The 124,966-nt window shown below is 43.8% G+C and overlaps 2 protein-coding genes across 3 annotated transcripts; both read left to right on the top strand.

Annotated features, from left to right (window-relative positions):
* The first annotated feature begins 37,034 nt into the window (after window positions 1-37,034).
* Window positions 37,035-58,492, top strand: LOC102461108 (prostatic acid phosphatase-like). Its single transcript, XM_025189699.3, has 11 exons — window positions 37,035-37,227; window positions 38,475-38,570; window positions 41,246-41,332; window positions 44,869-45,021; window positions 46,921-47,019; window positions 48,917-49,012; window positions 52,146-52,278; window positions 53,013-53,095; window positions 54,470-54,576; window positions 55,316-55,484; window positions 58,224-58,492. Exons 1-10 carry the CDS (start codon window positions 37,114-37,116, stop codon window positions 55,470-55,472), a joined length of 1,125 nt encoding a protein of 374 aa, XP_025045484.1. The 5' UTR covers window positions 37,035-37,113; the 3' UTR covers window positions 55,473-55,484; window positions 58,224-58,492.
* Window positions 58,493-66,614: 8,122 nt separating this feature from the next.
* On the top strand, window positions 66,615-94,254 carry LOC102458939 (prostatic acid phosphatase). 2 transcript variants are annotated; one of them, XM_006133152.5, is made up of 11 exons: window positions 66,619-66,822; window positions 72,228-72,323; window positions 73,583-73,669; window positions 74,696-74,848; window positions 79,401-79,499; window positions 84,368-84,472; window positions 85,594-85,726; window positions 87,297-87,379; window positions 88,792-88,898; window positions 89,970-90,129; window positions 93,922-94,254. In XM_006133152.5, exons 1-11 carry the CDS (start codon window positions 66,709-66,711, stop codon window positions 93,931-93,933), a joined length of 1,149 nt encoding a protein of 382 aa, XP_006133214.3. In that variant the 5' UTR covers window positions 66,619-66,708; the 3' UTR covers window positions 93,934-94,254. The 2 variants fall into 2 exon arrangements, with proteins under 2 accessions (XP_075778031.2, XP_006133214.3); XM_075921916.2 differs by lacking the exon at window positions 93,922-94,254 and having other exon boundaries at window positions 66,615-66,822; window positions 89,970-90,165.
* Window positions 94,255-124,966: the final 30,712 nt, after the last annotated feature.

Below are 124,966 nucleotides of genomic sequence, written 5' to 3'. Positions count from 1 at the left end.
TCGCATCCCACTTATAGTTGTTGTTTAAAAAACCCTCTAACTAAACCAAGATCAGCTTACCAATGAATATGAGGTTTCTAAATAGCTAGCCCTTTACCATGCTTTCAACAGCTCAAAATGGTCTCCCTTCAGCAGACAAAAATCAGGGGGTCCATTTCACATGGTCCTTATCTGACATGATATGCTGGTGGGGTTTGATAAGTAGCTTTTTACTTCCTGGAGCAAAAATACATATCTAAGATATTCTGTGCTCCTTCCCTTCCCTCAAAACTGGGCAGACAATAAGTCCATACGATCAACTTCCAGGTACTTCCTCACATTAACCAACAATTAAGTGCTAGAGGTATCAGCTTCACTCTCCCTCTCATAAATGAGAGATGCCTCCTCTGCATTCATTCCCTCTCATACCTCTGCATCGAAATGGCGATTAGGAAAAGGTATGTTACCATATAAATCTGTGTATAGACTCCCTTCAGCCCTTACCTTATAATTAATTTATAACTATGGAATATATGTATGACCATCTTTTCTTCTTTGCCAAATGCCCGTAAAGGTTTCCATGAATGGTGATACTACTCACACACACTTGTTGAATTTACAATTACTGTTTTACATTTTCACACTTCAAACAGAAGATATGTTGGAAGCCCTCCTGTTCCTTTTGGCCAGATTATACATCGTGGTATAGTCTTGTCTTTTGCTCTAACCACCACATGCATATAATGTAAGATAACTGTTGTTCCTTACTTGCCCAGAAACCATCACAATCCTTTTTCTAAGAGTCTGAAGAAACATGTCGTCCACTGTTATGTCCATGATTTCCTGAGCATTTCTTACCTACTCTGTGATTAGCAATTAAACACCTTCTTCAACCTCCCCTTGTTCCAGAAGTGTTCCTTTAAAACGGCAAAACTTTCCACTCCTTTTTAATTCCCAGGGAGCTGGCAGGTTTATGGAGAGTATATTGCTGACCAGCTATCAATTGGTTACTATGATACCATGCTTTTTACTCTCCGGCACAATGAGGCTGAAGAAATAGAGCTTGATCTCCAGTTTCCTTGAAAGAAATTGCATTGCAATGTTTTATATTGGTCAGTGTCACCTCATTCCAAAAGTTGGCTCAAAAGCCGGAGAAACCTGCTGAGAGCATCATCTGTGATGCTCAAGCCAAGAATCAGAATTGACAGTGCAGCAAGTTTTCTACCGTTAAGCATGCCAGGAGGGGTAAGGGGGGAGAGACCTGTTCTTGTAAAATATTCTCTACCAACAAATCTGTGACCCACTTTCTCTCCCCACCCACTTTTATAAAACTTCCTGAACTCACATGATCCTGAGGTTGATTTAGCCCTATGGGGTACTGTGACGGATAGCTGGAACATCAGGGAATGTTATGGGGATCTGTAGGCTTAACACATGGGAGATGAGCTAGGGGTTTTCATATAGTGTTTGATAGATTTGGAAAGCTGGGAGGCAGGAACAAAGAATATCTTAGATGTGTGTTTTGCATAATATTACATTAGTTTAGTAATGAAAGTTAATTACCTCAAATTATATACCCATGGATGCAAATGACAGCCTCTTGAAATGTAAGATTTTGTCTGCACAAGAGGCAGCATCTTCAGAGATGTCTAGAGGATGGTAACATAGCTTAGGATAGTTTAGACTACCAAGTTAGGTTAAAGTTAGCCGCGTGTCTTTATAACCAATGAGTCTTCATCACCAAGCCCATTCCACCAACTTTAAGGGTGATAAAAGTCTATTTTCTTGATGAGAGGGGTAGTACTAAATACAACCTCGCATGGGTTTTTTTGGGATAGTGGAGACGCAGCACTGTTAAAATTGACATTGGTGAACTCCAGAAGATGTCCCACACTGCCGCAATGTGACCACTCTGGCCAACTACTCAGCAGCACACTTGACCATGAATGGTGAGTCTCACAAATGAACTCCAACATGGAGAATGTAGGAGAGATTGGATCTGATTGCTGTGTGGGGAGAGGAATCTGTGCAGGCAGAACTCCGAAGCAGCAGAAGAAATGCTGATATCTATGCCAGAATCACATAGGACATGGTGAAAAAGGATACAGCTGGGACACTCAGCAGTGCTGTGTAAAAATAAAGGAGCTCAGGCAGGAGTAGCAGAAGACAAAGATGGAAAATGGTTGGTTTGGGTCACAGCCTCAAATATGTTTCTTTTATGAGCAGCTGCATGGGAATGTAGGAGGGGACCCAACGACTGTCCCAAAACTGTCCCTGGATATTTTATTTATTTATTTAAATATTTTTACCCCACGTCTCTATTTAAAATATTCGAGGCAGATTACACATTTTTTTAAACGCAATACAAATATATATAAAAATTTTAAATTGAGACCGCAGAGGGACATGAAAACTGCTAAAAACATCTAGAAAAAAGGAACACACACATACAGACTCAAGCATTAATAAAAGCACAAGTAAAAAGGGTGGCTTTAGCATAACGCCGAAACAATGCTAGCATTGGTGCAACACGAATATCCTGAGGAAGAGAATTCCACAGCCTGGGAGCAAAAGCTGAGAAGTCCCTGTTCCACATAGATGTTAATCTTATCTCCACAAGTGGGGGAACACAAATCAAAGCCTCCCCAGCTGACCTCAATCCCTGCTCAAGTTCATATGGGAGAAGATGGTCCTTCAGATACCCCGAACCCAAACCATTTAAGGCTTTATAGGTCATAACTAAAACCTTAAATTGTGCCCAGAAACATACTGGAAGCCAGTGCAGCTGCCAAAGCACTGGTATAATGTGCTCCATATAACAAGTATTAGTTAAGATTCGAGCAGCCACATTCTGGACCAGTTGAAATTTCCGAAGGCTCTTTAGAGGCAGCCCCACATAAAGTGCATTACAGTTATCCAGTCTGGATGTAACAAGAGCATGGATCACTGTGGCCAAGTCATGCTTGTTCAGGAAGGCTGCCCAAAACCACTCCTGGCCACTGAAGGAATCTGATTTTCAAATGTTAAGAAAGGGTCCAGAAGACCTCCCAAGCTGAAAACCTATTCTTTTACAGGGAGAGTAACCCCATCTAGAACAGGTGCCACACCACATTCCCGAACAGATGGCCTCCTGATTCACAGGACCTCAGTCTTATCTGGATTCAACTTCAGCTTGTTTGACTTCATCCAAACCATCACTGCCTCCAGACGCTGATTTAGATCAGTCACTGCCACACCTGGTTCTGATGTCACAGGGAAATAGAGTTGGGTGTTATCTGCATATTGATGGCACCATCCTCCAAAACTCCTTATGACCTCTCCCAGCGGCTTCATGTAGATATTAAACAGTATAGGGGACAAGATGGAACCTTGCAGGACCCCACAGCACAATCGCCCTGGGGTCGAATAGCAGCCCTCTAGCTCCACCTTCTGAAAGCATCCCGACAGGTAGGACCGGAACCACTGCAAAACAGTGCCTCCAATACCCAACTCCACTGGGCGTCCCAGAGGGATATCATGGTCAATGGTATCAAAAGCAGCTGAGATGTCTAAGAGAATCAACAGGGATGCACTTCCCCATCTATCTTCCGGTGTAAGTCGTCTACCAGGGCAATCAAGGCAGTTTCAGTTCCAAAACCAGGCCTAAAGCCCATCTGAAATGGATCTAAGTAATCTGTTTCTTCCAAGAAAGCTTGGAGTTGCAACGCCACCGCCCGCTAGAGTCCTTTGCCCAAGAAGGGAATATTAGCAACTGGGTGATAGTTATTTAAATCATATGAGTCCAGGGAAGTCTTCTTGAGTAACGGTTTTATCACTTCCTCTTTCAAGGCAGCAGGAACGATACCGGATCTAAAAGACTCATTAATAATCCCCTGGATCCAGCCAGTCATCCCTTGCTGGCTAGATTTAATAAGCTATGAAGGGCAGGGGTTGAGCGAGCACTGGTCAGTCGCATTCCTCCAAGCACCTTGTCCGCATCCTCAGTCTGCAATAGCTGAAATTGATCCAGAGAAAAATGACTGGGTGGTGCACTCAACACATTTTGTGCCCCACTTACATGGCAACCAGAGTCCAGCTCCGACCGGATGTGAGCGAGTTTATCTGCAAAGTGCTTCGCAAACAGATCACAGCGGGAAGCCAAGAGCTCCTCCATTTCATTATGAGTGCCAGATTGCAACAGGCCCCGAACCACTTGAAACAGTTCTGCTGGATGACCTTGTGTGGATGCGATACAGGTAGAGAAGTAGCTTTTTTTCACTGTCAGCACCACCACAGAGTAAGCTCGCAATTCAGCTCTAACCCGCAATTGATCGGACTCAGCTCTAGTTCTCTTCCAGCGGCGTTTTAGCCGTCTCACAGACCATTTTTCTACCATCAGCTCCCCAGAAAACCAGGGAGCAAACTTGGCTGACTAGCCCAAAGAGGGTGCTTAGGAGCAATCATGTTAACTGCCCGGGCTACCTTGATGTTCCATGTATCGACTAGGACATCTACAGGACCATTTGCCATAATGGCTGAACAATCCCCAGGGACCTCAGGAAACCCTCCAGATCCATCAGCCTTTGAGGGCGGATCGTCTTAATTGGTCCTCTGCCTCTGTGGAGGGAAGGTCAGCAGATAGTCTAAACTTGACCAGGTAGTGATCAGTCTAGGACAAAGGGAATGTAGCCACATCCCTTATCCCAAGAACTCTATCACCCTTAGTCCAAAAAACCAAATTGAGCATATGACCTACAACATGCGTTGGATCCATTATTTCTTGGGATAGCCCCAAGGTGGTCATGGTATCCATAAAATCTCAGTCTGGTCCAGACAGGACAGTCTCAGCGTGGATATTAAAGTCTCCCAAGACCAGAAGTCTCGCGTTCCTCAATTCCACGTCCAAGGCCACGTCAGCCAGCTTGAGCAGAGCATCTTCCATACAGCGAGGTGGACGGTACACAACAGCATACCCAACCTATCCCAGGCACCCAAAATCGAGTACAAACACTCAAATCTAACACTTCGTTGGACCAAGGCCCTAGCCAGTGAGATAGTATCTCAATAGACAATCGCCAACCCACCTCTCTGACCATTAAGCCGCGGCTGATGCTGTACTGAGAATCCAGCTGGGCACAATTGGGAAAGGCACAACACCTCCCTCCACTCCCAGCCAGGTCTCAGTGATACAAGCCAGGTCAGCCCCTTCATCCAGGATTAAATCATGGATCACAGCTGTCTTCTGGGATGACCTGGCATTCAGCAGCAGCACCCTCAGGGCTGATGGCCAGGTATTAAAGTTCCCAGAATTATTGAGGTTGGGAACAGGACCAGAACAAGGAATAGCACATAATTGTCTAAACCTCATTCCCCTTGGCTGGCCAGTCTGGATCTTCCTGCCATATCTTCTCCTACCTGTCACAACTGCCATGATGCCATCTGAGCCCTCCCCCTTAGGCACCCCATCTGTGCCAAAGCACATAATGGGGGGTGGGAGGGAGAACAGAACAAACACAAACCTTCAGTTTGGGCAGGTAAAGAGAACTTCCCCTCCCCAAGAACCCTCACCTGCCCTCCCTGCACTCAATTAAAATATCACACAAAACTGCTACCATCACAACACACACCCCTGCCCTCAGTCTGCCCCAGAAGGACTCTCACAAAGGGAAGCCCCCTTTGGCTCAGCCCTTCAGGGCGGCCTGCTGGCGGTGGCCTCCCTGGTAATGGCTACAGGCAATACCTTCAGCTGAAAGGTCCGAGTCCTAACAGGGCAGGCCTCTTACTCAGGAGAAGGCAGCGACAGCAGTGCAGCAACAGCAGGGCTAGATCTTTCCTTCAAGGGGGAGCTGGGAGAGATGTTAGTCCTTGTGCCCAGCTCTCACCCTTCCCTCCATCTTCTGCGGGTACCTCCCTAGTGACTCTTCTCACAGCCACGGGCAACAACAAGGAGGAATTGTAGATGAGGAGGAGACTAATGCTCAGCAGGCAAGCAAGAGATCTGATCTCACCAACAGCCACAACCTTCTGCTAATTCTGGAGCCAGTCCCCTCCCAGGACTTTTTGCTGCCAGACCCTGATGGCAGGGACACACTTCTGGTCAGTTCACATTTGTAATCAAGCTACAGTTGGTAAATGTAATTAGGCTTTATCTGTTTGATCTGCCTTGAGGGGTGCAAGGCAGGGCTTTCTCCTTTGGGCCAACTGTAAGCAAACACTGTGTTAAATTTAAATAGACATTGTCAAATAGATGAGATTCAGTTTAACCTAATTTTAGAATCTGGTCTAGAATATCTGAATAGTTTAAACACTTGAGGGATTGTTGGATTTTATTTTCATTTTTAAATCCCCACCCTATTGAAAAATCATCTGAAAAACAGGTATAGTTTATAGGATTTACAACATTTACACCATATGTTGTGGAGAGCGAGAACAAGTTAACTAACTAATGCTAGTCTTAAACACAGCATTAATGAAAATAATAGAATTACAAATAGAAAAGCCCTAATAGACTATCTAACTCAGGCATGTCCAAAGTCCGGCCCGCGGGCCAATTGCGGCCCGTGTTCCGGTTTAATACGGCCCCCGCTTCCTCCCCTCTCCTGGCTCCCCGGCGCTCTTTTGAACTTGCGCACCCAGCATGCCGCTTCCGGCCACGCCACCTCCGGCCGCGCCGCCGCCGCCCATGGCCTCCGCGGTCCTAGAGCCTGCCCTGTAGGGCACGTCCGCAGCCCCGCTCTCCTGCGGGTTCGCCCTGCCCCCGGACCGCCGTGAGGCCGGTGTGCCCTGCGCTCTCCGCCCGCCTCCGACCCCGCGGACCCTCCGCCTTGGGGCTGAGAGTGCAGGGACGGCCCTCACGCATGTTCACTTCTTCAAATCTGGCCCTCTTTGAAAAAAGTTTGGACACCCCTGATCTAACTTGTTTCCCTGCCAGCAGATTCTAAACTCCACAGGGCAGGGACCAAATCTACCTCCAGTCATACAGTACCTAACATAGCAAGGCCCTTATTCTTACTGGAACCTCTGGATGTAAGTGTTATATGATAATTAGTAATGAAAGGTGCAGAACAACACTGTGGATGTATCAGATACGAAATTGCTGAGCACGGCACATGATTATTAACCAAAAGGGCTCAAAGCTGCCATAGTTACCACACTATATAAACAACTAGCAAAGCTGTGGTAGTTTGTAGTTTATATGAATGAGGGTGTCAGAATGATATTAGCTGTGAGGAGGATCCCCTGTCCGGGAGATAGGATTATGCAATGGAAGTAGCTGACCTCTATCTGCTATTCCAACTGCTGGAGAAAAGTGCCTCTTTCCCTACTCTGTAAAAAGCCAGTGGCATTAATGCATTCTAAAGCTGTAGTTTTCTTTGGCCTTATCAATGATGAAGGAGAAACAACTTAAAGTGTGTTCCCTGGAACAGGGCTTTCCCTGATAGCATGGCTTCAATATTCAGCAAAGCCAACAGAGTTAAACTGAAATCAGAGTAGTAACAATGTTTGCCAAATGGGAAAGAAAACAAAAGCTGAAAAAAGGAAGCTCTTTCTCTCAGCTGTTTCCAAAAAAATTATAAAAAGGTGTCTTTATATGCATACACAGTGCTCCTACATTAGACTTTTTGTTTGTCTGAAGCTAGAGTCAAACTGAAATCCCTTTTTTTCAGGGTAAATTACATCTGAGAACCAACAAAGGTGCAATTAGGCTCAGAGGGCCAGGAGTCGAGAACGCTTACTTAATTATACATCTGGTAATTAATTTGTAATGCTTACAAAAAGCATAAGAAGACTGTTAATTTTTGGACCACACAAGGTACTATTATGAAACAGAGAATTCATGTTTGAAATTCAAACATCTCCCTTCCAATGGGGGTTCAAGATTGGCACAGATCTGAGCAGCTGGCTTTGTTTATCCAGCGATAGAATGTCAAAGGAAGTCTCTTGTTCCCAGAGTGACAAACCCAAAGGGAGGTGACATGTTTTACATTTCATAGATGTCAGAATCTAAGGCAATGGATGCAAATGTTAGATGTGAGCTTGCTTTCTGTGCATCACAACAAAACATATAGCTCTGTGAGATGAAAGGCCATGGGACTTTCAGAAACTTTTCTTGATTGATACCTTGTGGAGGAGAAGAGGTTTTCCATTGAATCACAGATTCTGCAAGAAACAAAAGCTAATCATAGGGGAACTCAGCTCTTTATTTAGAGTTCACATTGTTCTACCAATAGTCCTTATCTCCCCAGTGTTAGTTTCCCCTCATGCAGGGGCACCGGAATAATTTTTATAGTGGGGATGCTGAGAGCCATTGAATGAATTTGTAAGCCCTGTAGATCATGGTAACCACTTCAAGCCACAGGGTGGAGCAGCACCCGTAGTTCCAGCACCTATGCCATCAAAAGTACCCAGAGTAGGGTCTGCTACACCTGACACTCCTTTCATTAGAACTGGACTTCTCTTGCTAATGCCTCCATGACACATCCATACAAAATTCACTAGTAACACAAACTGAGGCTCTAATTCATCAAAGCATGGATTTCACTTAGAGACCATCTCCTAAACCTTAGGGCTATGTCTAGATTTCATCCCTTTTTCGTAAAAGGGATGCAAATTAGACGTATCGCAATTGCTAATGAAGCGGGGATTTAAATCTCCCCCGCTTCATTAGCATAAAAATGGCTGCTGCTTTTTTTCGGCACGGAGCTTTGCCGGAAAAAAGCGCCAGTCTAGACGTGGATCTTTCGGAAAATAAAGCTTTTTCCGATAGATCCCTTATTCCTTATTTTAAGAGGGATAAGGGATTTTTCAGAAAAGGCTTTATTTTCCAAAAGATCCGCGTCTAGACTGGCACTTTTTTCCGGCAAAGCTCCATGCCGAAAAAAAGTGGCAGCCATTTTTATGCTAATGAAGCAGAGGAAATTTAAATCCCCGCTTCATTAGCAATTGCGCTACGTCTAATTTGCATCCCTTTTACGAAAAAGGGATGCAACCTAGATGTAGCCTAGTTGTTTAATGCTGCTTAAACAACTATGTTGCAGATAGAGAGGAAAATCCATTCCCAGCTTCTCCATCATGGCCAGTCCTGGGGGAACTCCCCAGGATATTGGAACCTATGTATGCGGGGAAAGAGCACTGCTGGTTAGCTAACAGCGAACAAATGACATTCAGTTACCGTTTTTCTCAGATCCTTAATCCACTCCCATTTCCTTGTAGGTTGCACTTTTGCTACTCTTATTTTAAATGACATCTTCCTTTAATCGCACTCATGGTTGAATGCCCAGCCTATCATCATGCCATCTTACTAACTACATCAATCACTCAAGGCTTTTATTCCACTGTGAGAGAGCAAAGGAAATGAGAGGGAGTGAGGGAACTATCTGCAGGACACTTACAGCCAGGAGCAGGGTTACTAAATGAGCAAACCAGCCACACCTGGTCTGGGGGTGGACCCTCAAAAGTCTGGTTCCACAGTCATGAGAGATCTGAAGCAGCTGTTTTGAAAGAGTTCACTCAGGGATGTCTACAGGGGAGTCAGCACTGAGCAGGACAACTGCAAACCAAACCCCAAAGTGTGCAACTGTGACACTCTGTACCTCAAAGCAGTCCTCTGTGCCTCATAGAAGCATGATATGGTTTATACACAGGATGCCTTGTGAGGTATCATTTTTGAAAGTCTTGGCCAGTTGAATTTTAATATCTGTTGGTTTGTACGTGCTGTCTTAGTGGGGGAAGTTAGGAAGTTCTTCTATGTGTGTGTGACTGACATATCCATGGTAACACCCACAACCATCCTTTCCGCTACCACAATGGAGCAGCCAGATGCACTGGCAGCCCATTAAAGGGAAGCACACTCACAACAACCCTCCCAGAAAACTTCTTGATTGACATTTTGTTTAGATTATAGAACTCAGACTACAACTTTACTTTTATTTCTTAGGTAACCAACTGTGGTCTCTATGCTCACTACTTAGTTAAATCTTTTTTTAGTTATAAAAAATGGCGTGTGAAAGCAGTTTTGCCTAAAACAGAAGTGCTCAGAAATCTCAGTTCAGTTTACACAGACTAGCGTGTGTCCTCTGCACACTGAGAGGGGCAAACTAGGTAATGAATGTATACTGGTCAGGCTTCTGACTGGGGAAGATGGTATAGCCCTGGGGTGTAAAGCTGAGGCGCTGGAGGGATTAGCTGGAGCCTCTATATTGGTGGCTCATGAGTGGCTGGGGAAAGCATTTGTGTAACTTAGCTGGATGTGTGACTCCTTAACAAAGACTTGAATTGGATATCCTATTATAAAACCAGCTTTCCTTACACTCAACACCCAATTGACATCAAAAGCTAAGTATGGGACACGTCTAGCCCTCTCTATTAGCCTCATTAGCACTGCCACTACAACTGACAGGTACTTTCCCCCTCTCCCTCTCCCTCTCCCTCTCCCTTCTTATTCTGAGGGTCCCCTTTTTTTTCCTCCACTCACATTCATCTGAAGAAGTAGGTTTTGCCCACAAAAGCTCATGATAATATATATATTATATCATAACTCATAACATATATATTTATTAGTCTCTAAGGTGCCACAGGACTACTTGTTTTTAAAGTTACAGGTTAGCAAGGCTACTCCCTGAGGCTTTTATGGATGTCTGTTTTATGTTTTGTGTTTTATCTAGGAACCCCTAGATATTGAACTTGGCAGAAGGGTTACATAGAGAAACAGGAGAAGAAGCAATCCCAATTTAAATATTAGAAACAAGTTGGCTGCCCCCATGCATTCTCTCATGGCAGGGGTGTCTCTGTCCTGAACTATTCTGCCTTTTTGGCCTCTCATCGCATCTCTCCACTGCCACCCTGCTGGCTATCAGTCACCATCTGCTGCAACTCACCTCCTGGCTGTGACTTCTGCCCATTTCAGCTCCCAGTGATTTCACTCTTAACAAGGAGAATAGAAGAAACACAACTCCAAAACAGTTAACATAAAAAAGAGGCTGCTGTGGGGTGCGCAAAACTCTCATCCGCCCCTGCACTGCCTAACACATTACTCCAACCCCTTGAGTACTCACATCATCTCACTAATTCCCTGATAGATTCAGGATATGCATCCTATAAGGATTTCACTCAACACCTAAATCAGGCACCTTAGTAACTGCCCTTGGCCAGGTCTTTACAATTCTTTGAGAGATACACAGGGGACAAGTCTCAGGCTCCAGATAAATTGCTTTTAAAATTAGTAATTTTTCAGCAGACATACTATCCATGAGCATTTTGGACCAGCTCCTCCACACTGGGGCTTTTTAGATGGCTAGATAGATATCCTCCATGGTGTCTCCTTTTCTACCTTTTAGTGGGAGACTCCTGAAAAGGAAGTGAGAAGACCTAGGTTCCTTACTAATGTGCTATTATTACTTACATTTTACCATACAATATGCCCTCCAAACCATTCATTTGGCTGCCAGTCTAAAAAACAATACAGTAGTGTTCTTTCATTGTAATCCTTGACTATTATTACAGTCATTTATTTTAACTACATTCCCTCCACAACTGGAAACCTGTGCTCAGTGTGAGTTTTATGAATCCTGCTTTATTTTCGAGTGTTACTCCTTAGTGTACAAGGAACATGTTCACACAAAGGAAAATTGCTTGGCTAAAGAATCATACCCCTCCCCATTTCGTCTAGGAAGTCAGCATACAGGTTGAACCTCTCTGGTCCAAGGACTCTCTGACCCACCAAAATCCATTGTCCAGTAGGCCATGGATGTTGCTGAATGAGAAAGCCCCTAGATCAGAGAGCTCCAATTTGGGGCAGTAGAGTCCTGGCACCCTGGGGCAGCCTTGGGGCTGCAAAGTGCCAGTGGCCCTGGGGCTGGCTACGGAGCTCCAGTGGCCCCAGAACAGCTTAGCCCCAGAGGCCCCAGGACAATAGAGCCCCAACAACTCTGGAGCAGCGGAACCCCAGAGACTCTGGAGCAGTGGAACCCCGGCAACTCCAGAGCAGTAGAACCTCAGTGACTCCGGAGCAGTGGAACCCAAGCAACTCCAGAGCAGTGGAACCCCAGCAGCCTGGAGCAGCAGAGCCCTGGAGCAGCAGGCCCCTGTACCTTCAGAGCAGCGGTGCCCCTGCACCCTGGAGCAGCAGAGCCCCAGCTGCTCCAGGGCTGCGGGATCTGGCAGCCTTCAGGCAGTGGAGCCCCAGCAGCCCTAGGACTAACCAAGGAGCTGAGAGCCTGGTGGCTCAGGGGCAGGAAAGTCTGGCAGAGGGTCTGACCTCCCCTGGTCCAGCAAACTCCCTCCTTCAGGACCAGTCAGGTCCCCAGGGTGCCAGACCAAGAAGGTCCAATGTGTACTATAAAGTAGGTGCAGCACTGGTTGAAAGACCATACTCATAGAGTAGTTATCAATGGTTCACTGTCAGACAGGGGCTGGGGGTTATATATAGTGGAGTCCCAAAGAGGGTCTGTCCTGGGTCTAGTACTAGTCAATATTTTTAATGGATGATTTGGATACTAGAGTGGACAGTACACTTTTAAAGTTTGCAGATGGCACCAAGCTGTGAGGGGGTGCTATCCTCCCCTTTGGGGGGTTGGGTTTGAATTCAAACTGACCTTCACACACTGGAGAATTGGCCTGCCAACAATAAGATGAAATTCAGTAAGGATGAGTGCACAGTACTATACTTGAGGGGTGCGTCTAGACTGGCAAGTTTTTCCACAAAAGCAGCCGCTTTTGCGCAAAAACTTGCCAGCTGTCTATACTGGCCACTTGATTTTGGGCAAAAGCACTAATGTTCTATTGTCCGAAATCAGTGCTTCTTGTGCAAATGCTTTGACATTCCTGTTCGGGCAAAAGCCCTTTTCCGGAAATGTTTTTGCGCAAGAGGGCCAGTGTAGACAGCTAAAAACTGTTTTGCGCAAAAAAGCCCCGATGGCGAAAATGGCGATCTAGATTGGCACGGACGCTTTTCCGCAAAAAAGTGCCAATCTAGATGATCTTTCCTGCAAATGCTTTTAATGGAAAAACTTTTCCGTTAAAAACATTTGCGGAAAATCATGCCAGTCTAGACGTATCCAAAGAGAATAAATCAAATGCACAACTACAAAATGAGGAGTAACTGGCTAGGGCAGGGATTGGCAACCTTTGGCTCCCAGCCCATCATGGTTAGCTGCTGGTGAGCCATGAGACTCTTTGTTTACCTTGAGCATCCACAGGTACAGCCACCTGTCGCTCCCAGTGGCCACTGTTCCTTATTCCCAGCCAATGGGAGCAGTGGGAAGCTGCAGCCAGCTCCACCTGTACTACTGCTGAAAATCTGAGTTTTATAGCAGATCACAAATTGAATATGAATCAGTGTGATGCAGTTGTGGTGTGTATTGTCCAGTGCTACAGAGCACTGGTGGGGCCTTTGCTTATCTTTTAAAAAGACGTGGATAAACTGGAGAGAGAAGGGTGGGGGGAGTCCCAAGGGGACCAACAAAAATGATAAAAAGTTTAGAAAATCTGACCTACAAGGAAAGGTTTTTAAAAACTGGACATATTTAATCTTGAGAAAAGAAGACAAAGTGGAGGGGTGGAGGAAGGACCTGGTAGCCTTCAAATATGTTCAGGGCTGTTATAAAAAGGACAGTGATCAATTGTTCTTCATGTCCACTGAAGGTAAGACAAGAAATAATTACAGCAAGAGACATTTATTTACATGGTAGGAAAAGCTTTCTAACTACAAAGATAGTTAAGCACTGAAATAGGCAAACCCTGTAAGGCATATTTTAGATTTACTAGGTCCTACCCCAGCACAGGAGGTGCACTAAATGGTCTCTTCGGGCTATGTCTACACTACAGAGTTTTTGCGGAAAAAACACCATTTTCCCACAAAAACTCGTAGCGTGTCCACACCTCAAATGTGTTTTTGCACAAGTAAATTGAAAGACCAGAGGGGTTTTGTGCAATTGGTAATCCTCATTCTTTGAGGAAGAATACCTTTCTACACAAGAACTCTTGCACAAAAAGGCGTGTGTGGACAGGGAAGAGGGGGGGGGGGGTTGTGCAAGAAGAGGGAAGAGGAAAAAGCACAGGTGTCCTGGTGGCCATTCTGTCCATAGCAATCACTGCTTACATGCGAGAGAGCATGCAGGCAGTCTGGACACTCTCTTTCGCAAAAACGCATCACTTTGTCGACGCGCTTTTGAAGTGTGGACTCTCTCTTGTGCAAGAAGGTTTTGTGGAAGATCTCTTCCGACAAAAGCTTCTTGCGCAAAAAGCCTGCAGTCTATACATAGCCTTAATGTCCCTTCCAGCCCTACATTTCTATGAACACGTATTCACTAGCAAAAAGGAAAGCAGATAACCAAAGGCTACTAAATAAAAAGAAATCAACCAAACAAAAGTCTAAATAATAAATATAGAAATACAAGTATTTCTAGAAGGTATAGTGCAAAGAAAACTCCTCTATTTTAAGTTGGTTCTCATGCCCAAGTTTATGGACCTGAAATTCAAAGAGGCATCAATCAAGTGTCCATTTCTGAGAATACAATCATTTGTGTGTGTACCAGCCAAGCATGAGACCTGTGTGCCTGGGTGAGAGATTCCAAAATCTACATGTTCTGGGCTTGGCCTGGCATATCACCTGCATCCCAGTGCTATTGCTTGGGTGAATGGATGTTTGTGCACAAAAGGAGAGACAGAGTGTGCTTTCTGTAAATCATGACCCATTAATCCACACAAGAGACCTTAGGATTGCTAAGGAAATTAAGTTAGCCCTAATTGCCTTTATAATGACTTATCTTTCCTAATATGCCTGCTTTTGTGGAGCTCACCTCTTTAAAGGTCTGACCTACTCCTTTTTAATACAACTTTTCACTCAGTTCAATTTACTTGCTGTTCCAATGTTGCTATTGCATGTAGCCTCGATCTGAATGTTACCACATGGTTAGTAGCGATCATCTCCTGAAATCACAGTCTTGGCAATAAAAGCAGCACCGGACAGCATGACATAACTTGAGATTCAGTACCTTCTGGTAATAGATTGCCCAGGAAAATTAAAATTGTCTAAACTGAAACAAATTGGAAGACATAAAACAGTAACTAATTATGCAATACTATACCATGGACAACCATTCCCTTCTGATCTCAGCTGGTGATCAATTTTATGCTCTGAAGTCAGGATGACTAATTTACTGCTAAAAAATAGAAAGCTTACTGATCAGTATTAAAAAAGACCCTAATCAGAAAAGCATTCCTTGAGATCTTCAGAGAGGGAATGGGTGTCAATAGGGTTCCTATGAAAACACTGTATTTATTATTGGTTTAAATGTTCATATAGGACCATGTGCATAGATGACTCTGAGGAACAGATGTGTTTTCTTGGACAGGAAAACCAAAATGCCACCTGTGACTCTGAGTTGTCCCTTTCTTGCCAGTGAAAGCAGTTACAGTATTTACAACTTCTGCTACCTGAGGTTGTCAGCACCCCCTGTGAGGACATCTACTACCTTTGCCATCCCAGAGCTCACCACTCACCAGCCAAGAGTACTTAGTGCAAGGGGACAGACATCTCCAGTGGTCACCTGAAGTAGCCTCTTCACGGCTGCTAGCTTTAGAACAGAACTGAGTCAAGAACACAAAGAGGTTAAATACTCAAAACCCTAACCACGCACACTCTTCCATATGTTCACAATGAGGGGGTTGGAAGTGTTGGAGAAAAAGGAATGTTCCTTGTCATATTCCTTCATTAGAAGTAATCCCCCAAAAATCCAGCAGGACTAATAGGCTCCGAAGTTTCCCTTCCTCACCATGATGTAAGTGTAGGCACTTGTCCAGGGTGTTTACTCAGTGTTACAATTTTCCTGGACTGCATGACTTGAGCCTAGTAGAACGCTTATTTACCTGAGCCTCCCTTCCTCCACCAACTTCCCTCTTGTGGAAGAGTTTATTTATTGACTATGTGCAGCAAGAAGTCCTTCCTTATCTACACAGTGTAGGTGCAAGGTCCCTTGGAGTTCTTAGACTGCAGCACCATCCAGCAGCCTATTGGTACCAGAAAAAGATGCTAGCTGGTGGACTTTTGCTCACTGAAGGCCCCATCCATGAAGCTCCCAATTGAAGGAAACATGCATTGTAGTGTATAGGTATAGATATTTGTTAGATGAAATATAGATTTAAGATAAGAAATAGATTGGGAGAAGTAATGCAAGAGCCCTGCAGGCCCTAGCGTGTATGACAATAATTTAGCATAAGGACCTAAGGCCTCTAAAAGCTTTAGCATAAGTTGCTAACCAAAAGTGACCTTAAGTGGCAAGATAGCATAGGATCAAATGCTGCAATACACAAGTATGACAAAGCTACTGACAGATAAACACAGAGTTTCATTTGATGACAGTTGGGATATTTTAGGCACATCAGCAAGAGTTCAACCATAAAATTGCCATAGTAACCAATTGACTAGTATGCTAAGTTTGAGGTAATTAATATGCTAACCTATGCAAGGAGAACACCCCCAACATTATTAGGGTGAGGAAGTTCAGTTATGCACAGATAAGGCCAGATATCCACATGAACGTTCATAGAAGTCATTGAACCCCATAATGGACTCTGGCCTAAACCTATATGAGCAAACAACCAATCCAGGCATGCACAGATCACACAGATGGCCACCAATCATCAGGCACTGCAGGGACAAATCCACCGACTTTCTGCTCTGGACTCAGTCACATCACCCCCTGAGCCAGTTGCTGTCATCCTCCCTCTGCAATATACAGGAATCCGTGGTTGGCCCGGAGCCCTGAATAACATCTCCATGGGATCACCTACTGTTCCTCCCAGACAGCAGATTCCCTGCTGAATGGTAGAAGGTCCTAGGCTGCTTGCATCTCTCCCTCAGTCTGCTAAGGGTCATCTTCCATCTAAGCCAGACAGACACCTGTGAAGTATTTTAACTTACCTTATTGTATTGAGAATCCTTTACTATCTTCTTCTCTCTTCCGGTTCGAGGGTGTGGGGTTGGTTTACTGCTTGTACTGGTGTAATGTGTTCTGTGTTATCACATACCGTGTACTGTTCAAATTCTTTAATAGATCGGTTAAATTTATATCCGAGTTGCGTTTTTACTGGGGCCATAAGAATCCACTGGTGATAGATACAGTGTCTGAGGACCTGTGCTTCTGGTGTCGGGAACAAAATCAAACAAGATCAGATCCTAGTCCAAATGTCATTAATTTCATTGTCGTTACTAAGGTCCTGGGTAACACTTATTCCTGCCTCACTCCACTTCCCATGCCCCATCCCTAGATACGGACTTTTAGCTCTGACCTTTGGCTTGACTTCTGACTCTGACTAGTAAGCCTGACCAGCACCGTTCTGACCACTAGGCATGACTGCCCACATCCTAGTCTTCCACACTAGGTAACTTACATGGCTGATGTTGTCTCCCTACTACCTGAGGGACTTACTTCATAGTTCTTTCCTCCTCACAGCCCTCCCATGAGGCAAGCCAAAAACTTGGGGAGTTGAGTCACACAGAAATGAAGCAACTTTCTAAAGTTTACACAGGAAGCAGGTGGCAGAGCTTGGAACTTAGCCTAAATTTCCTAAAACCCAATTCACTGCTAAACACAAGGCATCATTTCTCCTGGATATTATTGCCTCTCAACAAGCACCATATTCAGCTTCTGTTGTTTTTTGTGGCCTAGAAGCTTAAACGTCTCTTCATGTAGCATAAGCCCAAATGTATTGAAGTCAACAAGTGGCATCAAATGCAATCATGCTTCTGTGCATAATCGAGATTTAATGCCTATCAATTTTATGCGTCAGCTGTTCTTCATTTATTTTGATTTCTTGCCATCATGCCGTTGTCTTTAACCATAAAAGCTTTGGCTATGGAAAGCATTTTGAGTGCTTGGCAAAATCCCATTAAAGGGAAACTAGTAGAGGGTGTGAAGATGAAGTACAATTTGACTGTATTTATTGCAATTGTATTTGTTAATAAAATGCAAAAGAAATCATCCGTGAAAAATATAATCCTACCTGCATGCACATTTAATAAAGTTTTTTATTTTGAATGTAGTCACGTTCACGTCTTTTAGCTTGTTAGAGACTAAAATATTCAACAGAGCTGCTGCAGAATAGATGTAAATATATAAATAGATGTAAATGAATTAGATTTTTTTTACAACCAGCTTGATTAATTAAAAGTTCTGTTCAAATAATAACTCTATAATCTATAGAAATCAAAATGAACCAATAGGCCATGAGGAGTCCCCTTAAGAGAGGTAAGTTACAACCACTTTCTGCCATACAGAATGAACTTTCCACTGCAGTGAGCCTCTGTCAGAACAAATCACTATGCCCAGTTGCTTGGGATTGGCCAAGCTGAGAATGCCACACTCAGGGCTGACTGCAAGAAAAAGGGCAGAATCCCCAGAGCTGGTGGTTTGCTGTATAATTAGAATCACCAAACCACTAATAAAAAAGCCTCTGCAGTATCATACTGGTTAACCAAAGCCAAACACGGTTCCTTTAGGCATTCCAGCCCTTGGCTCCCATCCAGGCGACCCAATCTAATATAGCGAGAGATTATTAAAAAACTATTTCACCACGTGAGGGGGTTTTCTAATCCCCAAAAGACCAAACACATCCCCAAGTGAATATGAATCTCATATCTTACCCAAACATGACATTGTCTGCCAACTCCTTAGTAAACCAACTGAGTTATAATTGGTTAATAGATCATATATGTACAAATGATTGCAAAGTCCTTATAGCAGGTTTATAGCAATGACAGAGTAGGCTGCTATCTTATAAAAGTCTCTCTAGTAACTTCCAAAAGATGTTCCTTTTCACTGTAAATCCACAGTTCAGAGATTTAGAGGAGGAAAAGAGGAAACATGAAGATGACTTGGCTGTCTCTTTATGTTCACTGCCATGTGGATAGACATTTCCTTTCCCAAAACCCTCAGCCTTTGTCCATGGAAAGTTACTGGCCAAAATGAAGTCTGAGATCACATGAGCATATCACATGCCCCTGCATGTTTTGCTGATACACAGGAGATGGTCATTAGCTCCTTTCTCTCTGAGGAATCCACAGAAAGAGATTTCTGGATCACTTGAGTTTCTTCAGTGGCCCATAGTGAGAGTGTAGTGTCCTTAACAGGCCATGAACACATAGCTGTCTAACTGTAATGTAAATTCCATCTGGGGGTATCACTAGCAAATACAACAAGCGTACATAGAGCTTCATAACTTCAGCTACAAAGATGATACACTCATAAAACAGGATAATAATATTTAGCACATCATAACTTTTCCATTGACACCTTACACAACATGCTTTGTACACAACTGTATAACAGTGGTAACATCAATTATACCAATGGTCGTCTTTCTTATACATAGCATCTTAGTCATCATACATTCTGTAAACACAATAGGGTTGTGGTTCACTGAAATGACTAAGCACATGTCCCTTAACCCAGATTCCTAGAGCAATGCAAGTGGTATAGAAGTTTTAAACTTTCATTGTCGTCAAATCACATTTCACTTAATTTTTTGCATCTTTAGCATATTTGCTATACAACTTCAGACTAGATAAGTACAGATAAATACCTTCCCTGAGTAAGCTAGATAAAAATGCTGCTTGCTTAATGCAGCAAGTAACAATGTGAAAATACTAAAATAAATAATTGCCTGGGCATGGCAGCAAGCCAGACACTGCACTATTTCAAGAGGATTCCCTCATACAATCATTGTTACTTCAAAACGCTAAACAATTAGGTAATATGTTCTTGTTCTTCTAATTAGACCAAGGGAGGAAAATGAGCCAGCAGGATTTTCTCATTCCTTTTTACTATGAGAATATAATGTCTGACGCTTATTAAAGATGACCTGGTTACAATGTATTTATACACATGCCCAAAAACCCAGGATTTTATTCCTTTGTAACCTATTTAATTTCATGTTCATTAACAAATCTTTTCTTGCTTTCTGATTATTTGTGCCCATTATTTTACAATATATTTCTCCATTTCCTTCATTTCTTTTGCTTCTCCCTCCTCCATTATGTGTTGAAGTACAAAAAAATGCACATTCATTGTGAACCTACTGCACGCCCCTTCATTCCTATATGTCTTTGTGACCTGGTCCTTGAGTCAGGATGGTATTGGCCTTGTTTGTGATAACATCTGTTTATAGGCAACAGGATCTGGAGTCATCTGTTTGGTAGTTTTGCGTGAAGTCTCTTGCTTTAGTAAGAATGAGCCTGCAATGGGATGTTACTCAGACAAAAGACTAGTCTCACGGTACACAGTGTGGCTTAAACAATCTTTTAGATATTTGAAGTTAAGATTATCAAGATGGTGAGGAGCCCTCTACACCTCCTAAAATAAGATCAGGTGACACTAATCTCTTGGTATTTAATGTCTCCATGAGATAGAAGTGAAGGTATCCTCAATGTAAATATATGTAATGTGCTTCTTATACAGTATTCTGTTAAATAAATTGATTTAAAGAAAAGCATTTAAAATCAAGGAATAATATAAATACAGCATGGAAGAGAGGCAAAGGAAATCTATAAAGATGGACCATGGAAGATGACGCTCTGTAAAAACAAACCCAGGATGAGTCCAGGTTGGGTTCCATTTCATGTGAGACACCACTAAGATGAGGTAATAATAACTTGATAATGAGTTTTGGACCAAGTGTTATCTGGACCTCAACTAAGCCATAACGAGAGCCTCTCTTGATCATACAATCCTCTTGTGGTGATGTGCTTTGAATCACATCTTCCTGCCCTTTGGAAGGTTAAAGGGGTTGATGGAAGGGGAGAGAGGCAGCTCTAAAAAAAACCTAAAACAAAACAAAACAAAAAAAGAAACAGCAATGGGCCTGGTTAATCAGGGATTGCTGTAAATCAATTAAGGGCCAGGTGAGCTGATTTCAGGCTGCCACATGACCTTTTAAAAAACTTTCCCTGTGGGGGAGGTTAGGGGAGAGTGGAGAAGGAGTTTGGAGAATGGAGGTGGAGAGGAATGAACAACCGATAAGGAGACACAGAGAAGCAGAGCAGAACATCAGCACTGCTAAAGGCTGCAGGGGATGGTGAGGGGCTCCAACAGGGAGTGTTTGGTGGCTCCCTTCCCCCCTCACCCCCCAAGGTGGCCAGAAACTTCAGTCAGTGGCAGAGGAGGACTGTTTACTCAGCCCTGCTTGGCATGGGGCATAGGCCCCAACACCCCTTTGTTTTGCCAAGGGACAGAAGGCCAAATGCTGAGAAAAGGCAAGTGGGACTTCTACAACGGCCCGATGGACAGATCAGAGGTCTGGGACCCAGGAGTGGGACCCTGCCACAGTAGATGATAGTCAATGGCTTTTATCAGGCAGGGTACATCTACACTGCAAGCTGCAACATTATTTCAAAATATTTCTCGAAATAAAAGGTGTGCTATTTCACCATCCCAGTAAACTTCGTTGCACAAGGAATAAGGGATAGCTCGAAATAGCACGTTATTTTGAAATTTGGTGCTGTGTAGATGCACCAAATTTCAAAATAAGCTATTTCAAAATAGTTTTAAAATAAGATACGCAATTTGAGTAGCGCAAATTGTGTACCTTATTTCAAGTTCAGGGTACTGTGTAGATGCACCCACATTATTGGTCAAAAGATTGTTTGTTGTTGTTCTTTATCTTTCCAAAACAGAAACAATGAGTCTGCTCATAAGAGAACAGCATCCAGGGAGAATGCTGGCCAACGTGACCATTCAGTGTGACTGAATAATCACATCATGAGGCTATGACACTGCATTACCACACTGCAGTTGTCACAGGATGATACAGGCAGTCCCCGAGTTACGTTGGATCCGCAGTTACGAACGGGGCTTTTCTTGCCCCGGAGGACGGGAGCGGCGGGACGCCCAGATGCGCCGCGGTCCGCCGCCCCCGTCCTCCGGGGCAATAAAAGCTGCTCCCCATCTCCCTGGTCTGCAGGGAGATGGGGAGCAAAGCCTTGGAGCACGCCCGCAGTGGGACAGCAGCGGCACGCCTGGGCTGTCCCGCTGCGGGCGTGCTCCAAGGCTTTGCTCCCCGTCTCCCTGCAGAGTTGCTCTGCCCCAGGCTTCCTGGAATCAGCCGCTGATCAGTTTCAGCAGCAGCTGACTTGGGGATGCCTGGGTTTCTTAAGTTGAATCTGTATGTAAGTCAGAACTAGCGTCCAGATTCAGCCGCGGTTGAAACTGATCAGTTTCAGCAGCGGCTGACACCAGTTCTGACTTACATACAGATTCAACTTAAGAACAAACCTACAGTCCCTATTTTGTACGTAACCCGGGGACTGCCTGTACTGTGTTGACGGTATTGCAACCTCAAAAATAAATCTGAAACTACTGTGGAACACAGGGCAGGCAAACAAAAGCTGGATCTCTTTCAGGATTTTGGAGATGGAAGGCAAGCCTCCACTGGCCATTTCAGAATTATGTTCTGATGTTTTCATATTTATAAGCCAGCAAATTTTCTCCTTTTCCTTTTCCCCTGTCCTGCCATCCCCTCCACTCCCCTACCAACCACACTCACCCTGACCAGCAGTAACCCCAGAAACTCCCAGACTATACATGTCATTACAACAATATGCTCCTTAATATAATGGGTTCAGCTAGATATCAAGTTCTAGCAGTGTATTAATAAACGTTTCAAGAAAGAGCAAACATTTAGCCAGCCAGATCAACATGAAATATTGCTTGCAGGAAATTAAAATGTCTGTGCCCTTATATATGTTCAACCCTTTTCCTCACCAGGTGATAATGAAAACAAAAAAACCAATGTCTTGAAACTCATTAATTTAAGTAATGCTGACAGAGAGTGAAACAAATACAATGCAATCTGTCTGAAATGGCAATTCAAGAAACCAGCAAAAACTGGGTTTTAAATCAGGAAGCTGAGTTACATTTCTCAGTGACAGAAGTAGACTGGGAAGAAATATGGCAGGAGCATCAGAAAAATATCCATTTATTTTTGCTGCAATTTTCCAGAACAAAATTGCATACATCTTCTATCTAACACCAAAGCGTTTTAAAGAAAGTTTAGCTAACCCTGGCAAATGCTGGAGATGCAATAACTTAACTACATACTCTTCTTTTGTCATCAATAAGGGAGCCATTTTGGAACAGTGTAAATTGCCAAGGCATGGATTACCTAGTGGGTGGGGCAGGACTTTGCCTGGTGGATGAGGTAGTGGTTCAGGGTAACAATAGGCACAGACCCAGAAGTCAAGTACCAAGCTCAGGGAGAAGCAGGGTTGTGGAGCCAAATCAAAAGTCAGAATCCAAGTGAAAATTAGGAATAAGACAGGGAGACAAGACTGGTCTGGAACAACCTCTGGAGCTTAGCACATGTGCCTCTACAGTGATAAGTCATCCGGTTCTCAGCTAACGCTGTAGAGCACACTCATTCTTCCTCTCTCTGTAAGTGGTCTAAATGCCACTAAATGGGACAGTGAACCACACCCAGCAGGTGTGTGGGTTACAGATGCAACACTTGATCGACCATTACAAAGTTCCTGTAACATTTAGGTAGGTAAATATAGTGATGCTGCCCTAAGTTTGAGAAAATGCTCTTTGGAAATTCATGGGGCTAAGAGGTAAAAAGCCATTCCTTCCCATCTTTCAGGAAAGCTTGCTAGGGAAGTTGAGAGTGCCAAATAGACTGGTGTATATACTGTAATTTTTAACGTGGGCAAAACAACATATTATTCCCTAACCTCATTCTTGTGACTGGTTTAGTCATTTGGCCAAATCTTTCCTAAAATTCAGCCTGAAACAGAAATATCTTCTGAACTGTCAAAGTTTAGGTTATAAGCAATTGAAAACAGAGAAGTGTCATGTGACCTTCATAACAGGCAATGCTACCAGTCCTGCCTCTAATATATAAATTTTTTCCCTGTGCTCTATAATTTAAAAAGCATAAATTTGAATCAATCATATTCATAATTAAGTGGTAATGCAGGAAGATGTGCCAACAGGAGTGAGATATGAGATTTGTGTTTTAATTACATGGCACAACTGTTAATTGATAAGTTGTTGATATCTATTAGTCCCTTTTTTCTGTAGGTGGATTTGAGATACATCTGTTCTTTGCTAGAAATGTACAGCTCACTTGGCTTAAACCCTGAATTTTTCCAATTAGAGTTGTTACACATCTTCAAAATCTACAGGACAGCATTGCCTTTCTCACATTCTACCAGCTAAGAGTGTAAGGCAATTAAGTATCCTGAATTTATTCGGGGCATGACTTTATTATGAAGCTGCATCAATCTGTGGCTAAGTCCGCTCTTGGATGACATGACTCTAACAGTCTCATTACACATGAATACTTATAATGTAAATAAATGTACATCTGGGACACTGAAATAATTATGGTTTTCCCTTCAGAATAAATGAAAATAGATGGAAATGCTGAATTTTCTGTAGTGAAAATATATACCAAATATTACCAAAGATAATGTGAGATGTCTGAGAAATTTTGTTCCTGTAAGAACAAGGGAGTCTAGAGGTCAGGTTTAAGGTACATATAGAGAAGACAGAAACAAAAACGCGAAAGAACAAAGAAAGTAAGTTGTCAGTCCAGCCTGATTTTAATGACCATGCAGTGCAAAATGAATCCATAAATTTGGTCTTCTCAGTGAGTGTGCTGGATAGCTGGACCAGCAACAATGAGAGAGTCCAAAGGAGAAACCTAATTAAGGGTTTCTGATAAGAAAAGGCATGCAACTTTTCACCAGGGTATGAAAACAAGTACTGGAAATAACATCATTTTCCATTCAAAGGGTTCTCTGCCCCCACACTGTTCTCTACTAGCTAGTATCTGATTCCCAGAAGAATCTATTGGAGTAAGAGTTCCTGGGCTCAGAAACAGCTGGTATATTCCCATATGCCACACTGGCACTTCTATGGCACTTCATGATAGCAGTTTTCAGGTATCTAAAAGGGTTTCACAAGGAGGAGGGAGAAAAATTGTTCTCCTTAGCCTCTGAGGAGAGGTCAAGAAGCAATGGGCTTAAACTGCAGCAAGGGAGGTTTAGGTTAGACATTAGGAAAAACTTCTCAATTGTCAGGGTGGTTAAACATTGGAATAAATTGCCCAGGGAGGTTGTGGAATCTCCATCTCTGGAGATATTTAAGAGCAGGTTAAATAGACATCTATAAGGGATGGTCTAGATGGTCCCATGAGAGCAGGGGACTGGACTCGATGACGTCGAGGTCCCTTCCAGTTCTAGTGTTCTATGATTCTATGACGCTATTGCCTGGCTTTCCAGATTCTAAGCTTTCATCATCATCATCATCATAAAATAAGTCACAAGTAAAGCAGGTCAGGAATTTTCCATCACAATGTGGTCGGAAGGGGGCTTATAGAAAATGAATTTTCTGCAAAAACTACATGTTCTGCGGGTAATTGTCAATTTGGCTGAAAAGTTTAGATTTTTCATTTCAGTTTCAACATTAAGCTCCATTCACCTGACCTACCGCGGTGCCCCATGGAAGTTATCATTTAGGTGCTTCATATATGCATTCTCACCTATAGGCTTTCAGTATGGCACTGTGATCTTCACCTTAGCTGAGCCAGCATAATGCATTATGGGAGTCTCATGACCATAGTGCATCATGAGAGATGTAATATGGATGAGGAACCCAGGCCCTAGAGAAGAATGGAGGCACGAAACATCTGAACTACAACTCCCAGGAGACATCACTGTAGCCAGACGATGTAACTTTAGTTTGGACTGGTCCAAAATGGAATATTTATTAATTGATTTTTTTCTCCCGAGTTTTGAATCTTCAACCGTTTCTTTCTTGACCTGTTCCCCTAGGAAAGGAGTAATGGACACCCAAAAGATTCCTACTGTTTCCCAAAACCTCCTCTATGAACTCTATTTCCCATGAAGCCCAAATTTTTCCCACTCAAAACCCTTCCAATTAACCTCAAATTGGAGTGCATTGTCTCGACATGGGGCCAGTCTCCAACTAAACCAAAATACCACCTCTCATTCTAGGCCCATTTTCTACACATAGTAACCCTGCAAAAGTCTGCTTCTGAATGAGTTCCATGATTGTTAAGCTTCCCTAACTTCCACCACAGTCTCAACACAACACTGCTATAAATGAATTGGTAATTTTTCTCCAGCCCTTTCATGCAACTCTCAAGAGAGGAAATGAAAAAGGTAAACCTCAAGTGCTACATCTAACACTCTGCATTCCAATTCTATTCTGCAGAGAGAAGCCAGAGAAGGGAGTGTGAGGGCCTACCTAAGATTACTTTGTTCCAGTTCTCCTGAAGCTGAAGTTTCACTAAGGGTATGTCTAGACTACATTTTTTTTTTTTTTTTGAAAAAACTTCACCTGCATCCACACTGCGATCACATTCTTTCAGAATTAAATTAAAAGAACGCAGGGGTTTTTCGCCATTGGTAAACCTCAAATTACGAGGAAGAACGCCTTTTTCAAAAGAGCTCTTTCGAAAAAAGGTATGTGTGGACACAGAACAGGAACATTTTTTGAAAGAAGAGGCAATCGGAAAAAACACAGGTGCCCTGGTGAACATTCTGTGCATAGCAATAAGGGCTTTCTTTTGAGAGAGTGTCCATGCAGTCTGGATGCTCTCTTTTGAAAAAGCAGATCACTTTTTCGATCCGGTTTTGAGGTGTGGATGCTCTCTTTTGAAAAAGCTTCTTTTGAAAGAAGATTGCAGTCTAGACGTACCCTATATAGAACCTGATATAGACGAAGTTCATTGATGCATTGATTAAAGATTGGAAGGGCATCACAGCCAACTGCAGTTATTCAGAAAAGACCACTTTTTGACCTTGCAAAGGTCCTCTTTGAAGAATAATTAAAATTTATTTTACGTTGTTATCAGCCCATCTTTGTAAAAGTTATTAAACTAAACTCCATTATTATGTAAGCTTGTAAAATGGCTTTGGACCATCCACACAGTTTCTGGCTGAAAAGCTACCAGTCAAAATTTCCCAGCATATAACTAGAACTCCAACCACAATTATGAAAGAGAAATAATTGTGAATCAAAAATATGTTACAGTTAGCCCACACAAAAAGAGAATGACTTAGGACAGAAGCTAGCACTAGATGGCAATATACCTTTGTAAAAGAATTCTTCCAGGACACAGATATTTATACTCTTAATTTTGCTAAATATTTTACTACCTACTAACCACGGTGGACTTGGTCCCTTCCTAGAAGCCCCTCCCCACCTTGCCAAATAAAGCCTAGTAAACCAGATCTTTCTTCATATGGATCATCAACTCTAGGATGTGATGAACAAGGGCTGGAAGTGCATTCCAGGACTAAGGACCCAACATGTCCTGCCACCATCCCATTCTATTTATACGAGGTGTGGGCTTTGAGTTGATGAGTTTTAGAAGATTTCAACTGCTCCAGTATCAGGTGTAGGGATGTTAACATACATTTATTTACATAAACATGTAACCACTGAATTTTATGTGTGTGAGTGTAACCGCTGTATCAGAGGCACCAGCATGGGTGTCGGTATGCCCTTAAAAGTGGGCTCCATTTGCATACCGGCTTCCTCCTTTCCCCCTCCCCTCCCACACTGCTGCCTCTGACACCGAGGCAAGAAAGGTATGGGGTTTAAACTTGTTTACATTATTTTTGCCTGAGAAAGGGCAAACACTGCCTCTTGTAGATTTGCATCCGCCATTTTAAGGCCATTCACCCCATAAACAACTCATTTGAACTCAGTGGGATATACGTCAAGACGGAACTGGTCCAAGGGGCCCAACCGTGCATTTATTGATGTCATTGGAGTTTAGCTATTAACTTCAATCAGAGTACCTCGAGGTCTTGAGAGTAAAATTCCCCGTCTCTGATCTGCACTGGGTAGCTCTTAGTTGCAATACAGATCTTAGTTCTCTATTTTGCTCTCATGCTGTGCACAGAGCACCAACTGAAGTCTGCGTGTAAAGTACAGAATAGATAACAAAGATGACAGCACAGGTTGGAGGGGAAAAATTTGCACTAGTGTTTTTCTTTGATCTCAGGCTAGTGTTTTATAAAGTTGTGCAATAACTACATTGCCCAAAGCCACAACAGAGAACTGTTGTGAGAACTATTGTACACTGGTACAGTATAAGGGCTTGTCCACATTATAACTTTAAATTGAGTTTGTAATTGATTAATGGCATAATGCATACTCAGCATCAGTGGAAACTCAAAATGGTTTGGCCCAGGGCCATCCTTAGGATTTGTAGGACCCTATGCTGTACAATTACACAGGTGTCCCTATGCCCAATGGCAGCCAGGGGGGATGAAGATCTTTAGAGATGTGATTTTATAATATTTTGCAACACACTAATATATTTCAAACAAATTTTAAACATAGTAAATTCAGAAACTGACAGGAGTTGGCAAATGCTTGTTATATGGCTTCATTACCACTTGAATGGCTCTTTCACAGGTTCTGCTAATAGGTCTGTCAGGTAGGTGGGTGGCCATTAAGACCCAGGGGTGCCCCAAATCTTCAGGTGCCTTATGCAACTGTATATTCCGCATATGAGTAAGGATGGCGCTGGTTTGGCCTTGCCAGTGCCCTGTGCTGCTTCATGGCTACCTATTTCTGACCCCTTTTTTGCAGCAAAGAAAGGACTAAATGTACCAACCTTTCTCTCTGGCTTTAGGATTCTAGCTATATAATCCACAGTTTAATTCTGGCGACAACAGGAACATTTTAATGAGAAGCCCTCAGCTAAAAGGAGAATTAGAAAACTCCAGCACAAACTTCTTTGGGAAATCACCAGATAAGCCAATCAGTATTATTAGACACAGTGCACTGACTCTAGCACAGTTCCAGAAAGCATTCCAGCTGAATAGAACAATTGCTTTAATCACAGCTATTGTAGTTCACATCAAAGTTAAACACAATTATTAAAATGCAAAAGAAAGTATTGTAAGGTGCATAAGAACAATAGTTGGATGCCTGATTACACGCACACATTGTTTTGTGGCTCCTGTAGGCCAGCACCTGGAAGAAGAACTAAGACAAACTGCTGTGATGATGGTTGGATGGTAGAAACGCCATCCTCCTCTCATATCAAAGGCATCTGGCCCTGTCTGTCAAAATTATGTGATGCCCCAGAAGCCTGCACAGCTCATCAACAAGTCTAAATGGCCAAGTGAAAATACTCTTCCTCCACATCAGGTTTGCTAGGGAAACCGGACACACATCAAGCATATAATGCTTTTTGTTGGCATGGAGGACAATGTGTCACAGTGACATGGGCATTCTGACATACTGTGCCATTGTTTTACCTTTCAGGGAGATGGGATATGGAACAGAGTGGGACTGGGCTCTGAGGTGACACTGAGCATTCACTCCCTCATGTGTTTAGCAGGCTAGTTCTTGCTCACATGTCAGGATCTAACTGATCAGTATATGTGGGGTAGGGAAGGAATTCCCCCAGGCCAGATTGGTAGTGACCTTGGAGGGGTTTCTCCTTCCTCTGCATCCTGGGGTGACGGTCAATTGCCAAGATCATCTCCTTACTTCTTACGTAATCATTCTCTACCATTGCAGGGCCCTCCAGCACTGGTGTGCCTTGGTCGCTCCTGTTCTCTGCCTGTGGCCTATAATAGGTTAGTTCCCTGTGAGCTATAATGCTTCTATCTAACTGTAGTTGTTGGGTTTAGGGTAGGGTGCTACGTGGTGCCAGTGGATGGTGATATACAGGAGTTCTGACTAGATGATGGGAAGGCAGGGGGGTCCTCTCTGGCATTAAACTCTGTGACTTTAATACCTTCCTTCCAGATGGTAATATGCTGCAGTAATTCACACTCCAGAGAGAGTTACTGGAACTCACTGTATCTGGGGCTGAAAGTGCAAGCGGTGCAGGGGCTCCCTATTGTGTAGAATTCATCAGTCTGCTTCCTCTATGGACCAAAGCTGCAACGACTATCCCCCATAGTGTGGGACACCTCTATTGGCTCACATACTGCTCCCATTCCAACTTCAAAGTCTGGGTCCTGATTTTACAGTCATTAATCAGTAACAGTCTAGCTGCATCAGCAACTACATTTTAGTCTATGCCCTCTATCTCCCACCCAAGTCAGCCGTGCTCATGAGTAAGAGATGACCCTCATCTGCTGTAAATTGGCATCACTCCACCAAAGTTAATGGAGCTTTGCCATCTCATATCAAAATGAGGATCTGGTGCTATATTGATACAATATCCCACCAACAGCTCCAAGGAAAGGGAGATGAGCAGAAAGTGCTAGAAAGTGCACAGTGGCCATCAAATTGTGTATCTAATTCACCTGTGTAACAATTAGATGCAGTGATGGATTCTATGCAACCTTTATCATAGGTAAATCTGGAGTAAGTCCATTCACTTCTGTGTATCACTTTAAGGGTATGTCTACACTGCAACACTATTTCAAAATAACTAGCATTATTATTAAATATCTTAGTCTGTGGCTACACAGCAGGCAGTTATTTCGAAATAGTTTCAAAATCCTGTCAAGCTGGAGGACTTGTTACTCTGACCCCTGTAACCCACATTGTATGAGGAGTAAAAGAAGTCAGAGGAAGAGTGCTCTGTTTCAAACTAAGTGCTGTGTAGGTGCTCCCTATTTCGAAATAAGCTATTTTGAAAGAAGACATGCAATTGACGTAGCACAATTTGCGTAGTTTATTTCAAGTCAAGCCCTGCAGAGTAGACGCACCCTAAACCAGTTTAACAGAATACAGTCTAACTCAACAAATGCAAAAGTACTTTTAATAGCGGCAGAATTACATAACAAAGACAAGTTTAAATCTGTTTAACTCTGCACAGAAAAGGGTTGAAAAAAATTGCATGTAAAAAAAAAAACGTTCATCATAACAGTACGTTGCCCTGGGTAGAATCCATTTGTGTTGAAGTAGGGGACAATGTGTCACTGTGACATGAGCATTATGGCAAGCCGTGCTATTGTTTTTCTCCAGATGAAAATAGATGAATCCTCGTATAAGCACCAGCCTTCCCCAGATTCAGCGGCGCCCAACTATTTAAATATTGCAACAGTGTTTGCACTGCAATTAGTTGATTACTTCAGCTGGAAATCTTAGTAGTAGAGCTGACAATAATCTCACTTTCCTTCTTGCCACTCCCCATGAGCAAAAGGGAGATGTGATAAGGATACATCCCCATTCAGATGGCAAGGATATACCCTCATGAAGGAATCTATTCTTTCATAGACATGTGGGAGAGTAGTCAGTGTAATTTTGATTAGGTCTAATTGATCCCCTGCATCACTTCCCAAAGGGAAAGAAGTTATACCTCCAGGGGTGAAGCTGATCTTGTAGTACGTATTAGAAAGTGTTATCTAAGGCTGTGTGAAGGTTAGCTACCCTCCAATGCTGTAACTCATCTCACTGACAACACAATTTGATCCAATTTGGCCTGGTGAATGTTGACGATGAGCAGTGATACAACAGTGTCACTTTTAGGCATGTGCACTCTGAAACTAAACAGTCCCTACTTTTTCTAGATGCTACTCCGAAGCTCCAATATTGTTCTCATTATTTCCTTCTCCTTCCCAGCTGTCTGTACCCATCAGTTGTCTGATACTTTTACTGTACTCTTTGGCTCAGGGACTGTCTTTTTATTTGGTCTCAGTACAGTGCCTGGGAGCATGGGGTTTTGGTCCACCAGGGTTCCTAGGCACTGTTCCCTCTCAGATGAGTGCTTGGGCAGCCATCCAGAAGGATTCAAATACCACCCAGCTAATTAACAGAGCTCTCATAGCAGCAGCAAGTGTTCCTCCTGGTGGTGCACATTCACACATGCCTCAGTGCACATAAAATTTATTCTACACATGGAATAAATAACATTGTTCCTAGGCACTATGGCAATAGAAATGATAAATATACCCTGTGACCTTTTTTTAAAGGTATGTCTACACAGCAAAGTTATTTTAAAAAAACCAGCCATTCTTTCGAAATAACTTCACTAGCATCTGCACAAGCCAACTGCTATTTTGAAATTAATTTGAAATAGCGGAGGGCTTATTTCAAAATTGATAAACCTCATTCCACGAGGAATAACACCAATTTCAAAACTGCTATTTCAAAATAAGTGCTATATAGACACTTATTTCAAAATAGGGGGGCTCCAGCCCTGGTAGTCACTCTGGCCACAACCAGGAAAGCTCCTCTCCTCCCCACCCTCCCCAGAGCCTTTAAAGAGGTAGAGTCTGTTTGGCCACAGTGCCTGTGCCAGCTCCACTGCCAGCTCAGAGCCAGCAGTCGCTGCTCCTGACCCAGTTGCCTCAATATGAGCAAGGCAGCCAGTGCCAGCCAGCCCTCCACCGCTCCCCAGGAGCAGTCTGCCAGCTCCCAGGAGCCTGCCAAGGGCCAGAAAAGGCGGCCGCCTTCCTGGTCCAGTGTGGAGATCATGGACCTGATTGAGGTTTGAGGGGAATCCTCCAACGTCCATGATCTCCGCACTAGATGGAGGAAGGCAGCCATCTACAGGCAGATCACTGCCAGCCTGGCCACCAAAGGCCACATGCGAAGCCAGGAGCAGGTGCGAATGAAAATAAAGGAGCTGTGACAGGCCTATGCCAGGGCCACAGGGGGCAGCTCCCAACCAGGAGCAGATCCAGACCCCTACCCCTATTTTGATGCCCAGGACCACATCCTGGGGGGGCCAGACAATCCATGCCCCCCAGGTGGTCATCGACCCTGGGGCAGAGGACCCTGGCCATGAGACCGAAGAGGAGGAGGAGGGCAATCCCCCCCCCCCCCCCCCCCGCAATCCTGGCCATCACGGGCAGTCCTTAGTGTGGGCAGGACAGAACAAATCCTCTCAGAGAGGGAAATTTGCACCACCTCCCCCTCTTTTCCCTAGGGCAGCCCATCCCCTTCTTGCACCCCCTTTCCTGGCACAGTGTCCGAAAACTGCCATACCTGCATGAGCACTGCTCCGACGGTGGATCTCCCCACGCCGAAATGGTTCCCCACGAATTGGTAGCTCTCCGGCATGGAGAGCTTCCAGAGGGCGATGGCTACATGCTTCTGGAGGGGAATGGCAGGTGTCATGTGCGTGTCCTGTCACCGCAGAGCAGAGGTAAGCCACTCTCAGAGCTCCATGAAGGTGTCATTCTTCATCTTAAAGTTCTGGGTCCATTGTTGGTCTCCCCCGCGCTCCAGGATGATCTGGTCCCACCAGTCGCTGCTGGTGTCCAGATGCAGCGGGGCACGCTGGCATCCAGGAGCTGCAGCTGCTCCTCCATGTACCCCAGGAGGGTCTGGATGACGGCATGGGGGTTGGGCTGCAGCAGATACTTCAAGGCAGCCTGCAGAAAGCGCAGCCAGACTTGCAGCAACACATCCAAAAGAAGCACCAGAGTGCCCAGGGTGCAGAGTGCTGTGGTGTCCCGAGTGAGGGCAACCGGAGCACACAGAGAAAAAAATGCTTTCCTGTCCCTCACAAGGTAGGCAAGCAAGCAGGAAAACCTGAGAACTGGCTGTCCAGGGGGGTCCCTTTAAGCACGGGCATCAGATAGCCTCAGGCAGCAACCAAACAAAGTAACTCCTTACCTGATGCCTTGCTGGAACCGCTTTCAGCTGGCCTTAAATGAGATTCAGCATCCAATCAGTGAGGATACGCTATTTCAAAATAGCAAAACGCTATTTTGAAATGCATTTTGTGTGTAGATGTGTTATTTCAAAATATCTTATTTCAAAATAACGCTGTAGTGTAGACATACCCTAAGACACCACCATATAGCATATGATATTGAGGTGTACCTATATCAAAGGATTTATGCCATGCACCTAAGCTTCCTATCAAGTTTATCATAATCTGATGTCATATGACCTGATTGTCTTCCTACTTTCACTAGGGAGTCATGCCATTGATTTTGGGGCGTTTTATGGTTGCCTTGTTTGGGGCGTTTTATGGTTGCCTTCCCCTGCTGTGCATTGCTTTTGCTGAGGCAGTGTGCAACTTGAATCGAAGAAGCTAATTTGACATGTTGCTCTGAATGTGGTTAAATTTTGATGATTCTCATCAATATCTAAAGGGAGTTTTAGAGGTTTAGATTGGCTGCCAAGAAAGCACTGCTCTCAGGAGATTCACCCTCTGCGTTGATGGTTTCATAGCTTCTGTGTCAAGTAACTGATGAGGGAGGATGCCCCACAAGAGGAGAAAGGCATTTTCAGTAAAACCTGTGTTATCCAGCATGCTCAGGGATTAGGGCATTCCAGTTATCTGAGGGTTCCTTCAACCTAGGAAAAACCAATGAACAATCATAGTAAAACTCAAGTTTTTAATATTGGTAGTTTTGTAATACGAGGCGCTTGGTCTCACATTTCTATTTTGAGTTTAAGATGAATAGTAGTTCCTAAATAAAAAATTGTTAAGCAAATCATGGTAAACCAAGCCAGGCCTGTGCACCTGAAGATGTGACAGTATTGTGGCTGGGGGCAATGACACAAAGTTTTCTGTTTAACAGAGGGCTGGATAAAAAAGATTTCACTGTACATGGAAGGGTGGGATTTTCAAAAACATTTTGTATTTTCCTAACTCAGCGACTTTCAATAGGAGCAGTGTTGGGTGGATACATTTTTAAAATTCCTCCCTTGGGAGCATCTCTTTTATTAGAGCTAGCAATATCTTATACGAGAGAATTTGTGTGTCTCCGTCTGTCTGTGTGTCCATCTGTGAGTCGGTTTGTTCAAGAACTCCTCCTTAATGGTAGGGCCACCAAATGTGGTAGGCAGCTTCCTCTTCTCTTCACTTAAAGCAAGGTCAGAATTTTGTTGTGCCAGCACAATGGGATGTGGGTGGAATGCGATTGTTTCGCATCAAACAAGAAAGGAAAGGGAGTGATAACAGGGACAGTTATCAATCATGAATGATCACAGGGGGGCAGCCAGCACAGAAGACAGTTATGCTCAGAATGACAACAGGGGGCAGCAAGCACCCCAACCCCAGGGAGTAGCCACTGGCCAGCAGCACAGCCCCCAATACCTCGGGTTGCCCCTGAAGAGCAGTTGCCCAGCCCTGACACCCAACACTGGCTCTGGGCAGAAGCCAGTGGGAAGCCTGCACAGCCCCCACCTCAGGTGGGCCCCAGATCTGGGCAACACCCAGGTAAAGTGTTCTAATAAATACATAAGACAAAACAGAAAATTGTTAGAGTCTTTGTTAGACTGTATCTGTCCCACTGTATCTGTGCCACTGTATCTGTATCTGCATCTGTGAAAATGATCCACAGATATCTGCAGGTGTCTGCATCACATCCATATCGGCAATAATGAGCTGCAGATATCCATGGATTTGTGGGGCTTTAAAAATTGTGCTGGCTTTTACAATGCTATACTGTGGCCTGCCCAGCAGGAATATCTTCAGCCCTATTGCTAAAGCCCTAGAATAAAGTGGGAGACAGAGAACGTTTGGAATAAAATAACATTTGAGGGTTGTCACTCTTGTGGATGTCACTCTTTGTCACTCTTTTCCAGTTAGACCTACACAGAAATCTGAGCTATAGTTACTAGTGAGGAAATGGAAGATTGCACATTTTCCTCAAAGAAATGCATGAGGCATGCGGGCCACTGAAGAGAGCAAGTTATATCAAACATAGATGCTTTGCAGCACTTGGCCCTGCTGTGCCAGTGTCTACCATTTAAAAAATAAATCTTCCTTTCAACAGACAGAGATAGTTCTATGTGGTGTTCCCTTTCTGAGCTCAAGTGCTTACAAAAAGCAAGAGCAGCAGAAAAGCCATCTTGCAACAGGATTTTTGTTCCTGCCATTTCAATGTTTGAGAGGCATTTCTGCAGTTCTGATCAATGGGCACGATGTGAATTTTTTATTCCAGGAAGTAGAAGTGAGCAAACTCCAAATCTAGTAATTATTAAGGCAGCTTTTATTAATTCTTGCTTTAAACTAGCCTGTGAATTTGATACACTTGTTTTAGGCTGCAGCATGACATCATATTAGCAATTTCCTTTAATGCTGCCTCGAATATTTTAAATAGGCAGGGTATCAATATTTTAAATAAATAAAAATAAATAATGATACTGTTTGCTGACAACTTTTAATCACCAACAATTGCTCCCAATTTTTATATTTTAAATGGGTCTTAACTTCTGAAGACAGGCAATATAAAATGTAATGAGGATAATCTATCAACTGAGTAAATGTCAATACTTGCATGTTAAAATGTAGCAAAATCAAAAGTCACAGACACAAAGATGTAATTGCACCAGAATAAAGCCAATAAATTGACTAGCTCAGTGGTGTTGTAGCTGACACTGGTTGTAAACCAGATACTTTTTCTTTAATTTAAACAAATAACAGGGTGAATAAAGAAGCATCTTTTGACTTCCATATGTTGTGGCACTAAGTATGTCTGCTGCAAGGAAAATTAACAAGTAGAGAACGACTTTTATTTATGGCACATTAGAGAAAAGTTCTTTAGGGGAAATTAGTAACCACCACCACTGGAGATGTTGTTAATCCCCTGTGTGAGACAGGAAGTCATTGGATATATTTTTATTCTTGTCAGTTATTTCAAAGCTAAGAAATAAAAACACCTGCTGTTTTATTTCTTCTAAAGACCACAGCCAAATCTAGAAATGCCCAGTGGGATCCAGAAACTGACTACTGTCACAGTTGCCACATACCGTCCAATGCAAAGTTTAGAGACAAAATGTGTTTGGTTCTCAGTTGTTGGGTGGTAGGAGTTATCTTAGGTGAGACTTTTGTATAGGCCATATTAAAACTACACCAGTCTACTTGCAATATTTTCATGATAAAGGTGAAACGCTCAAGTAGATATATGCTGTGCCACTAAGCATTAGTTTAAAACAGTATGAGCATGCATGGTCAGTTTATATCCATCTGCACTGTGTGTGCATGGGGCCAGGGTTGGCAAAGGACCCCAGGAGCCCCTCTATCTCAGGCAACCTGGAGAGCAGCAGGGTGCCCCACTCCCTTCACAAGTAACCCAAAAGAGGATAAAGATGAATGGGACAGAGGGAGGGCTATAGCCCATTTCTGGAATTCATAGTGCATAAAGGCTGACTCCACCCCTACTATTCTTCTGTGTGTCAAATATGCAGGAGGGTTCTGTAAAGTCCACGAACTTGGCCAGCAAAACATTCTTAAGCTACTGCCAGGATGAGAATGAGACGGCTGCTATGTGGAGTCTGGAGTTTATGCTTCTTGTTTAGTCTTTTCTTCATTTTACTTCACCAGACCGCAGCAAAAAGAAAACTGAAGTTTGTGTCTGTAGTAAGTAGATGGCCACGTTAATTTCACTATGTGAGTGGGAGGAATTCCTTACAGCACCTTCTTCTTGTGTTAGCAAATGTTTCCCAGAGGGGAAAATGTTTTGTAGACATTTCAATATTTCCTGAATAATCCAACTGGATTATTGCTTCCCACAGAAAAATAAACGAAGTCCCAAACTTTAGAAAGCATTTTGTAACTTTGCTTCCTTTTTGCAGTCTCAGGAGACACAAGATTTTCAGTGAGCGCCTTATTTATGACAAGAAAAGAGATATTCTGCAATGATCATTTACAGTTGTGAAATAGAGGAGATACCATAACTAGTATCCACTTAGTGGATTCCTCTTTGCCTTGGAACTAATTTATTGGCTCAAGGGAAAGCAGTTTCTCCCTTATGTCTATCAAGAACAGATGTACACTGCATTGAATGAATAAACAAACAAACAAACAAATAACAGAGCCCAGATTGCAAGTTGCTCTATTTACAGAAGGTCTGAATATGGTCTCTATTCTGGACATAGCACACGCATTTAAATGACTTCTAAAACATTTTGAGATGTAATCTTAAAATGTTATTTATTTCTACTTTGATGATTAAGGAAAAGAATTAATGGAGTAAGACAGAGTTTTAAATTTATGTGACTAATAGGTCTGTTTAGCCAAGTGAATTATACAGGATTATAAAATGGAATGGAATGAAAAAGGACTTAAGGATCAATTCAGAGTTTTCACAACAACTATCTTCCCTGAGGTGAAATTTTAGATGATGATATTTGCAATATCTGAAATCTTCCTGCCTATGCACTACCATCCTAGAGTACTTATCAAGAAAAATGTGACTGGTAGTTTTTAATCATACTGATTGTTCTGCCTGCTTAATGTAATATATGTCTATGTTATCCTGATCTCTCCAAAATAAATCTGACATATGATATATAAGACTATTATACACCTTATACAGTCTACAACTGTAACCCTGACCTAGCTACTTTTTAAATGCAGAAGAATCATGTAAACTTTGCAATCTAAAAAAAAAAAGTTACTGTAGGTCTATAACCAGGGCTCCTAGGCAAAATCAAAATACAAATAAATATTTATCATAAATATCTGTTATAGACAAATAAACAATATATATATTAGTACACAGCATATACAGCTTTCATTGTTAATGAAAGCACTGCTGGAATTACAATGATTACATCTAATAAAAATAAACAATTTTGTGAATAAAATTCAATCTATTTTGTCAGGTGCTTCGCCATGGTGACTCTACCCCATGTGAATCTTTTCCAACTGAGAAACACAAGGAAAATGCATGGCCACAGGGATTTGGACAACTTACCAAGGTCTGTTGGCTTTTCCTGAGCCTATATTGAAACAGAAATTGTCCTTCATGTGCTAAAGTTTTAAGGAGGAAGAACTGCATTTAGGCAAATGACGACAGAAAAGAACTTAAGAGGTCATGGTGAATAACAAACTGAACTTTGATTCAGTGATAAGGGAGCAAATGCAATCTTTGAATACACAAGCAGGGAACTAAAGAGATGGTATTAACACTGTACACTGCATTAAAAAGACCATTACTGGAATAGTGCATGTAGTTCTGGTATCCATATTTTAAAAGCTTATTGATAAATTTGATAGGGTTCAGAGAGGAGCTAAAAGGATGATTCAACATCTGAAAGTCCTGCCTTCCAGTGACCAACTGAAGAGACACAGGCTATTCAGCTTAACAAAGAAGAGGTTAAGAAGTGTCTTGATCAAAGCAGAATATTTCTGATCGCATGGGGCTTTTTCATGTAGGAGACAAAAGCTTCAGAAGACCCAGTAGTTGAAAGCTGATGCTAGACAAATTCAGACAAGAAATTTCCACTTCATGCACCTGATAAAGTGGGTTGTCACCCACAAAACCTTATGCCCAAGTAAACGTTTAGTCTTTAGGGTGTAACAACTCCTTGTTGTTTTAGCTGAAATAGACAAACATGGCTATCCCTCTGAAACAAGAAATAAGGAGTGAGGAGTTTATAGTGAGGACAATAAATCATTATGAGCGTTTATATACAGATGTGACAATGTGAGAGACAGGAGGGAAGGCTGACAGAATTGCCAGGCCCCTGGGTGGGGGAGGGGGCACAGTACTACGTTCTGGAAGGGGCAGGGCTTCGGTTGGTAGGAGCAGGGCTAGGGACTAGTCTTCCCCCATCAGCCCTTCAGCACCAACTGAAGTATGATGCCAGGGCTCTGGTGGCAAGTGAAAGGGCCCACAGTAGTGGCAGCAGTGGCTGGGAGCCCTGAGCCCTTTCATATCACCGTGCCCTGAGACAATTGTCTTCTTTGCCTCTCTTCCCCGTTGGCAGAACTGGTGTCAGATTCTTCCTCACCTGAAGTCTAAAATCAGGAGTGCATCTCTTCTTAAAATAGATGCTTTAGCTCAATAAGAAGATATGCATTTAATTCCGGAACCATTTGGCAAAATTGTATGGCTTGTAGCATACAGGCAGACTGGATCGTCATAGTCCTTTCTGCCCTTAAAATCTATGAAAGTTGGAGTCACATCTGCAGTACAGTCTATTGTGCAAATGACACCTGATATCTATGGATTCTAATGTTGCATTTGAAACTAAGGGTACTGCTAGACTGCGGGGAGAAGAGGCGGTTTGGGATACCAGAGGAATCCCGAAAAAACTCTGCCGTGTCCAGGGAATACATCTGCTCTTCCACTTTTCTTTTTTTTTGCGGAAGAGCAAACACACTCTTTCGGAAGCCCCTGTATTCCTCATTCTACGAGGAAGAGGGGCTTCCGATAGAGGGTGGTTTTTTTTCAACATTTGACCCAGTCTAGATGGGCCAAATGTCGGAAAAGCCTCTTCCGACAAAAGAATCGGAAAAAGGTATGCAAAATGCCAAGCTCATTTTCCGTACTTTTTTCTGACAAAAACTTGTAGTCTAGCCCTACCCTAAGTAAGTGCTGTATGCAAGTGGGTACTCAACCTCCATTAGCTTTCAGCACCTCCCAGGATCGGGTCTTGAATTTCTATCTTTGTCTATTACGACAATGCAATTTTCACAATACAAACAGATGCACTGTTGCCTTTCTAAACCAATTTACAGAAATCCACAACTAACTACATAACAAGAAATATGGGAATTCATTCCTGCCCTTCCTGCTCAGTTCAATAAAGGATAAATTGCAAAGACTAACTGCAATGATGTAAATTGTGTTTATATGCACTGTAGATTAATCCCAAACAATTGACTCCCTATTTTTTTAAATGGCAAAGAAATTAACTGTTGAAAGGACTATGTCCATGCAACGCTAATGTTTCTCTATTGCAGTCAGCGTGAGGAAATGCAAAAGCTAAGGTTGTAACATCAACATTAGCAGTCACTTCACAGCATTTCTCCCCTTCCTCCATGCCTACGCCTCTTATAAAATTATTTTAAGATAGTTTCTTTATTAGGATCTGAATAATCCTTACTTATGTGAGTTGCCTGATTGCAGGACTCAAGTCAGTAATAATAAATAAAATAATAATAGATATATTTATCCTTTCATCCACTGATTTCAATATCATTATTAAAATGTATAATACGGTGCTAAGGTTAAAAACTGTTGCGTTTCCTGTTTTTTGTATTTTGGAGTATGTATCTACAGATCATAGGACTATAGATAGCCTATATTTATTACATTACTGTATTATTGGGAAATGTTGCTTCTCTTGGATAACTCAGATTCTGTGTAGCATGAATTGTGAGATAACTAATAGACAAAGATTTTAAAAAATCAGATTGAAAGAGACCTGAGGAATGGGTAGCAAGAATGCCTGGTCTGTACATACAGCTGTCAGAGATATGGTATTTCGGGATATATTTGCTTTATTTTAAAAATATCTCAGAACATCCTGTTTGACCAGCTCAAAAAGAGGGAAAATAATCTATGGGATTTATTTTATCTGCTGACCCCTTCTCCTTTTCCCCAGCTACTTAACACTGACACTTATCAATATTCTTGCTTCCACAGCTTGGAATACAGCAGCAATATGAGCTTGGGCAATACATGCGGAAGAGATATAAACATTTCCTGAGTCCTATATACAACCAGTTTGAGGCAAGTATCAGAATGAGTACAAAAGACATTTTTTTCATGTGCTAATGGAGCTTCCTTAAGGGTACCTCTGCACAGCAACATTATTTTGAAATAACTAGTGTTATTTCGAAATAACTTAGTCCGCGTCTGCACAGTAGGTAGTTATTTCGAAATAATGTCGAAATACTGTCAAGCTAGGCGACTTCTTACTCTGACTCCTGTGACCTTCATTTGTATGAGGAATAAGGGAAATTGGAGGAAGAGTGCTCTATTTTGAAATACGTGCTGTGTAGATGCTCCCAATTTCAAAATAAGATATTTTGAAATAAGCTACGTAATTGACATAGCTCAATTTGCGTAGCTTATTTTGAATTAAGCCCTGCTGTGTAGACGCACCCTAAGATATGAGGGTTCTCACACATCACAGTGCTTAGCACCTTTAACTTGCACTGAAGGCAACAGAGGTTGAAGGTTCTCAGACTCGGAAGTTGTGCCCCAAATTTTAATTCATTACAGAATGATGAATGAAGTGTTCATGCGGAGAGAGCTTCACTGCAGCTGTATATCAGGTTTGGCAAGAAATCAAATTACACAGAAAATTGTGATTTTTGGATAACCCTGAAAACACCTGAAAAATATTGGGGTTGTATTTGCATTCAAATGAATACAGATATCTAATGGAGCCTCACTAATAGCAGCCTCATTTCAGATACTTGATCACTTCAGTGATGTAATAAACCCTCCTTCATCGATCCCACATCCTTCTTTCCATGGACCTGAGTCACTGGCAATGGGTGTCTACCTCTCTCCTGATTGTGAGAACCTCACAACTGGAAATCCCACAAGACCCTATTAGAATCTCCAGTCTGCTTTCCATTTGATATCTAAGGGTGCCTCTATACTGCAGGGCTTGACTCGAAATAAGCTATGCAAATTGAGTTACGTCAATTGAGTAGCTTATTTCGAAATAGCTTATTTCAAAATAGGGAGCTTCTACACAGCTCCCAACTCCCTTTACTCCCGCTTACTGCCCCATTGCTCTCGAGGAGAAGCTACTGCTGCTGCTGCTGCTGCTGCTGCTGCTGCTGCTGCTGCTGCTGCTGCTGCTGCCGGGATGCTTCCAGGCAGGAGTGGCAACAGCTTCTCCTAGAGAGCAAGGGAACTACTGATGCAGCTCCTGTGGGAAGCGTCCCGGCAGCAGCGGCAGCAGCAGAAGCAGTTTCTCCTAGAGAGCATGGGAACAGCTGATGCCACTGCTGCCTGGAAGCATCCCGGCAGGAGTGGCAGCAGCTACTCCTAGAGAGCAAGGGAACAGCTGATGCTGCTCTGTGGGGACTTTGTCCCCGGCAGAAGCAGCATCAGCTGTTCCGTTGCTCTCTACAGTAGAGTCTGTATCATCCGATATATTCGGTAATCCAACCATGTGTCGGTCCCATTTAGGTCAGATGATAGGGACTCTACTGTATTTCAAAATAACTGCTTGCTGTGTAGACACGGACTAAGTTATTTCAGAATACTGCTGGTTATTTCAAAATAGTGCTGCAATGTAGATGTACCCTAAGTTTGTTCCATATGGGGTCCAGTAGCTCATTAGACCATTGCTGCATCCCAAAAGCTAGTTGGCCATCTAGAGCCAGTTGCATTTTTTTCCACTAGAATTGCTACTGTTATATTCAAGCTCACTACCCTTACCAAATATTGCTCCTGCTCCAACTCGCTGCTCCCCCTTTTCCTATTCCCCGTTTCCTCTTTGGCCTCAGTCCCTTTGGATGCCAACCCTCTCTTTCCCTTTCCAGTTCCCTCCTTTCCTACTGAAAGTCAGCCAGTTAATAGGAGCAAGATTCTGTTAGGGTATGTCTACACTGCAAAGTGAATTCGATATAACAGCTGTTATTTCGAATTAACTTTAATAGCGTATCTACATGCAAACCGCTATTTCAAAATTAATTTGAAATAGTGGAGCGCTGAATTCGAATTTGATAAACCTCATTCTGAGAGGAGTAACGCCAAATTCAAAATAGCTATTTTGAATTAAGTGATGTGTAGACACTTAATTCGAAATAGGGGTCCTCCAGCCCTTCCCAGGGAGCCCTGGTGGCCACTCTGGGCACAACCAGGAAAATGTACTCTCCTCTCCCCTAGCCCCGGAGCCATTAAAGGGGTAGACCCTGGCCACAGTGCCTGTGCCAGCTCCAAGCCTGCCAGCCCAGACCCAGCAGTGGTCACTGGGGCCCCTGACTCAGTGGCCCCAAAACATGAGCCAGCAAGCCACTGGCAGCCAGCCTGCCACCGCTCCCCAGGAGCAGTCTGCCAGCTCCCAGCAGCCTGACAGGGGCTGGAGAAGGGCACTTTCCTGGTGCAGGGTGGAGATCATGGACCTTATTCAGGTTTGGGGGGGATGCCCCCAACGTCCATGATCTCCACACTAGATGGAGGAACATGGCAGGATAGCTGCCAGCCTGGCCACCAAAGGCCACATGCGAACCCATGAGCAGGTTAGCATGAAAGTCAAGTTGGTGTGGCGAGACCCCCGACCCTGAACTTCCCCTCCCCTTTCTTCCCCCCTTCCAGCTCCCTCCTCCCAGGTTTCCCCCTCCCCTCTTCCACCCTCTCTCTTCCCCTCTCCCACCTCCTTTTCCCAGTCTCCCCAGAGGTTCAACTCCCCCCACCCCCAGTTTTGTTCAATAAGCCCAGTTTCTATTTTTGAACATATGTGTCTTTTGTTTGACATCAGGAAGGGAAGCTAGGAAGAGGTAAGTGGAAGGATGTGAGGGATGAATGGGGCACGAGCCCCCGGTGGCTATGAGGGCTCCTCAGAGTGGACGCTCTCCTGCAGGGCCTCCTGGATCCTGACAGCCCCCCGATGGATCCCCAGATGGCAGCCTGCACCAAATGCAGCCGGGCTGATGGCAGTGACCCCATGAGATGCACCAGCATGCCCAGGAGCAGCTCTGGCTCCATGTGGCCGAGTGCTGTGGTATCCTGAGTGTGGGCACTCAGGGTGCTCCAAGACAGGACTGCTTTGCTGTCCCTCATTGAGGTAGACAAGCAAGCGGGGAACCCTGAGAACTGTCTGTCCGGGGTGGGGTTAGGGTCCCTTTAAGCACAGAGCTCAGTTAGCCTCAGGCAGCAGCCCCACACACTAAGTCCTAACCTGATGCCTTGTCGGCACTGGTTCTGGCCAACCTTAACTTTGGTTCAGGGTCCACTCAGTGTGGACATGCTATTTTGAAATAGCAAAACACTATTTTGAAATAGGTTTTGTGTGTGGATGCGTTAATTCAAATCAGCTTAATAACAGTGTGCGCACCTGCACAGGAAGCCATTCTTTCAAAATAATGTCGAGCTGGAGGATATCATTTCACGAGGAGTAAGGAAAGTCAAAGGGAGAGTCTTCTTCCTTCAACTTCCTGCAGTATGGACAGCACCAAAAGTCAAGTTAAGCTACTTAGACTTTGGCTACGCAAGCAACGTAGCTGAAGTTGCATATCTTAATTTGACCTTGTCCCATAGTGTAGACAGACTCTCCAAAATAATTCTTTCTATTCTTGCTTCAGATTTATGTTCAAAGCACAGATGCTGATCAAACTCTTATGAGTGCCCAAGCAAGTCTTGCTGGGTTGTATCCACTGGCTGGTAATCAGGTCTGGAACCCCAAAGTTCTTTGGCAGCCAATCCCAGTTCACACAGTGCCACTGTCACATGACAAGGTGAGTACAAATTGGGGGCTTTCTGTTTCCCATTTGGCTGTGTCAGAAAGCCAAAATGTGTGCTGGAGCATGAATGAAGGGAAGGAAAGTGGCGCTAAGCAAATGGATGATGCACTAAGAACAGAGTGTGTGGGCAGCACCCTAACACTGAGATTCCTCAAGAAGCAAATTCCACCACACAGCTTTGTGATTAATGAAAACATAAAGATCTAAGTCTAAAAACTAAAGGCAGTGAGTTTGCCCACACTGTATGAGAACACAACTCAGAGCTGGTAACAGATAAGCCCACTCTCTTGGCTTGCATAGAGATTAAAAATAGTGTGCTCCATTTGAAAGCTGGAAGGAAAGTACTTGTTTTTAACCCACCACTGTTTAGGGATGTAGCTCTCAATCTTTTGTGCTCCAGGACCCACAAAATAGCCAAAAGGATTGTCTCCAATCCCACAATGACCTTTGAATTGTAGGATAACATTTTAGCTATTTTGTCAGTTAGTTTTAAAAAAATTGGGGTTGGTGCTGATGAGGGGGTGAGGGTTGTGGGTAAATAGTTCAGGCAATTCCTTTCCCTCTCTTCTCCTGCAGGCCCACCCAATACTCTGCTCTGGGGAGGGGAAACATTTTTCAAAGGGGAGGGAAGGACAGAGAAGGGGAAGATACGGACAATGTCTGGAAGGGAGTAAGGCAGGGATGGCAGCAGGACCAGGGAGAAGAGAGTGAGCTGGCTCTTCTTTCCGCTTCTCAGGCTACCTCTGGGTCCTGCACAATGAGGAATCTTGCCACTCCTATGAAGTGGAGCCCACTGGTTGAGAATGCTAGTATCAAATTCAGCAACGTGTCTCACACATTTTTATTCAAGTGATCCCAGAGTCCTACCCTGTGCCATATAACAAAAACAATTGAATCAAATGAAAACATTTCTGTAGCCCTTGTTTTCTGAATGTTGCCCATTGTAAGTATTGTACTTCACTCATTAGAATGGAAGTTAATAAAAAAAATCCTCAGCAATAGTAAAATGTAAACGTAGATGTAATTTTTTCGCATTCTTTTTCGTTATTTATTATATTTTAAGTTATTATGATATGAATACATAGCAGGGTTGGCTCTGGAAGTGTCTTTCTATTAAAAAATAGTGTCCATTGATTGCATCAAAATAATCACACCTCTTCATGAACATATGGTTAGATTTCAGGGTGACATGGCTCCAACTATTAGATTAGCATTTGAAAGCACTAAAAACACCAGTGTGCATATTTCCAGGTTAATTAGCTCTTCATTTTGCCAAAGTTTGTTGTAAAGCTCTTGTTTTAATTGTGCAGGCAGGCACAGTTTTATTTATTATTTTGTACAAGAAGACAAAATATAAATTGGTAGGAAATATTAAGATATTTGCTGCTTCATTTCAAAGTGGCTGCAATTTTGTGTTTTACTATTTAAATGTAATGCAGATCATTTCAAATAAAAATTCTCAAATAACACACACACAAATTCTTAGACCATACAACATAAATACTCTTTGGCTTGTGGGTCAAGTAAACAAAGTTTGTAAACGTCTTTTCACTGTGTGCAAAAGGCAAAGCCCTATTTTGAAAGCTTAAGCAGTACATAAGCTTGCTACAGTCTTTTGCATAGGTATGGATTTCACCTTGATTGAATACATTCTAATTTTCAACCAGTGTCTTTAAGCAGTGACTTACGTTAAGGTTTAATAGCTATATTACAGAAGTGAGGCCAGAGAGCTATTATACTTTACTATAAGGTGAAGCCATTGGAAAAGCTAATAAAATCCCTGGAACAGTTTGGCTCAACTAATACATGCTTAAATGGAATCTCATGAGAAAATATTAAATAATGAAATGGTAAGCATCCTGCCTAACTAATCCATTGTATACTTTGTTGCAGTTGTTACACTTACCTTATCCAAACTGCCCACGATACAATCAACTTCAGAAAGAAACGTTTGCAACTAGGTCTTTTCGAAGACATTTCAAGCACTACAAGGTAAAGAGCACCAGATGATTTCAATTGTGAAAAGAAAAGTCTTGGGAGAGGAACAGGGATGCCTCCTGGTGGTTCTGGGTTTTAACTCGGTCAGGCTGATGCCCCTTCCTTTTGGTTACACCCAGTTTCTCCTCAGCACCCCTTCTCTCACTCCAGAATCACAGCATACTCTTTGTAACTCAGCCCTCTAGCTAGGCCACTATAATGGTTTCCCCTTCTGGGGGGAATATATCAAGCCATCTCAACCAATCTTGTGCTACATTACCTCACAATGCCCTTCCTGCAGTGGCAGACAGGGGAATTTGGGCCCATTCTCTACTCTGAGTTCCAACTCAGGGACCCTCTAACCAGCAGCAAAGGCCCATCCTCTGCCTCTTGCTACCTTTCCCTCAGCTGTTTCCACACTTCCTGGCCTACACCACTACTCTGGGTTCACTAACCTCTTCACACCCTCCTCCCAGGGAGTAACTGCAAACTTTTTTTCCCTACAGCGCCCTCCCCTTCCAGTTTCCTGTCTTTTGTAGAAACCTCACATGTCTCTCCTATCTCATTAGAAGCTTCCAGACTAACCCTTCCTTATTTGCAGCCTAATTAGCTTATTGGGCCTAACTGATCCAATTCAGCTCTTGCAGGGCTAGTTTGGGGAGCCCACTCCATCATACTGTCACACATGACAATCTTAGTTAGGTCACCAGAATGGAAATCAAGAAACCACATGTATTCTGCTTTTAATATCGGTATTGCATTCCAATTAGCCTTAACAGGCCTTACTACCAGCGACTGGAAGGAGATTATACCCGATTTTGTAAAACCTGCTGGGCTGGCTGTCCATAGCAAATGACAGATGACATTTTAGTGGAAGATAAATTCTTGATCACTTGCATCAAAACTCTATCTATCACTTGGATAAGTGGAAATCTACAAAACCAAACTCCGTTCAGTGCCACACCAGCCTCTCCCTCTCATCTTAGTGTCACATCCAACGCATCTTCTCTGACACTTGCACTATGCTCCTCTGCTAGCTCAGGTAATTCTGACTCCTACACAAAAATCTCCTCACTAATTTTTCTCATTGCCATATTAGAAATTTCCCACAACTTCACTGCAGCCTCCCACACCTTGCTCCTCCCTACAAGTCTTGCAATCAAGTTATTGCTCAAGTGTTCTTTCACCACCACTTCTCAACAGCTTCTCACCTCCTCCACATCCCCACTACCAGAATTCTTATCATATCCATATCAAATCGACTGCAACCTCCTGCTCTCTGGCCCACCTGGTTCCCACCTTCGACCCCTCAAGTCCAAAACATGGCTGGCAAATGATTGTCTTCTACTGCTTTGCCCATATCACCCCTTCTCAAACTCTTCAACAGCTCTGCACTTTGGCACCACATTCAACTGACTCCTGTTTTAACACAGGACTCTTCCCTTCTGCCTCCTGCCACTCTCTTGCTCGACACATACTTTGACTAATTCAGCTTACCCCTTTCCCACAAAGTGCCTGGGTGCTCTTCCCCCATGTTTCCTCAGACCTCTACAATCTCCTCTTTGATCCACACAGCCTTCCTTTGCTCCTTGAGATCCCATCTCAAAATCCCTTTCTCCTCCTTATACTGTCCCACACTCCCACAACAACATAAACATTAAAAAGCAGTGTTTTCAGAAGGGGAACTAATGATATAGTATTCAATGGAACAGGCTACCCCCTACATGTGTGTGCAAACTTCCTCAAGCCTATTGTCCTTTCTCCCTGCCCTGTAGGTTCACCGGGACAGGGTCTGCCTTGATTCTTTCTGTAACGGTAACATACACCACTAAGGCGTTCTACAGGAATAACATAAGTGAGCAAAACAAAAATATTTCATCATATTCATGTGTTTGTTGTTTTTGTCTTCCAGCCATTTCTGAGATTTTTAGCAGTTCACACAGGATACCCATTGAAGAGGCTGAACACTGAAAGAATTATAAAAATATACGACACCTTACTATGTGAGGTAAAAGTATTCCAGAAAATACCCCTAAGATCCCACCCAAACATGCCTACTGTACAAAAAGAATTGATTTCAAAAACATTATCCTCTACTCCTTAAGCGGTCAGAGAAAAGCTATACAGGCAGTCCCTGGGTTACATGGATCCGACTTACATCGGATCCCTACTTACAAACGGGGTGAGGCAACCCCGCACTAGCTGCTTCCCCCAAGCAGACCAGGGAGTCACGAAGCTAGCGCCCCCCCTCCAGCAGACCAGGGAGACGCGGAGCGGCTTTTCTCAGCAGACATCTCAGCTTGAGAATAAAGGACTGAGGGAAGTGAGGTGTGGGAGAATAAAACTGAGCTCTGGAGAAATGTTTGGCTAGTTTCCCCTACAATATGTACCAGTTCCGACTTGCATACAAATTCAACTTAAGAACAAACCTACAGTCCCTATCTTGTACGTAACCCGGGGACTGCCTGTATGTTTGCAAGGAACAGGTGTTTTACAAGGTCCACAACTAGGGATTCTTATCAGACCAGTTGCTTGAAATAATTGACATGCATATCCTTCTGTGACAACATAATTCTTTTTCTGTTAACCTCCTTATTGCCCTAAGTAACACTGAGACAGTCTAGTGATCATATTATTACCACAGTTTTTGGAGGGAAAAGATCAGGTAACTTTTAGACCACATGCAGCCCACTGGGGTTCCACCTTCAGCCTGTGCACCGCCTGCCTGCCTCCCTTCCCCACATGCCTCTCACACACTTGGGCACTGGAGCCCCACACTTTCTGCTCCTTCCCCTCCCTCAGCACTTTCAGAGAACCAGGAATCTGCTGAGTCATGCTCCATCCCCTCTTCTGCCCCTGCTGCTGCTTCCAAGAGCCTGAACATATGTAAATGGCATTCAAGCTCTGAGAGGGAGGGAGAGCAGGACGGAGAGCGAATCAGTGGGTTCATGGTGCTCTGCAAGTCCTGGGAGCGAGGGAAAGAAGTAGGAAGTGTGGGGCTCCACTCTCCCAGTGCGTGAGATGTATGGGGGAAGGAGACCAAAAGGGGGGTGCACGACATGGAGGAATGGAGCAGAGAGGGGGTGTGCAGGCCACAGGTGGAACCCCAGTGGGTTGCTGCTCTGTAGGATGCCCACCACTGGAATCATGTGGCTCTCCGAGATGAAGGGCCACTCACTAGTCTTGGCTGCCCACCACTGTTTTAGACTCTCTGTACACTGTATTATTTATACAGTACCATAAAGATGCATGGCATTTGTAGTAGTAAAAGTACATGAATTGGCACCAAAAATATAATCTTCCTTCCTCAAAGAGCCAATTGGTGCAAGCAGGTCCAGTAATAATCCAAAAGTAGCAAGCGGAGAAGTGTGTTGATGGTAGCACCCACAGGATTCATTGCACAAGTGGGATTATAGCAGTCAAGTGGGATTATAGCAGTCATTTGAAGAAGGCAGAAGGCTATTGGTGAATGTTGATTGGGAGGCAGTTCCAAGCATAGGGACTATGTCCGTCAATGCAAGAACAAACACAGATTGAAAGGACTTGATTATTAATTATTAATTGTTATTATACTGTTTGGTGATTGGTTAGAATTTTAAAGTAGATGACATTGTGGACATGTACTACCCAACTGTGTGTCGTTATGCAATAAGTCGCCTGCCCTATATTTTCCATGATAGTCTCGATTTTGCCAAGGCAATCCCACCTGGGACATTTCTTAGATCACTACATTAGTTCAGTGACCTATGCAATGTCAACGTATTGGGAAGCTGCAACGGGGTCAAGTTGCAGTAAGTTATCACCACATCCCAGACAGTGATGTGCCAATGCCAGGGCACAGTGCTGAACTGCAAACATCACAGTGTTCTGAGGCAGGTGTTTATTCAATCAAGTAAGCTTAAGAAATTGTCCATCCTTGTCTGTCATGGGGGCCCATATGTGAGAGAAAAATTTAACTAATTAGTGAGTACTTCCTGCAGTGTTGGACTCTGAGTATAGGTCCTTCATATTGCTTAGCTGGGACCGTCATTGGACCTCCTGCCATAAAAGCAACCACTTTACCAGCCATTCAAAAAAGGATCTTGTTAGCTGTTTTCAGGCAGCTCTGGCTGAAGTCACCTCCCCATACTTTTTTATCATTGGCCACATGCCATTTGACTTCTAATAACTCCAAAGGCCCAGGCACTTGTCTGCCTGCAGCAATGGTAGGAAACAGTATTCACTTAGCATGTCCTCATCTTTCCAAACAACTCATGTTTATTAAAGAAATAAATTACACATGGTGACCTGAGCTGATTTAACCTGACATCTTCCATTGTTTCCCTGTTTAAACAAATCCTTAATTACTATGTCCTTGTCAGGGCATAACAGGTAGTATGGAAGCAGGTAGTTAGAACACTCCCGCTGTTTAAATCAGTTACATTGTCACACTTTGATAAAGGTACAGTATACTATAATAAAAAGAGACTGGTTTTGGTAAACAAGAATTGAGTTCAGCACCTGGTGCATTTCCTACCTTTTCCCAGTATAGCCCTTAACACATCTGAAAGAGCTGGTCTAAAAATGGGCCTGAACTCATCTCCAGATGCCCAGCCCTCATCAGACATCAGGTTGTTCAAAATCCAGATATAAATGTGGCAGCTTGACCTTATATAGCTCGTTGATTTCTCAGAGCTGCCAAGTTCTAACTTCCATGTAGGTTTTGTAGAATAAGGTCTTCTGGGTGTGGCCTAGCAATTTGTTGACATCAGAAAATTTTCACTAAGATGCAAAATTCATCCTTAAAAATTTATGATGATCATCGCACTATACTTGCAGTCTTTTTGCATATCCCTCCCTACTAGTATTATGCCACCTCCTGGTCTTTATGAATACTGTCATCTCTTCTTACACTTCAAAAGTTGCATTCTTTAAGTAATACACTAGTATAAAATAATTCCTTCACCACCCATATGCAGTGCCTGGCCCTTAGTTTAATATAAAATAAAGAGACATCTGTAATTAGGTCAAAACACTGAGTATTTTAGAAGGATATTGGCTGTTCTCATCCTGAATGTCCTAGAGCATTGCTGTGGGTAGCAATAAAAAAAGAAAGCAACATAACCTGGTAGGCAAATCACTGTTTTCCCTCTTTGCTGTAGGAGACAAACAATTACACTTTACCATCATGGGCCTCTCATGGTGTCAGGACCAAGCTTCTAAAGCTCACAGAACTGCTGCTACGGGCAGAATTTGGGTTCCACAAACAAAAACAGAAGTCACGACTCCAGGGAGGTGAGCAAAAATATATAATTCCGCCAGGGGTAAGAGTGTGATGGGAAATTTGAGTGGAAAGGGTATACAGCCCACACTGGAATTCATAACATATTTAGAACCATGGACACTGACATATACATTGCAAAGTGATCACCATGTATTTTTATTTGCATCGATATACACACTTCTTCTTGCATCTTCTTCACACCACCCTTGCAAACCAGCCAGTTAAACTGGTTTATGGCTTTTGCTGAGGGTAGCAATAAAAAAAGAAAGCAACATAACCTGGTAGGCAAATCATTGTTTTCCCTCTTTGCTATGGGAGATGAACAATTACACTTTAACATCATGGGCCACTCATGGCTTTTAGCCCCTGAGATCTACCACTGAATCTGACCCTAAAATTGATGTGTATGGGAACACAATCAGGCCCACTATTTACAAAAAGATGGGGGTCAGATTCATCAGTACATTACAGAAAAGTAGTTATAAATCTCTTCATTAATCTACTCCGTGCTTAAGCACTTCCTTCATTAAAGAATATCAGCATTATACAAACTCCCTCATAGGTAACGTCTTGTGGTAGCATTCGGAAGGAGTATCACCTCCTCTATACCCCTGCCAACATTTTTAATTGCTAAATGGGGTGCTTCCACGTGCCCCCTTCCTGCCCCTCTGGTGGCACACTCTGCTCCCCACAGGCACCAGGAACCTATGAGCTCACTATACCATTATTTCCAATTTTCTTCCAGGTGTGCTTTTAAAAGATATTCTGAAACATCTCTCCCATGCCAGAAATCCTTCCAACCGGCAAAAAATAACTATCTATTCTGCAGTGAGTAATTTTTTTCTTTGATGTTGGATTTTTGGATTTGACAGCTACTGTAAGAGACCTGGGATTTCATTTCCTTCATCCAACAACAGCTACACTAGTTTTTCTGTCTTCTGTAGCTAGCTTTAACTATTTCATATGGTTTACTTAGGAAAATTTCCCTCAGCTATACACAGCATCACATTTCCCAGTCATGGGTTACTTCATTGTTAAACCTGTTTTGATTGTTTAGAAATCAAAAGACCAGTTCAAAGTCTTACACTGATCCAACAATAGAGTTGCCAGGTGTCCTGTTTTGAACTGAACAGTCCAGTATTTGAGCTTTCTGTTCAGGAAATAAATTGAGAGAATATAAATGAGAAAATATAAATGTCCAGTATTTTCTAAATAAGATGTAATGTAGATTGTGAAGTAATGTCATTTTTTTGTTGAAACCATCTGGAAACCCTATCCAACAATATAACCTTGATCTGGTAATCAGCCCCCTGCTGCCTTTTCTTAATTAAATTTAGTTATTTTAAAAGGTGTTGCTCTGGCTATCTTAGATACAGAAGTTTTCTATTTATGTACAGGACATGCACCTTCTCTCAGTGGATAGGGAGAGACCTGGACTGTTGCTAGTAAACAGTTTATATTTGTAGTCCAGTTAGGTTGTCAGATATTGGAACTTAGGGCCAAATACTTTCAAATGTGACCTCTAATTCTGGAAGCAGAACCAGAGAAATTTTGGGCCTGACTGTAAGAACTGTATACTCCCAGCTTCCCTTCATATTCACTAGAGTGGCAAGTGCTCAGGACCTCTGAAATTCAGACATGAGATGCCTCAGGTTGGGCATCCAGAATTAAGGTCACATTTGAAAGGGTTTGGCCTAACAACTGAGGTGCTCAAAATTGAAGGCCACTTTTAAATTTTAGGCCTAAGTCTACCATTGGACTGGGACTGATACTTGCCAGTTCTGGGCCTCAGGTAAGCATGATATTGGCAGAAATAATATACATTTGGGAGGAGATAGGAGGAAACCATTCTCTGGCAGACTGTTATTGTTATTTTTAATGGCAACTATTTGAACCTGCTCTGAGATTTGGAATATTAGTAGCAGTTCTGGACAGCAGATATAAATGCATTTGATAACATAGGGCTCTCCACTACAGGAGAGAGGTATTTATTTCTGGGGCGGGGGAAGTGAACATTTTTCAAAAATATCTTAACATAAGAATACGCAAGGACACAGAGCAGAGGGCAAGTACTTACTCACAGAGTTGTGCAAGTAAAGTAAACTGTGCAGCTAAACCATTGGAGAAATTATTGAATGTGCTCAGTAATGAACACACCATTTTCAGTAAACTCGTTGATGAGAGTGTTCCTTCTGTTTGCAGCATGCTGCTACCATTGTCGCCTTACAGATGGCACTCAATGTTTTTAATGGGAAACTCCCTCAGTACAGTGCCTGCCATTTTTTTGAACTTTACCAGGAAAAGAATGGGTGAGTATGTGGATAAAGCTGTATTACTGAAATGTACTTTTCTTAAAAACCCAAGAATATCTTAGAAATTGATTGTGGTGACTTGGAAGTACAAATCCTATTGAAAGTCAATAGGAGCGGATAGTCTAATTCCCTCAGGTCTTTTTGAAAATCCTACCTCCATGAAAAATGCCCTGCTAATAAGTTCAAGTAGAGAACTTACAAACCTTCATAGTGAATTTTCAAAATAAGTTGTTAAAATCAGACTGGACAAAATACTTGAGAATGTACAGTAAAGCCAGGCGTGCTCATCATAGGAAGACCAGCTAAGATGATTTAATGCAGTAAATCTTTTTTATTCTCACTATCTATAAACAAAGGCAGATTTAAATGCTAGTGTATGGGATAAAATTCACTCATGTCATGTTACAGCAGATGTGAAGTTGATCCACAATGTTTTATAGACATCTAATGTATTAATATTTCAGTTAGAGCTTGTTAAATTGATGAAATACACCTCTCTGGTCTCCCTATGACATCCTTATTAATGGGAGAGCACATGGACATGGATTGCATGTTCCTGTCTCTTATAATAAAGCACTGTTTCTCTTATTAATTCATTCCATTTGGCACTTTTTATAAGGAGTTCAAAAAAGTGTGTCAACTTTGTCCTTGTTGTAACTCCATTCAATAGGCTCAAACAGTGCGACTTCAAAGAAGGTGTACCTAACTTTACTTTTATTTGTGCACTCTGAATCAGGCAATACACCATTGAGATGTACTATCGGAATCACTCCTTGAAAGATGCCCATCCACTCACTCTGCCAGGCTGCAAATTTCGCTGCCCACTTGAGCGGTTTAATCAGCTGGTTTCGCCAGTCATAGTGCACCATTGGACAAGAGAATGCAGGATGTAGGGCATAAACGAGGTAAATGTGGTGCTGTTAAATATGTTCACATGTGGCATCCCAAATGTGTGGCCGGAGCAAGATACAACTCTGACCAGACACAGCTTTGAAACAGCAATATTTGTATAAAGGTATGATCTGAACTAAATAGCAATCCAGATCTAAGATAAATTCCCCCTTACCCCGCCACTCACACACACACACACCTCTAACTCCTACTCTGTTGATGCCTCTATCCAGCCAACTCCAAATCTAAACTGCTTTTCTGGTAGAAGAAAAATTCAGGTTACATGTACTTTGCAACCAAGGGTGTAACTTGCAGTTTGTGCAGACATGTGTGTGCTAGCTTTAGTACTGCTAGCTTGCTAAAATAGTCATGAGGACATGGTGGCACAGGCTTCAGTGAGAGCTAGCAACATGGGTGCATACCTGATTGGGGCTGGATGAGCTTGTACAGGTTGAACCTCTCTGGTCTGGGACTTTCTGGTCTGGCAACATCCATGGTCCGGTAGGATGTTACCAGACCAGAGAGTCCTGGACCAGAGAGCTCCAGCTCGGGGCACAGGAGTCCTAGAGCCCTAGGGCAGGCTGTAGGAGTGCTGGCAGCCCTGGAACTGGCTGCGGAGCTCCAGCAGCCCCAGAGCAACGGAGCTGCACTGGCCCCGGAGTATCTGAGTCCCATTGGCCCCAGAGCAGCTGAACTCCAGTTGCTCTTGGGCTGCGGGATCTGGTAGTCTTGGGTCAAGGGAGCCCCAGCAGCCCTGGGACTGAGCGAGGAACTGGGAGCCCGGTGCCCCAGGGTTAAGGGAGCCTGGCAGAAGGGCCGACCTCCCCCGGTCCAGCAAATTCCCTCCTTGCCAGACCAGGGAGGTCCAACCTGTGCAGCCTGGGCTGAAGCCAGATCCTTGCAGTTATTTTTAGTGAGCTGAGCTAGCTAGAGTAAAACTACGTAAGTACCTCTAAATGAGCAGCACATCAGAATGAAATCAAGGATTATTGTGTGGCTGAAACATGGCAGGATGCTAATTTTTATTTAATTTTTTTTTAAACTATACCACAGGAGTTGGAAAGATATCCCAAGTGACTGAGCTATATTCAATCTCCCAATCTTCTCTACATGCAAATATATATCCCAGCTGTTTGGCAAGTCCATGCAATTTCTTTGACTTTTCAGAGAATTTGTATTTAGGAGGGGCAGGTGGAAAAATCACACTTTCCTTTCAGTATCTGGTTTATAATCCATATTATAGAGTCAGAAAACAAATAACTGCCCAGACTGCAATTCACCCAACATTATCAAATTTGTAACAACTGTTGTATGTCATGCTTGGAAATCCCATATGGCGTCTGACTCACTGGTCTCAAGAGGAATTTGGAACCGCAAATATTAGATGAGCATAAAGAGCCAATTCCCTTGGCTGTAAGTATTTTCTTACTACACTCTTCCAAATCCAGGAACAGAAGGAAGATTTTTAGATGGAGTGAGTGAATAATCAGCAATGAATAATTTACTCAGTGAATGTCAGCTTATTTACTGTTCTCAGATTGTCAGTAAGCAGATCAAGAAATCATCAAAATTATTCACTATTGAATATGATTCCTGTAGTTTTTGACAAATCTGCTCAAAAAGAGTGTGTTGTAAATACCTAAGTCATAGAGATACTAAATCTGCTCCTTGATGGGATAAATTATGTAACTAGCCAACAAAGAAACAAATGAAAAATTACTACCAAATAAATAATCAAAATTTGCTCTGGTAACAGTCTGGATATTTGCACTTATAGTACACCTCTATTGAGAGAGCTAGCATTAAGCCTGTGTAATGCTTAAGTTCACAAAACAGAAACATGTCAGATTTCGGTGGTGCATAGGCCTCAGGTTGGTCCTTTGCACTGACACTTTATGACTGGTAGTAAATTTTCAACATTCAAATGTATATTAAAAAAAAATGCAAGAGGTCACAAACATGTTGACTTTCACAGCCTAGTGAATATTTGGAGACCATTTTTCCACTTTCTGCTAAATTATAATTTCAAATGCTGCCTCTCAGATTATCAGGTTGCTGTGAATCAGCAGAGAACAGAACAACAAATCCTTACTATACTGAAGTTGAAGCAAATTCACAAGATTCTGGGCCCGCTTTAGTCCTAAAGCAAATGGTTGCAATTCTATTTACTTTAACTTCCAACGTTGTCAAAATCATCTGTACTATTATACCCTGTGGCTACATATGTACTTTGTGTTGCTACTTTGTGTGGGTATGCTATATAGGCCGAAGATGTAAGTTGCCTTCCCCTCACCATCGCATGCTTATCGGGGCTAAGCTACAGCGTAGGAAAATACATGGCAATAGGAAACTGCTAACACCACTGGTGATGCTCGAGATCCTGAGGGCTTTTTCTAGTTAAGGACCATGCCCATTCATATGAATATGGATGATTATGCCAAGGAGCACAGGGTTGACTTTATATGCATGTAGGAAGAGAACCTCCTTCTTCCAACTCTCCTTGATGCTCAGGGAGCATTATGCCTTTCAAAATGGGCCAGGTTGCCAGTGCTAAATCATCCTCCCCCAGTCCTTCTAAATAATTTTCATCCTCTCATTCCAGTAAGGACAGTGTCTGGTTAGACCTGTCCCCATAGTCAGATGCTATTAATCCAGCTAGCAGCTGAAACTGTCCCCTACTCCTCTGCTTCATGTTCATCATGTTTTATGAGAACAAGGCTGCTTGCTAAAAGCTACCATTCATTTACCTTTAGATGCACCCTCAAAGACCTTCAGGTGACTAGCTTGGTGAAGCAACTCCTCCCACACAGGAAAGTGACATCAACCTTTCAGATACATCAGCGTTAACTTCCATCAATGAGATCAGAGCCAGCAATTGTACCTGTCAAGAGAAATACATCTTAGAACTGCAGTGGATTGTGAAAATTGTCCATGGCTGTAACAAATGTTACTTCTGCTTTAATCAAATCATGTGCTTAAACAAAATATTGATGTTACAAAGATACAACAGTTTACCAAGGTTTATGAATGTTTAGTTGATTGATATTAGTTCAGTGGGATTATTTTCAATGTTATGGATATACTTTTGGTGCTAACTTTTTTGGTGGGTGTAGTAGTTCGAGTCAGAGGGAGGCCACGCTGACTCACTGTAAGCCCCATGTCTGGGGCCTCAAGGCCTAACGGTTGGCCTGTAGTCCTAGTGCAACGCCCTTGTTTAGGGCTGGTCAGCAAATTAACAGTGACACTGTAGTTCGGAGGGCTTCCCCCCACAAAGTTCAGAGGCCTGGGTCTGGGCCAGTCAGCAAATTAACAGTTGAGCCACAGTTTAGTGGGCTGCACGAATGAGTAGTCACACAATATGAAAAGTCTAATGGCGCAGGCCTGTTTCCAGGCTAAGCCAGGAGTTGGGCCTCCTTACTAGTGGAGAGCCAACAAGCGCAGGGGATTGCCCCACAGGAGGAATCTGCCACCCAGGGAAAGGGAGGGCAGGGGGGTATGCGGGCCCTCCCTACCCCACCATGTCCCAGCCTAGGGCCCTACGAGTGGCAGTGTCGTAGCCACTGGATTGGCGGGGCTCCTGGCCGTAACGTGCCGGCCAGGTCAGTGGGTCAGCGAGGCTCCACGCCACAGCGTGCTGCCCAACCAAGCCTCTATATCCTCAGCTGCCCCAAGGTCGGCAGTCCCTGGGCCACTTCCCTGTTCACCCTGGTGGCCTACCTGACTCGGAGGTCGCTCCTTGGCATCAGCCAGGGATGGTGGCGGTGGCAGCATGTCCATAGGCTCAGGATCTGGGTCTGTTAAAGGTCCAGGTGGTCCGGCCCCTCGGCTGGGCTCTGCAGACATTCGGGGGGGTCTGGATTGACTGGAGGGTACAAGCGGCAGCTCCCGCCGGCGTGTCTCAGGATCCCGCTCCAGCTGCAGTCAGCGCGGTCTAGGCCTCAGCTCAGGGCCTGGTAACAGCCCGGGCAGCCCAACACAGTCATCTGCTGAAGAACAGTGTAGCAAGGCCCTCCGACGCTGGGGCTGAGAGAGATTCTCTGCCCTGCTTGGGGGCTGAGACCCAACTGAGCTGGGAGCGGTCCTTCTTATACTCCCAACCCTGGCTTCCTGTTTCTTGGGGGTGGGACTGGGTGTTCTGGCCTCACCCACCAACGGGTTTTAGGGAAGTTTCCTCCTCTGAGTCAGCGGGAAGCCAGGCTGACTCTCTACAGTGTAGTATAGGTTTAACTTTCATCAACAATGTGATATTGTCCGGTGAGTGCTGCTGCCTCCTTAAGAACCAAGAACCTTTATGTCAGTGGTCATGGAGGGAAAGCAAAATCAGAAGGAAAGATGCATACAAATAGAGGAGTCAATCCAGTCTGCTCCAACTTTCATCTATTCCAGGTGGGCAGTTCAACATTTTGTACAAAGATCCAGAAATCCCAAGAAACAATAAAACTTGCCATTTACTAAGTCAAGGTTGACACACAAAAGAATCCGCACATGAGCAGGAAAAAAGGCAAGAGGGATGGTGCAAAATGCACTGTTAGCCTGTAACTGAAAAGAAAACCCACTCCCAACCAGCACATGGGCTGTAAAAGCAACTACGTCTACACTGCAACACTATTTTGAAATAACTAGTGCTATTACAAAATAACTTAGGCCATGTCTACACAGTCGGCAGTTATTTCAAAATAGTGTCAAAATACCATCAAGCTGGAGGACTTGTTACTCCGACTTCTGTAACCCTCATTATACGAGGAATAAGGGAAGCCAGAGGAAGAGTGCTCTATTTTGAAATAAGTGCTGGGTAGACACTCCCTACTTTGAAATAAGATACGCAATTAACGTAGCTCAATTTGTGTAACTTATTTCGAGTTAAGCTCTGCAGTGTAGACACACCGGTTATGTCTGGACTACCCGCAGCTTCCAAAAGAAGATATGCTAATTAGGCACAAATTTGCATATCTTATTCTGATCCGTTTTTCGGAAAAGTTTAAAAAAAAAAAAAAAGCAGACTAGATGGGAGGGTTGCGCAAAAAAAACCCTTTTTGAAAGAACCCTGTAAACCTCATTCTTTGAGGAATAAGGGTTCTTTTGAAAAAGGGGGAGGGTTGCGTGAAAACCCCCATCTAGACTGCTTTTTTTTCTGAAAAAACCTCTTCCAAATAGGGAGCATCTACACAGCACAGTAGTCTAGATGTAGCCAGACTTAGCCAGTGAGCGAGAGTGACAAGATAAAGGCATATCAAGCCATTCCCTTTTTCCAGAGCAGGCTTTAAGACTCAGTTGGCATGAATGAAAAAGAAATCAGTCGTTGCTTTGCATGGCATCTTTTCACACTGAAAATGTAACTTGCTTTTGGATAGAATTGTCATTACTCTGAGCCCAGTGAAGTGCCTGCTTCAGAAAAATCCTTGGGTCAGTGCAAAGTCTAGGTCCAACAATGAAAAATAAAGGTCCTCCACAAAGTGAGAAAAAAGCCACCAGTTGTTACATGCTGGATAAAACACAGCTAAACACATTGTGGGGCGCAATCCTGCATTCCTGGGGAAATGGGCTCCTTCTTACAGAGCCAGAACTTGAGGAGTCTACAGGTGCACAACTGTGACTTCCATAATTTGTGGAAGCAACTACCATGACTGCGCACAAATGGCAAGTCAGACATATAGCTGGTCATGTTCACAAGCAGTTACCACCATTTCAGCAGCCTAACCTAGGAAATTACAACATAACAATTTCCATATTTGGAAGGAATTCACTCTGGTACAGAAAATCCACACGTGGCTTTGGCACCTCTTCAGACCAGAAATGTTAGAGGTGCATAGCCTTTGCGTTGGCACCGGTTGAATAAGAAGTTGGGGAGATGGACACAGGGAGGGAAGAGTGAGATTAGAAGAAGAGTGGTGGAGGGCTGAGATGAGGACCTTGAGGTTCCCGAAGGAAGAAACTGAGACTGAGAGCAACCATGGGGAAAAGCTGAGACTCAGATGGGGAAACCAAAATGGGGACTAGCTAAGTGATGAGACCTGTCTTAGGAACTACAGGAAGGAGGAGTGACAGACAAGATTAGAACTCAGAAGGAACAGGTTAGGCTGGTGGGACAGGAATCAGGAGGTCAGGTGTGGAAGAACAGCAGCAGATGAGCCTATGACCACTGGAGAACTGGAGACCTCCTTTCCAGAACTAGTAATGGAATCCAATATTCCTGGGTCTCACCATTCCTCTGCTGTCAGCAAACTGCTGTGAAGCCAACTAGCAAAATATACCTCAGCCTCCTCTGATGGGTGGGCTACACAGAAGATGACAATACACTAGGGCTATGTCTACACTCGCGGCTTCTTGCGCGAGAAAGTTGCAAATGAGGCTAAGCATGGAATATCGCTGAGCCTCATTTGCATACCTAATGAGACGCCATTTTTGCAGAAGAGGCTCTTGCGCCAGAAGGAGTTGTCTACACTGCCCCTTCTGGCGCAAGAAAAACCCTCTTGCGCAATGCCGCTATTCCTGAAAATAATCAGCATAGCTGCATTGTGCAAGAGGGTTTTTCTTGCGCCAGAAGAGGCAGTGTAGACAGCTCCTGGCGCAAGAGCCTCTTCTGAAAAAATGGCGGCTCATTAGGTATGCAAATGAGGCTCAGCGATATTCCACGCTTAGCCTCATTTGCATATTGCTCACGCAAGAAGCCGCGAGTGTAGACATAGCCCAGTGGTATTTGTTATACTGATAGCAAAACCTGCCAACCGGGAAGATGTGAGGGGCAATTGCTCCAGAGCCCAGCAATTCAAAGGGACCTGGAGCTCCTGGTTGCTGCTGCTACTACAGCAGCCAGAGCCCCAGGCCCTTTAAATCGCCAGTTGAGTACTACGCCATGTGCTCCAGGCCGCACTGAGGGCTGGCTGCTCTAGCCCCGCCCCTTCTATCCGAGGCCCTGCCCCTTCCGGAAGCATGGAGCCACCCCACACACACTTTGCCTAGAGGCCCACGGAGGCCGTCAGCTCCCTTGCTGATAGCTCAAGTGGCCAAGGTCTGTGTTGTGCATCTAGGTTCCAGCCCTGCTGCCAAACACATGGGAGTCAGTAAAGTGCCACCTGATGGAATTTCTGATTTTATGTGTAGCTGTATATTCATAATAATCACTTCCACTTCAGTCACATCTGATTTTCTTGTGCACAGAGTATGGAGACGCCTCTTTTACTTCAAATTTTAAAAAAAAAGCATTTTTGTCTGGAATTTTTAAAACAGCTTAAGTGAACTTGAATTTCAGTGCATCCTAGCATCTAATGAGCCTTTGTGCATTGGCAAATTCTACCCCACTCTGAACCTATCCCACCACATTTTTTCTACGGAAAATAAAGAAAACTGGAAATTTGCTTTTTTTTTTGCATGTCAAACAAATTCTTATTACAAAAAGTTGGAATTCAGTGATTTTCTACTTGGTTTTTCCAATCTCCTTTTTACAAATGTAATTTCTGTAACCCCCATGGAAGTGAACTCAGAAACGGATGGATGTTGCCAACTTCTAGAAATGATGGTGGTTTCTTGCCTCTAGACATACAGGATTTCTTGGAAGCTCTAAAGAGACTCCCAAATGGCAAGCCGAAGAAAAAACATTCCTGGGTCCACTCTGTGGCAAAGAGGAAGGAAAAAAATAAACAAAGGGGTCCCTCTTAGCAGCATAAATAGCCAAAAAACCTTCACACTTTGGCACAGCAGCAAAACGAAGATACAAAATGTCTTTTCTCCTTTACTAACGGCAGCCAGTTGGAGGGCCTTTCTAATCAAGAGTGCAATCTCCCTCCCACAAGCCTTTCTTTCCAGTAACCCTAATCCTTTTAACAAGCTGCAGCTAAAGGCCTTTCCAGGCCTGACTGTGCATGTAGCCTTACAGTGTACGCCTATGAAGCTGTTCAGCAGAACAAAGCATAGGCTGGGTCAATCACATCTCCTTTTCCAGGGAGAAATTCATCTTTTGCACGCAAAAAACAAAATCAGGAGCAAATCTTACTTTTAACCTCTTCTCTGTCTATCCACATTCCACTGTGCACACAATCCAAAGGCACTTTCCCCTTCTGTCAGCCAAACTTCAGAAGCACCATAGGGAATATTTTGCATACCTCCTGCTCTGTTTTAAGAGAATATTAATATCAGTTTTTGTGAAAGTTGAAACACAAGATCCAGATCTTCAGCTCTTCTTTATAACTGGAAAATTGTAAATGAATGTATAATTTTAAAAACATTTATATATTTATATATATTCCGGCTTCCAGGGCAACATAACAGTTTGCACCATCTGGAGATCTGGCCCTTGCACTTTTGCTGAGTTGAAATCTTAAAATAATGGTTTTGGTCTTTTAAGAAAAAAAAACCAATTACATCTCAGTTTTAGTGCTATTTAGGTATTTACAACCACATGGAAACAATGGTAAAGTGGATCACATCATAGCTCCCATATTACAAGGACACACGAAACCCTCACCTTTCACAAGACATACAAACAAAACATGTTTCCTCAAGAAAAATAATTTAATGAAGACTCATAGCAGTAGAGGTTAGTCACCATGTGCAGTAACTATGTCTCTTTGAGTGGTAGGGCATAAATTTGTCTGGAGCAGGCACACAGATCAAAAAGGCGCCACTACCAGAAATCTCCAATCATGGGTGCATGCATATCTGCATTGGAGAACCCACAGAGACTACTCGAAGTAGCTTAATTAAATGAATTAAATTTAACTTAAGATAAAACAACAAATAAGGAAATGGACAGAAAAAGAGAAATGAGGGCTTTTCAGGAGCTGACTGGTTTGTGTTTGTTCTCTTTGCCCCTCCTTTTTTCTCTACAGTCTTCCTGAATTATTCCTTTACAAGCAGTCTGTTTGCATGAGAATGAACAGACATCAGCACTTATATTTCAGCTACAGCAGACATTCCCAGCCCCTCCCCTTCTATGTCACATGGATATCCCTATACCCACAACCACACAGCTAAAGGATGTCTTGCCCACATTAGAGAACAAGCACTGTATAACTTGATCGATTTAAAACCAATCTAGTTACACTGGTGCAAACCCACTAATACAGACAAATGCACTTACACTGGCTTAAATTGTGATTACAGCAATTTAGCTTAATGCAGCAATTTACTAACCATAACATACCTCATTAAACAAGATGGGTTAAAAGGTGCTTTACAAACGTTTACGTACATCTCTACTATGGGGTTTGCACCAGTGTAAGATTGGCTTAAAATTGATTTTGCTAAACTGGAACCACATTCCTAACATGGAAAAGGTCCTAGATTGTCAAAGATAGTAATTGGAGTTGATAGATGCCAAGAAACCAACAGGTAAGTTTGTACTCAGCCTGGCAAAGCCATGCTACCATGGCTACATTGCTGTTTATACTCACACTAGTTGGATGATGGTTGTGCAAGTATATTTATAGGAGCAGGAGACTCACATCCCTAACCTGAAGTGTACAGGGAGACCTTCATAGATAATGGTATCCTCTCTACCGACTTTTGAACAGTCCAACAGAATTCTAGAGCAGTGATATTATTCTCTATTCCATTCTACACGCTGATTTCAGAAGCTAGAGGAAGGATAAGGATAGGATGGCATATGACATAGGACTAATGCTAAGTGGCTACTCACTTCCAAGCAAGCAGAGGCCAACAGGAGGTCAGGGAAATGCAGCTGGAGAAAGAAAACAGTTCAGGCAAGAGGAGGGAGAACAGCAGAGAGGTTGGGGCAGAGGGACATAGATCTTAAGATCTTGTGACTGACAAATCTCCAGATGCCTCTTGATACATTTTAAAGTAAATTTAAAATAGTAAGGGGAACTCTTTACCCAAACCTGAGGTCACTACTGCTGGAGCTCAGTGGAGGACCCTGAGGTATGAAGAAATCATTACCAATGATAATACTTCGTGCTTTTATTAGCACTTTGCCAGCACTAACTACGGTAATTAGTCTGTGCGTAACCCTTAGAAGGTGAGTGAGAAAGTATTATTGTCCCTATTTTATAAAGGGAAAAACAAAGGCAAGAAGATTAAATAATCTGTTCAAAGCCAATGATTCAGTTTCACACCAGAGCTATAATTATTATGTTTGGGGGTTTTCCCGTGTCTAAAATATGCGTGGCACTCTACAGGCATAGTCTGCATCAAAGAGATCACAATCTAAGGCCCTGATTCTGCAGTGAGCTCAATGTGAAGTCAGGGAGCCACCCAGACAGAGTTTCTCGCAGGATTGGGGCCTAAATAAGACAGGCCACAAGCAGCCACACAGGGGTATGCAGCAGAAAATGAAGCCAATGGCTACAAATACAAGGGGATACCATTGGTCAAAAAGCTGCACATGCATCTTGGAGGTTATTTTACAGTTGTTGGGAGCAGGGTAGTTTTAGCATGCTTTAGTTTTTGTTTCTGTTATTTTAAAAAATAGCTTGACATGAGCATAAGAAGTTGAGGTTGGAGTTTAAGAGGAGAATGGTGGGGAAATGGTCCCATAAAGGACTTAAAATAGTAGTGAAGGAGAAGGAGAGATGACTGGAAGGAAGGAAAAGGAAACTGAGGATTGCCCTTCTCCTAGTCCAATGCTTATTCCTTCATACCTTGCTGCCGCCTTCCAAGTATCCAGGAACTCAGAATCTGTCTATTTACTGAATGATGATCCCTTATTTAAAACAAACAAAAACAAATCACATGGGGGGGAAAAACAAACCACAGTATTGCCAACCTCAAATGTTCAAAAATCATGAGTCAGGCTCACCAGAAATCATGAGCTTGGCTTTAAAATCATGAGATTATGCAAAAGTAATACATTTGGTGTTCATTTTATTACCTTCTGCTTTTTGAGCCTTGTGAGTGCACGGGGGCCACATTTTGGAGCCTTCTCCCCAGCCACAAGGGCTAGAAACTTACTGGTTTTGGTTTTGAAGAATGACGACTGAAATCATCACATCTCCACTGACCCCAGGAGTTGGAGCAATAATTATCCTGAGACTCAAGACAAAATCATGAGAGTTGGCTGCACTGAAACCAGTCTTAGGCTAAAAAGAATGTAGAACTGCAACCTTGAAAGAAAATGACTTAAAAACATAGATACTTTGCATAATCACTCCCAAGTTTCTCCTGCATTTGAAATGCGCAGGAAGCAGATCCACCCCTTTTGTCCTTTTGAAAGTACAGCTTCACCTCAGGCTGTAAAACCAGAAGAGCTACTGTAGCTCCGAAGTTTTTCCAGCTGCAGCCAGGATGAGAATGACACGGCTTCCATGCAGGTCCAGGAGTTTTTGCTTCACTCTTAGTCTTTTCCTCATTCTGCTTCACCAAACAACTTCAGAAAATAAGTTGAAATATGTGGCAGCGGTAAGTAGATGGCCTCTTCATTTAATTACTGGTAATGACTATAGCATGGTGTTCCTGGAATTGATAACAGTGCAAGATTTGCAACTCCTCTTTGTACAGGTTCCACAAGGAAAAAAATGGTGTCGGTATTTCTGTGTACAGCGGAAAACCAAGTCTTAAAGGCTCATCTTATTGAAGATAAAATGAGTCAAATGTAAAGATTTTTCTTTGTGAGATAAAAGAATCTCCAAGATTTGTGGCAAAAGCACATGAACCAGAGTCAAGAGACTGGGGTTTTGTCCTGGTCTGTACCTCCCATCCTTTATGTGCCCACGTCTGTCTGTGTGTATCTTGCTTTCCCCATATGTAGAACTGGGAATACTTACCTAGCTCATAGCTGTTTCAAAGTTAAATTCATTCATGCTTTTAAAGTGGTCTGAGATCTTCAAATGGAAGGCATGCTAGAAATGAATGCACTTCTTTTTTGACTGCTGACTTAGCCTAATAGGGTGTGTCTAGACAACAGGGTTTTGTCAACAAAAGTGGACTTTTGTCACCAGAACTATACCTGCATCTACACTACTGCCGAGTTCTGTCGACATAACGTCGACAGAACTCGGCAGTTTTGTTGACGGCGGTAAATCTCATTCTATGAGGAATAACGCAATTTGTCGACAGAATTCTGTCGACAGAAGGCGTTATTGCATCTACATTGTCCTTTGCATCTATACTCTCATGTCGACAAAGCAGCTTGCTTTGTTGACAGAACTGGATGTAGTCTAGACGCTCTTTGTCGACAGAAGCTTTGTCAACAGTATCTGTCGACAAAGCCTCAGTCGACAAAAGCCTGTAGTCTAGACGTACCTACAGTGTGCAGAGACATATAAAGCCTAATTTATTTAGTGTTGTGATGTACATGCTACATTAACTAGAATGAATTTGGAAACTCTGCAACAATTTTTCATGGTCCACTTCTACTTTTAAAGTCTATAGAAAAACAATGTAACATCCCTTTCCCCTCAACAAATTTGGGGAGGCTTCCCCCCAATGGATCTGGAATTTCAATGTGTTCTGAACCTGTGGCCTTGTAGATCTGAGAGAGAGAGAGAGAGAGGTGGCAGGGGAAAAAAGATTCACTTTAGTGCAGGGGTGGGGAACCTAAGGCCCGAGGGCTGAATGTGGCCCACACCTTGCCTGGATCCAACTCCTGAGGCTCAGGGTTCCCTCTCACGGCACTAGGGAGTCTGCACCTCCACTGTGGGGCTGGAGCACACAAAATCTACTAACCTGGGCCCCCCTAGACTCCAGTGTGTGAGGGGAACGTGGGGAGTGTCTTTCTCCTTCTCAGTCAGGGGACACGTCAGTGAGGTTTTATTTGTGGGGGGTTTTTTTGTTTGTTTTATTTTGTTTTATGCTTCTCACTTGCATACAGCCCCCGACTGATTTTTCTGTGGCTCACTGGCCCCCAACCCAAAAAAGGCCCCCTGCTTTAAAGTGTTGCTTCCTATGCATTGGAATTATTGTTTGTAATGAGGAATTCTTTTATCCAAACATTCTTGTTCCTTCCACAGTTCCCAATGAGCATTTATTGATCCATGTAGAGAAAACAATGTGTGTCCTTACTCTATTATCTATGCCAACTCCCCTTCTATTATCTATGCCAACTCCTCTATTATCTATGCCAACTCCCCCCAACCCACAACCTCTAATATTTCTTGTGTCTCTCTTGGCTGATGCTAGTAAGAATAACATTTGTCCTATATGTAAGCGGGGGAATGATCCCGCTATTGTGGGGAACTTTCCTGGCTTCTATACACCCCGGTGAAATGAACCAGCGAAAGGATCTGAGTCCCCGCTCCCACTTCCTTTACCCCACGGCTCCCTGATCCTGAGGGCTCCCCCTCCACTCTCCAGAGTAGCAGAGCCCTTGAAACCCCAACAAGGCTGGGCCCAGGTTTCCTGGGGCTTAATCCCTGACCTTGTAGTCACTAGGGGCAGGAGTTAGGGTGTCCCCACTCCGAGGTGCTCTCTTTACACTGCAGGCCTTCTTGGCCCAGTGATCACTTCATAAGGTTCAAAGCAAATACAATTTATTAAACATCAACTGATTAAAGAGAAAAGAATAAGAAACAATGAGAATGGTTAAATGAGAACACACAGCCCTGCTCTGTAGCACAGGGACATCAAAACAGCAGCCTGCAGAGTGTAAGGACAGTTCACAGTCTCTCTCTTAGAGGCCCTAGATATGCTGCAGGAGGGGCTACAGGCTGGACACGCTAGCTCTGGTAGTGACCACACAGTCTCAAGCTCGAAGTGGCCAGACCCCTCTCCCAGTCCAGAGCCTTTCCCCACACTTTGCTGGTCCCAGGTGCTCACCACATCCAGCTGCAGGCTGTGCTGCTTGGCCAGTTCCAGCTCCTTGTGTTGCTTCTCTGTTCCTTTTTGCTCTCTGAGCATTGCCAGTCTGCTGCTCAACACAGGGTCTGCATTCCTTGCGCTGTGTGTGCCTGGCTCTGCTGCTGCAAAAACTGCCCCTCAGCACAGCTTGCTCCTCTTAGCAGTGTCTCAGCTCCCTGTTCCTTTTGCAGGACTTCTTTACACAGTTTGTACTCCTCTTTCAGCTCTCTGTCTTTGCAGCACCTCTTCTGCACACAGCTTGTTTGTTCAGAGAGAGAGCCAGAACAATCCCAGCTCACAGGGAGGACGGGGCCTGGCCTCTCCCCTTCCTCACTGGCCTGTCCAACCTGTCAGGCTGAGCTGGAGTGTTGGCTGCTTTCCATTGTCTCTGGGGTCAGTCAGTCTCATGAACTCTTCCCCTTCAGATACTGCGAGCTGGCAAACCAAAAACTCCCACAGAGTTTTAGTAAGGGGTAACAGTCCCCTTACATATGAGCCAGAACATGACTTTTTGACATCGGTGAGAATCTCAAAGGGAGTTGGATCAGACACCAGGCAAAGAGAGACCCAAATTCTATTTTCAGCAACATGTTCAAAGTTTGTCCCATTCATTAGTGCTGTGGTTCTCAACCCTTCCAGACTACCGTGCCCTTTTCAGAAGTATGATTTGCATACTCCACATTTCAAGTTAACTTCTAGACTTACAAAACTAGACATCAAAATACAGAAAGGTCACAGCCCACTATACTAAAAAGTGTTTACTTTCTCATTTGTCTGTATGAAATTTTACTTTACTAGTGCTTTAGATGTAGCCTGTTGCAAAACTAAGCAAATATCTACATGAGTTAATGTACCTTAGAAAATCTCTGTATGCCCCCAGCGGGGCTGAGAATCACTGCATTAGTGAACGTACATAGCAATATCTTAAAAGAATATGAAAGGGAGTGAAAGAGTCCTGAATGCACAGGTGGCATCAGGCAGAGGCATCAGCTGGAGAACAGAACTCTCTAAAGCAGTGGTCCTCAAATGCATTTGATCAGGGCCCCCTTCTTTGTGTCTGTGGCTGTTTGTGCCCTCCCCCCCCACACACGTGTATATATTGCTACCCAACTAAGAAGGCAGAGCAGAGAGAAGCAGCTGGTGCTGGCCAGATGCCCAGCTCTGAAGGCAGCAGAGCACCAGCAGCAGCACAGCAGTAGGGGAGGCAATGTGAAAAGTGATGTTCATCCATACCACTTTTTGCAGCAGACTTAGCACCTCATTGCCACCTTTACTTCCACACTGCTGCTGCTGCCCCCGAGCCTGAGAACCAGATCCCTGTCACCTTCAGGTGAAGGATCGGGTCGGGGTGGGGGAGGAAGGGTGAGGGAGCAAGGAGAGCTCAAGCCAAGCTATCTCCTGGTAAGAGATTGAGGAGACGGGAGGAGAGGAGACAGGCTCCACCTAGCTGTCTCCCCTACCCCCCCACCAGCCATGGTGACAGGACTCTGAGTGTCCCCTATATTCCCACCTCCCAGGTGTCCATGGCTCTGTTGCAGGAGCCCCAGTAAAAAGGTACACAAATTGCTCTCTGTTTTTTTGGAAGAAACTTTTCCGAAATTTGGCCCATCTACAATGGGCCAAATTTTGGAAAATCCTCCTTTTTTCGGAAGAGTCCTTTATCCTTGTGGAAGGAGGAAGACAGGGCTTCCGAAAGAGTTCATCTGCTCTTCCACAAAAAAAACAGAAGAGCAGACACGTTCCCTGGATGCGATAGAGTTTTTCTGGGATACCTCTGGTAGCTTTTTTTTGAGGGGGGGAGGGGTAAATCTATATACTCATCCTCTTCCTTTGATTGTGACATGGGCTTTCTTAATTGCCAGAAACTTGCTGATTGGTAATATGTTACAGACACATTTCAACTTCAACCTATTTGTAATTTAAGAAAATATAAGTCAGATGACTGGCGTAACTCTCTGTGAACCAGAGATCAAGAAACGATATTGGGGTTTATTGTCTAAACCAGGGGAGACATATCCAAAGGTTTAAACTGAAGTTAGGCCAGTTCTACCTTAGAGGGAAAAGTTGAACTAAGGTAAACAACTCCTCATGACCCATGGAGCACTGGTGTTGATGGGAGTGTGATCAGCGATCGATATAGTAGGTGCCCTCCAGACCCATAGGGTTGCCGGCCAGGCTGTGTTCCTCACTCGGGCAACTGCTGGTTGGGCTGCGCTCCTGGTCCTGGTGGTTGGACCATGGATGTTCTGGGGTCAAAAAGTCCCAAACTAGAGAGGTTCAACCTGTAGAAACAAATTCTTTGACTCAAGCTTTTAGAACAGTTCCTGTCGTCTGAGGCAAACAAAACAGGCGGTAACATGAATGGTAATGAATTTTAGTACCTAGAGCCAGTGCAGCCAGATTGTGCCTTGCACTTATATAAGAGTGTATGTGTGTGGGGGGATGGGGAAAATAGCACTAAGTAGATATTTACTAAGCAATTTTTTTTTTTTGGTGATCACACAGGAATGACTGTGAAAAGGGAAAGGAAACATCATAGAATTAGACTTTAATTACAATATATAAAAATAATATTCTGAATAATATTACTAACAAATCAATGGCCAGCACTTTCAAACTTGGGTGCCAAAGCTAAGAACCTAAATCCATATTTAGGCCCCTGAATCAATGGTCTGGTTTGCAGAGATAAGCATTCACAAGTCAATCAGACCACTTGTTTAGGTGCATACATATGGCTTTGGATGCCCACCTGTGGCATTCAGGTTTCAAAATGATGGCCAATTACTTTTTATGTCCTATGTGGGAAAAATCATCAGACTGCTCCCTTTCACAGTTCAGTTGGCACTAGAATGATATCTTAATATCTGAATATGTGTTTCAATCAGACTAGATGCATTAACCTGTTTTTTCAGACTCTCCAGTTCTTTGGATTGCAAAGCAGCGCTCAAACTACCATGATATGCTAGTCTTCCAGACAAGTAAAAGAAAACCCAAAGAGAATTAATTCAGTCTTTGATTCGTCTCACTAGGTTTTTCGACATGGTGACCGAACCCCAGTTGAAAACTTTCCGACTGCTCTACACAAAGAAAGTGAATGGCCACAGGGATTTGGACAGCTTACTACGGTTTGTTGGCTTTTCACAGAAATGAGAACATTAATGCAAAACAGTTATGCAGGTTTCTGATGTGTGACTGACAAACTATTAGGAACTACCTGGCTAGGTGTAATTCATAAATTAAATGTTTAATGCAGAGGTACTCTAGCAATAGTTGTTAAATTCCATCTGAATCTTTATAGTTAAGGATGTGACTGTCTCCTTGGGTGGAAAGTATTGCCACCCTTCCCGATGAAGTGGCTGCATTAAGATAAGAGGCAATTTTAATTTTAAAAAATAAAATAAATACACAAGTATGCCAGTTAAACCTGTATTTGTGTTTGGTAGTCCATTAAGGCAAGAAAAAAATTCTTTGACTTATATTTTAGAAAGATGCTCTAATTTATTTTTATTAATTTGTAGATGCTCCACACATTATTTTTATTGTAAACGTGTGAATTTATTTTGCGGCTCTGAGATTCCAGTTCAACAAGAGTGCTTTTTTTGGTCTCTAGAAGGTTATGGGATCCTATCCACAGCCTTAGTGAGATCTGATAGAACACCACTCCAAGAGATGTTAACAGCTGCCATTACATCTAACACAAGCCAGCAGAATGTAACTAAAGGAATGAAAGTAGGGTAACCAGATGTCCTAATTTTATAGGGACAGTCCAAATATTTGGGGCTTTGTCTTATATAAGTGCCTATTACTCTAACCTGGTATTTCACACTAGCTGTCTGGTCAGGCGAGATGAGAATCAAGCTACAAACTCAGGAGTAAGATCAATAAATTAGTAGTAATGAGTTACTATGAGTAAGCTAATCATTTTCTTCATAAGTATTTAGATCAAATAAACAAACTTTCTCTTTCATGCCCATTGAGGTGAGGGGATCAATTAGTGCTAATTCTCCTCACACACCCCACAGGAATAACTCTGCTGACATCAGTGGAGATGTGTCAGTTTGAAAGATCTAAATAAAACTAGAATCAGGCCCGTCTCTCTGAGCAGGACATGAATTATGACTTGATTATTAACACTCAAAACCTTGAAGGTATAGCGTCCTAGTATACTGATACTACTTTATGAATATAAGTGAAGTTTCCCGTTGAAAAAAAAACAACCAAAAACCCAGATGCAAACATGCATAAAGTCTACACTATGCCATAAAAGTGGTTAATGGTCACTTGAAAAAGTCACTGTAGACAGAAGGAAGAGCGGAAAGAAAAGTTGTATTAAAGTTCCACAAGCACCTTAAACTGACATTCACCTGTACTGCTGTCCACACAGATTGGAATGCAGCAGCAATATGAGCTTGGACAGTATATGCGGAAGAGATACTCAAACTTCCTGAATGACTCATACAACCGCCATGAGGTAAGCATTAGAGTTTGTGTGAAGGAATTTTTTCTTGCACCATTTGACTCTAAGACTACTGAATCAAAAACAAAATCCACAATCCTAAAGCAAGAGATAAGGTAACAAAAGATCAGCAGTTCTGAACATCAGGCCACTGAATTGGGTGCATAAATATAGATTAAGGAAACTAATTGTAAGCACCTAAATTTGAACATTCTGGCCATACAACATATCATATCAAGGGTGAACAGAATTTCAAGAAGTCACAAGAGAGGGAGGGAAACTGTATTACAATTCTACATTTCCCTAAAATTCTGCAACGCTGAGCCAATGGATGAAGATGGAGATGAGAAATGCTCTTAGCACAGCTAAAAAGGCTGATACTCAGATGATCTCCTAATCAGGGTCCTGTTATTTGGGAAAGTTCTTATTGAGAAAAACATATATAACAGAAGCAATAGGATGTACTGTGAGCTATGATGGCCAAGGGAATGTAGACAGCACCAACAAACATCATTTATAAAATGTCTACCTTGCTCCAGAAATGGAATGCACAAATAATCAAACACCTGGTAAACCTACACACAGGGATGCTGGAACAATTTGTATAGTGGGGGTGCTGAGAGCCATTGAACCAAATTATAAATCCTCTATGATGAGAAATCCCTTCAAGCCGGGGGATGCGGGAGAACCCCGCCCCATCCCTAGTTCCAACTCCTATGCCTATACATGCTTTAATCACAGAGGAATTGCTAGAGCAATGTTTTTTAATCTACATTTTAATGCTTCTTCACACATTTTTTAGTGTTTAGTTTCAACGGTAATGTCTCAGAAATTCCCTAGACTGATGAAACAGATTCCTAGAAACAGGACTCAAATGGTGAATGTATCTACTGCTAGCCCTCTGCATAAGGGTGAATTTCACCTTCTGTAATTTATGCAGAACAGGAGAAAGGAAGAGAGGGAAGCACGGACTGGGAATATGGATAAAGCCGTCCTCTCTTTAATTTTTAGGGAAAAATACTTTTGTCATTTTACTTACAGATTTTCATTCAAAGCACAGACATTGATCGAACCATTATGAGCGCTCAGGTTCTTCTCGCTGGACTTTTCCCACCAGCTGGCCACCAGATCTGGAATCCCCAGATCCTTTGGCAACCCATCCCAGTTCGCACTCTGCCACCAGGCAAAGGCAACGTGAGTACCAATTGCAAACTTTACACCTATGATAGGATTTTTCAGCAGGAACACAAAATAGGAGACGAGAAAAAGCCTTTTACTCAATATGTTCAATTCAACAGAAAACATCTTCCATAGCTGTTGGCCTACAAAATCTGTACCTACATAGGACCATCCTTACTCATATGCAGAATATGCAGCTGCATAGAACACCCCAAAATTTGGGGCACCATGTGGTCTTACTGTCCACCCACCTGCTTCTTCCTATCTCTGTTCTGTGACTCTGCTTCCACCAAAAACCTAGTTAACTTAAAAGTGTAAACACCTGTCAGCGGGGGTGGCCCGTGGATGTAGGCAACCTCGGCAGTTGCCAATGATGACGTCACGCCATTGAGGGCTATGGAGGCGGGGGCACCGATCACGCATTCCACCTAGGGCGCCAGTTGTCAGCAGCTCTCCTCGAGCCGCTCCTGCCTGTCAGACCTATTAGAGGAACACTGAACCTGTGGAAGAGTCTTTCAAGTGGTAATGAAGCCATGTTACAGACACTTGTCAATATACTGTCAGTTTCTGAATGTGCTGTGTTATTGCAGGACCTTAGTTTAAAATTTGCTTTAAAAATATTTTAGTAGTGTGTTGCTGAAGTTTATAAAATCCCCTCTCTAAAAGGCATGGGGGCACCCGTTTCATAGTACTGCATAGGGCCCTATAAATCCTGAGGATGACCCTTCGCATACAGTCCTACCAGCTCAATTGTAACTGTTGCATGAAAGTCTACAGGGGTTGAGCAGCTGACCTGTATTCCTCATCTCCATCTCCTCTGCAGTGATTCTTTGACATTGTCCTGTCAAGAATGGCACGAGGAGAAGTTGAGGAAGTTCCACTCTAAAGTCTTTTCATGGGGACAGGTTCTTTCCCTGCTGGCCAGACATAAGTCAGACAGGCAGACCTTTGAGGTGGTTTCAGATTTAAATTTGCTTCCCTGCCTAACAGGTTTGCTCCTGAGGTCAGCCAAGGAGAGAAGTTTACCTCAACCATTGTAATTCTCCCTCCGAGGCTAGTACTAATTTGTACTGCAGTCACACCGAGGAGCCTCAATTGTAAACTGGTGCCTCATTACACTAGTGCTGTAAAAACACATAATCGAAAGACAGACCCTGCCTTGAGAAGTGTACAAACAAACCAAATGAATTTGTCTAAGAAATGATAGGAGGGGTAACAGCTATGGCGTATGCACTCTTCCTGACTGACTCAGGTACAAATCTGTCAGCCAGCGGGCTGGCAGCTGCTGCAGTCGGGCACTGTGCAGGAGAGTGATTTAACAAGAACAAAAGCTGTGGAGAGCAAGGACAGAAAAGGCTTCATTCCTCCTGCTACCTACAGTTCTTGAGGAAACATGAAAAGAAACAATAAAACCATCACGCACCGTTCATCAAGGCCATCAGAGAAGATGGGCCACTGCTGTCATTAGGCCACTATGCCTGCCTGCTCTGGAGTTGTTCATGAATCATAGAGCACTAGAACTGGAAGGGACCTCGAGAGGTCATCAAGTCCAGTCCCCTGTTCCCACCCCTTCTCGATCATAATGAGCATTACTCCATTTGGAAGCCATGTAGGAAAGTGAGATGAGGAGGGAGGAGGTGCCTCAGGCAAATCAGATCAGACAATGTGATTCAGCTTGACTTTCACGCTGTCTGCAATGAAGCAAGAGGGAGGGAGGCATGCAGGTGGGAAGAGGTTTCGATAAGCATCAAGCCTATCAGATGTTCATCCAAAACCCACGCCTCCAAATGCTCTGAGTCGCTGCTGTACAGGGAAAGGGAGCTGCGGGACATGGCAAGCTCATTTGCATGAGTGCTCTTCTTCCCTGTCAGGTGTGCAACTTTCCCAGGTGGGGGCCTTAATGTTTAATAACAACAACTTCCTGGAGCAACATGAAAGTTTTTTCTGAATAAGCCAACCACTTGTAGAGACAGGAACTCTGTCTTCCCAGGGCCCCCATGTCCAAATGTCTGTGGGTATTTTCGAGCTCCAAACAATACAGACTGGGAAATCCAAGCAAAATATCATGTAGTAATAAACTTGGGTCACAGGTTATTTTCTTGGCCTACTGTGATCTATTCAGAGCTGACAGGGAGCAGCACTGTGCACTACTTAATGAAACCAAAGAGAGTGGCTTAAGTGATAACACTCAAAAGGTGATGATGAAGCCATACAACAAAAGTAATTATTTGTTATTGTGCAATTAAAACAACAGTCCAAAACCTCCCGCCTTAAATCTAGAGCCTCCAGAGTGTGCTGCTAATATGAAAGAACATGCACTTTGGAAGTCATGCAGTATTTCCAATTCAAAGCATGTTAATAATGCCTCTCTGCTAGCATCTGCTCCAGCCGCTATACTGATGCTCCAGCACGGAAGGACCACATACAAAGGGAAGCACTGGACATGGCTTTGCTCAGAGTGCAAATCACACTAGGTCAGAGAAAGCCAATACAAGACATATACAACACCTAACCACCAATTAACTCATCACAGAAGGACTTATCAGGAGATAAGTGATCTGCAGTTATGCAAATTCTCTGACTAGGGGAGAATTTCACGCATGTGTTACTAAGCAATAATGAAGCTATTATACAGACATGCTTTCGATATTTAGGAGCACAATTCAGTTCTGTCTCTTCTCTATTCCCAAGAATACACAGTGGCAAAATAGGTACAGTATTATTGTAGTTATAACAAAACAATACTATATTTTACACATGGATCTGAGATCAGTTTAAAAGTTTAATACACAGATTCCAGAACTGGGCTGCATTTGGAGTTGAGAAGTGGGAACAAGTAGTTTAAACCACCTTTGTACACTGGATCCTGGGAATTCAGCCAGTTCTCAGAGCAGCTCTAAAATACACACAGCCGCTTAAGAGGGTCATTCTAACAACCAGGGATCAGCTAGATTAATGGCTTCCTGGCCATGCCAGCAGAAGGTTCCACTGCCAAAATTCACCAAGTATATGAACAACTTTGAACCAGTGGATTGGCACAAAGCAGCTGAAGCGTGACCATGAATCTGACAGTCAACAGTTAGACCCCACAAGGGATAGATGTGGCATAAAAACCTAAGTTGGATTAGAAAGGGAGTCACAGTGATCCAGATCTACCAAGATACTGGGAGAGGAAGATGGAGAGGGAGAATGATGCTGTAGTTCTGTGATCAGGGCATCACCTAGGAGGAGGGAGACCCCAGGTATTGTCCCCCAGCTATAATCACTCTTTCATTATTTATTCACAGTGTAACAGTTTCCACAGGAGAAACAGGAGGTGTCCCAAATCAGAATATCTCATAGCGCAGGGACTAGATAATGCGCCTGAGAGTAGGAGACTCCTGATCATCTCCTTTCTCCCTCTCTGGCAGGGAGGGGGAAGTTGAATATGGGTCTCACACATCCCAAGAGAGTCCTCTAAAAAAGCACTGGGCAAATAGCAGTAAGGAAGGTACCCCCTCCTCCTCTGGCTGTTTGCATGGAGCAAGGCAGGTGCCTCACTCAATGCCTCATGAAGTGGTTTAGGCACTTCAGCTGCCTGACTCCATGAGACTGATTCTTATTCATGGACTGCTAAGCAAAGATACATGCCTCCCTTCAGCCTGGATGTAGGCATCTCAGAATGACACAGTCAGTACTTAGCACATACCTCTGTCATCAGCATCTGCCATTGGCTAGCTGGGGCAGCTCCCCACCTAATCATGTTGGCTTTTTATGGATGACAGCCAAAGGCCACATCTCCACTTGCGGGAAGATCAATGCTGTGGCAGTTGATCTTTCGGCATTCCATTTAGCAAGTCTAGTAAACACCTGTTAAACCGAAGGCTGAAGGCGCCCCCATCAGTACGGGTACTTTTCGCTGTTGTGAGGAATAAGGGAAGTCGATGGGAGCATTTCTCTCATCAACCTCCTGCTGTGGAGATGGCACCAAGCTTAGCTTAAGATACATCGATTCCAGTTATGTTATTTACATAGCTAGAGTTGCGTACCTTAAGCCAACCTTCCTGCTATAGTATAGATCTGGCCTAAGGAGCCTACCTCCCCCCTTTATTGTATAGGGAGCCTAGGTGCCTTTCTTAGGCCAAGTCTATACTACATTGGAAAAGTCACCTTAAGATATACAACTCCAGCTATGGAAATAACATAGCTGGAGTCAACGTACCTTAAGCTGAACTCGGCACTGTCTCCACTGCAGGAGATTGACAGGAGAAATGCTCCCATTGATTTCCCTCACTCCTCGCAACAGCGAGGAGTACCAGTGCCAATGGAGGTTCCCTCACTATTTGATTTAGTGGGTCTTAACTAGACTTGTTAAATCGAATTCCAAAAGTTTGACCGCCGCAGCGTCAATCTTCCCACAAGTTGAGACATGACCTTAGACTTTGTGGCTCCCAGTGTTGTTCCTGGGATTTTCTAGGCACCTAAAAGTTAGACGCTGTGATGTCCAGCTTTGCCATACCTAAATCCCTCTGTGGATCCCATTCTAAGTGCCTGCTCATCTGACAAGTTTAACTTTTCTTTATTTCAGGTGCTGCGCTTTCCTATTCCTAACTGTCCATGTTTTGATAAACTTCAGAATGAAACCCAGGCATCGAAGCAATTTCAAGACAAGTTGCAATCCTACATGGTAAAACAAAAAGGAAAAAATTGTAAACTTAAGGGATTGTGATGTTGCATTGTTTCCATTTACTGAAATGCTGTTACTGTCTCCCAAGGAACAACAACTTCTTAAAAATATAATTACCGCAAGACAGGCTAATATTACTATAAAATATTCTTAATATACTTGCACACTGAGCAAGTCCTATACATATATATTTTAACTTAGGTTTTATTTTATTTTGTTTTAATTTTTAGATGGGACTGTAGCACTAACAAGCTCAGGCTATTTTGGGTGAGGTTTAATTTGTACTAATAGTCTAATGAGACTGAAAATATTCCGGAGGCAGCAATTTCCTGCATTACTGTGCAGCATAAAACCAATCATAGAGATGTGATTACTCTGCTGAAACTGGGGAGTGATGAAAACCTCAGGATGTGACTATTGCGCAGCAAAACCCATGTAAAAATAACTCCAGCATTTCTACTTTTGCAAGTTTCATTACAACACTATTTATTTGCATCATCTCACCCAAAGTTGAGCAGTGTTTCGGCTTTGGCCTTGACACACATCTTCACCCAAATTCCCCCCAACTTCTCCTGCTATGGAGGCTTTCGCAGGTAATAAATTAAATAGGAGTGAAGAGACCTAGTCTAAAGCAATGCCTAGTAGCACTGTCCCAGGAACAAACCAGACTCTGTATCATGAGTCAGTTCCTGCTTCCTCCTTGTTTCATGAGGGAAAGCAAGCTGTGTCAGCCTTTTTCCTTGTGCAACTTATTACTTCCCACACTACACCAGCTCTGCTGTGCTGGCCAGCTCCACCCATTCCCACAATCAACAGCAAGGGAGGGGAAGAAGCAGCCCAGCAGCCACCTTTCCCATTCCCACCCTGCTACCCATGGTACAGGTAGAGAACACATAGGTGTGCAGTGGCAGAATTCCTTTACACTCCTTGTCTGAGCACATAGCAAGGACCAAGTTGTGCAACCCTTATTCAAATGAATCAGTGCACAGCAAGCCCTGATCTAAAATGGGAATTTACTTTAGTATAGCTTCATCACTCACAGATATGACAAAGCCATCCCCTCCCACCTTCTGCCCTCCCCGACCCGAGAGGCAAAGCTATAACTTACCTGACCCTGGTATAGATCAGTGTAAAGTCGATGGAAGAGTTCTTCCACCGATGTAGTGCTGGCCTATACCAAGGGTTAGCTAAGGCCAGATGTACACTAGACTCAGTAGTTTGGCTTAAGGTACACAACTCCAGCTATGTAGAATACGTAGCTGGAGTCGGCTTACCTTAAGCTGAGCTTGGCAGCATCCCCACAACGGGAGGCCAACAGAAGCAAATGTTCCCATTCGCTTCTCTTACTCCTTGCAAAAGCAGAAGTACCAGACATCAGCGGGGGCACCCTCCGGCTACATCTACACTGGCATGATTTTCCAAAAATGCTTTTAACAGAAAAGTTTTCTGTTAAAAGCATTTTCGGAAAAATCATGTCTAGATTGGCAGGATGCTTTTCTGCAAAAGCACTTTTTGCGGAAAAGCGTCCGTGGCCAATCTAGACGCTGTTTTCCACAAAAAAGCCCTGATCGCCATTTTCGCGATCGGGGCTTTTTTGTGGAAAACAGTACTGTGCTGTCTACACTGGCCCTTTTGCGCAAAAGTCTTTCGGAAAAAGACTTTTGCCCGAACCGGAGCAGCATAGTATTTCCGGAAAAGCTCTGATGATTTTACATGAGATCGTCAGTGCTTTTCCGGAAATTCAAGCGGCCAGTGTAGACAGCTGGCAAGTTTTTCCGCAAAATCATCTGATTTTGCGGAAAAACTTGCCAGTCTAGACACAGCCTCTGAGTTTAATTTACTGAGTCTTAACTAGACTCACTAAATTGAACGCCGGAAGTTTGATCGCGGCAGTGGCAATCTTCTGTTTAGTGTAGACAAGGCCTCAATCTCTTGAGGGCTGGATTTTCACGTGCCTGAGAGATGTAGCTATAGACCAGACTTAGTATGAACACGGCTTCACAAATGGACTCTGGAAATGGCACATCAATAGGTTCTTGTAAAAGATAAGGGAGGCATAGCCCTGCATAGCCTCAGGCAGTTTCAGAGTTAGAAGGAATGAAAACTTTCATAAACAATAACATTTATGTCTTTGCCCCCGCCCCTGAGCAACTAAAGATAACCACCATCTCCCGCACCCCCAAGTCTCAATTGGCCTGGGAGTGGGGGAGTGGCAGGGTGGCTGCAGGCCAAATCAACTTTGGCGGGCTGTATCCAGGCCATGGAGGCTGCCATGCTCACCCCTATGGCAAGGGATTCAGGTGCAGGAAGGCCTGTAAGATCTGAGAGGGAGTTTGAAGGAGGCAGTTGTGATCTTGGGCATGGGATTGGGGGTGCAGGAGTTTGGATTGTTCTGACCTAGGGTAGGAGGGGGTTGTGTCTGGGGCACAGGATTGGGGTGCAGGGCTTTAGGCAGGGGATTACAGTGCAGGGGTTTGGGCTGTGACCTAGGGCAGGAGGGGATTCTGATCAGGGCAAGGGATTGGGGTGCTGGGTCTGGGAGCGGGTATGGGCTTATGAGAGGGCAGAAGGTTTGACTTACGTGGGATAAGGGGATAGGAGTGGGGGGGGGGGCTGGGTGGGAGGGAGGGGCTGAGGGCAGAAGCAGGCTCTCGCTGGGAGACTTACCAGTGGGACTCCCGATCAGCAGCCTAGCACATTTGTCAGGCAGGAGCCTGCCCTGCCCCCACACAGGCTCCAGGGCCATGTGCTCTGTGAATAAGAGCCGAGGGCGGGGAGAAGTGGTCCCTCAAGTGCTGCCTGTAGTTTCTGTTTTTCAAATAGGCAGCTTCCATTGGCAGGAAACCATTCAATGGGATTGTGCTTGGGGCGGGAGCAGCCATGAAGCACCACTCCTCCCTCCTCTCTGCGCTCACAGTTTGTGGAATACAAATGGCCCAGCAGCCACTTTTCTGAGTGGCCTGTGGGGGCGAGGCAAACAGGGGAGTCTGCCTGAGACTCCCCACTGCATCCACAGGCTGGATCCGGTGGCTTGGTGGACCGGATCTGGCCTGCGCAGGGTGTTTTGTCCAGGCCTGGCATACACATTCTGGTGACACGTAGATTGTTTTTAAAGTGATTCATTTAATTATCAGAACTCCAAAGCAGATATAGTTTTTCAGGCTGTTCTCAAAGACCTGATCCTCCTCCTGGATTGAAAATCCCATCTTCACAACATTCTTTGCCTCATATATTGCAGCCTTACAATGATATGTTATGATGCTTGACTCCAAGGACACAAGCTGCAAATGCATGTACCAATATTGTAAAATATACACATTAAACAGTGATGGGAGAATACTAGAGTTTTCAAGAAGCAACTTAAACTTTGGGTGCTTATCCAACCCCATTGTTCAGACACAACCAACCTTTCCCCTTAAGAGGCCTCAGCTCCCCTGAACTGTGGTCTTTTTTGGGGGAGTCTAAGCATGGTAGTCTGTTATCCTCACCAGAGTGACTGAGAGCAGAGAGCAGGTCTTGTTTCCTCTCCTCACCACCATCTTCATGAGGTAGCTGGCAAGCTTGGTTCCCTCTGTAGCATCTTTGTGAGACATTTTTCCCATTCCAATGTTGCCCTTTGCCAGTTATCCAGGCAGTCTCCCCCTTTCTGTCTCAATGTACAGGCAGTCTCCGACTTACGCGGATCCGACTTATGTCGGATCCGCACTTACGAATGGGACTTTTCTCGCCCCGGAGCTCGCGGGCGGTGGGACCGCCCAGAGTGCAGCGGTCCCGCAACCGCGTCCTCCGGGGCGAGAAAAGCTGCTCCGGGTCTCCCTGGTGTGCTGGGGGGGACTCCCCAGCACAGCAGGGAGACCCGAGCAAAGCCGCACAGGCAGCGGGGTCCCTCGCCTCTGTGGCTTTGCTCCTGTCTCCCTGCTGTGCTCGGGGGGGACTCCCCGCCACCTCTGCGGCTTTGCTCCGGGTCTCCCTGGTCTGCTGGGGGGGGGGGGCGCAGCTAGTGCGCCTCCCCCCCCCCCCCCCAGCAGACCAGGCTTTTGTTGTGGACGCCTGGGGTAGAGCAGCTGGGGCGCTGCTGGGTTGGTCCTGGGGGGAACCTACCCAGCAGCGCCCCAGCTGTTCTGTCCCAGGCTCCAGATTCAGCCACTGTTGAAACTGATCAGTGGCTGATTCCAGGAAGCTGGGGGCAGAGCAACTCTGCCTCGGGCTTCCTGTAGTCAGCCCCTGGTCAGTTTCAGCAGCAGCGGCTGAATCTGGAGCCAGTTCCGAGTTACGTACAAATTCAACTTAAGAACAAACCTATAGTCCCTATCTTGTATGTAACCCGGGGACTGCCTGTAATTTGTTTTTCTCTCTTCCTTCTTTCCTTAATCTTTTCCTTCCTCTGGGTTTTGTCTCCATTCCATCCTGTAGGTTTTCCCCTTCCTTCCTTCCTGTTCCCATTTCCTTTTTCCCTTGTTCCTCTCTTCCCCTTCCCCCACTGCCTCTTCTCAATTTACTCACCTCTCCAAAGGAGCTCCCACTTCAGAAGGCTCACTTGAAGAGGTGAGTGAGGAGGTTGTATCAGATCCTTGGACCACTGAAGTACTCAAGGCAGGGAGAGAGGAAGCCAGCAAGTGGAGCCTTCCAATGAAGTATAGCAAGGATGAGTAAAAGTTAGTCACAGAGACAGAAAGAGCAGTATCATCTAAGGCTCCTGAGTGAGAGCTGCAACAACAACAAAAACCTTCATTGGGACTGTTCCCATGTGTAAAGTTAGGCATGTGTGTAAGAGTTTGCAGGCTCGGTGGCTATGAGTCCATAGGAACATGTGTCTGGGGGTCTCGAGGCATTTGTTGTGTATGTTTCCTTTTGTTTTTGTCTTTCAGGGGGTTTTAAAAACGATGGCAGCTAACTCGGGATATGACATGGATACTCTGAAACGACTGAATAATTTCAAAGCCTGGAATACATATGATACTCTGGCTTGTGAGGTATTTAAAAGAGAAGGAGAGAAGGAAATTAGCCCAGAAAGATCTGATTCATCTAAACAGCACATTTCGTTTTCAGCCAAACACAGCAATACCTGGTCTCCTGTGCTGTACTGAGCTTGGTTTCTTTTTGGCACCATTCGAGGAATGGTGAATGATAATAAGGCATAATTTAATTCATGAGGAAAGGAAGTCTCAAAGCATGCAGGTTAAACCTTTGTAATCTGGGACCCCCTGGTCCAGCAACATCTGTCATCTGGTAGGACCACGGATGTTCCAGGACCAGAGAGTCCTGGTGAAGGGCTGGTGGCTGTGTTCCCCGCTGCTGGGCTGCCCAGTGCGCTACAACTAGGCAGCCAGGCACAACCCAGTGGGGCTGCCTGGTGGGGCCAGGAGCTCAGCGCACCACAGTGGGGCTACCCAGCGGGGCCAAGAGCTCAGGACTTCACATTGAGCCTGCCCAGCAGGACCAGGAGCCCAGTGTACTGGGAGCTGGGCTGCCAACCACAGCAGGGAAGGAGGTGGGGGATCAGCAGGGCAGCGAAGCTGGCAGCAAGGGAGAGCCAGCCAGGAGACTGGTGGCTGGTCCAGGGCTGGGGGAGAGCTGGTAGCAGGGGAGCCAGGTATGATCTCCCTATCACTGGCAAAATCCCTCAACCAGGTCTAGTCAGATCTCGTGGAAGTCAGACTAGAGAGTGTCAACCTGTACTTAGCTGGATGTTGAAAATAAGAGGTAGCAGAATTGTCTGGTGGTTAGAACAGGAAACTGGGTTCCCTACTATGAGCTAGATTATGCCTTGCAGATTCAATGTCAGAGAAGGAGCAGGAGTGAGTTGGCCCGGCAGGGCATGCATCTTCCTCTCCAAATCTGCACACTAGCAAAAACCAAAAAGACAAACAACTGCAACAAGAGAATTACATTTCCACTAAGAATTACATTTCCTCCATGCTGAGAAGTCTTCCTAAAAGGGTAATCAGGGTCAGATGCCAGGAAATGAAGCAACATGACAAAGGAAGCGGGAGAGAGCCACAGGAGTCCAAAAGCAACAATGTAAGGATGGGTTGGGGGTGGAGAGAAAAGGAATGGGAGAAAAAGTAATTTTCACTTTCCTTTTTCACTATAGCGTATTCACAATTTTACTCTCCCTGTATGGGCCTCCCAAGATATAATGGACAAGATGAAGGAGCTGGCAACATTCTCTTTACAGTCACTCTTTGGGATATACAAAAGAAAAGAGAAAGCACGGCTGCAGGGAGGTAAATAAAATATGAAGAGCACTGAAGAGGGACTGGAGGAACTGATATTATCTGCCAAACCAGTCTCCTCGCTCATTTTAACAAGGAGTTTTGCACAACACCACAATTTGTTTCTAAATATGAAACAAGTATTTTGAACGCCGCTATTTGCATGATCCCTAGGATGTCAGGGGTGGAAGTGCCTTTAGCTACCCAAATATAAGAAATGCTTGCAGAAATCGTAGGAGAAGATCGGGGTGGCCCGTCCATATAGGCGAACTAGGCAGTCGTCTAGGGTGCCAAGTTAAATGGGGCGCAATATCATTGAGGGGTTTGGAGGTGGGGGCGCCGATTGCATGGTTCGCCTAGGGTGCCAGTTACTGGCAGCTAGTCTAGGGCCACCCCTGGAGAAGATTCAAGGCCATTCTGACCTGAGCCTGACATGAGTGACAGCAGCCTTGATTTAGGTTGCCTTTCTCCGATACTAAATCTAAGTCTTTTCTGGGCTTTGATTTGTCTTTTCTGATTTAATGTTAACCTTGAAAACACCTTCGCAATGAGCTCACTGAGGGCCAGATGTAGACCTGCTCCCAAGCAGCTCTGGGCACAGCTGAGGAGAGGGGATGCACAGTTCTTCGTAGCCCTCTCATCTTGGGTCTCACTCTGCATTGGTTTCAACCATAGAATAAATTAGAAAAGCCACAGGCAGACCAGTTTCAACTCCACTGCCTGACAGCTGCTATTCTAGCAGCCAGGGATTGTCAAGGTGCAGGGACATCACCTCAATCACATCACTGCTCCCTGGATGAACTCTTGTGTGGGGAGCTGGGAAGGAACTGGTGTAGGTGCTGCCAGAAGGACTCCCTCATTAGCTGGTTCTGCTGGCTTTAGGGCACTTTTGTAAGGTGAGAACACAAAGGTGCGTCTACATAGCACCCTTACCTCAAAATAAGCTATGTAATTTGTGTTACCCAAATTGCGTAGCACATTTTGGGGTAATTTCTAAATAAAGCGCTATTCTGACAATAAAGCGCTATTCGACTGCAGAAAAGCATGCCCGTTATTTTGAAATATATTTTAGAATAACAGGCGCATTTAAAGACACAAATTGCTATTTCGAGAAACATCCGGTATCCCGAAATAGGTCCACTGTCTAGAAGTAGCCTAAAGGTGTCCTGGGCTAAAACATTCAAGACTCAAGCTTTGAGCAGAAAGGCAAAAATCAAAAGTTATGGCAAATGACTGGTTGAAATATTTCTCTCCTGTTTAATCTTTATTAGAGAGAAATGTCATTGAGGACAAGGCAGCGCAACCAAACTGAAGGGAAAGAGATTGTACCCAGATTCTCAGCAGCTTTCTAGCCTAGTTTTTAATGCTCCTGTTTCTCAAAATTTTCTGGGATTAATTTTCCCCCCATTTATGTAGCATCCACTGTCAAGCTCTCAATTCCATGTCCACTAAAAATGAATTACTGTTGCACATTCATGAACAGGTCCTCCTGTTTAATATCTGGGATCTCTGCATTTGGGCTTCTGTCCGAAAATACTTTATTCATTAACATCTTAATCAGTCTTCCCTTATCTTCTTTAAGGTATCCTGGTGAATGCTATTCTAAAAAACATTCAAAAAGCTACGAAACCATCAAACAAGAGGAAAATGAATCTCTTTTCTGCAGTGAGTATCTTTGTTTTTCCCAAATGTAGGGTTGATATGTTTACGACTGGGAATTCAACAGAAAGGGTTTAATTTGACATGTCCTGGGAGCAAATGCAGAAGAAGAATTGCAAGCAATGTTGCCAATGTATTTTGATTCAACAACTGTTCAGTCTTAAAAGAGAAAGATCATGTTTCTTCTACAAATTAAGAAAAGCAGTAAGGGTATGTCTACACTTGCACCCTAGTTCGAACTAGGGATGCAAATGTAGGCATTCGAAATAGTCAATGAAGCGGGGATTTAAATATCCTGTGCTTCATTAGCATGATCTCGCCAGCGCGTTACTCTGATCAACAGCTGTTTCTAAAGTGAAAGTGCGCGCTGGGATGCATTAGTTCGAACTAAACCTCTTGGCTCAAACTAACATTACTCCTCAAAAAATTAGAGAATAATGTTAGTTACTCCAAAAAATGAGGAGTAACGTTAGTTCGAACCAAGAGGTTTGTTTCGAACTAACATGTCATGGTGCGCACTTTCACTTTCGAAACAGCTGTTGATCAGAGTAACGCGCCGGCAAGATCATGCTAATGAAGTGCGAGATATTTAAATCCCCCCTTCATTGACTATTTCAAATGCCTACATTTGCATCCCTAGTTCAAACTAGGGTGCAAGTGTAGACATACTCTGAGATACAATGCAATTGGATTTAGTACATTGAATTATGTGTTTTTGCAACATGTACAACAAAAATAACCATAGGATTTGCTCATCAACCTGTGCTTGGCAAAGGCAGCCTTACTCCCCACTAATCCCCATTCTAAGATTTGGCCCCTACTGCACCACAGAGCAACTTCAGGGTTTCTCTAAAAGGCATCGTGCTGCAATAAAGCCACCAAGGTGCTGTTCTGCCAGCAGGGGCTCATTGGAGTACAGCAGCACTCCAAACACACCTCCTATGTATAATCTATACATGAGCTGGCTCTGCTCATTGTATGTCACCTGGAGAGTCCCCTAGGTTAAGCCATTTTGACCATCACTTTGTGCTGCTGGTGCAACGAGGCAATGAGAGCTCTATTTTTCAGTGTTAATTTATTTATTTGTTGCAATGTATAACATATCTATAGTTCTAGACACTGTATAGTGATTAAAATACAGCCATTAGAATGGTATATAAATAAGCACAGTAAACATACAGACAAGGGACTTACTCTGGGGAAAGAGGGATTCCCTCGTCCTCCCTTTCAACACCCTCCCAAGGGTTTTCCTGCAAAAGGAAGCAAAATAAAATAAATGCTATTAAAAACAAAGGCTACAACCAGAGTTTTACTTTAATATCCCATCCTAGAACTAAAAAAGGTTGTTGGAGGTTGCGACAGCACAACCCCACTTAAAAGTAACTACTGTATTACATGGGAGTATTTTTTTTTTATAGCATGACACCACAATTGGTGCCCTACAGATGGCGCTCAATATTTTCAATGGAAAACTGCCACCTTATAGTACTTGCCAGTTTTTTGAGCTCTACCAAGAAAAGAGTGGGTACGTATCTTGACACATTTGCAGCAACCAAATGTGTTTTGCTTTCAGATATCAATTCAGTAATGCCCTAGACGATTTTGAGAGAAAAGCATCCTCATGAAATGTAATTGTGTTTTAAATGAGAATTTTACAGAGCAGCAATGTTCCCTGTAAGACTGGTACTTGTGCAGCCCCTCAAGAGAGATTCAAATGCTGCCCAGCTAATTAGCAGAATGCCCACAGCTAGGTTTTTTGTTTCTACTAGTGGGCTATGTCTAGACTACACCCCTCTTTCGAAAGAGGGATGTAAATTAGGCAGATCGAAAGTGCAAATGAAGCGTGGAGTTAAATGTCCCACACTTCATTTGCATAATCACGTCACAGTGGTCTTTCAAAAAAGGATATGTCGAAAGTGAAACCGCCATCTAGAAACGGTTCTTTTGGAAAAAAAAAACCTTTTTTGAAAGATCCCGTACTCCTCATTTGCACTTTCAATCTGCCTAATTTACATCCTTCTTTCGACAGAGGGATGTAGTTTAGACATACCTGTGATGCACACTGACACATAGCTTGGTGCACATAAAAAAATATTCTGTGCCTTGATGGAAAAGATTAGAGTGCACATTGCTGATCAGTTCATATTTATAATGTTGCATTTAAATGCATTCAACACCAATAATTGACTGAAATCACAAAATCAGACTGTGTGTGCATATGTGTGTGAGAGAGAGAGAATTAGGGTTAGTGGTGGGACTTAAGTGAGTGTTTCCCTAAGTGGTAATGATAATTTGTCTAGGCACCCCTTAAAACATATTCCAATCAAACAACATCCTTATATAGGATCTGCTCCTGTTTTCATTTAAAGATTTTAAAAGGGCTTGCTGACATGACCTGTGATTTTAGCAGAGACATGACAGTTCTAAGGATCATTGAGCATTGGATGTCTTTGCCAAGAGCTCTAATCTCGAAGAATTTGGTTTACAGTAATTTCTGTTAACAAAGACTGTAAATTGCAGAGGGCTGTGTCTCTGCACAGGAAGTCTCAGAGCTAAAGATCTAATCTTTCTCTTTCTTCCGGGCTCTATAAACCAGGCACTACAGCATTGAAATGTACTATCGGAATGACTCCTCCAGGGATCCGTATCCACTCAGGCTGCCAGGCTGCACGTCTCCTTGTCCTCTTGAGAAGTTTACTAAGTTGGTCTCTCCTGTCATAGTGAAAGACTGGTCAAAAGAATGTGCCAAGTGTCAGGTGAGGGATTCCCAGGGCTGAGGAAGCAGGTCCCGGCCACACACCTCTGCACAAACATCAATTCCCTGCCCACTAGGGTCAGAGTTCATACCAGGATCAAGCACCATGTTTAACAACAGACCACAAGACTTACCTAACACAGGAAAAGCCAGATGTAGACCCAAGGCTGAAGACAACACTGACTTCCTCACCTTGATAGAGAGACCCCCCTCCCCATCACTGGCTAAACACACGTAGACTTTCTACCCCACACTCATGCAGCCTCCCCACCCCTGGCTCAGTTCAACCTGCTCACGCATTCTGGGCTGATGTGGATTGTGAGTTCAAACTGGCACAGGTTGCTGTGTGGTGTCAGCTATCTTGTCAAGTCCAGGCTGTGTGTCTGTAAGGGTACGTCTACACAGCAGTGTTATTTTGGAATAACTGACTTTAGTCTGAAATAACTTAGTCCGCATCTACGCTACAAGCTGTTACTTTAACATAATGTCGAAATAATGTCGAGCTGGAGGACTTCTTACTCTGACTCCTGTAAACCTCACTTTACAAGAAGTAAGGGAAGTTGGAGGAAGAGTGCTTTACCTCAGACTTCCTGCTGTGTAGAAAACGCCAAAGCCAAAATAAGATATTTTGATTTAAGTTACACAATTGACCTAGCTCAAGTTGCGCAGTTTATTTCAGCGTTAGCCTTGCTATGTAGACATACTCTAAGAGTCCCCTGTGCAAGTGTAATACTAACAGACATCTGGTCATCTGAGGGTGCAATTGAACCTGGGACCTCTGTTCACATATTATAAGTCAGCCGGTTATTACCAAAGGCTCACCTGCATGCCGCTGTCTATTTCAGTTTCTGTCTCTGCCCCAGCTCAGTCTTGCTGCTTTTGGTAGCTACTGTTCTCTCCACAAATCTTCCCCAGCTTATTTCTCCCCATTCCATCACCACCTACTCACTGGTTTAAACCCTTCCAGGTGGCCTGTAGTTAATACTGTGTCCTTGTTTAGCAGTGGCACTCTCTTTTCCCACAGCCAATCAGGTTTAAGAAGAGTGGCAGGGAAGAGAAAAAGAGGCAATAAAGGAAAGGGAAAGGGCTCTTTAGCCAGTTCCATACCTGTCACCATGTAAACATATCTATTCCCAGGTGCCAGGTATTCTCTGTAGCTTGGCCAGGCTCAGAATTACAGACTTGGGAAGGGGGAAAACCTCATTCAGTCGTTGAGAATGTCACTGTGCTCCTACCTCCCTGTTCTGCTCCTCCTCTGCCATAGGGCGAGAGTTTGGTGCCTCTTCCATAGGTGCTGGGACTGGGGGCGCTGCAGGTGCTTGGAGAGGTAATAACAATCCCAATGCATGGTGCCTTCATCACCCCCGCAACAAATATTGTTCCAGCGCCACTGGCCTCTTCCCTAAGATACCCCATCTCATTCTACATTTCCCTTGCCTCAAAGCCAGGACCAGGGTTGGGTGCTTCCAGTGAGGATCCCCCCATGTTAGCCACCCCACCAACGGGAAACTCAGAGACTCCTTCCAGCCCTGCCTGCTTCCCCTATTCAGTTTGATGGGTTGGGTTCATGCCAATGGTCCACCTTCTGCAGACTTCTCAGATCTTCTATTCTGGGGCCATTTGGGGCATTGGCTCCCACAGACCCACTGTTTCAGGCTCCAGGATGCATCCAGTTTGGAGCACCTCTGTTACTTGAGGAGGACCCTCCAATGGCCCAGCAGCACCATGCCTTTTAAAGCTTGTTTCTGTCAGTCTCAGGCTTGGCTCAGGCTACGGGCAACAAGCCAACCTGCCTCTCAGAGGTGGTGATGATGCTCATTCTGATGTCTCTGGTTGGATGCCCATATGTATTGGCAGCTGCCCAATTGTGCCAAACATAAGGAAGTGGTGTACTGCATGGGTGTATGCAGCATGCTGATATACAGATAGGGTAGCTCTGGCAAGTAGGAAGTCCAGTGTCTCTGCTACATCCCTGCGAGGAGCATCTGGCTGGCTCACTCACAGAGGCCACTGCCTTGTGGGTGTTAGGCTGCCGTCCTTAGCTTACAGCTGCCATACAGAGAGCACAATTCCATGAACATCTTGTGGCTCAAAGGGCATGCCTAAGGCTGTGAGCACTTTGGTGAGGTACCATAGAGAGGACAAAGTAGTGCCAGAAGGTTTCTGTGGTAGCTGAGGCTTTGACCTCCCTCAGGAATTTAGTGAAGTGATCCACCATCATCAGGATGGAGGATGCACTCCTCTGACTTGGCTCTACCTTCAAGTGGTCCAGCGCTGCCAATGCCGAAGGTACAATGGGCTCTGTTGGCTGGAAGGGACTCTGCCCTCCACCCCCTTTTCTGCGGGTGCAGAGCCAACCTGCCTTCTCATTAGGTGCTGGCATGCACTATGAGCACAAATTGGTGGGCCTTGTGGTGTGGTCCCAGCTGTCCTGTTGGCTACGGTAAGAATTCCCTTTAAAAGTGCCAGTGCAGCAGATGGCACTCCTCCAAGCAGCTTCCTAGTTCAGACACTGTCTCTGCCCCAGCTCAGGGCTGCTGCTTCTGCTGCTCTCTTCCCAGATCCTCCTGGGACTATTCCTTGCCCTTCCTTCACTCCTACTCGTTTAAACCTTCCCAGGTGCTCTAATTAATTCTGTGTCCTTGTTCTGAAGTGGCACTCTCCATCCCCTGCCAATCAGGTTTAAGCAGCGGGTTGGGGGTGTGTGGAAGAGGCTCTTTATCCAAGCCCCAAAAAGAGAAACAAAATGTTTTGTTTGCATGTAGCATTTAAGCAGTAACTGCAGGAATGGCTGCCCACTTGTAGGTGACATGATGCTTTAAAATAATAGATTGACCTTCAACTAAAGGCGACGGGCCACATTCATCACTGAAGGGGAAGGGAGATATAAATTACACTGCCTTGTGCCCAGGAGCTCCCTTATATGCAAAGGGGAGAGTCATCCAAAAGAAAGGAAGGCAACAATACTCCGGCGCTTTTTCTCTGCAGCTTTAATACATAGCCACAACTTTATAAGGCCCATATAAGTTTCCAATTGAGACACCCAAGGGACATTAACAGAATCATCTTCCAACATTCCTGGCCATGCCTCCTTCTCACCCATACTGAGTTTTGCTGACCACCTCACACACACCTCCCATTGGCAACACCCCATGGCATATGACTCATAGACTCATAGACTTTAAGGTCAGAAGGGACCATTATGATCATCTAGTCTGACCCCCTGCACAGTGCAGGCCACAGAATCTCGCCCACCCCTCTTAGAATAATCCTCTCACCTATGTCTCAGATATTGAAGCCTTCAAATACTTTGAAGGCCCCAACATGCAGAGAGTCCTTCAGCTGTGATCTGTGCCCAATGCTACAGAGGAAGGCAAAAAACCTCCAGGGCCTCTGCCAATCTACCCTGGAGGAAAATTCCTTCCTGACCCCAAATATGGCGATCAGCTAAACCCTGAGCTTGTGGGCAAGACTCACCAGCCAGACACCCAGAAAGTTCCCTATAGCAACTCTGACCCTGTGAACACTTCTGGTCATGAATGAGAACTACTCACATGCATGATGTTATATACACCAGTGTTTCCAGGATTGGGTATATATATATATATACAAATAGTATATGTATTAATGTACTGAAACACATACATTTACCAGAAAGATAATCAAAATTCAGCCACAAAATACTTTAATGCAGAATACTTAAAATTCAGACTCTGGTCTGGATCTCTAAGTAGACATATATTGATACATCTTCCTAACATGCATATTTCTTCTTTACTATTTTTCCTCAAAGATACATTCCTAGGATTTGACTTTGCTGCTGGCCTGTTCATCTTTGATGTAACGCTGTTGTTCCTTCTCTACCAATATGGAAAGTGCAGGTGCAGAAACACTTATCAAAACTTCTAAAAGGTAAAAGAATGAAGAGGTAGATACTGCAAAACTTCAAGAGCAACTAGATGTCTGTTGTTGTTTTTTAAGTCACCTGCAGTGTTTTACAATCTACAATTATCTCTGGTCAAATAATTCTACAAAGCACGTTGAATTGATCTCAGCAACAGAGACTCTGCAACCTAATTCATAAATCACTGGAACATCACAGAAATAAACTCATGTTTAGAATTTACCTTTGTAATTTTGTTTTGGAAAACTGGTGTTAGAAGCCAATGTTGTATTTAGCTACTATTTTACTCCCATCACTCTCTACACCCCAAGACCTCCCCAGGCCAAACTCTCCCCTCACCTTTGTTTTCTCTGGCCCTACTCCCATTCCGTTAAGCATTCCTATATCTGGAGTAGCCTCTTAGTACACTAGCAACCTCACACTCTTCTTTCAGGTCCCTCCTAAAACATCACTCCTTTCAGCCAGCTTTTAGGCACTAATCCTCCATATACCTCAGCCCTCATCTTATCTTTTATTTTAATTCACACTGCATGTTACAAATAACTCCCTGGCAGAGGCAGTGCTAGCCCATTGGAGTCCCTAAGGAGGAGTATTTTTGCTTGCTCCCCCATACAATATGTACAACAAAAGTCTAAGTTTATAATAAACAACGACAACAAAAACTGAAATAGGGACCCCAGTTAGCTGCTCAGAAGGACCCTAAGCAATAGCTTAGTCTGCTTATCCCTAGTGCAGGCTTTGCTCTCTGGCCTCTCTAAAAATTCTTGTAACGAACATGTATTGAAAGAAATTAATCACTCGCTTTACTTTTTATGTTGTATCTCTTCTGGACTGCATTAAATCTGTTTAGACTGTGGAGTCTTTGGACAGAGAAACAGTCTCCTTCCATGTCTGTAAAGTGTCATAGACAATGATGGTGCCATGTAGATTATTATTAATAATCATATTTTAACGGGCAGTGGGGGGGGTGATGTGATTTCCCCAGATACATTGCGAATCATAATTTCTCTCAGAGCTGCCCCATTCATGATCACCATCATGGAAGATGAACAACAGTGCAACAACCTCACTCCATGGGTGTGTAGAGAAGGCAACTTTTGGCCATGCCTCATTTTCAGACTCCTGTTACCCAGCAACGAGCAAGCATTCCCTCTATCATTCTAACACTGCCACACAATGGGGAGAAATTTCTTGGTGTCCTCTGTTGTAATAACTGGGCCTCCACATTTACCCTGTGAACTCAATATGAATGAAAGTTTATAAAATATCATAACCACTTGTAACAAATGTTAAATGGGGAAAGTACAAAAAGATACCAAATTATGGAACTAGTCCAAACAAAAAAGCTTAAAGATATAACTCAAGGATTGTGGTAAGAGCATGCCTGGTAAACAAGAACTATGTGATACTGGAAATTAACCATTGGAAATTAGGCCTAATTGGACAAAATAATGAAAAGGCAGGTTATTCCAACTCTCCCTCCCTTTTGGTAACCTTAAACACACAGGCTACGTCTACACTGGCCCCTCTTCCGGAAGGGGCATGTAAATTTCACAAGTCGTCGTAGGGAAATCCGCGGGGGATTTAAATATCCCCCGCGGCATTTAAATAAAAATGTCCGCCGCTTTTTTCCGGCTTTTAAAAAAGCCGGAAAAGAGCGTCTAGACTGGCCCCGATCCTCCGGAAAAAGTGCCCTTTTCCGGAGGGTCTTATTCCTACTTCAAAGTAGGAATAAGACCCTCCGGAAAAGGGCACTTTTTCCGGAGGATCGGGGCCAGTCTAGACGCTCTTTTTTAAAAGCCGGAAAAAAGCGGCGGACATTTTTATTTAAATGCCGCGGGGGATATTTAAATCCCCCGCGGATTTCCCTACGACGACTCGTGAAATTTACATGCCCCTTCCGGAAGAGGGGCCAGTGTAGACGTAGCCACACGCTTTGGGATGTAAAGCTGCATACTATGATTCCGCTGACTGAAAGATGAGAGAAGAGGAAGTAGTAAACAACTTTATCATCATGGCTGCCACCTCACCATCTCCTGGGACCTCAGACTGTCGTCATTCTAATCCTGAGAGGTGCCCTGATCAATCCAGGACAGAGAGAGGAGCCAAGATCACATCGTCACTTTTACTGACTCTGGCTGAATCTAATGACAGTTTCAGAGATATTTGTGTTAGCCTGTTTCAGCAAAAACAACAAGTAATCCGGTGGCACCTTAAAGACTAAAGATTTTACTATGGCATAACCTTTCCTAGGCAGAAGCTCACTTCATTGGCTGCTGTCCAGGCTGTTCCCCCACTATGGCACTCTGAGTGCAGAAGGTGGGGGCCCCCAAGAGACTTTAAAATACCTTGCCTCTATAGGCTCTGCTTAAAGCTCCCCAAGGTCACAGATTCCCTGGCCTTGGGAAGTAGCTGCCACCGCCAAGTGAAACAAAAAAACCCTTTCATCTTGAACCCAGGAAGAAAGCACTTGGAACTTCTTCCAGAGGGGAAGAACCACCAGAGAACCTGGAAAAAAGAGGAAACAAACTGTAATCTCTGATAGCTGACCTCTCAGTCTTAGACATACATATAAAGACCTCCTCTTACCTTCCAAAACACAAGAATCAAATTGTCACCTTAAAAAAGGTGATTTTATTAACAAAACACAAAGATATGCTTGATAGAGCATACTTGGTTGTTAGGTGTTTTAAAATCAACTGAGAAAAAAACAATTTAAAAACACAGAGAAATTCCACCCGTGGGATACAGCTTTAAGTACAGTGTATGGGAGGGAGGGGGAAGGCACATGGATTCAGCACAGAGAAGTTTAACCAAACAACAAAACAAAGAAAATAACCTGATCACGTCTAAATAGACATTCCATTCCCTATCTACTCACATATTCATGCTTCAAGGTCCAGTCCATTTCCATGCCTGGTATTCTTTGTAGTCAGGGTAATTCTGCCTGATTCAGTTCACCTTGTTCCCCCAACTCCTGGCTTAAAACTCACACAAAATAAAACAGCAGGCAGGTATATCTTCGAATTCAAATCTCAATACCTTCTCCCATTGGAACCCCTGGCTCCCTCCCAACACTCCCTATTTACCTGAGTTTAACCATTCAGTCACCAAATGCTAGGATGTTCAGAAAAGGCCATCACTCCTCCAATCCATTACAGATACATGAAGGGAAAGAAAAAGAAACAGATAGAAGGGGTGAAACGTATCTCTGCCATGAGTCATTTTCCTTCCCCATCTTATTTTTTCACTTTTCTAGCTCTCTCCTTTTCCTATTGTATAGGAAGAGTATGACTTGACTGTCCAACACTGCATGTTTGCAACACTGCTGTAAGCTTGGGACCAAAAAGGCAGCTAAATGCAATACGCTAACCACTGGTACCAAGTTGCCAAGTCTTAAGCTATGTCTACACTCGCGGCTTCTTGCACGAGTAATATGCAAATGAGGCTAAGCGTGGAATATTGCCGAGACTCATTTACATACCTAATGAGCCACCATTTTTTCAGAAGAGGCTCTTGCTCAAGAAGGAGTGTCTACACTGCTCCTTCTTGTGCAAGAAAAACCCTCTTGTGCAATGCCGTTCTTCCTGAAAAGTAATAGGTGAAACGGCATTGAGCAAGAGGGTTTTTCTTGTGCAAGAAAGGGCAGTGTAGACCCTCCTTCTTGCACAAGAGCCTCTTCTGAAAAAAATGGTGGCTCGTTAGGTATGCAAATGAAGCTTGGCGATAGTCCACGCTTAGCCTCATTTGCATATTACTTGCACAAGAAGCCGCGAGTGTAGACATAGACTTAGAGTGGTAGATAAGGCTGTGTGTGCTGTGCCTGTATTTTTCCAGCAGTGTGGTTGCAAGTGAAAGTCAACCCCTAGAGAACATTTATCTTTCCTGTTCTTTTCTTTCGCCTTTTGTGTGTGTTTTTCTGGTTTTGACTTTTCTGAAATTGGATTTAACTTTAACAACGATAGCTCCTACCCAACTTAACTAACTTCTTCTCTTTTCCCCAAAAGGACAGTTATCACCATCTGCAAGGCTGTCAAACAGAGGGTTTCTTTCTAAAATCTCTCTCCAGCTAAAGAGAAAGGGAACATGAAATGGTATTAAAATAAAAGCCTGGCTAAATGTTGTTCTAAATGTATCTTTAATAACTGATTACAAGGATTTTTAATAGTGTGTTTGCCATGGTACTAAACAGGCTTAGGTCTCTGTATACTCCAGGCCCGCTGATGGGAGGGGGAGGAGCAATAGGTCAATAGGTCTGCCTCGAGGCCGGTGATTCAAAAGAGCCCAGGGCTCCTGGGTGCTGCTACTGCAACAGCAGCAGTGGCTGGAGCTCCGGGTCCTCTAAATTGTCACCAAAGCCCTGCAGGCATGCTCTAGTATAGAGCCCCGGCCACTGAAATGGGTGGTGGCAGGGGGAAGGCTAGTGCTAGCCCCACCTCTTCTCTCCAAGGCCCCGCCCCTTCCAGGAGTAGGGAGCCAGCCCCCTCCCCCCAAAAAACACACACACACCTGGCCCAGGTACCAGGCAATTCTGTCAGCCCCCTTGCTATATATCAAACCCTGAATCTTGCTTAAAACTGTTAAATGTCAGAAAGTTTCAGGGTCAAGTTAATGCCTTTAGCCCTTTGGCCCCATATATTCCTTCTAAAGGGGTAATACAACACCCCATCCACAGCCACAGATGAATTGCACACAATCTGTTCCTAATAGTACAAAAATTATATAGATCTAGGACCTAGCCTAGATACTACAAATTGATATGTTAGAAAAGTAAGAGACAGTTTAGATAGATACTGAATAACATACACAGACGAGTGGGATAGCACAGACTTATGGAAATAAGAAGCTTCCCAGACATCTCTCTTTTTTGTCTACAGTAATGTTAGTCAGTTGACCAGCTTTTGAAATGATGCCTCACAAGTGATAAGACCTCATTTGCATCCCTGATATTAAGTCTGTCATATGTACGTTGGGGGTGTTATGATCAAAAGATGGATTTAATTCATAGGTGTTGAGGGTGCTTTGGGGCAATGCTGTTGAAAAAAAATAAATGTATCCTTAAATCAAATGTTTTGGCTGCACCAGCTTCATTAATTTGGTACTTCTGATATTAGATAGCAGTAGCACTAGCTGCAAAGAAAACAATTTGGTTGATAAGTGTGACAAAGCCATTTTGAGGCACTGGAAAGACAATAGCACTCCAAGGAGGTAGACTGGAGCATGCTTATCCAAGATGATTTTCTACAAAAGACTGTATTCAGAGAGGGGAATACGGGGTCTTGATGGCACTTGGAAACCTTCCTATGGATTACATCTCTAAAGCTGATTCTGTTACTCAGAATTTCAGGATGGGTGGCAACCCTAACTGTACTGAGTGCTGGCATGAAGTGGTTTTATTTCTGGGATTCATTTCTGTTAATGGGACAAAATTGTTAAAAATAATACTTGAGAACATCTAAGTACCCTTAATAAGGATCCGGCAAACACATTATAGAAACCAAATGTACAAATCCAAAATTCTTACTGTGATGTTGGGGGAGGAAGCCATGATCTATTAGTAATGTCGGCCCCAATTCTCATTTATACCAACTCCCCTTTCCACTGCTGTGACAAATTAAAGTTACACTCACTTTAAGGCTCCTTTACAATGTCAGAGCAGTATAAAGGGTCTGTAGTGTAAGTGAGAATCAGGCTTGTTGGCTTTAAAAAACTAAATGAGAAACTCAAAAGACTTAAAAATAACATTTTTTCCACTGGTGACTCATTGTTAGATCGTTTGTGACAAAAACTATTTTGCCCACAACATTGTAAAACTGTTAATATTAAAGATAATATTAAAGAAAAAAGTGTGTGCATTTGCATTTGGGTGAACTACGATAGAACCTTTCTGATGTGTAGTTACTGAACTGTAAATCCACAACAACGCTGAATTTTCTAGTTCCATGTTCATTGAAGCACAGAACAGCAAAATACTAAAGCATTGTCATGGGTAGGGCCAATACTGAGGACAGCTTAGTCCCTATGGAAAAGTGGAAGAGCTCCACATAACCCCTTGGGGCTGCTCACAGTATGGTCATGGAAGCAGTGAGGTGCATGGTTCTGTTGCAAGTTTGCCAAAGCATACAGGAGGCAGCAGAAGTGACAAGGTGCTGTCACACTGGCTCACAAGGACAATGCTGGTACTGAATTGGCTCCGGTCTAGGGCTTACTAATCCTCTTTGTACACACTGGCTCCAGCCACATTTACACAAGTTAGGATTTCTGCTGCTTTTCTTTTTTTTAAAGTAGAGCTATTACATCAGATCTGTGTGCTACCCTGTGTGACTCTCTAGAGTTTTCCCTTTCACTCTCTGCAAGACTGTACATCTCCATTCCTGTCGGATGTCTTTACTCACATACCATCCCACTATTGTTTGGCAACATCACACCGTTCCTAGAGATTTGTTATTCTGTAGCTTCTTCTGGGCTGCCCATTTTTCTGTGGTGCTCTGAATTGCACACAGCTGAAGATTGATAGCTATAACACCCAGAGCTTACTGAACCGTGGCTCTTGTCATATTAACTTGATGTCCGCATGTTTACATACAGATGACAGAGAACAGCCAGGCAATATGTTGCTCTGTGTGCCTAAGGCTTTGTACACTTTACAATCAGCTTTTGCAGGAGAAAAGCCAGAGAAAATCTTTTAGATCATAGTGCACTTCATGTCACTTGTTAGGTCCCAAAGTCAAAGAGGAAACAAGTACCACAGCCTATCTGGCTGATGTAGATATGAGGGAGAAGTCATCAAACTTGATGCATAGGCTGACACATCCTCATGATAATATCACAAAACTATCCATAGTATGTGTTTAGCAGTTTCCAACCAATGATCTGATTCATGTACAATTCCAACTGCATCTTCATTCCTTCCCTACAGAGCAAATTTTTCTCACCTCACTTTGCAGAAAGCACTGAATCAGGTTTGATCCATTATTTATGAGAAACAAAAATCACCATTTCATACATTAAAGATAATTGGTTAGAGTCTTCCGCTACTGTTTTACATATGGAAGTACATTCAGAGTTAGAAAACCAAATTGAGTCTTCTTTTATTTTTTCAAGGTTATATTTTAAAATTCTGGGCCAAATCTTCAGCTGGTATTAATCAGCATAGCGTCAACAACTTCAGTGAAGCGGTACTGATTTCTGATTGCCAGGGATGTGGCCCATAACTTTTAGTTGTGTACAGTATTATAAATGTCTGGCCCAATGCTTCTTTCACATATGCTGGTGGAGAAATAAGAGCAAGCAAAGAAAAAGGTCAAAAGATACGGAACTGCAAACCCCCTTTATGTTTGCTCTCTGAGAACTCACAGATTCCCCTCTGGCAACACTTCATGAGAGCAATGACAAGGGCAGGAGGGGACAATGCTAAGGAACAGATTGCCATGCCATTTTCTAAGCAAGAATAATAGGTGCCACTTTGAACTGACAAAAATTACTACATAAGATTGTGATGGTAGGTACTGTTATGTTCACCAGTTTTACAAGACAATGGATACATTTTGTACAAAATATGCCCTTTGAGATATCATTTGAAAACTCCTAATCTGCTGAAAATTGTTGTCCCGGCAGAGGTGAAAGTAAGTGGGTGGACCCTGGTGTGCTGCTCAGGCAAGAGGAGACTGAGCTGCTGCAAAAGCCATCAGGGAGCTATTTAAAGAGCTGGCAGGGACCTAAATTACAATAGGATGGTACCTGTAAGAAATGTTAAGTTACTTTCACCACTGTGACCTGGTAAAATATACGCCTCAGCACTGTGAGCAAAGTTATAAGATTCTGCAGTAGAGCACTGTTACAACATACTCCAAGGTTAAGAAAAAGCAGGCCCAAACTAGTTTTTCAGAGACAATGACACAGTGACACCCTAGAAAGGCTTTAAAGAGATATCACCTGCTTAAGCAGCCAATTTCCCAGAACAGGATGGTATGAATAAGAAAGTTAAATTCCATCACAGGGACAGGTGAGACTTCACATCCTCAAGAGATTACTTGTTGCCTGCATCCAGGGAAGCTTATAGCCTCCATGGGCCCCCGAGGAAGTTGTGGGGGGAGGGCGTGAGGCCTCAAGCAGAAATTGCGGGGAAGGGCAGGCAGCTATCAGCGCTGCACAGAATGCAGCGTGCCTGCCCCCAGCCTTCACAGCCACCTGGACTGTGGAGCACTCCCTCCATGAAGTGCTCTGTCAGTGATTTAAGAGAAGCCTCAGAATTGTCATTCATGCTTAAATTTGACACTTTACGAATGGGCCTTAACAAAGATGCTAATTATCTCACCCATTACAAAGATAGCTTCCCCAATTATCACCCCTAATACCATTACCTCTCAGACACTTACCTTCCCCCCTCTCCTCACCTCTGTTCTAAAATCTGATTTGTCAATTTTACGTGTTCACTTTTTTTGATTGTATCACTTTGGTATATATGGTCGTGCCAATTTTCTTCCACAATTTGATCTTAGGAAGTGGGTCTGGCCCACGAAAGCTCATCACCTAATAAACCATCTTGTTAGTCTTTAAAGTGCTGCATAGTTCTGTCTTTTGTTTCAGCTAGACCAGACTAACACGACTGCATCTCTATCACTATTAAAGGGCCCAGGGCTCTGGTTGCTGCCGCAGTAACAGCGATGGTAATCAGGAGTCCCAGGCCTCTTTGAATCTCTGGAGCCTGGAGCAGCTGCCCCTTTTCCCCCCTCTTGTTAGCAGACCTGTCTGCACCCTGCTGGGAGGATGGTGTAAGAGGAGGATGGTGTAAGAATGAAAGACAATGGCTTTCTCTGCTCTACATCTCTGCTTATAACTCTCAGGCTATGTCTAAACTACATGCCTCTGGCGGCAGAGGGATGTAAATTAGACGTATCGAAAGTGCAAATGAAGCGAGGATTTAAATATCCCGTGCTTCATTTGCATAATGGTGGCCGCCACTTTTTTTTCGAAACGGGGTGTGACCAGACAGACTAACCCCTATATTATCCATCTTATTTGCCTCTCTGAAGCACAGGGCAGAGAAGGAGCAATAATATCAGCATAGTCTATGCTGGTTCATCTGATCCTGAGAAGCTGAAACACAGATATGTGGATAGAGAGCAGCTAAGTCAATAAGCTGGCCTCGAGGCTGCGGCTGGCACCTATGTTGATTCGAACACACAGTCCCAGGAAGAGGAATTTCCCACTGAGAAAACAATGTCCAGTACTTCAAAATTTAATCATCTCAATTCTCTCTTACAAGTGTAAATTAAGTTCACAACTCCCTTGTAAGAACTGGTCTCACAGCAGACAGACCAGCATCAATTGGCATGACAGATAAGAAAGAGAAATACGTGACCTCATGATTATAAAAGATGGGCCCAGCACACACTCACTTTGAGTGTCATTCTACCCTCTACCTGCTGGTCGGGTTAGGTGTTTGACCTCCCGAGGTTCTATGGGGACGCCCACCTCGTATTTTCGTCTTTCCTAGGAATTGAGGGACCGGCCCTGGCCTGACATGCTGGAGTCGAGAGGCACAGAAGGGGGTAAAAATGGTACCTGGATGTGGTCCTCTGTCTTAAGTGTACACATAGAAAGAGTAAGCTGTTACTTGGTACCATTATTTCTATTTTTCTATCTTTATCTTCTTTGTAACCATTTTTAAGACCTATATTTTGCTAATAGTTAAGAAATAGAGCAATAGCCATTGTAACCATATGATTTATAAGCTTCCTCAATAAACCTGTAACTGTTTAAGCTTTAACCTGACTCCTTCAGTTGCTGTAACAGAACCAAGCACAATTTAAAAGAACTTCAGCCGGTCATAAAGGGACAGATATAGGGAGAGCTTGGGCGTTTGGATTTGTGTCACACCCAGGTGGCAAAATTCAGTTGGGGCGCTTCTCAGTCTCCCCGAGGCTGCCCGCTGCGAAGGAATTATGAAATTCTAGCAGCTAAAATCTGAAGCGTAATAAGCTCTTCCTATAAACTCGGGGCGTCTGTTGGACTGCTGGCCACCCTCTGCGATGGGACCCCGGTCCTAGCAGTAAAGACACGGACGTTAAACCTTTCTCGGAAACATACACACACACACTGCCCTGACCGTCGGCTGACACGGGGCTTTTCGGAAAAAAAACCCCAGCAGTTTAGATGGGGCATTTTCAACAGAAATGCTGTGTTTTGAAAGATCCTGTACTCCTCAAAATGAGGATGTACAGGATCTTTTGAAATGGGACATTTCTGTCAAAAATGCCCCATCTAAACTGCTGGGGGGGAGGGGGGTTTTCGAAAAGCCCCGTTTTGGAAAAAAGTAGCAGCCGCCATTATGCAAATGAAGCACGGGATATTTAAATCCCTGCTTCATTTGCACTTTCGATACATCTAATTTACATCCCTCTGCCGACAGAAGGGTGTAGTTTAGACACAGCCCAAAGAGATGAACTAAGGGAGAGATCCCAGGCTACAAAGAAACTCAGCCTGTGAAATTTACTGCTGAGTGAGCCAAAACATTTTGCTTTTAAGTTCTCTTGGATTGTTAAATTAGGCATTAGCTTGCATTTTTGTTTTTGTAATCAATCCTGAGTTTCAAATTATTTTTCTGTGGTTAATAAACGTACCTTCTTTTATCTTAGCCAGTGTGTTTGGATTGAAGTGAGAGACACTCCAACAAGGCTGGTGTATTATCGTTTTCCTTTGATGAAATGAACTTCCTGCAAGCTTACACTGTTCAGAAGGGTACTAAGCAGTACAAGCTCCACATTTGGGGATGGAGGGGGGGGGAGACAAGGCAGGTATTAAAAATTTGAAGGTGTTTCCCTGTATGTAATTCATGAATGTCTGGTCAAAGTGCTCATGTATTTAGCTGGGAGTTAATTTATATGCTGAAGGCTATTGTAAGTAGGCCACGAGTAAATGCTTTCACAGCAAAGCACAGTGTAAGAGGCACCAAAGGCTAGAAAATAAGGACGTAGCTGTTTAACAGTATAGATAGCACCCTGCGTAATGTTGCAAAGACACAAGGCAATGGGGAATAAAAGCCTACGTATTGGTTGTGTTTTAAAGCAGGGCAGGAACATTCCTTACTCAAAGGTCTACATTTTATTCTTGTATCAAGTTATCAGGTGCAATCTGCTCTGAGATTAATACCAAAAAATCCCTTTAATTTTAAAGGACCTTGCATAGGTTTAGATGAGAGTAGAACTGGTGCCGTTTTAAAACATGAAATGTTACCATTCAAAACACACAGATTCACTGTTAATTCCCAGTACTGGAAAAGTCTGAACAGAGATGGACCCAAGTTGTGATATTCAGAACACTCTAGAGTTTGGGGAATGTTCAACTCTAGAGATTTGGGTCCAGCCCACCTCTAATGCTGATTTATTGTGTGTTCTGATGTTTCTCCCACGGAGTTCTGGGGCACTGTTGTTATCCCTAAGCAAAAGCAACCAACTCGAATCAAACTTTCTGTGCCTGGGCTTGACAGGCACAAACAATTGCTGTGGCAATCCCATGGTGTTCATGCTTGACTCAGACTGACCTGTGGAAATGTGGAGACCATCCCATTCCTGTAGACTACCTTTTTCAGTCTGCACTCTCCCAGCCTTTGCAAATATTCCCCCCTTGCAGTAGTGGTGTTTATAACTATAAGAGCAGGGATATAATTGTTTAATATTAGCTCAGGTTTAATGGCTTTTACTGAAGAGTTTTCTTAGGGTGGGAAATGCCTTTTAGAATGATACAACCATTTGGATGGAGGGCAGCAGTATGTATATGGCATCTGCTGTACATTTCAGCTTCCCCTGTACGCACTGTCCCAGTCAGGGAAAAGGAAAGAGCTGAAGAATCAGAGTTCAGTACAATGTTTCTTCCTGTCCTACGAATGGTGCTGATCCAGCAAGGGATCACAATCAGCAGGAGGGAGGTCAGGGACTGAAGTGGTCTGTCATGAAACCACATAAAAATCCAACATCACAGAACAGCATGCTGAGAAAAGGCTCATGTGATTAAAACATTACGTTTGATTGCAGGATCTACTATAAATGTGCTGGTCTGATCACCCTCTCTCCTATTAAATACCTTATAAAACTTCAAAGTTGTTTACAGTATTGCTGTAGCTATGTTGTACCCAGGATATGAAAGACACAAGACAGGTGAAGTAATATCTTCTATTGAACCAGCTTCTGCACCCTCTCATTCACCACTTTTTTTGGGGGGGTGTGCAAAACCATGATAAATTTTGAATCAACTATGACTTGAGGTATTATTTGTATACTCATAATTCACTGATCATTATTCTCCTTGCAAAATGTGTGACAACATGGTATATAATGTTGTAAGAGTCTATTGTATGATGTTAGCTTGGCACATTCCAATTCTAGGAAAGCAGCCCAAACCAGTTCCTCAGACAAAAGGCAAGCCAACGCCTCAGCCAGGTGCCAGCATATTCAAATAGACAACCACCTGCTTAAGCGGACAGTTTTTGACAGGAAGAAGGTTATAAGTGAGAAAAATTACATATTAGCAAAGAAACAGCTGGAGGTTCCCATCCAACTCTGACTTGTAGTAGCCCAAACCTCAGCTGGAGATGATTCTCAGAGGCCAAAAATAGTCTAACTCCTCTCAGCTCTACTCAAGACAACAACAGCATCTGAAAGACAAAGGAAGCATCAGTGAATTGGGGGAGTGGTCCTGACTGAAGGAGTTCAGCTGGTGAAAGCATGTCATGAGAAAAACTTCTTCTTTGAATTCATTTATTTGTTAATTTAGGAATTACTTTCATTTTTACCTTTTTATTTCTTTGTAACCAGTTCCGACTTTTTATGCCTTATTTTGTAATCACTTAAAATCTATATTTCGGCAGTTAAGAAATCTGTTTTATCTAAATCAGTGTGTGTTTGGATTGAGGAGTTTGAAACTTCTATCTGAGAACACATTTGGTGCATATTTTCTATCCATGAAATAGAAAATTCCTGTGAACTTGTTCTGCATGGAAGGAAAGAGCTGGGAAGTACAAGATGCACATTTCTGGGGGCAAGTCTGGGTCTGAAAATTTGCTGGTGTCACTCAGCAACATAATTCAGTGTGGCTGGCTAGAAGCATTCATAGACTTCAGCTGGAAGGGACCAGAAATCAGGATGGACAGACCCAAGATTTGGCAGCAGGGAGGGGTAAGTCACAGGAACCAATGCAGACCATGTAGGGGTCATGGAAGGACAGCTGCTAAGACTTATGGAAGAAGCTGGGTGTAGGAGCTAATAGGCTGGGCAGAGAGGTAGGGAGGAAGTCAGGCTGCTGTTGGATGGGGGTATGGCTATGGACTGTGACAGTTTTTTCCGTTCCCAGTGATAGGGCCTGGGAGTGAGTATTTACCTAGGGTCCAGAGAAGAGGTAATTTTGTCCATTGTTACACCTCAGCAGAAAAGATTATGTACTGCACTTCTTGGGGAGTGTAATAGGGTTATGACCAAGGCTCTCCTTGATTAAGATTTTACTTAAATTTAATGTGTCAAAATATCACAACCTCTGACACTCCAATCTCTTCCAATAACTATATCCCAAATTCTGGGAGCTCCTGCAATTTCTGGTCCATTTTTGAACCACCGTGCACTAGTGCCCCTGAAAAACTACATGTATTACAGCCATTATTTCATCGGTGCAATAAATACACTGCCTGTGGGAAAGCTACCTCTTCTGCAGTGTAAGGTAGCAGCTAAGTGAATAACTCAAGCACACAGTGCTGCATTCCAGTACAAGCAAGGGAAACATTAGCCCCAAGCCCACAAGCAGCCCTTCAGCTGAATCATGAGAGACATCTCTAATTTCCCTGTAAGAAACTGCTGAGGCAATCCCTTTGTGCACAGAAAACAAAGGCAGGTACTTTTTTTCCTTTACTAAAGGAAGATAAGAGCTAAGAATACCCTTTTACTAAGGAGACTGGGAAACTTCATATCCTCCAAATAAGAGCGCTGATTCCCCCTCCACCCTCACAAATAGCAACACACTCACCCTGATACACTCACCCTGATACAGGAAAGCTTTATTTTCACTTTGTGCAGAAGAGGGGATGGATGAAGCTAAACCACACATCCCTCCCACTATGCTTGCTCATATCACTGAACCAATCTTCATCATAGCTGGAAACAGAATAGGAGTCCTACTTCCCTGAGGGTACATCTAGACTGCGGCACTATTTCGGGATATGTCCAGTATCCCGAAATAGCCTTTTCCGTGTCTTTACAGCATGCCCGTTATTTCGAAATGCAATTGAAATAACAGGTGTGCTATTCTGACATCCTGGTAAACCTCGTTCCATGAGGATTAAGGGACTTGTCAGAATAGCGGTCTATTTCAAAATAAGCTTGAAATAAGCTATGCAATTTGCATTGCTCAAATAGCGTAGCTTATTTCGAGCTAGCTCCACAGTGTAAACGCTCCCTAAATCCTTCATCCTAGCCAGGACTTAAATTAAGCTGGAATTGAGCAGAGTGGAGTTCCAGTATCTATTTTCAACCTGAAATTTAGAGTATTTTCTGGAGGGCCTCCCCATAACCCCCTTGAAATTTGTAGAGCATATTGGACATGAAGCTGGCTCCAGGAAATACTCTAAAAATGTAAGCCCTTAAGTGGGACGCCACTTCAGAGTCAGAAATCAACCCAGCCCCACTAACAGTTCCCCTGTTCTAATGGCAACTTTAATGAAGCCTTTGCATCCTCAGCATGCTCTGATCTGGGGAAAAGTGAGTTAAGGCCTCCACCTTCCTGCAAAGGCAGAGCCCTGCAGTACTTCTGACGTTAAAGGGAGTTGTGGGTTGAATCACTGTAGCCTGACTCCTGCTTTGCAAGACTAATTAGTGTTTAAATACCAATTGTCGTAGCAGGGATACACTTCCACCATAAAACGTAGTTGTTGTAAATGACCAAGCACATACCCTGGTCCAGGAGGAGAACTAAAAGAGAATCCCAGTGACTACAGACAGAAACAAAGATGGCAGAGTACAATTCCTTAGTATTCTATTTCCCACCCTTCAAAGCAATGTGTTCAAGACCTGCCATGAGACATTCATAACCGCAATGTGTATTTTATGCAAAACAGCCAACGGACTGTACTTCCAAGATCTTTTTACTCTTCAGATGAAATAATTACTGCTTTCAGGGACTCAAGGCCTCTCTGACTATCCTTGAGGGTATGTTCTTTGTGGCTTATCTTTCTAGAAACAGCACCATCTTAAAGTCTAATTCTAATTTAAACATATTAGTTATCAGTGGAGACATTGAGTCCTGGTGATGACAGACCTTGACTGTCCAAGTCAGAAAACAGTCTGAAATAAAAATAAACACTTAATTAACTTTGTTAACATGGGTCCTACAATTGACAGGTACTTATTTTGCTTTTATATATCAAATATCGTGGATTCTGTCATTTCCACTCCAACTCATCTGATAAAGTGGGTCTTACCCACGAAAGCTCATTCTCATGCCCAGGAGGGGCAGGGCTTCAGACAGAAGAAGCGAGGCCAGGGCTGTCAGCCCTCAGTGCCACCCAGAGCGTGGCCCCTCCTTGCCGACTCTTAGAGCAGCCTGGAGTGCACCACCCAGCACTCTGGAGGTGATTTAAAAAATCTCGGACTTCAGCTGCTGCAGTAGCAGTGACTAGGGTTGCCAGGTGTCTGTTATTCTACCGGACAGTCTGGTATTTGCGCTCTTTGTCCGGTAAAAAAAATAATCAGAGAATACCGGACATGTGCAATGTCTGGTATTCTCTGATTTTTCTGGCTGTGCACCGGATGGAAGCCTGGCATGGGTGGGGGGAGCAGCTGGAAGGCGGGGCCACGATCAGTGCTAGGAGCCTGTGATTGCACAGAAGCCTGGCGGGGGAGGGGGAGTGGCTGGGACTCCTCTGCCCCCACCAAGCTTCTGCACAATCACAGGCTCCCGGCGCCAATGGCAGCTCCGCCTCCCAGCCTGGGAGTCCCAGCTGGGAGGCGGGGTTGCGATCGCCGCTTTGGGCACCCCAAAACGGGGGCACTTATTATCCCATGTTCCATTTTTTTTTTTTTTGCTTGACCAAAAAATACTGTGTGTCCAGTATTTTTTGGGAGACCATCTGGCAACACTAGCAGTGGCAGCATCCAGGCGCCTCAGGCCCTTTTGAACCACCAGGCCTGGGAGCAGTTGTCCCCTTATTCCCTCTTGTCGGCAGGCCTTCTTGTGAAAACTGGGCACAAGACAAACCTAAGCATCTCATATGTGCTAAACATTGCACGAGTTTGCGTTGGCTGGGCTGCGGTGCATGGAAGCGATTTCCCTTCTGCTAAAGGGCTCAAAAATGAATTACCCATATAGGATTCTCCAGTAAATATTAACCCCGACACGGAGATTCAAGTATCTAGATTAGCAGCTCAACACCAATCCTAATATCTGTTCAAAGCCAAGATTTTCTGAATAAATCTAAGATTTTAGATTCTTTGGGATACATGCTAATGTAACTAGATCCAAACGGAGTAGAGATTGATTTTAAAAGAAATAAATGTGGATGAATTAGGATAAAGCATCAATTAGGTTAGATAAGATTAGGCTGCATGGCTTTTTACTCTGGGGCTGGAACTCTCCTGTTCCAATGCTGCTTCCCTAATACAGACCAGATTTGCAATCTCCCTCTCCTAGCAGAAAGTTGCATAGTCTCTGTGTTCATACTCATATAGCAATACTCATTTTTCTCTACTTCACAGAGCAAAGAATTTGAGGTATGGAATAGGGAAGCAGTACAGTATGAATCAATCCCAAGCAAAGCTGAGAGCCACTAGAAGATGGAACTTGCAACAGAAACTATCCACATGAATTCAGTTTTGCCTAGTCACCAGACAGTTGCAAAGTTAATATTGTAGAAATAGTAGTAGGACTTTTTACTTAAATTAGCAGAAAGCCACACTAATACCTTTAAATAGGAGTCTATCACAGAGGGAGATGAACTGGCAGTTAAGAAACAGAGTTATACAGCAGAGGTTTGAGGACTAGAATGGGGTAAAATTGTTCAGCCAAACTTTTTCCAGCTGATCAAAACATTTTGCAAATTCATGTCAAATTGTTTTGCTCGAGGGAAGAAGAAATAAAAATTACAAAATGTTTTAACATTTTCAAAACTAAATATTTTAGTTTTGTAATTTCAAATTACACTTTCTGTAAAAATGTGCTTCAATTTTATGTTATAATAAAATGTTTTTAAAAAGAGCGAATAGAAAAAAAGACATTTCACTTTGTGTCGATCAAAACATTTTGTTTGACCCAAAACAATTTTTCTTCGCATAACCAGCCACCAAAGAATGAGCTAGCACAGCTCTAGTCTTTAGTTTAGTTTGCTTTTTTACATTACAGAATGGTGGGCATATTTCTTGATACAACCTTAGTATGACTGACTCTCAGTTCAACTGTTTTGATGTTGCATCAGTGAATGGACCCTGTCTCTCTCCTTTATATTCACCTGCAGGCTCCTGGTATACAAAATTTCCCACTGATTAGTGTGAGGTGTCTGCCACCTACTGACCATACATATTGCCGGTGTTTTCAGATTTCTGCCTAGCATGTTCGAAAAATTTGTTTTAATGCACCATATGTCATTTTTGAGGTTTCATCGTGGAAGTAACAACACTGATTTCCCTTACCTCAGCAGGCTCTCTGTTTGGAGTTGAACAGAATGGATTATTAACATGATAATATTTTTCCTCAGATACTGTGTCAGAAGGGCTTTAGAGATATGAATGAGCCAAATGAATGAACCCTTCTGTCTTTCATATTACAGAAGAAAACACCGCATATTAAGGTATTTTTAAAAAGCTGTACTTATTCAGGATTAATCAATACACTTTTGGATAGATAGAAACTCCTACTCAATCACATTCAAAGCTTAGAGCTTTGTGGTTGACTAGGCCTTCTGAACTTCATTTGGTCTACATATGACATTCTTAAAGGGAAGGGAAAATGAATCCCATGCTTCTTCTAACTTTGGGTGAGTCTACACAGCACCCTAAACTCAAATTATGTATCTTATTTCAAATCTATTTCAAAATAGCTTATTTTGAAATTTGGCACCTCCACACAGCACCAAATTTCAAAATAATATGCCATTTTGAGCCATCCCTTATCCCTCATGAAAGGAAGTTTACCGAGATGGCAAAATAGCACACCTGTTATTTAGAAAAATATTTCAAAATAACGGGTGGCTTGTGTAGACACGGGATACCAGAGGTATCCCGAAATAGCTGTGCAATGTAGACCTACCTTAAGTGACCTTCCCTTACTTCTGACTCTCTCTCCCTAACAGTTGTACATATAGTGCACCTTGTGCTTTCTTAAAATCTTACATTTCTGTTCAACAGCATTGCAAATATTCAGCTCAATGTTGTTTCTGCAGAAATAAATGACACTGCAATTGGCTGGTTGTGTAATTTATAAAAAACAAGAAGAGTAGGGTTGCCAGGAATCCGGTTTTGAACCAGACAGTCCAGTATTTGAGCTTTCTGTTTGGGAAACAAATTGAAAAAATATAAATGGGAAAATATAAATGTCCGGTATTTTCTAAATAAGATGTAATGTAGATTGTGATGTAATGTCAAGTGTGTTCAGTATTTTTGTTGAAACCAACTGGCAACCATAAAGGAGAGCGTATCTGGCAGTTCCAGTATGTGGGCCATTGCAAGAAGACTTCTTGTCTGCATTATAAAGGGACCCATGTTTACTGCATGCTAATTTATGGGCTAGTGAAATTGAAACTAAATGCCTTGAGTTACACAACTCTTTACTGACAGAAAACTAATGAAACAAAACAAAAGCCAGAAACGGAAGACTATGAATAGACATCTCCTTGCTCAGAGCCTGGGAATCATAGGCTTCGATGTGATCCATACATTCAACGTGCATATTGTTCCATAGACTTTTTCCTAGCACATGCTTACTTTTCCCCCCTTTTTATAGCTATAAATCCACACCATGACACCCGACTACCAGTGCTCCCTCTAATTTGGTATGCCTTTGTATGGAATGAATTTTTATGTGCACCAATATGGAGATGATGTGCAACACATCACTTCCATATTGGTGCGCACAACATTTATTCTGCATATGGCTGATCCGTGGTGAGGGTGGGACCAAAGAGTTCAAAGTGTGGGAGGGGGCTCAAGGTTGGGGGGGATGAGGGCTTTGGCTGGGGTGCAGGCTCTGGGGTGGAACTGGGAAGTTTGGGGTTCAGGAGGGGGCTCAAGGCTGGAGTTGAGGGTTAGGGAGCAAAGGTGAAGGTGGGGGCTTGTGAGCAGGATCTGGGATGGGGCTGGGGATGAGAGGTTTTGAGTACAGGCTCCTCTGGGAGAGAGGGTTCTCCCCAGTCCTCTCAGTGCAGCAGCTCCAAGCCTGTTGAGAAGCAGCTCTCCCTAAGCCATGGCAGCTCTGTTGAGGGTGAGTTGGGCTGGAGGAAGGGTGCCTCTCTCCAGGGCTGGAAGGGCTTATTAGGCAGTTGCACAGCCACACAGCTTAGGGGGAACACTACTGGCTACTGATTCTGTCACTTGGAATTTCAGTGGGGTCTTTGCAAGTTGCCAAAAAGGGCCTGGCTTTCTGTCCTGAATACAATGGGAATTGTGTGTGTCCTGCAAATAGCTGGTCACTGTAGGCCCAAAAGCCTCCAATTTTGGGATGTGGCTAGAAATAGAAAAGAAATCTTCTTTTTTGAAAAGTCTGGCTGGTAATGAACAAGCATGTGATGATGGCTGAGAAGTGATTGGGGGCAGAGGAGTCCCATCTCCAGGATTCCCCTCAAAGGGTACGTCTAGACTACCGCGTTTTGTCGACAGAGTTTTGTCGACAGTATCTGTCGACAAAACTTCTGTCAACAAAGAGCGTCCAGACACATTGAGTTCTGTCGACAAAGCAAGCTGCTTTGTCGACAGAACCCTGAAGTCTAAACGCAACCCTACAGGCAATAACACCTTCTGTCAACAGAACTGTCGACAGAAGGTGTTATGCCTCGTAAAATGAGGTATACAGCGTCGACAAAACTGCTGAGTTCTGTCGACGTTATGTCGACAGAACTCAGTGGTAGTATAGACGCTGGTATAGTTTTGTCGACAAAAGTCCACTTTTGTCGACAAAACTCAGTAGTCTAGACACACCCAAAGAGTCTACATCAGCTGTTCTCAAGCTGTGAGTTAGGACCTCAAAATAGGTCAGGACTAGTGACTCAACTGTAATGGCGTTGCCAGGGCTGGTGTTAAACTTGTTGGGGGCCCAAGGATAAAGCCCACTGCCTGTGGCTGAAGCCAAAGACCAAGGATTTCAGCCCTGAGGGGTAGAGCTCACATTACAGGACCTCTGCCTGTAACCAGGGAGGAGTGTGTCTTCATTATTCTCTTAATCCCATTGTACAGCCAAGTTATTGTTCAGAACTTCAAAAGAATGACAACAAGTAGACTGCCAAACTATATTTATGGTTTACTAGGAAAATTGATAACTAGATGAAACTAATATTCAGGAATTGATTACTGATTTCTAATATTTTTTGTGGCAGAGGACAATGCTGTCTAATGTACATTCAGATACTGTAGTGAGAAGAGCATTGTAACAACAAAGATTAGGTAAAAATAGCCTGTGGGGGACACAGCTACAGAACAAAACTGAAGCTTTATCTAGCGAGTCTTAACTCACTGAGTCATCCTCAACCATGTAAATATTCTCGCTGACTGGGATGACTTATCAGAAGAAGTGGGTTGTGCCCACAAAAGCTCATAATACCATTTACATTTTTTGTTAGTCTAGTCTCTGAGGCTACATCTAGACTGCAAAAAAAACCTCTCGTCCCCAGCCCCATCCCAGATCCTGCTCACAAAAAAGACTTTCGAAAAAGCCTCTTTCAAAAAAGAGCATTTAGGTTACAACCAGTACTTTTGAAAAAGCAAGCCTCTTTTTTGAAAGAGAGCATCCAGGCAGTCTGAATGCTCTCTTCCGAAAAAAGCATTTTGCATTACACAACACCTTTTTTCGAAAGAGCACTTTCGAAAAAGGCATTCTTCCTTGTAAAACAAGGTTGAAAAAACTTTCCACGGTCAAAAAAACTGCCGCATTCTTTCAATTTACTTTCAAAAGAACGTGGTAGCAGGCTAGACACAGGGGAAGTTTTTTCAAAAAAGGTAGTCTAGACACACCCTGAGGTGCTGCAGGACTGTTGGTTGTTTTTTCAATTATAGACTAACACAGCTACCCCTCTGAAACTTTTAATGAGAATATTTGCATAAGAAAAGGTTTGCAGGGTCAGATCTTTGCTACCATCTCTCTGGCTAGTGAAGATGCAGAACAGCATAAGCAGGGAAATAAAGACAACCAATCACATGTATGCAATCATTACATGCCTGTTTCAAAATGTGCCTAATTTTGGCAGTGTTGAATATATTGGCCCTTCTTTACTATTGGCTCTGCTCTTTAAGAGATGGAATGTTACTAACAGCAGCCTGATGCTTAAGATACCATGGAGGCAGCCACAGTGGAGAGAAAAGTAGAGGGCAAGAATTCCTTCTGAAATAGAAAGATGGATGATATTCTGAATTGGGCTGCTTGAGGCAGACTGTCACCAGAAACTGACCGTAAGAGTAAATGGGGCTACATGTGATCAGCTGGCTGGAAACTGAAACACCAGCTTCAGGTTTTTAAGTTTTGCTGTTAATCAATAAAGTCTACATTGTGCCATTCTTTGCTGGTTGAATTGAAAGGAATTTAGGGCTATTACTGAACAATCTGGCATTTTCCTTCCCAGTGCTGAGTCATCACTCTAAGCTTCTGTAACATCCATTAGTGTTCCAACACCATCATCTGAGAGGAAGGGGAAGGGGGATGATCAACAATGTTTCAGAGCTGGTCACAGGAAAAAACATATATTTAGAAATCAAATAGCTATCAATCTCTATATAAGAGAAGAGGGAAAATAAGTTCAAGGCACTGCAATTTCCTTATGGGATATATAAAATTAAATATTCTGATACATCTACAGTGAAATTTAGATTCAGTCACCAGATTTGCAAGTAGGGTTGCCAGGTGTCCGGTATTGACCCAGACAGTCCGGTATTTTCACCTTCTGTCCGATAAAAAAATTCAGAAAATACTGGACACCTAAAATATCCGGTATTTTCTTATTTTTTTCCTGGCCAGGAGGCAAAAATACCGGACACCTGGCAACCCTAGCACCCAGCCTCTTCCCCTCCCCCCCCCAGACCACAACACCCCCAGCCCCCCTCCTCTGGACCCCATGCTTACCTGGTTCCCCAGGGAAGCTAAGTTCTGGCTTGAACAAGAACACAAAATGGCCGCAAGCAATGCCTTCCCTGGGTCTTAGTGCTCAACCTCTCCCCTGTTCCTATCCCTATTCTAACTCTGTACTCACTCTGAAAGGGACCATGCTGTTTTATTATTTCATTTATTTATTTTGCTTAATAATAAGTCTCAGAATCCTTTTTTTTTCCCTCAACAACTTTGGTCTCCCCCACTTTTTTTCCCCTCAAAAGAATTTTTTCCCGATTTTTTTATTTTTGGCGGGGGGAGGAGTGTTCGGTATTTTTGGTTCAACCATCTGGAAACCCTAGCAAGTACATATCTGTAAATCCAATCTTACTGCTTATCCATATAAAGCTTTGCTGTTAAGAATCAGCTAGACTCATGTCGTAAGGTTTAAGCTGCAAGTAGCTAAGTCAGCACTGTTCTTTTACTCTCTCCACATGCTAAAATACTTAGTTCAACTATGTTCAGTACTTCCATCAAGTAACAAGGTAGAGATCTTGCACTGTAGTGGGAAAAATGTTAACAAGAAGCCAGGGCAGCTAAGTGAAAAGTTCAAAGTTCCTCAGTGTATACTCTCAAACCTCCTCAAAACTAAGAAAAATCCTGAATGACCAGCTGTCCTGTTGGAATTTATACTGTACAAGCAGAAAAAAAAAGATAAGGAGATTGAAGAAGATCAGATGGTATTAAATTGAGCAGCCATATCTCTGTGTGAACTGCTGCTGGTCCAGGGAGCTAGTAATCCTGTAGCAGAAAGGGGTAAATTAGTCTGCAGAGCAACCAAAAAACTTAAATAACTAGAAAAAGGACACTGGGTACATTCAGGGCCTGAAAAACTCAGATGTTTACCTTCCTCTGTGGGACTATAACAAAGACCACATCTAGCGTGTTGAGGAGACAGCTGCCTCAGAAAGGCAATGCTAACTTTTAAAGACTTTCCTGACCTGAAGCACAGATGGAAAAAAATATTACCAGACTACAATGGAAAAAAACAATATTTTTGCTATGGGAAAATCTCCAGTGCCTCCATTGTTTTCATAGAATTTACTATTTACAGTACCAATTGAATACAAAGGCAATGGAACATCCCTTCCACTTGGGTTTAGGGCAAGCATTCATAAACCTCTCAGTTGATTTTTTGCAAAAATAAAATGAGCTGGGGAATAAACATGGACATCTGCTTCCTGAAATGGATGCTAGATTCAGGGCTAACTTAGTGCATTTCACATGATTATTACTGCCTGCTGTGCTCTTTCACAGTCATGCATCGTAAACTGTTTCCATGAAATGTGGGTTCATGAGCCAGTCACTTGATAAAAACAACTGAGGTGAAGAAATTGTTCCAACAGGGTGGATACATGAAGACTTTAATAGTAGCTGTAGCACAGTGAAACTGGCCAGGAGCTCAAAAATTCAGACACAAGGGTATGTTTACACTTCAATTAGACCCCCTAAGCTAGCCTGTGCCAGTTGACTCAGGTTCAGGCTAAGGGGATGTTCACTTGTGGTGTAGACTACCTACCTACCTGATAGGAGCCTAGACTGTAGAAACACAGCAGGAGGAGACTAGAGACGAGACTACAGAGAACAAGGAGAAAATCTTTGCTGTGCCAAACTGCAAATGCATGTAGCTGTTCTTCCTCTTGTCATTCAAAGGGGGAAAAGAGTAGCTGCCTGATGCTGACTAGTGCTTTTATAATTTATACCATCTGCTTCTGCATTCTGTAGAGGTCTCTAAACAGCAAGAGAAAGCTACTGACTTCTTTACATCAGTAACTGGAAGTAGGGGTAACAGGGGTGAATGTTGTATAACATTATCCAGTTGTTCCATCTGCTAATAGAGTGGTAGGCTGGTTACAGCTGTGTAAAGTACAGTTTTTAATTAGAATGTGTTTTTGTAACTAACTTCAGTGTTCTGCAGAACACTTCTACCTTGCATTTTAAAACGCAAATTCTGGCCACTCAGACTTGAAGGCTTATGATGAACTGTGAACAGAGTAATATAGTGTGCATTTAGATACAAGTATCCTGTTCAGTCTCCTCTGAAAGTTTAATAAAATGTGGAACTGGATATAATTGACATTGGATTCTATGTCTGAGAGGGTATGTTGCCTAAATTGATCCTTTTAACTGATCACCTTTCCTGCTCAGAACTCAGCACTTAGTTTTTTCCCTTCCTACAGTTACTGTACTACAGCCAAAATGTTCACAGCCCCTGCTTTGCACACCAAGAACATAAGCTTAGACAATCCTTCTGTCATGAAGGCTGCTTGCCTCTAGCGTGCTGCCTCCTGTCATAGAGGCTCAGGTCTAGCGTGCCCCCTCCAGTCACAGGATCAGCTCATCTCTAGTATGCTGTCTCCTGGTCACCCTGAGGATTACCTGATTCCAGCTTAGATGCCATCTGCCCTGCCTTCTCTCCCTGGCTCTGAGCAAAGCAAGGTCCTTTGTGTTCATGGCTTAACCTTTGTGCCAAGTTACATGTATCCTCCCCTTCCAGGATAGAAAAGTATCTTCTTATAAGTGGGCTCAGGCAGTGCCACTTCCCCACTGGCTAATAAGGGAGACAGGGCCTACCTTTTACAAAGTGACTGCCAATCAACAGTTAAGATCTGTTCTATTCTGGGCCTTTGCTGTTTTACTAAACAGCCAGCCCCAAAACGCTCTCCTCCACAAGAGTAATTAAAAACCCCAATCTGACCTCCTTTCTCTCTATAGGCAACTTCCTGTCTTTAAAAACTCAGCCCAGCTCCTTCCTCTTCAGCTGGGCTCCCTCATTAGTCAGTCAAGTGATTACATAAGCTCTGGATTCCCCTCAGCTCTGGTCTGTCTGGTTAATTAGCCCCCTTCTTAGCCTACATTAACTTCTTCAGGGCTAGTGTAGGGGGTGAACACACTCCATCATTCCCCTTCATAGGCCAGCTTGCATCAATAATTCCAGAACAGAAAAATACTGATTTAGCTTAAAAGATAGGGAAGAGAGTCAGAGAATCAATGGAAATAAAATTAAAACATGGAGTTTAATTTCTAACATTAAAACAAACATCACAGGGCAGGCAGTAAAGCTCTAATACACATTAAATAAAAATCAAAGACTCTTGCATCCTGAAGTTAGCAATGTCCCTGTTTCATTCTCAGGACTGAATCTGCCTGGTTCCACTCAGTATAAAGTCTTTTGACTCTCATAGTGGACCCCTGTGTCTACTGGGTGACTCAGATGACCACCTTGTTAAACAGTCTGCATATGTGAACATTGCTATAAAACACCTGCAGCAGCTAGCCCATGTCAGCTCACTCAGGTTCATGGGGCTCAGGCTGCAGAGCTATCCATTTGCATTGTCAGTGGTTGGCATGAGGGCTAGAGCCTGGATTCCAAGAACCCACAAGGAGAGCAGGTTCCTCAAGCCTAAATTTCCACACTACAGTTTTATTCCCATGTAGTTTTATTCCCTGAGTCCTATGAGCCTAAGTCAACTGACACAGGCCAGCATTGGGAGTTTTATTTAATACAAACTACGGGAGCTCCCTTCCCCCAGGCAATGTGGGGGGGTAGGGATGTTAAATATTGGTTAATTGAATAGTTGATTAACCTCATGAACTCTTATTCATTACTCGAGTATTTTATAGTGGGTGGGGCCAGCAGCCAGTGTGCTCTGACCCCACCTTCAAGAAGCCCCCTGCCACTCTGCCTCTGTATCAGAGGCAGCAGTGTGGGGTGCCAGGAGGGAGCTGGTCTGCGAGGGGAGCCAGTTTAAAAACCAGGTCCCCTCACGGGCAGCTGCCTGTCTCCCCTCGCTGCTGCCTGAGACAGCAGCACTGGACAGCAACAGCCCCTGCCTGTGGTGGGGGTCTGAGCTCCTGGACCTGGCGCAAGCCAGACGTGAGAGGAGCTGCCTGGCTCCTAATACACTTTAAACCCACAGCTGCAGTAGGGATAGATTCTGGACCTGGTGCAAGCCTGGACTGAGCCAGGTTGCTGGCCAGCTTGCTAAATATTTTCAGGGTGTGTGTATGCATGTAGTCTATATCATTAACCTATAAGCTTTTGCTTATTGATTAATCAACTACACTATTAGATCCCTAGTGGGGGGAGCCCGACTCTGCTCTCCTGGAAGGGGTGAGGCCTTGTTTGGAAGGGGTGCAGCCCAGATAGTGCCCCCTGCTAGCCCTCGGAGCTGGCCAGAGTGTGTGACACTCTGGCAGCAATTTTAAAGAGCCTGTGGCTACGGCCGCTGCCTCAATAGTAAAACCACTGAGGGCCACACAAGGCCCTTCCATCTCTGCTTTTTCTCTTAGATAACAGTTTATGACTTCCAGTCAAACTCTCAGGTTTTTGCAGAGTTCACGCTCAGATTTTCTGATCACACAGTGTTAATGGCCCCTTTCCTGGCCATAAGCACACTGTGATCCTTCCAGAAAACCCAGAGCAAATAGACTGAATTTGGGTCAAAGGCAGTGGGCTTACATGATGGAAAAATTTGGCATGTGGATCTTCAATATTCCAAACTAAGGCTATAATTATAGGCTGTGTCTAGACTGCATCCCTTTTCCGTAAAAGGGATGCAAATTAGACAGATTGCAATTGCAAATGAAGCGGGGAATTAAATCCCCCACACTTCATTTGCATAAACATGGCTGCCACTTTTTCCCGGCTCGGAGCTTTGCCGGAAAAAAGCGCCAGTCTGGACGGGGATCTTTTGGAAAATAAAGCCTTTTCCAAAAGATCCCTTATTCCTTTTTTATAGTGATGGTCCATACTTTCAAAACTATAATTCTGAATAATAAGAATACTCAGACATTTAAAATGTTTTGTCCAAATTATGAGACAAAATGAATACTACATTTGACAAGGAAGGTAGAAAACAGAAACTAGATCCCAATATTTTAAGGGAGGGTTATCTACGTTAACTAGACTAATACATCTAAAGCAGTGTTTCTTAAACGTTTTAAGACCGAAGAACACCAAACAATAATTCTTTTTTATGAAGAACACCAAGGATTTTTTGTTGAGGGGGAAAAAAAGGTTGGGGGAAAAGTTTTTGAGCAAAAAAAAAAAAAGTCATTTTGAACTCTGTTGTTTTCCACGGCACACCTCCAAACGCAGCACAGAGTTTCAGAAAAACTGATCTAAAGCCTACTTGAGGACATTTAACAAAAAAAAACCAAATAAATAAAATATTAAAACCTATCTCTTCTCATCAGCTGCTTTAAAAATAATAATGTTACTAGGATAATGCAATACAAGGACAAACACTCTACAGTTTTTTTTCAAAAGCATTTACCTCTGTCCTCAGCTATAGGGATCCGAATGACTAATCTACTCTCTAATAAGCAAATGCTTACCAAACTGTCAACTAGGTGCACCCCCTCCCCCCCCCCACACACACACTTTACTGCTGCTATCAGAAAGAGTATCCTGGAAAAACTCCGCCGCATCCAGGGAACGCGTTTGCTCTTCCGCTTTTTTTTTTGCGGAAGAGGAAACATGCTCTTTTGGGGATCCCTGTATACCTTGTTCTATGAGGAATAAGGGCTCCTTCGAAAGAGGAGGTTTTTCCACCATTTGGCCCTGTCTAGACAGAGCCAGAAGTGGCAGAAAAGCCTCTTCCGGAAAAGCAATTGGAAAAAACTATGCAAATTATGGAGCACAATTTGTGTAGCTTTTTCCGAAAAAAGGCTATAGTGTAGACCTAGCCACTCCCCAGCCCTGCCCTGAGCTCCGCCCACACACTGACCCTTCCTAGTCTTGCCCTCTGAGCTCCAGCCACTCACTGAACTTGCCCCAGCCCTGCCCTCTGTCAGCTGACGGTCAGGGCAGTGTGTGTGTGTGTGTGTGTGTGTGTGTGCGCGTGTGTGTGCGCGCGCACGCGCGCTAAGAAGAGGTTTAACATCCGTGACTTTACTGCTAGGACCGGGGTCCCGTCGCAGAAGGCAGCCAACAGGCTGACAGATGCCCTGGGCTTATAGGAAGAGCCTATTACATCTCAGATTTGAGCTGCTAGAATACAGGATCCCTTCTCAGCGGGCAGTCTAGGAAAGACTGAGAGATGCCCCAACGGATCTGTCACCTGGGAATGACACAAATCCAAATGCCCAAGCTCTTCCTATACCTGTCCCTTATGACCGGCTGAAGTTCTTTTAAATTGTGCTTGGTTCTGTTACAGCAACTGAAGGAGTCAGGTTAAAGCTTAAGCAGTTACAGGTTTATAAAGGAAGCTTATAAATCATATGGTTACAATGGCTATGCTCTATTTCTTAACTGCTAGCAAATATAGATCTTAAAAATGGTTACAAAGAAGAAAAAGATTGAAGAATAGAAATAATGGTACAAAGTAACAGCTTAATCTTTAAAGAGCTCTAAATCTATGTGTACACTTAAGACAGAGGACGACATCCAGGTACAATTTTTACCCACCTTCTGTGCCTCTCGACTCCAGCGTGTCAGGCCAGGGCCGGTCCCTCAATTCCTAGGAAAGACGAAAATATGAGGTGGGCGTCCCCATAGAACCTCGGGAGGTCAAACACCTAACCCGACCAGCAGGTAGAGGGTAGATTGACACTCAAAGTGAGTGTGCTGCTGGACCCACCTTTATACTCATGGGGTCACGTATTTCTCTTTCTTATCTGTGATGCCAAATGGTGCTGGTCTGTCTTTTGTGAGACCAGCTCTTACAAGGGAGTTGTGAACTTAATTTACACTTGTAAGAGAGATAACTAAATTGGAAGTACTAGGGATTCTTTTCTCAGTGGGAGATTCCTCTCCCAGGGACTGTGTGTGATTGTATCAACATGGGTGCCAGCTGGGCAGTTCTCGCAGCCTTGAGGCCAGCTTATTGCCTTAATCTCTCTCTTCTCATATCTATGTTTTCAGCTTCTCAGGATCAGATGAGCCAGCATAGACTATGCTGATTTTATTGCTCCTTCTCTGTCCTGTATGCTTCAGGAACCTCAGAGAGGCAAATAAGATGGATGTGAGGGGGGAGAGGTCTGTCTGGCTACACCCTCTGAGCCCCAGAGGCATAGCGAGGGGGGGCAGATGCCTCTGGGTGTCACACTAGGGGGTTGTCAATTTAGCTGCCTGTGAATAGCTTCTGCAGTGCAGCCTGGGCGAGATAGTGAGATTTGGCTTCTTTTTACGCTGACAGCCTCTGTGCGAGATCAGAGCAACCCTATCATGGCAACCCTGAGTTTGGGAGATGGAGGGGTGGCAGCTGGAGTTCAGGGCTGACTCTAACTTCCGCCCTCTTCCGGTCCAGCTGGAGGCTAGGGTGCAGCTGCAGGTCGGGCAGACCCCAGAGCTATGAAACTCCCAAGAGCAGCAGGGGCAGTTGCAGGTGAGGGATGACCTCTAGAGCTAGGTCTCTCCACTTGCTGCAGGGGAGTAGATGGAAACTGGGGCCAGCTCCTGGAGTCCCTTGTCCCCATGAGGATCCGCCACAAGAGCTGCGTCATACTCATCATTGGCCAGCCCTGGTAAGCTACCCCTGCCTTCCAGCGCCCTTCCATGAGCGCTTCACCTCCCACTGCCATCGCTGACTCCTGCACCCTCACTCCCGTCCCTAATCCAGCCCCTGGAACTCAACCACCTGCATGACTCCTTAACTCCACCCGCATCCCTCCAAACACTAACCCTCTGTTCTGAACCCGCCTCCTGACACTGGAACTCCCTGCCCTGAGCCCCCCCTACATGTCCCATCCCTCTGCTTAAGAACACAAGCAAAGTCAGGGACATTGCTTGGTGCTCTACAGAGACCGGCTCCCACTCTGGCTATGCTGCAACGGCTGCTTGCAATGCAATGCCACCTGGGACCTGCACAGCAGTTTTAATCCCGGTCCTTTTGCAGCCTGGCCTTGTCAGCTTCCTTTGGAAGCCCCGGGTCCCAATCTTCCCATGAGCCACCGTCATGCTGCCAGGCTTGGTGCGGACACACCTGATGCACACAGCGTGCCGCCCCACATGGAGCTCAAATAATTCTCTAGCCTCAGCCGCCCATATGGGTGTGGTTGATTGTCATCCCAAACGGCCGGGCCCTGCTCGCCTTGCGCTGCTAACTCCTGCTTCCCACATGGCAAATTCTGCACTTTAGCCAGATGGGAGCAGCATGGAGGGACCAAACCAAACCCTTTTCACGTTCCCCTCCCAGCGCAGACTGGAATGTGTAAAGCCCCACAGGTAGCAACAGATGATGGGGGTGGATGCACAAATTTTGCCTTTGCCCCCAGGGCACGTGACACCCTCCCTAGGCCTCTACCCCAGCCCTGTGAGCCCCACCCACACACTGACCCTCCCCCAGCCTGGCCCTCTGAGCCCCACCCACACACTGACCCTCCCCCAGCCCTGCCCTCTGAGCCCCGCCCACACACTGACCCTCCCCCAGCCCGGCCCTCTGAGCCCCGCCCACACACTGACCCTCCCCCAGCCCTGCCCCCTGAGCCCCGCCCACACACTGACCCTCCCCCAGCCCTGCCCCCTGAGCCCCGCCCACACACTGACCCTCCCCCAGCCCTGCCCTCTGAGCCCCGCCCACACACTGACCCTCCCCCAGCCCTGCCCCCTGAGCCCCGCCCACACACTGACCCTCCCCAGCCCGGCCCCCTGAGCCCCGCCCACACACTG

This window comes from Pelodiscus sinensis, chromosome 2 (genome assembly GCF_052426305.1).
Source record: "Pelodiscus sinensis isolate ZL-2025 chromosome 2, ASM5242630v1, whole genome shotgun sequence".
In the NCBI taxonomy this organism is placed as follows: domain Eukaryota; kingdom Metazoa; phylum Chordata; order Testudines; family Trionychidae; genus Pelodiscus; species Pelodiscus sinensis.
The sequence above is the reverse complement of the archived record's forward strand: the minus strand, read 5'-3'. Positions and strand labels throughout refer to the sequence as shown.

Bases quoted from the DNA above. Each gene is read 5' to 3' on its own strand.
- LOC102461108 (XM_025189699.3), top strand. From the start codon at position 37,114: ATGAGAATGAGACGGCTGCTATGTGGAGTCTGGAGTTTATGCTTCTTG. The intron at 37,228-38,474 runs GTAAGTAGATGG...CTATTTTGTCAG, and splicing joins AACTGAAGTTTGTGTCTGTA to GTGCTTCGCCATGGTGACTC. The intron at 38,571-41,245 runs GTCTGTTGGCTT...TTGCTTCCACAG, and splicing joins GATTTGGACAACTTACCAAG to CTTGGAATACAGCAGCAATA.
- LOC102458939 (XM_075921916.2), top strand. From the start codon at position 66,709: ATGAGAATGACACGGCTTCCATGCAGGTCCAGGAGTTTTTGCTTCACT. The intron at 73,670-74,695 runs GTAAGCATTAGA...TTTTACTTACAG, and splicing joins ACTCATACAACCGCCATGAG to ATTTTCATTCAAAGCACAGA. The intron at 79,500-84,367 runs GTAAAACAAAAA...TTTGTCTTTCAG, and splicing joins ACAAGTTGCAATCCTACATG to GGGGTTTTAAAAACGATGGC.